At 47.6% G+C, this 136,941-nt stretch overlaps 2 protein-coding genes and 1 pseudogene across 2 annotated transcripts; 2 read left to right on the top strand and 1 right to left on the bottom strand.

Moving 5' to 3' along the window:
* Window positions 1-27,477: 27,477 nt before the first annotated feature.
* LOC141191526 (oocyte zinc finger protein XlCOF7.2-like) lies at window positions 27,478-29,293 on the bottom strand. The gene is made up of 3 exons (XM_073661417.1): window positions 29,004-29,293; window positions 28,797-28,920; window positions 27,478-28,713 (listed from the first exon to the last, which is right to left on the bottom strand). Exons 1-3 carry the CDS (start codon window positions 29,025-29,027, stop codon window positions 28,592-28,594), a joined length of 270 nt encoding a protein of 89 aa, XP_073517518.1. The 5' UTR covers window positions 29,028-29,293; the 3' UTR covers window positions 27,478-28,591.
* A 21-nt stretch (window positions 29,294-29,314) lies between these two features.
* Window positions 29,315-94,820, top strand: LOC141191533 (gastrula zinc finger protein XlCGF53.1-like). The gene is made up of 7 exons (XM_073661425.1): window positions 29,315-29,381; window positions 40,603-40,675; window positions 68,515-68,664; window positions 68,794-68,973; window positions 69,057-69,180; window positions 69,264-69,361; window positions 94,620-94,820. The coding sequence occupies exons 3-7, from the start codon at window positions 68,587-68,589 to the stop codon at window positions 94,818-94,820; spliced, it is 681 nt and encodes a 226-aa protein (XP_073517526.1). The 5' UTR covers window positions 29,315-29,381; window positions 40,603-40,675; window positions 68,515-68,586.
* Window positions 94,821-94,823: 3 nt separating this feature from the next.
* On the top strand, window positions 94,824-107,180 carry LOC141191528 (uncharacterized; annotated as a pseudogene).
* The last annotated feature ends 29,761 nt before the right edge of the window (window positions 107,181-136,941 follow it).

Consider the following 136,941-nt stretch of genomic DNA (forward strand, 5'->3'; position numbering starts at 1 on the left):
TCACTTCTGCTCGGTGCTCGCCCGAGCATCTCACTGCCCTAGATACTCGGTGCTCGTCGAGTATTTCCGGGGTTGCTCGGTGGGAGCTTGGGTCCCCTCCCTGCATGTTTAGCACTCTTTAGAGCACCAGTCAACATGCAGGGCTTGTCTGCCACACCACAGCCATATTGGTTGTGGCATTACATTGATTGGCTGGCCACACAGCGTCATCAGGTCTATATCTGACCTGGCGCCGCCATGCTCATCACAGTCACTCCGGAATCAGACAGTGTAGGGAGAGCTGATGCTGAGCTAGGGAGAGATTTGCTTGTTTCTAGTTAGTGTAGGTATACCAGACTATATTAGAGACACATATTCATCTCAACTAACAGTCCTTCTGAGGATTAATCCAGTTGCAGAGATATCAGTGCTAGGCAGGCAGGCAGGGTGCAGTGCACATAGCAAGAGGGTCCATTTCAGTTCTGTCTGCTGCTTTTACAGATATTTGTAGAAATAGCCTCAGGTATCAGGGGCCAGGAATAATTTTTTCTTAATTTTAATCCTGATTATTTGCTTAAAAAGCAATCCAGAGAAAACGTTTTTCTGCACCATTTGCTTGTTGGCACTGCAGAATACAGCCAGGTCCTTTCCATATTACAGAGCTAAGAATACAGCTATTTAAAACTGTGGCTCGTCCGTCACACAGATCACATATAAATGCGCTGAAAATATTGCCATTTCTGGCCTCCATTGAAATTTTGTTGCAGTGTGTCAGTGAAGCTATTGACACCAGTTTGCTGTGAAAAATAGTTACCTACAGGCCAGCTATTTAAAACTGGTTTGTCCACCACACAGATCACATATAAATGCGCTGAAAATATTGCCATTTCTGGCCTCCATTGAAATCTTGTTGCGGTGTGGCAGCGAACTTCTTGACATGAGGTCGACGCTGTTAAAAATAGTTACCTACAGGCCAGCTATTTAAAACTGTGATTTGTCCGTCACACGGATCACATATAAGTTCGCTTCGAATTCAGCAATTTGTAGTGAGCGTGGAAGATATTGTTCTCCATTTAAAATGGGCAAGGCGCGTGGCAAGGGACAGGGAACTGGACGTGATGGTGATGGTGCATTCAGAGGCCGAGGCTGTGGGCAAGCTGAAATTGTGTCACAACAAACACCCACATCTTCTCGCTCAACCTTCCTGTCCCAATTAATAGGGAACCGCAGAACACCACTATTTAACACAGAGTAGTGTGAAAAGGTTATTGGTTGGATAGCAGATAATGCTTCCATCTTCCACACGGTCAAGTCTCAGTAGCCGTGAGTCTGGACCCTGATCCTCCTTCCTCCCACCATGCCGAGTGCCCAGAGACAGCTGATCCTACACTTGGACACTCCGAAGAGCTGCTCACTTTTCCATTTATAGATTCGGGCCTCTCGCCTGGTCCACTTGAAGTGGGGCAAGAGGAGATCGCATGTAGCGATGCCCAAATATTTGAGCAGCCACAGTCACACGAAGTGTCACAAGAGGTGGACGATGATGAGACACAATTGCCAGAAAGTCAGGAGGAGTACCAGGGTGCAGAAGTGGAAGAGGAGGTGGTGGATGATATAGTAACTGACCCAACCTGGCAGGAGGACATGCAGAGCGAGGACAGCAGCACACGGGGTGGGGGGGGGGGGACAGAGCACCCCAACAGGCAGGAAGAAGCAGTGTGGTGGCCACAGACAGAAGGCAGGCAATCGTTGCCCGTAACACCAACACGAAGGTATATGCCAGTACAACTGTTAGGTCTTCCCGAGTCTGGTTCTTTTTTAAAGGTTCTGCCAATAACCCCAAAAAGGCCATTTGCACCACCTGCCAGGCCAGCATCAACAGGCGTGGCAAAACTACCAGCCTGACCACCACCAGCATGATCAGGCACATGGCAGCAAAGCACCCGACTTTGTGGGCCGAACCCCAGGGTCCAGAAACAGTGTCTGCGGGTAACACTACTGCTTCCTCTGCTGTGTGTGCAAGCCAATTTTGGGTGACAGTCATTACTGGTAGGTGACACTTCGAGACCCAAGCTACAAGGAGAACTTTATATCTCTTATTCCTGAGGCGGACAGGTCTACAAAAATGGGGCAGTACCAGAAGGCCCTTGTTGCGGAACTATTAAAAAAATTCCCATCTGAAAACGCTGGTGACAAAGGTCACAGTTCGTTGGACAACCAAGGAGTACACAACTCCAATCCAGCAGAGGCAGGGGAACACTGTCAAAGTTCTGGGAGAGTTTTCTCAGCCCCTCCCATCGCACAGGCCCTGAGGTGCGGGGCACTCTCACAAGGAGTGCAAAGTTTGGGAAGATGCTGAGGGAGTACCTTGCTGACCATACCAATGTCCTCCGTGATTCTTCTGTGCCTTATAATTATTGGGTATCCAAGCTGGACACATGGAATGAACTGGTTCTCTACGCCTTGGAGGTCCTGGCCTGCCACTATTGTTTTATCAGAGCGGGTTTTTAGTGCCGCTGGTGGAATTATAACTGATAAGCACATCTGCCTGTCAACTGAAAATGCTGACAGGCTGACTCTTATAAAAATGAACAAGGGCAGGATTGTGCCAGGCTTCTCAACACCACCAATGATAGGAGCGTAACAAACTCAAATCCAGTGTCTTTTTTTGGGAGATGTAATCCCATGCACCTTTTCACACCCACACATGGGTATACGCTTCCTGATTTTGGATATTTGCTCTTGTCCTCCTCCTTCTCCTCATCCTCCACCACCATATCACCAGGGTGACCATGGTCCGTGATGCAACACCCACATAATTTTTTTAAAGGTTGTTTGTCATGCCCTTAAATTTTTTTTTTATACAGTATGTTCATGTATACCCCCCCCAGGGGTAAATGTTTGTCAGCCCATACACTTAGTGCATGGGCATTACAAGTATAGGAGACCCGCTCCTTTCTAATGAGAACATTTTTTTTATGGATCCCTCCTCCACGTCTTTTCCAAGGTGCATTGGAGTGCCTCCAATTTTTGGCAGCCCTTGCATTCACTGCATGGGCCAACACTATGGGAGACCCACTTCCCAATAATGGGAACATTGTTTTCAGGAGGCCCTCTACGTCTCTTCCAAGGGGCATTAGAGTGCCTCCAAATTTTTGGCAACCCTTGCATTCACTGCATAGGCAAACACAATGGGAGACTCACTTCCTAATAATGGGAACAATTTTTCATGAGGCCTTCTATGTCTCTTGAAAGGGGCATTGGAGTGCCTCCAAATTTTTGGCAGCCCTTGCATTCACTGCATAGGCCAACACTATGGGAGACCCACTTCCTAATAATGGGAACATTTTTTTTCAGGAGGTCCTCCTCCACGTCTCTTCCAAGGGGCATTGGAGTGCCTCTACGTTTTTGGCAACTCTTGCATTCACTGCATAGGCAAATACAATGGGAGACCCACTTCCCAATAATGGGAACATTCTTTTCAGGAGGACCTCTGACCTCCACGTCTCTTCCAAGGGGCATTGGAGTGCCTCCAAATTTTTAGCAACCCTTGCATTCACTGCATAGACCAACACAATGGGAGACCCACTTCCTAATAATGGGAACATTTTTTCATGAGGCCCTCTACGTCACTTCCAAGGTGCATTGTAGTGCCTCCCAATTTTTTTTTCAGCTCTTGCATTCACTGCATAGGCAAACACAATGGGAGACCCATTTCCTAATAATGGGAACATTTTTTTTCAGGAGGCCCTCTACGTCTCTTCCAAGGGGCATTGGAGTGCCTCCAAATTTTTGGCAACCCTTGCATTCACTGCATAGGTGTAACGGGTCTGGGAGGCGGAACCTCTGAGCTACTATACAAGGGGGCGGTCCTTGTAAGGGAGCGGGTGGCGACCAGGGAAGACGGGCAGGCAGTCACCGCAGGTGACCGGGACAGTCTCTGAGTGAACGGGCAGGAGGTCACGGCAAGTGACCGGGGCAGTCTCTGGAAGAACGGGCAGGAGATCACGGCAAGTGACCGGGGCAGTCTCTGGAAGAACGGGCAGGAGATCACGGCAAGTGACCGGGGCAGTCTCTGGAAGAACGGGCAGGAGATCACGGCAAGTGACCGGGGCAGTCTCTGGAAGAACGGGCAGGAGATCACGGCAAGTGACCGGGGCAGTCTCTGGAAGAACGGGCAGGAGGTCACGGCAAGTGACCGGGGCAGTCTCTGGATGAACGGGCAGGAGGTCACGGCAAGTGACCGGGGCAGTCTCTGGATGAACGGGCAGGAGGTCACGGCAAGTGACCGGGGCAGTCTCTGGGTAAAGGGTAGGTACGACCTGTGATGGCAGAGCCTCCAGGTAGGCTAGCAGGCAGATGGTTGATGTATGCTCCCAGGTGAGCAAGCGAGAGTCTCTGGAATGGCAGGTGGTCACAGCACGTGACGGCGGAGCCTCCAGGTAGGCTAGCAGGTAGGTAACAGGTGTGTGCTCCCAGGTGAGCGGGAAGGAGTCTCTGGAATGGCAGGTGGTCACAGCACGTGACGGCAGAGCCTCCAGGTAGGCTAGCAGGCAGGTAACAGGTGTGCGCTCCCAGGTGAGCGGGCAAGCTGGTCCATAGACAGACTGACTGGAGTTGGAGGGCAGACCGTCGGACCTCAGGCTAGCAGGCAAGTAGAAGAATATCAGGCAGGAATAAGACAGCAAGCTGGCAGGAATCTGGCAGGTATCTGGCAGGTAACTGGCAACGGGACCTGAGGGCTGAAGCAGAGCAGTGAACAGTGCTACAACATTGCTCGGGCACCTCCATTTTGGAGGAGGTGCCTTTTATATGGGAGGTCCTCCGGCAATTGGCCGGGGACTCCTTAGGACGGCGCGCGCGGTCCCTTTAAGAGAGGGGAAGCGCGCGCGCGCCTTAAGCACACTGCCGGGGAAGGAGCGCGCGCCGGAAGCAGCGGGGAGAGCAGCGCTGGAGGACGTCGCGCCAGGAGTGGGGAGGTGAGAGGGACGGCGTCTCTGCCTAGAACGGGGCAGAGACGCCGATGCTACAGTACCCCCCCCTTTAGGCCCCCTCTTTTTTTGGCCAGAAAGAAATTTCTCAAGGAGAAGCGGGGCGTTGATGTTCTCCCTGGGTTCCCAAGTTCTCTCCTCAGGACCAAACCCCTTCCAATCTACCAGAAAAAAGGTTTTTCCTCTTACCTTCTTGGAGGCCAGAATACTCTCTACCTCAAAGATGTCATCAGCGGAAACCGGAGCAGGAGGGGCACCTGGATTTTTGGAAAAAAAGTTAAAGACAACGGGTTTGAGCAGAGATACGTGGAAGGAGTTGGGGATCCGTAGGGTGGCCGGGAGTTTTAATTTGTAGGCCACAGGGTTAATTTGCCTGAGGACTTCGAAGGGGCCGATGAATCGAGGACCCAACTTGTAGGAGGGTACTTTGAGCCGCACATGTTTGGATGAGAGCCAAACCTTGTCTCCCGGACGGAATTGGGGCGGATCCAGACGTCTCTTATCAGCATATCTCTTCATCCGCTCAGAGGAGAGAAGAAGAGCGGACCTGGTGCTCTCCCAAATAGTAGAAAATTCGCTGACAAGAGACTCCGCAGCAGGGTTGTCCACAGAAACGGAGACAGGAAGTGGAATCCGGGGATGTTGGCCACCGACTATAAAGAACGGGGATTTGGAAGAGGACTCGCTCTCATGGTTGTTAAAAGAGAACTCGGCCCATGGTAGGAGATCCACCCAGTCCGAGTGGTGAGCATCAACGAAGTGCCGGAGGTAGTTGGACAAGATCTGATTGATCCGCTCCACTTGACCATTGGACTGAGGGTGGTAAGCGGAGGAGAAATCCAGGGTAATGTCCAGCAGCTTACATGTGGCTCTCCAGAAGCGAGAGGTGAACTGAACCCCACGATCCGACACGATGTGGAGGGGCAGACCATGGAGACGGAAGATGTGGCGGATAAAGTCCTTAGCCAGCTCGGGTGCAGACGGAAGACCAGGCAGGGGAATGAAGTGGGCCATCTTAGAAAAACGGTCCGCGACAACCCAAATGACAGTACAACCGGCAGAAACTGGAAGGTCGGTGATAAAGTCCATAGCGATGTGTTGCCAAGGAGCAGCAGGTACGGGAAGGGGCAGGAGATGGCCGGCAGGTAGATGTCGGGGAACTTTGTTACGGGCACAGGATGAACAGGCCGCGACGAAGTCTACCACGTCCTTACGCAGGGTAGGCCACCAGTAATGCCGGGTAATAAGTTGGAAGGTCTTCTTTTGGCCAGCATGGCCAGCTAGTTTAGAAGAATGTCCCCAGCGAAGAACCCTCTCCCGATCTGGCACAGCTACGAACATCTTACCGGGTGGAAGACGAATCAGATCCAAGGGGGCCACATTCATCACCTTGGAGGAGTCGATGATGTGCGTAGGTTCCTCCTCTTGATCGGAGGACAGGAAGGACCGGGACAAGGCATCAGCTTTGACGTTCTTGTCAGCCGGACGGAAATGAAGAATGAAGTAGAAGCGGGCAAAGAACAACTACCACCGGGCCTGGCGAGGATTGAGTCTCTGGGCATTTTGGAGATATGCCAGGTTTTTGTGATCCGTGTAGATAATTACCGGGTAGAGAGCCCCCTCTAGCAGATAGCGCCACTCTCCCAGTGCCAATTTTATGGCTAGCAATTCCCGGTCTCCAATGGAATAGTTGCGCTCCGACGAGGAGAAGATTTTGGAGAAGAAGCCGCATGTTACCATTCTCCCGGTAGAAGACTTCTGGGTGAGCACCGCTCCAGCTCCGGAGGAGGAGGCATCAACCTCCAGGTAGAATTGTTTATTACAGTCCGGACGGTGCAGGACGGGGGCAGAAGCGAAGGCTTTCTTTAGGGAAAGGAAGGCCTCCTCGGCTTCAGGCGACCATGCCCTGGGGTTAGCCCCCTTACGGGTAAGTGCAGATATGGGAGCAGTCCGAGACGAGAAGTGTGGGATGAAAAGACGATAATAATTTGCGAAGCCCAGGAATCGCTGTATCGCCTTCAAACCTTCAGGACGAGGCCATTTTAGAATGGAAGAGAGCTTCTCGGGATCCATTTGCAGACCTGTTTGGGAGATGACATAGCCCAAGAACGGAAGGGAGGTCTGATCGAAGAGGCACTTCTCGTATTTGGCGTAAAGGTGGTTCTGCCGGAGCCTAAGCAAGACCTGACGAACATCCCTCCGGTGTGTGGGGAGATCCGGAGAGAAGACCAAGATATCGTCCAGGTATACCACTACGCAGGAGTACAGGAGGTCACGGAAGATGTCGTTGACTAGTTCCTGAAAGACCGCGGGAGCATTACAGAGACCGAAGGGCATCACAAGGTACTCGTAGTGACCGTCCCGGGTATTGAATGCCGTCTTCCACTCGTCTCCTTGACGGATACGGACCAGATTATACGCTCCTCGTAGATCCAGCTTGGAGAAGATCCTGGCGCCCTTGAGACGGTCAAACAATTCGGAGATGAGTGGCAGGGGATATTTGTTTTTTACCGTGATGAGATTGAGTCCTCTGTAGTCAATACAGGGACGTAGCGAGCCGTCTTTCTTTTTGACAAAGAAGAATCCGGCTCCAGCCGGGGAAGTAGATTTTCGGATAAATCCCCTGGCCAGATTCTCCTCAATGTACTCAGACATGGCTCGGGTCTCGGCTGCAGACAACGGGTAGATACGCCTACGGGGAGGAGTAGTGACAGGTACCAGGTCGATCGGGCAATCGTATGGCCTATGGGGTGGCAACGTCTCAGCTTCCTTCTTACCGAAGACGTCCGCATAGGGCCATTAGGGAGCCGGGAGACCAGGTAAGTTAGCTGGAGTAGGCTGAGGGCGAAGTGGACGGACCGGGACCAGGCAGGTCCTATGGCAGTCGGGCCCCCATCGGAGTACTTCACCGGACCGCCAGTTCAATACGGGTTCATGTGTCTGGAGCCAAGGTAGACCAAGCAACAGGGAGTGAGAAAGTCCGGACAGCACATGGAATGAGATCTCCTCAGAGTGCAGCATTCCCACCTGCAGGGTTATGGGTTCGGTGACGAGCAGGATGGTCTCCGAGAGAAGTCTTCCATCCACGGAGGCGACTGACAATGGTTCAGCCAGGGACTTGGTGGGAATATGGTATCTCTCTACCAGAGACTGGGAGATGAGGTTTCCAGCAGCTCCAGAATCCAGATGGGCGAGTTCAAAGAGACGGTTCTCTCCCCAAGCAATAGAGACCGGTAAGGTCAGAGACGGAGAGGGCTTACTTTTGTCTAGGACGACCTCTCCGAGTGGTCCTAGACACTGGCGTTTCCCGGTTTTTCCGGGCAGGAATGGATGAAGTGCTTCTTACTGCCACAATAGAAACAGCTTCCCTCGGCTCGGCGAGATTCTTGGCGAGAACCGACCATCTTGGTCTGGTCGACCTGCATAGGCTCAGGAGAGACGGAGGGAGTGACGGGTTTCTGAAAAGTAGGAGCTAGACGTGGAAACCTCCTCTCACGGGTGACCTCTTTGGCATGCTCCTGGAACCGCAGGTCAATCTGGGTGGCAAGAGTTATAAGGTCATCGAGAGAGGTAGGAATGTCCCGACCGGCAAGTTCATCTTTAATACGGCAGGACAGACCCTCCCAGAAGACGGAAACCAGAGCGTCGTTATCCCAGGCCAGCTCCGAGGCAAGGGTACGGAACCGTATGGCATATTGGCCCACGGTGAGACTTCCCTGACGAAGGCGTAGCAGAGACGATGCGGATGAGGTCTTCCGTCCGGGTTCGTCGAAGACTTTCCGGAAAGCCGTGAGAAAGGCAGGCAAGTCGGACACCAGGGGGTCTCCTCTCTCCCATAGAGGATTTAGCCAGGCCAGGGCCTCTCCGGTGAGATGGGACATGATGAAGGCAATTTTGGCCCGGTCGGAGTTAAACTGGTGAGACAGGAGTTCAAAGTGCAGGGTGCACTGATTTATGAAGCCCCGAGCCAGGGCGGAGTCGCCTCCGAAACGAGGAGGTGCAGAAAGCCGGGGTCCGGGGTAGGATACCACGTTATTAGTGGGCAGTGGAGCTGCCGGACTGCGAGTCATGGCACTGGCGGTGGTTGCAGGCAGAGCAGTCAGAGTGTCCAGGCGAGAATTGACATTCCGCAGGTGACCCAGGATGGACTCCTGTTGGGACCTCTGACGGGACAGTTCATGACACAGGTCCGAGAGCGAAGGAGCTTGGGTGCCACTGGGTTCCATGGCCCGAGCAAACTGTAACGGGTCTGGGAGGCGGAACCTCTGAGCTACTATACAAGGGGGCGGTCCTTGTAAGGGAGCGGGTGGCGACCAGGGAAGACGGGCAGGCAGTCACCGCAGGTGACCGGGACAGTCTCTGAGTGAACGGGCTGGAGGTCACGGCAAGTGACCGGGGCAGTCTCTGGAAGAACGGGCAGGAGATCACGGCAAGTGACCGGGGCAGTCTCTGGATGAATGGGCAGGACATCACGGCAAGTGACCGGGGCAGTCTCTGGATGAATGGGCAGGACATCACGGCAAGTGACCGGGGCAGTCTCTGGATGAACGGGCAGGAGGTCACGGCAAGTGACCGGGGCAGTCTCTGGGTAAAGGGTAGGTACGACCTGTGATGGCAGAGCCTCCAGGTAGGCTAGCAGGCAGATGGTTGATGTATGCTCCCAGGTGAGCAAGCGAGAGTCTCTGGAATGGCAGGTGGTCACAGCACGTGACGGCGGAGCCTCCAGGTAGGCTAGCAGGTAGGTAACAGGTGTGCGCTCCCAGGTGAGCGGGCAGGAGTCTCTGGAATGGCAGGTGGTCACAGCACGTGACGGCGGAGCCTCCAGGTAGGCTAGCAGGCAGGTAACAGGTGTGCGCTCCCAGGTGAGCGGGCAAGCTGGTCCATAGACAGACTGACTGGAGTTGGAGGGCAGACCGTCGGACCTCAGGCTAGCAGGCAAGTAGAAGAATATCAGGCAGGAATAAGACAGCAAGCTGGCAGGAATCTGGCAGGTATCTGGCAGGTAACTGGCAACGGGACCTGAGGGCTGAAGCAGAGCAGTGAACAGTGCTACAACATTGCTCGGGCACCTCCATTTTGGAGGAGGTGCCTTTTATATGGGAGGTCCTCCGGCAATTGGCCGGGGACTCCTTAGGACGGCGCGCGCGGTCCCTATAAGAGAGGGGAAGCGCGCGCGCGCCCTAAGCACACTGCCGGGCAAGGAGCGCGCGCCGGAAGCAGCGGGGAGAGCAGCGCTGGAGGACGCCGCGCCAGGAGCGGGGAGGTGAGAGGGACGGCGTCTCTGCCTAGAACGGGGCAGAGACGCCGATGCTACAATAGGTAAACACAATGGGAGACCCACTTCCTAATAATGGGAACTTTTTTCTGGAGGCCCTCTACGTCTCTTCCAAGGGGCATTGGAGTAGGTCCAAATTTTTGGCACCCCTTGCATTCAAGGCTTAGGCAAACAGTATAGGAGACCCACTTCCTAATTATGGAAAGATTGTTTTCAGAAGGCTCTCCTCTAAATCTCTTCAAAGGGGTATTGGGGTGCGTCCAAATTTTCAAAGGAGTACTGGAGTGCGTCCAAATTTTGGCCAGCACTGCCACTCACTGCATACGCAATAACAGTATAGGAGACCCACTCTTTAGTAATGGGAACATTAAAGCATAGCCGGCTGATGGCTCTCTAAGAATAGTGAGGGCCGACAGCTGGCCCTTTAAGAATAGTAAAGGCCGTCTGATGGTTCTATAAAAATAGGCTTTGTGACTTTCAGAGTCCCTCCTTCATAAATGAAACAGGATGTGTCTGATGATGTCTGACACACCACTAGTGTTGAGCCACCCCTGTAGTGTTCGAGTTCGGTTCGGTTCGTCAAACACCCGTATGTTCGCCAAACTGTTCGTCAAACTGTTCGTCGAACACCTTCGAACACCGTTAAACCAATGGCAGGCAAACTAAAACACATAGAAACACATAGAAAACACATTCAAAGGTGTCCAAAAGCAGACAAACTGCTCAGAAGACACAACTAACACATGGAAAAGTGACAAATACATATAGTCATGCGAAAAGAAAAGAGGTGGAGGAGTAAAAGGAGGGGGAGACACAGATATAGGCATGTCATGCCCTTCTAAAAGCAAAAAAGTGCGAAGCTGACACGGCTAGTCCGTTCCTGCCCGTGCGACCTCCTTGTCGCCGGGTTTGTGCCAGAGCCGCGGTGGACCCTGACGGCCAGCCCCGCTCTCCCAATACTGGTGCCTGTCCGCTGGTGGGTCGAGCGAGCCCCCCTGCGGTGGAGGCAGGTCTAATCTTTTTAATTTAAACTGTCTCTCTAATTTGAATGAGTACTCTTTAAATCCTTTTACAAGGATCTATTGAAGGGCAAGTCTCATGCCAGCAGCAGCGTCACTTCCTGGGCGGAGACTGGTGGAGAGAGTCAGGTGTTGGAGAGAGGAGCTGAAGCTCCAAGACTTTGTTTGCCTACAGGGACCCCCCCCTTCTCGGACCCAGGAGAGGGAGGGTGGGTTGAGGACTTTAGTGGGGCCTGTCCCCGTCTCCCACCCCTCGGTTGGTACCGGGGGTGGGAGCCCTGTCTGGACCTTTCTGAGAGCCCTGTCTGGACTTTTCTGGGAGCTTTGAGTCCCCCTTCCTCCATTATGAAGGGGAGCACATTAAGGGCTAAAAAAGCCAAGGAGGCTAAGGCTAAGAAGGAGGAGGCCAAGAAGGAGGTGGCCAAAACAGAGAAGAAGGCAAGGAGGGGTAGCAGGGCACCGGCCGAAGCCAGGCCAGACGCAGTTACCATCTCTACTCTCGGTGAGGGGCCTAGTACTCACGGGGGCTCAGCCGTCCACAAGGACTGGGGCGTCCAGGCCGAGGGGGAGCCTGTTGGCACCTATGGCTCCCGCCTGAGTGCCTACCTCCGCGAGTACGGGGAGGCCGGTAAGACCTTGGGACGACTCCGGGAGGAGCTGCGGTGTGCCCGGCTGACCGCAGATAGTGCATCGCGCGGCCAGAGGCTGGCCCTGCCTGTCAAGATTAAGGAGCTGAAAAGCTCAGTAAAAAGTCTGGAAAAAAGGAAACAAGAAATCCTGGAAAATGCAGGTCCCTTCTATGAGAAACTGGTGAACGACGAGAGGTTCTGGAGCATGGCTGCCGTCACAAAGAGGGTGCCAGGGGGGTCTGGTCGCCTGGCCCAGGCAGAGGAATCATCGTCATCATCAGAGGAGGAGGAAGAGGAGACAGAGGGCCTGCCTGGGGACTCGGTAAGTGATCACCGAGTCACGCATAGTGGGCTGCTGGAACCCTACCAGGTCGCGCTCCCATTGGACTCCAGTCTATCGGAGGACGAGGGGAGCGGTGACAGCAGCAGTAGCGAGGGGGGTTACCTCATGTGCCAGATCCGGTAGCTCGAGTCCCCGGGAGTGGATTACTCCCAGCTAAGATTTAGGGATGAGGACTGCCAGGATGAGGTAACCAGGAGGGGGGAAAGAAAGAAGAAAGGAAAGAAAGAAGAAAGGAAAAAAAAAGGTGGTGGAGGAGAAATACATCTATGTCCCCCTTCCTGGGACCCCTCGGTCCCACTGTGGGCCCGTTTCCCACCCCAGCCTGGGTTCTGATGTGGCCCCAGTGCAAGGGAGCGGGGAGAATAACGTAACCGTGGTACAGGCAGCCGCCCCTGCTGGTCATAGCAGGGGGGGTGGGCAAGGACCAAACATGAGGATGGTGCCGCAGGTCCGGCTGACCCGAACCCCCACCTTGGTGGGGGGGGTGGTGCCTCCGGGGTCCCCTGCGAGTATGTCATCTACTGGGTCTGCGGGGGCCCCGGGGCCCACTAGGAAGGGTATAGGGGCAACCGTGATTGCCGCGGCCATCCTCACCCCGCCCGCACCCTCGGCGGGGGGTGCCGGTCTGCCAGGGTCCCCTGCAAGCCTGCTTCCACCTGGAGCTGCAGGGGCCGCGGCGCCGGTATCTCCAAAGGGCGGGAGTAGGGCTGCGATTGTAAAACGGCCGGCTGTATCCCGGACCACACCACCGGTGGGGGGGGGGCGGTGTCGCCGGGGTCCCCTGGGGGCCCGCCACCATCTGGGGCCGCAGGGACCTCGGCGCCGGTAGAGAGTGAGGGCGGGAGGTGCGGCAGGGATACCGCGGCGGTGAAGCAACCGGCCGCGTCCATGACCGCACCTCCGGCAGGGAGCGCGGTGTTGCTGGGGTCCCCCGCTGGCCTAATTCCACCCAAGGCTGCAGGGGCCCCAGTGCCGGTATCAGGGGAAAATGCAGGTAATGTAAGTGCAGGAAACATACATTGTAAGAAACAAAAAAATGGCACAACATCTGAAGCCCCGCCCCCAATCACGGCAAGGAGGGCCGCGCCGACGGGGTCCCCCGCTGGCAATATGTTACCTGGCACTGTGTTGCCTGGGCTGGCGGGGTCCTCGGCGGTGGCTGGTCCCTCTGGGAGTGACGCTCTGCTGCAGCACTCACTGCTTCTGCTGGTTCTGTTGCATGCCCTGCTGTGAAGCAGGGTGTGTCTGTTTCTAGCTGCAGCTCTGAGAACCTTAAAGGGGTAGAACACCTTAAAACAGCAAAACAAGGAAAGAGTCTAGGGGAAAAGCATGAAGTGAGTAATAAAAATAATGCTGTAGTAAATGGTGTAGCAGGAAAAGTGGGAAAAACGCATGGTGGGAATGGGGAAAAAGAACAGCAAAAAAAGAGTGGGGAGGAAAAACCGCATGGTGTGAATGATGCACAAAAAAATTGTATAAATAGTGGTGTGAATGAAAGAGTAAATGGAAGTGAAAACGGTGAAAGTGGGGAATGTGTGGAGATGGAGGAATGGCCACCTCTAGGGGGGGGCAATGGGAGTGTTGCGGAAAATGAAGCAGTAGGTAAGGAAAATGGATCAGTGGGTAAGGGGAAAAATAATGGTGGTAATGGGGAGAGTGTTGGTAATGGGGTGAATGGTGAAGCAGGGGCCGGTCCATCGCCCACCACAAATGGTATGTGTTATTCAGAGGTAGTGTCAGGCTCTTCCTCACACCCGGGCATGGGAGGTGGAGATTTCCACCGCCTTTTTCTGCAGGGTCTCAGGCATGGGGAGCGGATGATCTCTGTAGAAGGGAGGGACGTGGACCTGTCCTTTTGGCTGGATAAGTTTGGACAGGCGGCCTTCCAAGAAAAAAGGGGGGGTGAGACCGTATGGTCACTCCCTACAGGCGGGCAGGGGGTGAACAGAAGGAATGTGGTCCGTCTCCGGTGGAGGGGCAGTGATGCGTGCCCTCCAAGATCTAGGGTAGTGAAGCTCCTTCTGGAGATGGGCTTCAGGGCAAGTGACATCTTTGCCCTGATACATCCTTTTGGCGCTCCCATCTTTGATGTCCGCTTCGTTCGACCGGAGGGCATGGAGCTCTTCTGGTCGAATTACGAGCTGGCAAAGGAGATGCCCGACTGGCGGGGTCTCGTCGCTGAGGTGATATCCCGCCAAAACGGACCAAAGAGAGTGACCGTTTTGACCTGTAACGAGTCACTCTCGGGGATTGACATAATGACCTGGCTTAGCCGGTACGGTGAAGTGGTGGAGACCCCCAAAAAAATCTTGGATGAAGGCATATGGTCAGGGGGCTGGACTTTCATGATGAGGTTGAAGCGGTCCGGCGGCACTGTCACCCACATCCCTTCCTCGGCCTTCCTTGAAAGGGATAGGATCCTGGTCTTCTACCAGGGGCAACCGAAGGTGTGCCACAGGTGCGGCGATCCTACGCACCTTAGTGCAGCCTGCAGGGTGCAGAAATGCACCCTGTGTGGCGAGGTTGGCCATCTCGCCGCCTCCTGTGGTACGGTTAGGTGCCACCTGTGTGATGCCGTCGGGCATCCATTCAGCCGCTGCCCTCGTTCCTTTGCCAATGCTGTCTTCGGTCAGGTGGGGGGGTAACCGTGTCGGGGTAAATCACGGCGGTGCACCCCCTGTGGGGCCTGAGGTCGGCGGAGGTGAGGGAACTGTAGGGCCAGTGAAGAAGAGCAGCAGGGCCCACAACCCCTCTTACCAGCGGAGGCAGGTGAGGCGTCATGAGGGGGAGGGGCAGTTGGATCCCCAGGCAACTGGGGTGATGACAGTCCCCCCTCCGGGGGTTTCGGCTGGCGCCACTGAGGCCCTGGGGGAGAAAGCGGTGAACGAGGAGATCAGGAGGCTGGAGAGGGAGGAGACGGCTGCGCTCTCAGATTCCTCCCAGTATGAAAGTGTTGGAGGGGACGAGGCGCAGCCTAGAGCAATGGATGGCAGTGCAACCCTAGTTAAGAGGAAGAAGAACAAGAACAAGAAGAACAAAGGGAAGGGGGTTGTTAGATCTGCCCCCCCCCTGACCAAAAAGGTGCCGGTGGAAGGCTCCGCGACCTCCCCTCTAGTCCCGGTCTCTAACCGCTTCCAAGCCCTTGAGGACCCTGATGTGCCGGGGGTCGGGGGTGAGGAGCCGGGTGTGCCATCCGTGTCATCTGGGGAATCTGTGGGGGATGGCGGGGTCCCTTCTTCGGGGGTTACACCATCTTCCTCTGGGGGAGGGACTGTCCCCATGCCCGGTGGTGAGGAAGGGAAGGGGGGCTCCATGGATACCTCGGTCTCCCTCAAGCGCCAGGAGTGTGATAGGGGGAGTAGTACGGGGCCCCTTTCGGATGGTGAAGAGGGTGGGAGGAAGAAAAAGGCCATCTAAATCGATCATCCAATGGCGGCACCCACCCCGTTGACACTGGCGTCCATTAATGTCGCCAGTATTAAGTCTGATGCGGCCAGATTCACGGCCTTTGATTTTTTCACCCGGGTTGAGGCTGAAATTTTATTCTTGCAGGAGACCAGGCTAACGGACATGGGGGCCATTCACAAGGCGAAAAGTGAGTGGAGATGTGGGCCCTCATACTGGTCTCTTGCGGCCGAGCCGTATAGCGGGGTGGCGGTCCTTTTTAAGGCCGCAACGGTTGAATGCCGGAGGGTTATCGAGGTAGAAATGGGGAGGTGCTTGGTCTTAGACGTCTTCATGAGGGGACAAGAGCTACGGCTCATAAACATCTACGGTCCTCAGTCTAAGTGGGACCGCAAATGTCTCTTTATGAAGATCAAGCCCTATCTTTTTACAAGCCGGCAGGTGGTCTTTGGAGGTGACTTCAACACCGTCACAAGATTGCGTGACAGGGGAGGTGCCAAGGGCCGGCTGGCTTATGATAGCATTGCCTTGAATAGCATAGCTAGTGATGCTCGCCTGGTGGATGTCCACATCCGGCACACCCCAGGTCACAGTGGGTTCACCTATTTCAGAGGTAGCTGTAGGTCAAGGATAGACAGGTTTTTTTTAAAGGAGGAGGCCGTCTCTTCAGCAGTGTCCGCTGTGGAGGTGGATTTCTCCGACCACTGTCTAATTTTCTTTTCCTTGAATGTTGCAGAAACCCCCCTGATGGGGAGAGGACTATGGAAGCTGAATTCATCCCTGCTGGAAGAAGCGGAGGTGAGACAATCCTTTGAGGACTTTCTTCAGAGCCAGGTACCGCTATTGGATCTGTGTAGCACTAAGTCAGAGTGGTGGGAGATGTTCAAGGATCGGGTTGCGAGCTTCTTCCGCCAGCTCTCTAGCCTCAGGAACCTGAGTAAGTACCGTTTGTACCAAGGTCTGAGGAGGAAACTCGAACAGCTCGTTTCGACTGGAGGTGACCGCGAGGAAATCTCCAGGGTGAAGTCTTTACTTAAGAGGTGTCAGTACGATAGACACACATCTTTAGTTTTTGAGAGGGATTTCGGGAGGTACCGCTCGCCCGACCCCTACAGAAATTGTAAGATGTCAGTAGGTTGTAAAGTGGTGACCGGCCTGATTGACGGTACAGGCTCCCTGAACCGATCCAAATCAGGGATCTTGGAAGTCGTCAGATCGTTCTACTCACGCCTCTTGGGAAAGAGGGATCTGAATCGGGACGTTATGTCGGCTTTCCTGGCTGAAGCCGTCCCTGAACCAGGGGATGACCCCTCGCTTGGTGTTTTGACTGAGGTAATCAGGGAAGAGGAAGTGAGACTGGCCATTGATGAGCTCCGGCCCAAAAAATCGCCTGGTCCAGACGGCTTAACGTCTGAATTCTACAAGACCTTTAGGGACTCCTTGGTCCCCCTCTTGACGGAGGTGTTAAATGAATGCCTCTCCTCGGGTGCTCTTCCCCGTTCAATGAGGAGGTCCGCCCTGATTATCCTGTCAAAGGGTAAGGACTCGTCCCGTATTGAGAATTGGCATCCCATAGCGCTTCTCAATACGGACCGGAAGGTACTGGCTAAGATACTGTTTAAACGGTTGGTGAAATTTGCGCCCCGGCTCCTTTCGGGGTCCCAGCACTGTTCTGTTCCAGGCTGCAGCACTTTTAGTGCTGTGCTCGGTGTCCGAGAGGCAGTGGAGGAGGGCAGGGCTGGTGTCTGGAAGGGGTTCCTGCTGTCCTTAGACCAGGCAAAAGCCTTTGATCGGGTGAATCACGACTACCTCTGGTCAGTCCTTCTGAGGTATGGCCTGCCCGGGGGGTTTGTAAATTGGTTAAAGGCATTGTATACAGGGGCAGAGACTTTCCCGTTGGTGAATGGTTGGTCTGGCCGCCCTTTTGAGGTGGAATCCGGGGTTCGTCAGGGCTGTTCGTTGAGCCCGCTGTTATACGTGTTTGCCATCGACCCCTTTTTAAGGAGGATCGAGGGTGGACCATTGGCGGGAGTCCGGATGCACGTGGTGGCCCCGGAGGCCACCTTGAGGGCAGTGGCGTATGCTGATGATGTCTCCCTTTTTGTGTCCTCGAAGGAGGAGGCCGACTGGGTGATGTCGGAGGTTGACCGCTACTCGGAGGCATCCGGGTCGAAGATTAACCAGGAAAAATGTGAGAGTCTCTGGCTGGGAGGGGGAGACCCCAGTTTTTGTCTCCCGGACACCCTCCCAGAGCCCCAGTCCACGGCTAAGATCTTAGGCATCATTTTCGGCCCGGGGGATTACCCCCAACAAAATTGGGAGGGCAGGCTAAAGATCGCCGCCCAGAAGGTGGACCAGTGGAAGGGTTGGACTTTAACCCTGAGGGAGCGGGTGAACCTGATCAAGGGGTACTTGCTTCCATTGTTAAATTACCTGGGCAGCGTGTGTATCTTGCCAGAACCTCTCTGGACACGGGTCTATGGCCTGTTTTTCCAGATGTTATGGGCAAACAGGCTTAACCTAATCAAGAGGGAGGTCACGTACCATACGAGGAGACTAGGTGGGTTGGGTATGGTCAACCCGGTGGTGTTCCTAGTGAATGCCTTTCTTAAGACCAATGTGGCAAACCTCTGGTCAGAGAGGGCTCCTCCGTGGGTATTCTCCTGTAGGGGGTGGCTTCAGCCTTTCTTCCAGGAATGGGAGAGAGGAGGACGTGTGAAGGATCTGCGCACAACGCACGGGCATCTCCCGGCTTATGCTACCCCGGTTTTGAAGGTAATCCGCCGGTGGGGTCTGGGAATGTGGGAGATCAGGACCATGCCGAGGAAATTCCTTGACAGGAGGGTCCTGTTGACCCATTTCCAGAAGCCTCTGGCCCTCAAGGAGTGCCCAAGTCGGGATCTGGAGGGGGGGCTGAGGTTATTAAATTCTGCCCGGATCCCCCTGAAGTTTTGGGACTTGGCTTGGCGCTGCTTCCACGGGAGGCTGTATGTGAGGGGCAATTTGAAGTACAGGAATTCCGATGATCGGGGTTGTCCTCGTGAGGAATGCTGCGACGTGCTGGAAAGCATGGAGCACTTCCTCCTTCATTGCCCCTTCAATACAGGGGTCTACACCAGGGTGAGTGCTTCCATAGGCTGGCCTCAGCTGGCTCGCCTCTCCTATCCGGAGTGGGCATATGGAGCATTCAGGTCCCTTGGTGGCCGAGTTCGGGGCACTTTATTCTTAGTCAATTTAGTGGTTAGGTATTACACATGGAATGCACGCTGTCTAGTGTCAACGCAGCAAAAGGTCCTCCCCGAGGAAGAGGTGGTTAGGAACATTCTGGGTGACCTTGGTAAAGTGCGCTCGCTGGATTTTGACAGGCTGGGCGCAAGGAGGGCTTCTCTCCTTTGGAGGGGTTTCTCCTTCAGTGTGCCCTAGGGACAGATAAACTGTGTTAATAATTTTTGTTCTCAGAGAGGGATAGTTAGTTAGGTATATAGGGGCAGTGTGTTTTAGGGACAGTCAGGGCCAGAATAGGGCGAGATAGATAGGCACGAGGTGAGGTAGATAGGGCTTTAGGGACAGAGAGGGACAGGTAGGGACAGGTTTCTTTTATGTAGGGATAGTTTTTTTTTTATGTGAGTGATAGGAAGGGAGAGTTAGTTTCTCTTTTTTCTTTTAAAATGTAGGGAGAGTGCCTGTCTGTCCGGCTCCCGGTGGTGGGCTGTTACTTTTCACTTATAGCTTTTTGTTTTTCAGAAATATTAAGGTGTATGGGGCTCGCAAGCACCGAGCCATGGCTTAAAAGGTGTAAGTTGATAATGTTGTATAAGGTTGATAATGTTGATAAGGTTTGTTTTGTACAATGTAATGTAATGTAATGATAGGTATAATAGTAACTTAAGGTAATGATAGGTATAATGATAGTCTAAGTGATGTTCCAGTGGCTTATTGGGATAATGCACATGTCTTGTAAACAGGTGTTCAAGAATCCACGGAAAGCTTCTTTTATATATAGAAATAACGTGTGGTGTAGGGACAGGGAAAAAAATAAATAAATAAAAAAATAAAAATAAATAAATAAATAAATAAAAAAATAACAATAAAAAAAAAAAAAAAAAAAAAAAAAATGTGTGTATGTGTATGTATGTGTATATATATATATATATATATATATATATATATATATATATATATATATATATATATACATGTATGTGTGTGTGTGTGTATATATATATATATATATATATATATATATATATATATATATATGTAATAGTGTATATAGAATTTTGTAAGTTCCCGTTGGTTTTCTTTTTTTTTTTATGTTTATGTTGAAGGGCGATGGACCGTGTTTTGAGTAGACTGTAGTATGTCTGGGTATATTGAATGTATGGTAATGCGGTCCCTGTCTCTTTTCTCTCCCCTTTCCACAAAAACACCGGAGCCTGAAAGGAGGCGGAGAGGAGGAGGGACAAAGAGAAATACAAAGAGAGCAAGGGAGAGCGAGGGAGAGAAGAGAGCAGAGAGCGGAGCCGAGCCAAATATGGACTCAAAGGACTCATGGACTCTCATGGACTCTCGTGGACTCTCGCGCAGTGAAATGGACTCTTATGGCCCTTGTGGACCCTGAACCAGCATATGGGTAAAGTCTTGGATTCAGTTTTTGGACATTCATCAAGACATCTTGGTATGGTCTACCCTTTCCTTTTGTTTTGGGCAGCTTAGCCTCTTTTTTTTGTTGACAAAAACTTTGTAATGTTATGGGGTGGGGATTAATGGATGTTGACAGCGTGTGTATAGGTTTTCTATTTTTATAATAAAAAAGAGTTCCAGCTCCAGTAGCGTCCACTAAAGCTGCTGCAGTTAAAAAGCTTTTATAAGGATCGAGCTTGGCGGTCCACCGCAAGGCGTCCTACTGCCAGTCCCAGCCCCTATGCCTTGGGGTACCTCCCCGATGCTCTTCACTGAGTGTCCCGGGGGCCCGAACCATTTCCTTTGAAAAAATTAAGTGTCCAAACTACAGTGGTGTAGCTTGCTTAACAGCTGGGATAATCCGCTAACTAGCAGACACTGCTACTAGGCACAAAGTATTTCCTGGGCTAGATGCAGTTAAAAATTTGTAATTAGATACTCTCGTTGGATGCTGAGAAAGCATTCCATAGAGTCTCCTGACACGCCATATATTATTCTCTTAAAAAGCTTGGGGTAGGGGTCTAGGGGACCCTTTTATAGCCAAAATCACGGCCCTGTATCGCAATACGTCACCTAGGCTGAAGATAAATAGAACATTTTCATCACATTTCATAATCACCAATGGTACAAGGCAGGGATGTCCTCTGTCCCCTCTCTTATACATCCTAGTGACGGAGCACCTGCTCTCATCAATTCGCCATAACCCCAATATTAGGTGGATTGAGGTGGGAGGCACCGAGTACAAGTGCTCTGCATTTGCTGATGATGTCCTAGTATATATCACTCAATCACATATATCCATCCCTGCTGTTAAGGCTGAAATAGATCACTTTGTTACATGGTCAAATTTTAAAATCAATGCAGCGAAGTCTGAGGCCCTCGATGTCTCCCTTCCCAAATCCATACAGGATTCCATCCAGTCCAACTTTCCTTTTGCCTGGCCCTCACAGGGAATCAAATACTTAGGAATTCGTATTCATAGAGACCTCTCCCGTCTATGTTATCTTAATTTTGGGCCCTTTATTGAACAACTCCATACAGACCACGGTTGGCAAGTTAGAACTGTAAGATTCACTACGCGAACCACTGGTGTTTTGTGGAAAAGCACATGTACACTGTGTTCCAAATTATTATGCAAAAAGTGTTTAGGAGTGATAAGGTAAGAATTTTTTTGTTTGTCAGTTAAACTCATTGATGGTGATGTGTGTCAGGGCTCTTTATATCACTGTAAGCAATTGCAGACACCTGTGCTAATTAGTTTGGCAGGTGTGTCCAATGAAAGGCAAGACTTCTTAAGAAGGCTGTCCCACATTATTAAGTAGCCTACATTTTCTGCCAAAATGGGAAAGAAAAAGGATGTGTCGGCTGCTGAGAAGCAACAAATTGTAGAGTGTTTAGGTCAAGGCATGACTACAATCAACATTGCCAGGACACTTCATCCTGATCATCGCACAATCAAGAAGAATGTAGCTGATTCACAGTACACACGTGTGCGTGCTGATAAGGGAAAATTGAGGACTCTTTCCTACAGGCAATTACGTCAGGTTAAAAGAGCAGCGGCAAAAAAGCCTTGTCATAGCAGCAGACAAGTTTTTGAAGCTGCTGGTGCCTCCAACATCCCCCGAACAACAAGATGCAGGGTCCTTCAGAGGTTTGCAGCTGTGCATACGCCATCCTGTCGACCTCCTCTATCCACTGCACACAAGCAGAAACTGCTCCAGTGGGCCAAACAATACATGAAGACTGACTTCAAAACTGTTTTGTTCACCGATGAGTGCCGTGCAACGCTCGATGGTCCAGATGGATGGAGTGGAGGATGGCTGGTTGATGGACACTCCATGCAAACATGGCTACGGCGCCAACAAGGAGGAGGTGGAGTAATGTTTTGGGCTGGAATCATGGGGAGAGAGATTGTCGGCCCCTTTAGGATCCCTGAAGGGGTAAAGATGAACTCCATAATGTATGTGGAGTTTCTCAAACAGCACTTCCTGGCATGGTTCAAGAAGAATAACCGTGTATTCCGCAGCAAGATCATTTTCATGCATGATAATGCACCGTCTCATGCTGCACATAACACATCTGCATCTCTGGCTGATATGGGCATAAAAGTGGGCAAACTTATGGTGTGACCCCCATGCTCCCCTGACCTCAACCCCATTGAGAACCTCTGGAGCATCATCAAAAGGAGTGTCTATGATGGCGGGAGGCAGTTCACATCTAAGCAACAGCTCTGGGAGGGTATTCTGTCCTCATGCAAAACAATTGAAGCAGAAACCATCCAAAACCTGACAAATTCAATGGACGAGACAGTTCAGAAGCTCCTTTCGAACAAGGGGTCCTATGTGCAAATGTAACATCACCTAGAATAAAGTTTTGAGTTGAAAACTGTTTAATTTCAGTTTCTAATAACCTGCTAATGCTTATAATTTCAAAAATGATATTTTTTGGTTCTTTATTAAAATGAAAAGGTTGATCGAAGAGTGTGGGGGATCTAAGAGTGTAGCAACCCAGTAGTCAGGATTATTTCGAATTCTGACAATCTGAGGGTCATGTTGCAGGTAGTGCAGCAAGAAGGCACTCATGTGTTTTGCGCATCTAGGAGCCCCAAAATTATTTTCCGGGCTAGATGCAGCTAAAAATTATTATTAATTTTTAATCTGGTGGAGTTTATTATAGATGGCCTAATAGAATCAGTACTGCACACTGCTACAAGGCCCAAACTATTTTCCAGCCAAGATACAGATAAACATGATTAGTAATTTGAAAGCTTAAAACGGTTGGTGAGGTGATTTTAACAAATGATCAAGCTTTTACTCTCCCCAGGATGACACAGGGGTAGAAAAGTCGTTTCGGATCCATGATTTGTTCATCTTTATGAACGTGAGTCTGTCTACATTATCAGTGGAGAGCCACGTGCGCTTATCTGTCAGCACACCACCAGCAGCGCTGAACACACGTTCAGACAGAACGCTGGCTGCGGGGCATGACAAGATCTCCAAGGCGTAAGTGGCGAGCTCCAGCCATTTATCCAGATTGGAAGCCCAAAAGAGCACGGGTCTAGTGACACAGTCATGGCTTCAATGTTTACTTGGAAATACTCCTGTACCATTGTCTCTAGGCGTTGACTATGTGTCAGACTTCTTGTCTCCTGTGTCCTTGCAAAGGATGGGCTAAAAAAGTGGTGAACTGATTCCGCAAAATTGATGTTACCAGCAGATACTGTGTTTCTGTTACGGTTTGAGTGCTGAACACTCGACGGTTCCACAGTTGGCAAGTTGGAACTGTGAGATTCACTACGTGCACCACTGGTGTTTTGTGGAAAAGCACATGTAAGATTCTGCAACAGTCTCTGCTGATACTCCAGCATGCGTGCATCCCTTTCTATGGCAGGAATAATTTCTGCAAATTCACTTTTGTACCGGGGATCTAACAGTGTGGCAACCCAGTAGTCAGGATTATTTCTAATTCTCACAATTCGAGGGTCATGTTGCAGGTAGTGCAGCAAGAAGGTACTCATGTGTCTTGCGCATCCAGGAGCAGCAAGTCCCTGTTGTGTTGGTGGCGAGGTAACAATCATGCTTCCTTCCTCTGTTCTCTCCCCCCAACCTTGCACAACAGAAATGTGATCAAGGTCTCCCTCATCTGATGAGTCTTCCATCAGTTTGTCCTCCACTTCTTCCTGGGCTCCTGCACCTTCCTCAACAGTTTGGCTGCTACCATGCGCCCTCGTTAATCCCTCTCCCCCACCCTCCCATGCCTGCCGCCTTGGTGCTGCCGACCGTCTGGACCTTGCAGATGTTAGCCCTTCCCCATACAACTCCTCCTCCTCTACTTCCTCCACCTCCTCTTGTGCCACCACCTGACTCCGAATTCTGTTTAACATGTGCTCCAGCATGTAAATCACCGGAATAGTCATGCTGATAATGGCATCGTCAGCACTAAACATCTTCGTCGCCATTTCAAAACTGTGCAGAAGGGTGCATAGGTCCCTGATCTGAGACCACTCCTCCAGCGTGATTTGCCCCACCTCTGGATCTCGTTGGCCCAGGCTATACGTCAGAACGTATCGCACCAGGGCTTGTCTTTGCTGCCACAGTCGCGGCAACATGTGCAGAGTTGAATTCCACCGGGTGGGCACATCGCATTTTAGCCGGTGAAGTGGCAGGCCCAACGACTTCTGTAGAGATGTAAGTCACTGAGCTGCGGGATGCGAACGGCGGAAGTGAGCACACAGCGACCGTGCCCTCTGCAGAAGGCCATCTAGTCCGGGATAGTGGGCTAAAAATTGCTGGACAACCAGGTTCAACACGTGAGCCATACAAGGCACGTGTGTGACATTGCCCCGGCGAAGGGCCGCACCCAGGTTTGCAGCATTGTCGCACATGGCCTTCTCTGGTTTCAGGTCTAGTGGAGACAACCATTCATGAAACTGGTTCTCCAGAGCTGACCACAACTCCTCAGCTGTATGACTCACATTTCCCAGACATTTCAAAGTAAAAACCGCCTAATGACGTTGAGCCCTGCTGCCAGCATAGTAAGGAGGTGTGCAGGATCCCTTCTGCACAGTTAGAAAGCTTGTGGCATGACCAGACAGGCTTTGGGTGCAGGTGGAGGACCGAGAGGCGGTTGAGGAGTCAGAAGCAGTGGAGGAACTTTGAGATAAAGAGGATTGACGCACAACTCGTGGGGACGGCAAGACTTGGACAGCAGCCCCTTGTCCTGCTGTCACCATAGTTACCCAGTGCCCAGTCAGCGACATGTAACGCCCCTGTCCATGCCTACTCGTCCAAGTGTCTGTGGTGAAATGCACCCTGTCACACACAGAGTTTCTCAAAGAAGCGGTGATGTTGTGTGCGACATGCTGGTGGAGCGCAGGCACACCTTTCTTTGAGAAGTAGTGCCAACTGGGCATCTGGTACTGGGGCATTGCGACGGACATAAGGTCTCGAAAATCCTCTGTGTCCACCAGGCGGAAAGGCAGCATTTCTGTAGCCAAGAGCTTGCAGATGGTGAAATTCAACCTCTTAGCTTTCTCATGGCTAGGAGGAAATGGTCTTTTACTTGTCCACATCTGAGGGACCGAGGGCTGGCTGTTGTGCTTAGACGAGGTTGAGAAGGGTGTCCCCAGCAAACTGCCGGTCTGTGAGGAAGATGCAGGCGGACATGTTAGGTTGCCTTGATCCAAAGGTGGTGCTATCGATGTCGGACAGCGCTGAACACCAGCTGGTGTTTCCACCTCCAAAGAAAATGATGACCTGCCAATCACGCTGGCTGTTGCGGGTAAAGAGGTGGCAGGTCTGCGTCCCAAAACAGGTGTGACTGCTGTCCCCCCAGTCACAGAGGATGAAGAGGCCGCGAATGCACAAGATGTGGCAGATGGTGGTTGGCAAGGACGGCTAGGCCGCATTGAAGCACAGTGAGCTTCCCACTGCAACTTATGCTTCATATCCATGTGCCGGTTCATGCATGAAGTACTCAAACTTTGGATTTTTTGGCCTCTACTGAGCTTTTGCTGACAAATGTTACAGATAACACGAGTTGGGTCATCTTTATTGATCTGAAAAAATGCCCAGGCTATGCAAGGCTTAGCACCCATGCACCTGAAGAGCCACCACGACTTGTGGTCAGAGGCAGAGTTTTGTTTTAGGATGCACTTGTTGACGTGCTTCCAGTACTACGTCTCTGTCCAGGAAGGCGCAACCTGACCTCGTCGTCACTAGCATCCTCCTCCACCTCCTCTGCTGACCTCATCGACTGTCTGACTGTGGGTTGACAGTAAGTGGGATCTCCAACCTCGTCATCATCACCCTGTGTGTTATCACACCCGTCGTCCTCAGAGCCAACCTGTTCCTGCCCTGACAAAAAACTAAAGTTGTCGCTCCAATCAGGTATTTGAGTCTCATCATCGTCTTCCTCATTGTCTCCACCAACAGGAGTTACAGTTTGGGAACTTGGGTCGACATTCTGGTCAGAACCTTCTGCATCTGGTCCTGGATCCGACTCATAAAGATTCTGGGCATCAGTGCAGGTCATTTCCTCGTCTGGATTCACAGAAGCTCTGGATCCGACCTCTGATTCTCAGGCTATAGTATGAGTAAACAGCTCTGCAGACTCAACCATCTGTTCTACCCCATACTCAGACGGGCAGCTGGAGACTTGGGAGCTGTGAGGAAACAAGTGCGATTGGGGTGACACCTCTGAGGACTGGAGTATTTGTGATGTTGAAGTTGAGGTGGAGGAGAGCCCACTTAAAGGAGCACTTGATATCCGTTGAAGCACCTGCTGTTTTTGTGCCTCATCTGGAATTTGTAGCGATTGGCATGGCTGTAAGAAAGGGATCTTATCACATTGTCCGCTAAAAGAAGTAGACATCTTAGTTTGGCTGGAAGTTGGTCTTTCTTCTGCAGATGTTACTGTTGCTTTAACACCTACCCCACGGACACAACTTTTTTTTCCATTCCCAACACGCCTATTCCCCTTTCCACCAGCAGCAGGCTTTTTTCCACTCATTTTGGTGGTTAACTAATTCACAACTCTGGAGTTGTTTGCACAAAAAACAATGGATGGGAACTGAGCAGAGCTTAGTGGCCAAACTGTGGTATTAGCCCAAAAGTATTGGCTGGGTTAGATGCAGATAAAAATTATTTTGAATTTGTAACCTGGTGGAGGTTAGTATAGATGGACTAATAGAACAAGTCCCACACACTGCTACAAGCCAAAATATTTTTTCAGAGCTAGATGCAGATAAAAATTATATTGAATTTGCAACCTGGTGGAGGTTAGTATAGATGGACTAATAGAACAAGTCCCACACACTGCTACAAGCCAAAATATTTTTTCAGAGCTAGATGCAGAAAAAAATTATATTGAATTTGCAACCTGGTGGAGGTTAGTATAGATGGACTAATAGAACAAGTCCCACACACTGCTACAAGCCAAAATATTTTTTCAGAGCTAGATGCAGAAAAAAATTATATTGAATTTGCAACCTGGTGGAGGTTAGTATAGATGGACTAATAGAACAAGTCCCACACACTGCTACAAGCCAAAATATTTTTTCAGAGCTAGATGCAGATAAAAATTATATTGAATTTGCAACCTGGTGGAGGTTAGTATAGATGGACTAATAGAATAAGTCCCACACACTGCTACAAGCCAAAATATTTTTTCAGAGGTAGATGCAGAAAAAAACTTATATTGAATTTGCAACCTGGTGGAGGTTAGTATAGATGGACTAATAGAACAAGTCCCACACACTGCTACAGGTCGAAATATTTTTTCAGAGCTAGATGCAGATAAAGATTATATTGAATTTGCAACCTGGTGGAGGTTAGTATAGATGGACTAATAGAATGATGCTATGCCCAAAAGGTTTTACTTCACTAGGTGCAGTAAAAAAGTGGTATTCTATACACAGGTGGTGTAGCTTGCAACACAGATAGGCTACTCCACTGACTAACACACACTGCAAGAGGCCAAAAAGGATTTGCTTTGCTAGATTTAGCCAAATGCTGTGAAAAAAACTTGCACAGCACTGGCACAGACCAGGCTGGCAAAAAGTGATAGGAACTGATGTAACCTAGCCCGCAAAAGGACTGCAATTACAATTAGTCTTTACTCCCAACCTACCTATTTAAGAGCACAGACCTGCCTGATAAAAGTCGTAGGAAATGATGTAACCTAGTCCTTAAAAGGACTGCAATCACAACTATTCCCTACTCCCAAGCTATCTGTAGATTTGTGCGAAAATTGGCTTGAAATTAACAAAGTATAGCGCACACAGCAACAGCGGTGCGGTCTAACACGCAGCTGCAGCAGTGAGAAAATGGTGGCGACGGGGAAAATGGCTTGGTCTTATAGGGCAAGGACATGTGACATACACTGCCAATGACACATGCCCTTGCTTGTGTGAAAAAAAGCACTTCGCTCCGTGTGTGCGCTGCTGATAGGCTGACAGATTGCACCTCCCCACTGTAAATGCGGGAAAGAGAAAAAAAAATGGAGATCTTCATTACTTCTGCAGAGATCCATCCCCTGCCCCCCCCTCCACCCCGCTGTACACTCAAACTGCGTATCAACATTAATTTTCAGCATTACTGAGAAAAAATCAAGTTATGATTTTGGTGCACGAACAGTTATCGAACATAACCTCGAACAGCCGAATTTTTTTCAAATCGTTCGTGTTCTCTGAACGGCTCGAACACCGCCCAAAACAGCTTGAATTTGAGATTGGCAAACAGTTCGATTCGAACACCGCTCATCTCTACTCATGACACCTTCTCTCCATCTACCAGATGATCCTGAGGAACATTGGGGTCTTCTTGTTTACAGTCCAGTTGAAGAAGAGGATGGGGACATCTCTCCGGTGTTTTCCTCTTACTGTATAGATCTGGAGGAAACACATACAGGGACTGAATTCATTCTTTACATACAGATAATTATAGGCCGTGTGTATTTAGTCCTGTCTATTACCTGGTGATGTGAGGGGCTGGGGAACCTCCATCATGACGTCCTTGTACAGATCTTTGTGTCCTTCTAAATACTCCCACTCCTCCATGGAGAAATAGACGGCGACATCCTGACACCTTATAGGAACCTGACACATACAATGATACCGTCATCCCCCCGATCCCTCCATAGCGTTACTGTATAATGTCCCAGCATTCCCAGCAGAGTCACCTCTCCAGTCAGCAGCTCAATCATCTTGTAGGTGAGTTCTAGGATCTTCTGGTCATTGATGACCTCATGTATCAGGGGGTGAGGTGGAGGTCCTGTGATTGGGCTCAGGGGTCTTCCCCATCCCTCAGACACAGGGTCCTGACAGGGCTCACTAGAGGTCTTCTTCACTACTGTGTAATCCTGGTTATGGAGAGACACATTATCTATCTATCGCCAGGAGACAACTTCATCCAGCAGCATGACAACCAGCACAGCAGAGTCCTGCATCCACTGAGGCCCCTGATCATGTGACCCCTGACTCCTCCCCTCCTGTGACCTCATCACAGGTCCTGTGCGCACAGAGCAGCCATATATGTGGTGGCGGCTCTGCAGGTGGAGGTATGTGGAGACCCCATTACTGGGCACATGGGGCATGAACCCCTTCAGCACGGAGACTCTTTTGGGGTCTTGTGTTGCCCCTTTATAAGAATCATAAGGTTTTTGTTCAGTTTACTGTAATAGATACATACGACCCAACTATGGAGACAGGAAGGGAGGAAATGTATTGTTCTCATAGTACAGGGCCCCTTTACTGACCCCACAGTGTAATGCCCCCATTATGCCCCTTATGCAGGATGTATGATGCCCCCCACGCAGTGTAATGCCCCCATTATGCCTCTTATGCAGTATGTATGATGCCCCCACAGTGTAATGCCCCCATTATGCCCCTTATGCAGGATGTATGATGCCCCCACAGTGTAATGCCCCCATTATCCCCTTATGCAGTATGTATGATGCCCCCCACAGTGTAATGCCTCCATTATGCCCCTTATGCAGTATGTATGTACCCCCACACAGTGTAATGCCCCATTATGCCCCTTATGCAGGATGTATGATGCCCCACACAGTGTAATGCCCCCATTATGCCCCTTATGCAGTATGTATGATGCCCCCACTCAGTGTAATGCCCCCATTATGCCCCTTATGCAGTATGTATGATGCCCCCACAGTGTAATGCCCCCATTATGCCCCTTATGCAGTATGTATGATGCTTCACACAGTGTAATGCCCCTATTATGCCCCTTATGCAGAATGTATGATGCCCCCACTCAGTGTAATGCCCCCATTATGCCCCTTATACAGTATGTATGATGCCCCCACAGTGTAATGCCCCCATTATGCCTCTTATGCAGTATGTATGATGCCCCCCACACAATGTAATGCCCCCATTATGCCCCTGTAATGAAGTGACCGGACACAACACACCAACAAACACAAACCCTCTTTTTTGATGTATATCAGAATTAACTAGGGTTTTTAGGGACAGCCACCGGTGAGTGGGGGCACCATTGTCGTTCCTTAGGGCGCCAACATCCGTGACTAGGCAGTATCAGCTTTGTTTAGGTACAGGATAGGGTACAGTAGTGACTGTATCAATTATTTAGCAGCATCATTGTTTAGATCTGTTTATATACATCCACAACAAGCCATTCCACCCCACGGCTAATGAATAAATACTCACTTAGGCCACGGACCCACTATCAGTATTTAGTCAGTACTTTTTCTCAGGAGTGGGAGCCAAAACAAGGTGAGAAACAATCAGAGAAAAGGTCTAATAGAAACAAGTCACCAATTCTGCATTTATCACCCACTCCTGGGTTTGGCTCCCACTCCTGAGAAAAATACTAACCAAATACTGATCAAATACTGATAGTGGGTCCGTGGGCTTAGCCCCATTCTTGGTGAAGATACTAATAAACCCAGGACCTATGAGATATTTACCACACAATAGTTAGCAGGGCCATTTGATCAATAGCGGCAGCCCATGCGGCACCGAGCACACTTTCCTTCCCCATCATCACAATTTCAGTGATATCCACATTTCCATGACGGTGATACCATTGCATAAATAGTGAATCAGGGAGTGGAAAGCCCACTGATCCACCATTCACCCTTTGCCTGTCTAAGACTCTGTGCACTGTAGGCACAATGGCGTCACTACATCACACCTATAATATGGAGCCTCAGTACTCACACTGCACAGACCGGAGCAGCGCATCTCAGGAACAGGGTTGGATGAATAGTATGTGTTTTAATATTAAGGAATTGTGGGGTCAATCATACTCTGTGGTGTATGTGGGGGCAATCATACTGTCTGGGAGCCCTCATTCTGGGCTAGATAGGCACACATGAGAACAATTTCCTGGTCATGAGTCAGATAGGGAAAAATAAATGAGAAATACAGACATTCAGTCCATCTGGTTGCAGACTTGAATTGATATGGTGTTGTGTGCCAGGAGGGAGACATCAAATAGTATGTTCTGAAGGAAAGCAAAGAAATAATGGCAGTGTGAATCTGGATTCAAGGCAGGGAGCATAGCGGAGACAAAGAGCAGGATAAGGTCCTTACCTCGGGCCAGGAGGCCTACTTAGATGGTACTGAACTTTGCCCTGAGTGGACAGTAGGCTTAATTAAAGGAGATTAAGTTAAGGAAGAATTCCTTATCTTAAGCAAACAATTGTATATACTAGAGAGGAAGCCACAGTGTTGCCAAACTGGGACACAAGTTCTCCTATGGAGAACTGAAGATGCAGTGACATAGAAAGGAGTGTGTGGCCCTCATCGAATGGACTTTGAGTCAGTACTAGTGAGGAGTCGTACCGATGCACCTCAGCCAGTGAGGTCCTCACAAATCAACTGGGAGCTGAGAGTAGGTCTGAGGGCCCATAGCGACACATCTCAACCCGTATGATCCCCACAGGTGATGATGGCCCTACTCATAATAGTTTACTGGACTGTTGTAGCTTGTAACAAAAGTTATGTTCCGTCACTTGTAACCGGAAAGTTCCTGACTCTGCGTAATGCAGAAGAAGCATTCATAAAGTACTGTAGTACTACACGAGTACTGCAGTGTATGAGATCAGTGATAAAAATAAAAATTATACATGTCCCACAGTGAAAAAAGTGAAATTAAATATGTAAAAAACAGGAAACAAATGCACACAAATCCCAAAATTCCTTTTCGCCATTCAAAACGCAGCGATTGTGATACAACAAAAATAAACAAAAAAAAAGTACACATAATTGGTATCGCCGCGTCCGGAATGTCCGGCTCTATAAAACTGGCACATTATTTATTCCATTTGGCGGACACCGTAAAAATAAATAAATAATGAACACGCCAATAACATCACTTTTTCATCATACTGACTCACAAAAAAAGTGAATAAAAAGAGATCAAAAAGCTATGCAAAAAAAAAAATGGTAAAAATGAACCCGCCAAACCACAAAAGACAAGCTCTAATATAGCTCATTCGGCAACAAAAAAAATAAAAAAAAGTTTTAACTCTTAAAATATGGCAATGCAAAAGCAAATAAATTTTTGTAAAATATTATTTTTAGTCTGTAAAAATAGCAAAGAACAAAAAATATAAATCTGGTATTGCTGTAATTGTACCGACCCGACAAACCAATCGGTCTGATCACTTTTACTGAGCGGCGAATGGTGCAAAAAATAAAGAAAAAAATACTGTATTGCTGGTTTTTGTTTATTTTAAGTCTGAAAAATCTGCATAAGAAGCGATCAAAAAATATGTGCAAAATGGTACCAAAAAAAATCTGCAACTTGTCCCGCAAACAATATCCGTCATACAGTTCTGTTTGCAAAAAAATAAAAAAGCTACAGCTCTCAGAATATGGCGACAAAAAAACCCTAATTTTTATAAAAAAGCATTTTTACTGTGTGATAGCAGCAAAACCTTAAAAGAAAAGCAATATACATCTGGTGTCGCTCTAATTGCACCAACCAGAACAATAAATCCGCCTTATCACTTATACCACGCACAAAAATAAAAATAAGAACTATTCTTGTACTGCTGTCTTTGTTCATTCTACCTTACAAAAATCGGAATAAGGCTCAACTCACATTTATCCTGCGATCTTCACTGAGACCTTACGTCGGGATTTCCATGTAAATTCCACAAAACCGAGAGTCAGACAAAACTCCGGACGGAACCACTCACTTATGAGGCTGATGGAGTCACTTTGGACTGGTTTCTGTACCAGCGGTCTCCCATTATTTTAGGCATCTTTAGCACACAAGTGTGGGCGACCACAGATCTGTGGATGCCTAAAAAGATGGATACCACCGGAGCAGATGCCAAACGGAGCGCAAAGTGTCTCCATCTGCCTCTTTATGGTGGGTGGTTCTATTGGATTTTTCGTCTGAATCACATTTTTGTTGAATTTACACAGAAACCCTGCAGGAAGTGCACAGCGTGGAACACAAGAATGCGATCCCTGCCTTATTCTGGAAGCGATCAAAAATTTTGTCCCAAAATATTACCAATAAAAACCCCTAATTTATCCCCACAAATCCAGACCCCACTCAGGTCCGTCATCTGTGACTGGAACTATAGGGGGTTCCCACGTTACTGGTAGAACAAACTCTGAAAAGCAACATGGCTCTCTTCCCCCTCAAAAAATCCATTGGATTCTGCTCTCCCAAATTCAAATGCCCTCCTCCTTCTGAGCCCCACTGTGCCTAAACCACAATAATCGGCCACATGTTTGGCATTGTCATAGTGGGGGGAAAGCACTTAACAGTTTACAGGGTACGAATCGCCAGAAGCACAAGCTGGGCACAATTTATGGGGGCGCTACAATATATGGGGGCACTAAACTGGCAGATTTGCAATTCTCCAGAAAAAGCCTGGCGTGGATGTTACAAAATAGTCACTGCAGCCGTAGATTAATTCATTGAGAGGTGCAATTTCTACAATGGGGTTACTTTTGTCTTTTTTCTGCTGTTCTGACACCTTCGGGGCTTTGCAAATGTCGCCCGCAAACTATTCTAGCAAAATCTGTTCTCAGCCCTGACGTGTGGCCTAACAGTAATTTCTGATGACATATGTGGCTCACTGTGTTCGGAAGAAATTGTGCAATAAATTATGGTGTCCAGTTTAACCTATTAACCCTTGTGTACCTGAAAATTTGCAGCAAATACAATAATTACATTTTATCACTAAAATGTCATATTTCCATGTTTCAGTGTTATAAAATTCTGTGAGGCACCTATGAGTTCAGGATACTCACTACACCCCTAGATGAATTCCTTAGGCAGTGAAGTTTCAAATATGGGGTCACCTCGGGGGATTTCTGCTATTTTCGCATGTCAGGGGCTCTCCAAATGCGACATGGCATTCACAATTTATTCCTGGCACTCTTTCCTTTCCTAGCCCTGCCATGTACCCAAACAAGAGTTTTTTACGACATATACAGTATCATTGCATTTGGAATAAATTACGTAACAAATTATGGGATCCATTTTCACCTATTATCCATCGTGAAAATTGCAGATTTGGGGCTAAAACAATATTTTCGTGAAAAAAATAAACATTTTCCTTATGACGACCTAATATTATCAAATTCTGTGCCGTACCTGTGGGTTCAAAATGCCCTCTATACCCCTGAATAAAATCCTTGAGGGGTGTAGTTTCCAAAATGGGGTCACTTGTTGGGCGTTTCCATCGTTTAGGCACATCAGGGGCTCTCCAAACCCGAAATGACACTTGCAGACCATTCCATCAAAGTCTGCATTCCAAAACGTCCCTCCTTCCTTTTTGAACTTTGCCGTGCGCCCAAACAATAGTTTTCCTCTATGTATGGGTGTCAGGGATTCACAGTGACGACACCGAGGTGATCACACAATATCTCACCGCTGCCGTCACTCTGTCAGAATTGAGCAGAGATTCGCGTGCGCACGATCCCATTACTCACTATGTAGCTATCGGCAAGTGAGCAGAAAGCATATGGCGTATACACCTCCGGATTCCAACGCATGGAATATGTGTATACGCCCCCATATGGTTACTGCCACAGTAGCCCAATTAATATTATTCCCTGCCACCACCGGCTAGATTTGAAATATAATACAGGCTTGGTCGGACGCCTGCGTTTTGCTAGCGTATATGGCTTTGGAGGAGGGAAAGATTACAGAGCAAAAGAAACAGCTCTATTAAATTTTAGATTTAATCCAAAAGGGAGGCAGTGTTATGAAAAATATACAAAGATTTTACAAAAGGGGACAATTACAGTACAGAATATACAGTTACTCAAAATAAACAGGATTAACCCCTTTCCGACATTTGTGGTAAAAGTATGTCCCTGTGCCTTGGGCCTATTGGACCAGGGACGTACTATTATGCAGAATGCGATCGCGCCCACACACAAGCGGTGCGGGGCAATCGCCGCTAGGTGTCAGCTGATAGTTACAGCTGACACCGGGTGCTATGTGCCAGGAGAGGTCCCGCACCGCTCCCAGCACATTAACCCCCGCAGTGCTGTGATCGAAGTATTGTCGGGGCAAGAGGAGGTAAACGCCGATACTTACCTCCTCTCCGGGGTCCCGTTGTGTCTGTGGCCGGGTGTCGGATGTTATCATGGCGACCGGATGTCGTCATAACAACATCCGGGTCACCAGGAGGCAGGAAGTTACTTTGGTCATGCGCATTGCATAACCAAATTATCTTCTGCCTGTGCAGCTCTGAGTGCCTGTATAGCACAGGGATGCTGCTGCATTCCTGTGCTCTACAAGCCATCTGAATGTAAAAAGTGAAAGTCCCATCGTGGGACAATGTGTGAAAGTGCAAAAAAAAAAAAAAAAAATTGTTTTAAAAATATTTTAAAAAAGTAATCCCCAAAAAATAAAAATATACCCATCAATAAATATTATTATGAAAAAATAAATAAATAAAAGTACACATATTTGGTATTGCCACGTCTGGAATGACCTGACCTATAAAGCTGTCCAACTATTTAACCCCTTTAGTGAACACGGTAAAAAAAATAAATTAAAAAGGGAACAAAAAACGGTGCTTTATCATCATACCGCCAAACAAAAAAAGGAATAAAACGCAATCAAAAAACGAATGTAAATAAAAATGGTACAGCTGAAAGCGTCATCTTGTCCCGCAAAAAAAAAGCCGCCATACAACTCCATCAGCTGAAAACTAAAAAAGTTATAGCTCCCAGAATAGATTAATGCAAAAAAAATATTTTTTCTATAAAATAGTTTTTAATTGTGTAAAAGCGCCAAAACATAAAAACTATATAAATGGGGTATTGCTATAAACATACTGACCCAAAGAACAACGCTGCCTTATCAATTTTACCACACGAAGAACGGCAAAAAAAAAACAACAATTCCTGAATTGTTGTTTTTTGTTTATTTTGCCTCCCAAAAATCGGAATAGAAAGTGATCAAAAAGTGTCATGTGTCTGAAAATGGCACCAATAAAAACGTCAACTAGTCGCGCAAAAAACAAGCCATCACGGCCAAAATATGGAAAAATGATAGCTCTCAAAATATGGCAATGCAAAAGCTAGTATTTGCCAAAAAAAAGGGTTTTTTAGTGTGTGACAGCTGTCAATCATAAAAACCCAATATGAATCTGGTATCGCTGTAATCGCACTGACCCGAAAAATAAAGTTGTCTAATCACTTATACCACACGAGGAATGGGGTAAAAAATAAACTCTAGGATTAGGGTTGTGTTGGAGTTAGGGTTGTGCTCGCTAATTGGGTTTGCATCGGGTGCTTGGTTATGCAAGTATCCTGGGTGCTCAAGTGACATGCTCAAGTCTCCGCCCCATATGCTTTGCGGCCAAAAAACCTGGTGGGGATTGCCTGCCATGCACGAGCGATCCCCTCATGTTTTTTTTTGGGTGTCTAACAACCGTGAAACATGCGGGCGGGGACTCGAGCATGTCACTCGTGCACCCGCGATACATGGTGCATACCCGAGTACCCGATGCAAACTTAAGTAGCGAGCACTTGCCCTCAAGACTAATGACAGCTTATTCAGTATGATGACCTAATGTTATCAATTTGTGTATCATACTTCTGGGTTCAAAATGTTCACTATACCCCTTGATAAAATTCTTGAAGGGTGTAGTTTCAAAAATGGGGTCACTTGTGGGGAGTTTCTACTATTTAGGCACATCAGGGGTTCTCCAAACGCGACATGGTGTCCACTTTCAATTCCAGCCAATTTTGCATTCAAAAAGTCACACAGTGCTCCTTCCCTTTTGAACCCTGCCGTGCGCGCAAACACTGTATTTTCCCCACATATGGGATATCAACGTACTCAGGAGAAATTGCACAAACGTTTTTGGGGTCCATTTTCTCCTCTTACCCTTGTGAAAATAAAAAATTTGGGGCTAAAACATCATTTTTGTGGAGAAAGTTTGATTTTTTTTTTTTTTTCACTGCTCCATGTTAGAAACTTTTGTGAAGCACCTGCGGGTTCAGGGTGCTCACCACACATCTAGATAATTTCCCTGAGGGGTTTAGTTTCCAAAATGGTGTCACTTGTGTGGGGTTTCCATTGTTTAGGCACATTAGGGGCTCTCCAAACGCAACATGGCGTCCGCTAATTATTCAAGCAAATTTTACATTCAAACAGTCAAATGACACTCCTTCCCTTCTAAACTCTGCTGTGCACCTAAACAGTGGTTTGCCCTCACATATGGGGTATTGGCGTACTCAGGAGAAATTGCACAACAAATTTTGGTGTCCATTTTTTCCTGTTACCCTTGCAAAAATAAAAAAATTGGGGTCTAAAGTAACATTTTTGTGAAAAAAGTTAAATGTTCATTTTTTCCTTCCACATTCCAAAAATTCCTGTTAAGTGCCTGAAGGGTTAATAAACTTCTTGAATGTGGTTTTGAGCACCTTGAGGGGTGCAGTTTTTAGAATGGTGTCACCTTTGGGTATTTTCTGTCATAAAGGGCCCTCAAAGTCACTTCAAATGTGATGTGGTGCCTAAAAAAATGGTTTTGTAAATTTTGTAAAAATGAGAAATAGCTGGTCAACTTTTAACCCTTATAACAACCTAACAATAACTATTAATAAATTTTGGTTCCAAAATTGTGCTGATGTAAAGTGTAAATGTATTTATTAACTATTTTGTGCAACATATCGCTCTGATTTAAGGGCATGAAAATTCAAAGTTTGAAAATTGCAAAATTTTCTAAATTTTCGCCAAATTTCCGTTTTTTTCACAAATAAACGCAAGTCATATTGAAGAAATTTTACCACTATCATCAATTACAATATATCAATGAAAAACAGTCTCAGAATCAGGGGGATCCATTTAAGCATTCCAGAGTTCTTACCTCAAAGTGACAGTGGTCAGAATCATAAAAATTGGCCCGGTCATTAACGTGCAAACCACCCTCGGGTGTAAAGGGGTTAACGAAGACTTACTATAAAGATTGGTGAGACAATTCAATATAGGTGGAGGGGAGGCACTCTAGATTTGACTGTTATCGAACGTGATCCTTTGCTATATAAAATATATACTGTACTCCCGGCAATGAATACAGATCCATCCTCAGTGTATTCTTTTATGCCGAAGGGGAAGACCTGCCCACACACCCCCTGTGCTGGAATCACGTGGGGTGGGCTCCAGCTTTCATATTTTTTTATTAAGTTATCCCAGAAGTTAGGAATTCTATCTCCAGTTGGTCGCAGAAGTCCAAAAGTCGTACCATATTTTCTATTATGATTTTACTTTTCTCTAGAGACCACACATTACATAGTTGTGGTCTGCTATTTTGTTACTTCTACGCCACAGCTCCCCGGGGGCGTACAGCGACGGAAAATTATGCATATTGTTCCTTAGCTAACCCTGCCACTAAAAATATCGGTCCCATGATTGTTCAAAGTATATAACTTCAGATATTCCATATTTCATATCGGTGCTGAATATCCTGGAGTTTGTGGCTGGGAATTGTGAGTAGGTTGACAGAGTTCCTTTGAAGTTCCTGACTCAACCTTCCTCATCTACGTGTAAATTTGTTCCAAGCTTGCAGCAGTGGAAAACACACTTGCGTGTTAATTGGATTTGCCACCTCTCTTTGTACTGCCATCTGCCTAGTAGCCATCTCTACTTTGTGGGCTAATTTGCAGAGAGATCGCTCTTTAGATTCTCAGCTCTTCTCTTGTGACAAGTGGTATAGGGGAGGAGGGAAGAGGGGTTTGGGAGAAATTGTTAACATTTTCTTAATATTGCCATGACAATGGGGTATCAGCGTACTCAGGAGAGATTAAACAACAGATTTTGGGCTCCAATCTCCTCTATTACCCTTGTGAAAACAAAAAAAATTGGGGCTACAATTACATTTTTGTTGAAAAAATAGAATTTTTTATTTACACTGCTCCACGCTATAAACTTCTGTGAAGCACCTGGGGGTTTAATGTGATCACCACATATCTAGATACATTCCTTGACGGGTATAGTTTCCAAAATGGGGGCACTTGTGTACGGGGTTTCCACTATTTAGGCACATCAAGGGCTCTCCAAATGCAACATGGTGTCCACTCTTATTTCCAGCCATTTTTGCTTTCAAAAAGTCAAATAATGCTCCTTCCCTTCTGAGCCCTGCCGTGCGCCTAAACAGTAGTTTTCCCCCACATATGGGATATCGGCATGCTCAGGAGAAATTGCACAAAACAATTTGTGGTCCATTTTCTATTGTTACCTTGTGAAAATAAAAAAATTTGGGTCTGAAGTAAAATTTTTGTGAAAAAAGTTAAATTTTATTTTTTCCTTCCATGTTGCTTCAGTTCCTGTGAAGCATGTGATATAACTCTGATTTAAGGGCATAAGAATTCAAAGTTTGAAAATTGCAAAATTTTCAAAATTTTCAGCTAATTTCCGTTTTTTTTCACAAATAAATGTAAGTCATATCGAATAAATTTGATTACTATCGTGAAGTACAATATGTCACTAAAAACAATCTCAGAATCAGGGGGATCCGTTTAAGCGTTCCAGAGATTTTGCCTCATAAAGTGACACTGGTCAGAATTGTAAAATTTAGCTTGGTCATTATGGTCAAAATTGGCTCCGTCATTAAGGGGTTAAACAAGTCTCCTTAGTATGATCATACAACATACAAGCCTCTGATTGGTCGGGTGATGCACTGTACTACTGTAGTGCTGTGTACTATCACTGCTTGTCAGTGTAATACTAACGACCCCATACACATGAGATGAGTGTTGGCTGAACGGTCATTTGGTAGACGGCTATCTCTCCAGACTCCCCCATACACACAAATATTCCAGCTTTCCTGTGATCTGTATGAGAGAGTCGCCTCCGGAGGCCCCCAAATACTGTATATAGTCAGCCAAACCCCGAAATCAGTGCTTTCATGCAACTTCAGTCTAATATGTATAAATAGACTATAATATGTATAAATATGTGCGTTAAAAGGTAACATATTGGATGTTGCCTCTGGCATGACCTAATAGACCTTTGTACATTGCAGGCCCAGACACCATTATTAGACATTTTAAGTATCGTAGTAACTATGCAGCCCCATACTATCGAGTACTTGGGGGAGAAGGGACATTCAGCTGAACTCTGTCACACCTTCTTAGATGCCATGTTTGCATTTCACAGCAGTAAATGGTTAAACTGCCAGGGTTGGTGTAGCAGCCGTACCTGTGCCATCCCTGCGGTGTACATCTGTTCTGGTGCTCAAAAGACTTAATTTCTTTTAAAACAAATGTTTAACATGTTAAAAAGTAACAAAATGTGTCTTGTGCTTTTTGCAGGTTTTTTTCTTATTACAAGGATTGTTGGTGCCAATTTAATTTTGAAACATTTTAATATCTGAGGAAAAAAAAGGTCAGTAAAGTCCGCTCAGTCTCAGCCTCGCTCGGATCCAGCCAGAGCAGCCTGGTTCATGAATCAGAAAATAGGAGAAATGACCGAGCGTATCAGGCTTTGAACTTGAATAAAACACAGCTTTTATTGCGCCATTAAAAAATGCTGCTACCACCATAATAAGTCTTAGTGCACACAAGGATCACAGCTGTCTCGACCTACGCATTTCGACATGCAATCTTAATCATGGTCTGTCTGAACTGTGGACTAGTGAGCATATAAAGGTAGGTTGTAATTAAAGATAATAGTTATCATGTCCTCACTAGTCTCTGAGGTCAGTATGATTAGCATAGACAAAAGGGAAATAAAAACGTTAGTGACACATTATTACTAGTGTTGAGCGAGCATGCTCGACACTGCTCGGTACTCGCCCGAGCATCTCACTACTCGGCATGTTCGGCGAGTATCGAGCATTTCCGGGTTACTTGGGCGGGAGCTCGGGTCTCGGCGCTGCACTTTTGGCACTCTTTACAGAGCCAATGAACATGCAGGTGACGCGCCCCTGGGCCTGTGTCGCGCTGCGTTGCGCACGCGGGAGCTTACCCGGAGCCGGATCTGTTGAGGGTTGTAGTCTCGTGGCGGTGACCCGGTCCGTGCCCAGGGAGTCAAACTGAGCGGCGATGTATCAGCGGTAGATGTTGGACGACTACGCCACCCGTTGAGTACAGCTAAGGAGCTGCTGCTGCAGGGCAGACCGCTGAGGCCGGTGGTAGGATTGTGCAGCGTGATAGTATAACCCCCAACGGGAGGGGTATGGCCTCAGGGCAGCCGACGTGGATGATGGGGGTAGCAGGAACCACTCGGAGACGGTACGGTGTAGTTCAGGGTCTTTACTGGTGACAAAGATAGACCCTCCCGGAGTACTGGCTAGCGATTGGGGCCTGGTCAGTCCTTGAGCAGATGGGATCTCCCCTGGCCAGGCGGAGCTGTAGGCCTCCCAAACTAACTGTACTCTTCTGGCTACCTTGCTAGAGGTGGGTATAAGTAGCCCACGTCCCTGAGTGTACCGTGTGGTGCTCACCCGTATGGCCGGTGACTCGGGGCCTTCTAGTAGCTTCCGCTCCACGACGGCGGTGCTGGTCCCATGCGTGTGACCGTGCCTTCGGGTTTCTTGGCCAGAGGACCTGGAATCCCCTGCCTGACGGATTCTGCTGCTGGGTAGGAGTTAGTCCCCACAGCCTCGGACTCCGGGTCCGGTAAGAAATCTTCTCAGTCAGGGCGAGCTCTGCAGCTGCCAGCCCCTGACTCCTTGTAACACTGCTCCCACAGAGCTCCTGATGTTCTGTTCCTATATTTGCTTCTTTTCTCTGTCTCTACTTCTTCTCTACTCACTAACCCTGCCTCAGCCCTAGGTTTATATAGGGGAAGTTCTTCCCCTCCCAGGACTGGGCAGGAGGTGTGGCATGCATAGGATTCCTGACCAAGAGACCTCCCACCTGCTCTCAGACATAACATTGCTGTTACTGTGGAAACCAGATCCCTGGGGTGCCACATTCCCCCCTAGTGAAATTTAGTACTCCGGGACTAAACATATTTTAGAAAAACATAACAAGATATAACAATAACAATACAATAAAGAAACACATAAAGGTGGTCACGGCATGTCCGTAACCGGGTGCAGTCTTTGAAGAAAGCAAGGTGTCCATTTCACCAAAACAGGGAGACGTAACCAGGTAGGGGTCTGTCCTGCCCCGAGTCCTTAACAGTCTTTAGTCCGTCCTGGGTTACGCTCCAACTATGTACACAGGATTCCCGGTAAATCCACCAAAGACTCCTATAAACAACTAGAAACACATAATTATACACAAGCAACAAGAAAAACAGGTAACCACAAATAAAACAATTTATACACTTCAAATCCTCCAACGTGCGGGTAACTGGCCTCTAGTGGCCCTAGTGGACCTACGGAGCTGACTGTCTGGCCCTGAACTACAGGGTGTAGGAGCTGTTAAGGGTAAACTGGGCGCGGTCTACGGGCCCTTTGGCTCACTAGGGATATGGCAGGCTCACTGCAAGCAGAGGGTTGATCCTCCTGGTCTGCTGGTGTGGGGTCTTCTGCCTCCTGGACCGGCTGTTCTTCCAGCTCTACCTGTTGCTCCGTAGGTGCTTGGGATGCTGGTTGGAGGAAGGTGAGTACGGGTACCACCACTGCACCATTGACTTGAGTCCAAGACCGAGGGAAGTCTCCGAGCACAGTACTAACCATATCTTCCCTTTCCTCTACGGGTCGATGGTCTTCTTGTTCCTCTTCAGGGTTCCGTAGCTGTTCAGGACACTTCTTCAGGTGGTCCCGGGATACAATGGCTGAGGTCTCCCCTCCGTCTTTACTGATGGTACAGACCTTCGGGTTCTCGTGGCTTGAGGGCAGTACGGTGTACGGGTCCTTCTCCCACTGGTCGTCCAACTTGTGGAGCCGTCTTTTCCTCTTCAAGACCTGCTCTCCGGGCACCAGGGGAACAGCGGGAGCATACTGGTTGTAAGTTTTCTCTTGTCTCTCCCTAGCCTGACAGAGACTTCGCTCCACGCTCTCCTGTACTTTCCGGTACTGCTGCTGCCTCTCTGTGTCCCAGTCTGCTTCTGGTGAAGTGTCCTCGGGTGTCAGGACTCCCATTTCCAGGTCAACAGGTAACTTACCAGGTCTCGCCCTCATTAGGTAAGCCGGGGTACAGTTGGTGGAACCTACCGGGATGTGGTTGTATAGGTCCACCAGATCGGGCAGCTTCTCAGGCCACAGACTGCGTTCTTCCAGGGGCAACGTTTTCAGAAGATCCATTACCACCTGGTTCATTTTCTCACAAAGTCCATTAGTTTGCGGATGATAGGGTGTCGTCCTTATCTTCCGGCAGCCATACAGATTGCAGAATTCCTGGAAGACCTCCGCTTCAAAGGCAGGTCCCTGGTCCGTCAGCACTTGGTCCGGGTACCCGTGTGGACGGCAGAAGTGCTGCTGGAAGGCTCTAGCTGCTGTTTGAGCTGTTAAGTCCTTGACGGGGACGACAACCAAGAACCGGGAGTAATGATCCACGATGGTTAACGCGTAGACGTAGCCACTTCTGCTTGGGGTCAGTTTTACATGATCCAAGGCTACCAGTTCCAACGGCTGCCGGGTGACGATGGACTGCAGGGGAGTCTTCTGGCTGGCACGGTCCTTCCTCCTCAGGTTGCACGGGCCACAGTCTCTGCACCACCTCTCGATGGTTCCCCTCATGCCTACCCAATGGAACCGCCCGCGCAGCAGGAACTCCAGCTTCTTCCATCCGAAATGCCCAGCTCCATCGTGGTATGCCTCCATCACCATGGCTGCGTCTCGTCGTGGCACCACTACTTGCCAGATTAGTTCATGCGTCCGGGAGTTAACCATCCTGCGGCACAACTTCCCCTTGTAAAGGAACAGTCTACTCTTTTCTGCCCACAGTTGCTTGGCTTCCTCCGGAGCGTCTGGGTCAAGGCGAGCCTCTGGCTGAGTCAGCATCTCCTTCACCAGCCGGACAGCAGGGTCACTGTCTTGCGTTTCCGCCCAGTTGTAGTGAGGTAAGGGGTTAAGCGTAGCGCCTTGCTTACTCCTTACCCGATGGGAATACTGGATAGTCCCATGACGGTGAAACGCGGGGAGTTCGACTTCTTCCAGTCCCTCTGGATCTTCTCCTACGTCCGGTAGGTTTGGCATCCTGGACAGGGCGTCCGCGTTGGTATTGGAGCGTCCTGCCCGGTATTTGATGGTGAACTCGTAGTTGGACAGGCGGGCCATCCACCTCTGCTCTAGGGCACTGAGTCTTGCCGTGTCCAGGTGTGTCAACGGGTTGTTATCCGTGTACACGACGAACCGGGAAGAAGCGAGGTAGTGCTTAAAGCGTTCGGTGACTGCCCACACCACTGCCAGGAACTCTAGCTTAAATGAGCTGTAATTCTCAGGGTTTCTTTCGGTGGGTCGCAGTTTTCGGCTGGCGTAAGCGATTACTCGCTCTTTCCCCTGCTGGATCTGGGACAGCACGGCTCCTAGCCCGATGTTACTTGCGTCGGTGTAGAGGATAAAGGGCTGGCTGTAATCCGGGTACGCCAGGATTTCATCCCCCGTGAGGGCCATCTTCAGCTGGCGGAAGGACTCTTCTTCCAACTTCTCCCATCTGAAGGGTGGCTTCTGGTTCTTGGCCTTCCGGGACTGGCCTATCAGGAGGTCCTGCATAGGAGCTGCCTTTTTGGTGAAACCGGGGATGAACCTGCGGTAGTAGCCTACCAACCCGAGGAACTGCCGCACTTCCTTTACACTGGAGGGACTTGGCCATTCCATAATTGCGGTGATCTTATCAGGGTCGGGAGCCACTCCGTCAGCGCTCACCACGTGTCCCAGGTACTGCACCTTTGGTTTCAGGAGGTGACACTTGGAGGGTTTCACCTTTAGGCCGTAGCTTGCCAGAGCTTCGAACACTTCCGCCAGGTGTTTCAGGTGGTCCTCATAAGTCTTAGAATATACGATGACATCGTCCAGGTACAACAGGACCGTCTCGAAGTTTCTGTGGCCCAGACAGCACTCCATTAATCGTTGGAAGGTTCTTGGTGCGTTGCAGAGTCCGAACGGCATGCAGGTAAACTCGCTAAGTCCCATCGGGGTGGTGAATGCGGTCCTCTCCTGGTCCGCCTCTGCTACAGGAACCTGCCAGTACCCACTAGTGAGATCCAAGGTAGAGAAGAAGTTAGCAGATCTTAAAGCAGCCAAAGACTCCTCTATCCTTGGTAAGGGGTACGCATCCTTGTGTGTGATACGGTTGATTTTCCGGTAATCTACACACATCCTCATGGTGTTGTCTTTCTTTTTGACTAAGACTAGTGGAGCTGCCCAGGGGCTACAGCTATCCCTGATCACCCCAGCCTCCTTCATGTCTCTAAGCATCCCCTTGGCGTGTTGGTAGTGTGCAGGGGGTACGGGTCGATACCTCTCTTTTATGGGAGGATGGTCTCCCGTGGGGATGTGGTGTTCTACCCCCTTGACTCGCCCGAAGTCTAACGGGTGTTTACTAAACACTCTCTCGTACTCTTGAACCACCCGATAGACTCCCTGTTTCTGGTGTGAGGGAGTGGAGTCAGTACCCAAATGTAGTTGCTGACACCAGTCCTCCATTGTTTTCTTAGAGCCGTTACCTTCCTCCGGGTGAGATGGAGGCAAGGGTTCCACAGATTGTATAGCATTTTGGTTAATGGTATATAATTTGGCTAGCGTGGCATACCGGGGCAGGTACACTTCCCTCTTCCCGATATTGATTATGCGAACGGGCACCCTCCCATGGCGTACATTAACCACCCCCCGTGCTGTCAAGATGGTGGGCCTACTGTCTGAGTAAACGGGTTCTACCATTGCCTGGTAATCTCTACCTCTCAGACCAATAGCTGCCCGGCACCAAATCATCATTTCACTTTTTGGGGGCATGGCAATAGGGAAAGGGTCACACATTCTCACGCTACCAATCTCACCGCCGGAGAGTTCCACCTGTTGCCGTCGCATCAGTGCCCGTATCTCTTTTTGGAGCACTCGCTGCTCGCCGGAGCTGGCGTTCTTGGCAACCTGCTGTAAAAGGAAAATCACCTCTGCAAGACAATTTTCAATTACATTAGTTCCTAGAGTTATCTTTGGGTGACTCTCGTGTTTGTCAATGTCTACAATGATCAGTCCCTGTGCTGCCAGTTCAACTCTACCAATTTTAATGGTCACCTCTTTAAATCCGATCTGTGGCACGGGCTGACCATTGCTGGCGATGATACTCAAGTCGTCGTCAGGGTAGCGGGTAATATCCGAGTCATTCCAGTACTGCTTGAAGAGCACGTACGGGATGGTTGTGACCTGTGACCCGGTGTCCAGTAGGGCACTCATAGGAATGCCATCCAGTACCACAGGCAAGACTGGACGTCCTCCCACATATTTGTCGCGCCAGTTCGATGGGCCTGATGATCTTTTTCCTAGGGGTTGGCCCTCTACCCTAGGTTGTGCCAGTTTAAAGGACAGTACCTTGCCATATGTCCGGGTTGATTACAGCGGCGGCAGATGGGTCGTCCGTCCTCGTTGTATCGGTCGCTGGGTCTTCCTCTGGCCGGTGGGGTCCTCCTTGGTCGACGCCACGGGATGTCCTCCGGTCCGGATGCCAGCTGGATCTTCCCTGGAGTAGAAACCTGTAAAGACTGCACAGTTCGGGTTAGCGCAGCAACGCTTTTAGCTAGCTCTTGGACCTGATGGTGCAGGTCTGGAGCCGGGTCATTGCTCAAAGCCTGCGCATCAGCTCCCACAGGCCCTGCCGACAAGGGCGCCGCCTCCTGGTGGTAAGTAGTAGTGGGGCGTCTGTGGGTCACAACGCCACCTGGTGCCGGTTCTCGGAGCACCCGGATGGCTCTGTCCTTGAACTGTGCAAATCCCAGATGAGGGTCCTGTAAGGCCATTGCCCGCAACTGGGTTCGGTGGGCATTGCAATATAAACCCTCTATAAATTGTTCAGTCAACAGCCTGTCCTCGTCTCCCACGCCGTCAGGGTCCGTCTGCTTAATGGCTCTCAGGGCCTCTTGTAGGTTCAGGGCATAGTCCCTTATACTCTCATGTGCCCGCTGTTTGCACCCGTAGAATCTAAGCTTGATCTCGGCTGAGGTGCGGGTATCAAAGGTGTCCCTCAGCCGGGTTAGTATCCCTGCGACAGTCCTCCCCCCAGGTGGCCAGGACTTTACCTCCCTTCGGGCTGCCCCAGTTAATTGGGCCACCAGGATGCTCACTTTTTGCTCTTCTGTGAGGGGGTACACCTGGAAGAGGCTATCCAGCTTTTCTCTAAAGTCATGCAGGGTATGTGACTCCCCTGAGTACTGGGGTAGCCAGGCCGCTCCCGGGATATAGGGCATGGTGAAAGGCATGACTGCAGCAGCGATGGCGCTGGCGGGGGTTGAGGCAGTGAAGCTCTCCTCCGTATCCGACATCCTCCTCCCCCCTAGTGGACCATGGCCTACCTTGCGATGATCCTCTTCCGTAGGCCGCGGCTCCGCAGTAGATCGTCAGGGTTGAGGACCTTCCATCGCGCTCCTGTGACGTCGGCGTCTGCTGGGCTCCTTCCAGGACCTTACGCGACGTCCGGACGTGAGGCGGGGCTTCAGTTCTCGCGCGCTTTCGGAGTCCACGCCCCTCTTCTTCCCGCGCGACATCTTCAAGACGGCGGGAAAACTCCACGGAAGGCCGGAAGTAGGCTGAAAATGGCGCCGGATGGCGGGAATCTTCACCGATGGCGGGAAGAAGGCTGAAGATGGCGCCGGATGGCGGGAATCTTCACCACAGGTAAGTTTGAACAGTCTCTTTCAGGCACGCAGTACCCGGTGGTTGCGGGCACGAAATCCTGCCGACTACGCCAAAAGTTGACGCGCCCCTGGGCCTGTGTCGCGCTGCGTTGCGCACGCGGGAGCTTACCCGGAGCCGGATCTGTTGAGGGTTGTAGTCTCGTGGCGGTGACCCGGTCCGTGCCCAGGGAGTCAAACTGAGCGGCGATGTATCAGCGGTAGATGTTGGACGACTACGCCACCCGTTGAGTACAGCTAAGGAGCTGCTGCTGCAGGGCAGACCGCTGAGGCCGGTGGTAGGATTGTGCAGCGTGATAGTATAACCCCCAACGGGAGGGGTATGGCCTCAGGGCAGCCGACGTGGATGATGGGGGTAGCAGGAACCACTCGGAGACGGTACGGTGTAGTTCAGGGTCTTTACTGGTGACAAAGATAGACCCTCCCGGAGTACTGGCTAGCGATTGGGGCCTGGTCAGTCCTTGAGCAGATGGGATCTCCCCTGGCCAGGCGGAGCTGTAGGCCTCCCAAACTAACTGTACTCTTCTGGCTACCTTGCTAGAGGCGGGTATAAGTAGCCCACGTCCCTGAGTGTACTGTGTGGTGCTCACCCGTATGGCCGGTGACTCGGGGCCTTCTAGTAGCTTCCGCTCCACGACGGCGGTGCTGGTCCCATGCGTGTGACCGTGCCTTCGGGTTTCTTGGCCAGAGGACCTGGAATCCCCTGCCTGACGGATTCTGCTGCTGGGTAGGAGTTAGTCCCCACAGCCTCGGACTCCGGGTCCGGTAAGAAATCTTCTCAGTCAGGGCGAGCTCTGCAGCTGCCAGCCCCTGACTCCTTGTAACACTGCTCCCACAGAGCTCCTGATGTTCTGTTCCTATATTTGCTTCTTTTCTCTTTCTCTACTTCTTCTCTACTCACTAACCCTGCCTCAGCCCTAGGTTTATATAGGGGAAGTTCTTCCCCTCCCAGGACTGGGCAGGAGGTGTGGCATGCATAGGATTCCTGACCAAGAGACCTCCCACCTGCTCTCAGACATAACATTGCTGTTACTGTGGAAACCAGATCCCTGGGGTGCCACACAGGGATTGCCAGCCAGTCACTGTAATGCTGCAGCCATGTTGTTTGTGGGCATTACAGTGATTGGCTGGCCGCACAGCGTCATCAGGTCTATATCTGACCTGGCGCCGCCATCTTGGACACAATCGCCCGGGATCAGACAGTGTAGGGCCAGTGCTGCTGAGTTAGGGAGAGATATATAGTGCGAAATAGTTAGTGTAGGGTCTCTAAAGCCTGCAAATCAAACAAACAGTCCTTCTCAGGACTAATATCCATCCCAGATATCAGGCAGGCAGGCTGTATAGGAGACGCAGTGGCTATACCAGCAAACGCTGCATTACAGTCCTGTGTGCTCCTGTTGCTGAAATTGCTGGACTTAGCTCCAGGTGTCGGGGACCAGGAAAAATCCTTTTTTTTTTCATCTAAATCCTCTTTTTTTTTTTCCTCAGTCAGACTGTCCAAATACCCGTCTTATTAACCTTTTGGTGTCCCCCCCCCCCCCGTCCCCCAAAAAAAAAAAAATTGAGTGCGTCTGTGAGTGTTCAGACACAAAAGATCCTGGTGTAGGCCAGATAACTAGAACTGTGGTTTTGCAATTCCTCGGTTAAAAACTCTGTATTATCCAGCTTTTTGCCTTTTTTCTGTAAAAAAAAAAACAGTAATAGTGTGCTGCTGACTGTTCAGACACAAATATATCTGTTTAAAAGATTCTGGTGTAGGCCAGATAACTATAACTGTGGTTTTCCAGTTCCATGGTTCAAATCTCTGTATTATCCTGCTTTTTGCCTTTTTTTCCGTAAAAAAAAACAGTAATAGTGTCTCACTGACTGTTCAGACACAAATATATCTGTTTAAAAGATTCTGGTGTAGGCCAGATAACTAGAACTGTGGTTTTCCTCTTCCACGGTTCTAATATGCTTTTAATTACCCTTTTGCCATTGATAGTGCGAGTGTAAGCTATTTTACTTCATTTACAATGGGCAAGGCGCGTGGCAAGGGACGTGGAACTGGACGTTCTGGTGATGGTGCGTGTAGAGGACGGGGCCGTGGCCAAGGTGAAAATGTACCACAACCCACAGCCTTATCTTCTCGCTCCCATTTCTTGACCGAATTACTAGGGAAGCACACAACGACACCAGTATTGCGAACTGATCAGTGTGAACAGGTTATTAATTGGATAGCAGATAATACTTCCAGTTACCTGGGCACCACCACCTCCGGTCTGTCTTTCACACGGTCAAGTTTTAGTAGCCGTGAGTCTCGACCACATACTCCTCCTCACCCTGATGCTCCTTCCTCCCACCATGCCGAGTGTCATCAGACAGCAACTGATCCCACAGTTGGACACTCTGAAGAGCTGTTCACTGGTCCATTTCCATATTTGTGCCCCTCGCCTGCTCCTCTTGAAGTGGTGGAAGAGGAGATCCCATGTAGCGATGCCCAAATATTTGAACAGCCACGGCCACAGGAAGGCGACGCTGGCAATTTGTCACAAGAGGTGGACGATGACGAGACACCATTGCCATGAAGTGAGGAGGAGGATCGTGGTGCGCAAGTGAAAGAGGAGGAGATGGTGGATGATCTAGTAACTGACCCAATGTGGCAGGAGGACACGCAGAGAGAGGCCAGCAGCACACCTGGGGAGGGAGGCAGAGTACCCCAACAGGCAGGAAGTAGCAGTGTGGAGGCCGCAGACATAAGGCGGGCAACCGTTCCCCGTAACAGCAACACAAGAAACGTTGCCAGTACAACCGGTAGGTCTTCCAGAGTCTGGAAGTTTTTTAAAGACTCTGCTGATAACCCCAAAAAGGCCATTTGTACCATCTGCCATGCCAGCATCAGCAGGGGTGACAAAAGTACCAGCCTGACCACCACCAGCATGATCAGCCACATGTCAGCAAAGCACCCGACTTTGTGGGGCGAACCCCAGGGTCCACGACCAGTGTCAGCGGGTGTCACCACTGCTTTTTCCGCTGTTGTTCATGTAAGAGAACCCCCTGTTGTACGTGCAAGGCAATCCCCTGTTCATACAGCATGCAAAGATGCCCCCTCCTATCAGTCTTCACTTGTTATGGCAGTTTCTCAAGAAACAGCATCAACGTCCACGTCCCACTGCAGCGTTCAATTGTCCATATCCCAGACCTTTGAACGAAAGTGCAAATTTGCAGCCAATGCCCCACAGGCCACAGTCCTAAATTCGCACATTTCATGACTGCTTGCGTTGGAAATGCTGCCTTTTAGGCTGGTGGAGATGGAATCCTTCCGCAACCTTATGGCGGTGGCCGTCCCTCGGTACTAGGTCCCCAGCCGCAGGGCCGGCGTCAGCACCCGGCGCACCCGGGCAAGTGCCGGGGCCCTGAGCAGGCAGAGGGGCCCACTGGCGGTCGTGCACCCCACCGGGCTATGGGCGGAGGAGAGCTTTGTCAGCGCCCGCCCTTCTCTCCCGCTTGCTCAGGACCCCGGCAGCCGGATATTTAACTCTCCCCGTGCCTCCGCAGATCCGCTGTCTTCCTGCGCTGCGCTCCCTGTGACGTCTCAGGTCAGAGTGTGCGGTGACGTCTTTCCACCGCGCGCTGCCCTGAGCCGTCATAGGGAGCGCAGAGCGGGAAAGTACCGGCTGCGCTGGAGTCCGGACCCGAGCAGCTGCAGCAGGTGAGGAGGAGTGAGGTGAGTATTTGATTTTTTTTTTAATGTATGGAGGCATGGGGCATAATATGGGAAGGTGACATCCTGCATGGGGCATAATATGGGGTGGGGGGGGTGACATCCTGCATGGGGCATTATAAAGGGGGGGGTGACATCCTGCATGGGGCCTTATAAAGAGAGGGGGTGAAGGGGTGACATCCTGCATGGGGCATTATAAAGAGAGGGGGAGGGGGTGACATCCTGCATGGGGCATTATAGAGAGAGGGGGTGACATCCTGCATGGGGCATTATAGAGAGAGGGGGTGACAGCCTGCATGGGGCATTATAGAGAGAGGGGGTGACAGCCTGCATGGGGCCTTATAAAGAGGGGGGGGTACATCCTGCATGTGGCATTATAAAGAGAGGGGGTGACATCCTGCATGGGGCATTATAAAGAGAGGGGGGGGTGACATCCTGCATGGGGCATTATAAAGAGAGGGGGGGTGACATCTTGCATGGGGCATTATAGAGAGAGGGGTGACATCCTGCTTGGGGCATTATAGAGAGAGGGGGTGACAGCCTGCATGAGGCATTATAGAGAGAGGGGGTGACAGCCTGTATGGGGCATTATAGAGAGAGGGGGTGACCGCCTGCATGGGGCCTTATAAAGAGGGGGGGCACATCCTGCATGGGGCATTATAAAGAGAGGGGGGTGACCTCCTGCATGGGGCATTATAAAGAGAGGGGGGTGACATCCTGCATGGGGCATTATAAAGAGAGGGGGGTGACATCTTGCATGGGGCATTATAAAGAGAGGGGGGTGACATCCTGCATGGGGCATTATAAAGAAGGGGGGTACATCCTGCATGGGGCATTATAAAGAGGAGGGGTGACAGCCTGCATGGGGCACTATAATGGGGGGAACAGCCTGCATGGGGCATTATAAGGGGGGGGACAGCCTGCATAGTGCTTTATGTGGGGGGAACAGCCTGCATGGAGCATTATAAGGGGGGAGGACAGCCTGTATGGGGCATTATGTGAGGGGTAACAGCCTGCATGGAGCATTATAAGGGGGGGACAGCCTGTATGGGGCATTATGTGGGGGGTAACAGCCAGCATGGAGCATTATATGGGGGCCAGTATCCTGTATGGAGCGTTATAAGGGGACCAGTATCCTGTATGGAGCTATATATGGGGGCCAGTATCCTGTATGGAGCTTTATAAGGGGACCAGTATCCTGTATGGAGCGTTATATGGGGGCCAGTATTCTGTATGGAGCCTTATATGGGGGCCAGTATTCTGTATGGAGCCTTATATGGGGGCCAGTATTCCGTATGGAGCCTTATATGGGGGCCAATATTCCGTATGGAGCCTTATATGGGGGCCAGTATTCCGTATGGAGCCTTATATGGGGGCCAGTATTCCGTATGGAGCCTTATATGGGGGTCAGTATTCCGTATGGAGCCTTATATGGGGGCCAGTATTCCGTATGGAGCCTTATATGGGGGCCAGTATTCCGTATGGAGCCTTATATGGGGGCCAGTATTCCGTATGGAGCCTTATATGGGGGCCAGTATTCCGTATGGAGCCTTATATGGGGCCAGTATTCCGTATGGAGCCTTATATTGGGGCCAGTACTCCATATGGAGCCTTATATGGGGGCCAGTACTCCGCATGGAGCCTTATATGGGGGCCAGTATTCCATATGGAGCCTTATATGGGGGCCAGTATTCCGTATGGAGCCTTATATGGGGGCCAGTATTCCGTATGGAGCCTTATATGGGGGCCAGTATTCCGTATGGAGCCTTATATGGGGGCCAGTATTCCGTATGGAGCCTTATATGGCGGCCAGTATTCCGTATGGGGCCTTATATGGGGGCCAGTATTCCGTATGGGGCCTTATGTGGGGGCCAGTATTCCGTATGGGGCCTTATATGGGGGCAAGTATTCTGTGTGGAGCGATTCGCCGGTTTCTGAGCTATTGTGGAATTTACAATAGATATCGCTCATGTAATGTAAGAAGTGAAATCTTTGCATTGTACTATATATATATATTTCTCTGCGGTATCTGTGCATCATGAATCGTGGTATGTATTAAAGGGGCGCACTGAAACTCACCCGGGGCACAGAAAAACCTGGAGCCGGCCCTGCCCAGCCGACACTATTTTGCCCAGTGTGCCATCCCCGCACTACACAAGCACGTGTCCCAAAACATCTGCCATGCCCTCAACAACGCAGTTACTGGGAGAGTCCCCCTGACAATGGACACGTTGACAAGTGCTTGTGGCCAGGGACGGTACATCTCCCTGAGGGCACACTGGGTAAACATAGTGGAAGCCGGGACCCAGTCGTACCTTGGGACGGAACACATCCTCCCCACACCGAGGATTGCGGGCCCTATGTCAGTCAGAGTTGCCCCCACAGTGTACAGCTCCTGCGCATCATCCTCCTCCTCCTCCTCCTCCTCATGTTCAGCCTCCATCTCAGATATCGCCACATCAGTTACAAGCTGGAAGCACTGCAGTACCGCCTCCGCCAAGCGGCAACAGGCTGTGCTGAAATTCATAAGCTTAGGTGATAAACCTCACACTGCTTGTGAGTTGTGGACAGCTGTGAAAGAGCAGGCAGATCTGTGGCTGAGACCACTGAACCTACATCCCAGCATGGTCGTGTGTGACAATGGCCGTAACCTGGTGGCGGCTCTGATGCGAGATCACACACGTACCATGCCTGGCTCATGTGCTTAACCTCGTGGTTCAGAGGTTTCTTAAATCGTACGACGAGTTGCCAGATCTGCTCGTCAGGCTATATGTGCCCACGCTGCGGAAATTAAGCAGAAATTTCCTGCTTCATTTCTGCATGTTCTCTCCTGGATAAACGCATGCGGAATTCTGCACGCGTTTGTCGTGCATTTATCGCGCGATTTCCACATGCGGAATTGCCTTGCGTTTTTTATTGCATTGCAAGGGCAATTCCGCTTGCGGAAACGCAAAATTAAATGACATGCTGCGGATTTTCCCACACATCATAAACATTGGGCATTGAACTTGTGGAATCCCCTTGGGGACCATGGGGGGTGGATTACATAGCGTTTCACAAGCGTTTACGCTGCGGAAATTCCACAGCATATACGCTTGAAAAACGCTACGTGGGCACATACCCTCAAAGTACGCCGCCTGTCAGCTCATTTTCGGAAGTTGGCTACAGCTTCCGCCGCCCTTGTTGTGTTGCAGCATCGTTTGCAGCTTCCGGCACACCGACTAGTGTGTGATGTCCCCACACTTTGGAACTCTACCCTACACATGTTGCAAAGGATTTGTGAGCAGAAGAGAGCAGTTGTGGAGTACCAGCTGCAACAAGGCCGTTGATATTCAGGTCAGACTGCACAAATAAGACCTCAGGAGTGGACCTGGATGTCTGACATACAGTGGTGGCCAAAAGTATTGGCACCCCTGCAATTCTGTCAGATAATACTCAGTTTCTTCCTGAAAATGATTGCAATCACAAATTCTTTGGTATTATTATCTTCATTTAATTTGCTTGCAAGGAAAAACACAAAAGAGAATGAAGCAAAAATCAAATCATTGATCATTTCACACAAAATTCCAAAAATGGGCCAGACAAAAGTATTGGCACCCTCAGCCTAATACTTGGTTGCACAACCTTTAGCCAAAATAACTGCGAACAACCGCTTCCGGTAACCATCAATGAGTTTCTTACAATGCTCTGCTGGAATTGTAGACCATTCTTCTTTGGCAAACTGCTCCAGGTCCCTGATATTTGAATGGTGCCTTCTCCAAACTGCCATTTTGAGATCTTTCCACAGGTGTTCTATGGGATTCAGGTCTGGACTCATTGCTGACCACCTTAGAAGTCTCCAGTGCTTTCTCTCAAACCATTTTATAGTGCTTTTGGAAGTGTGTTTTGGGTCATTGTCCTGCTGGAAGACCCATGACCTCTGAGGGAGAACCAGCTTTCTCACACTGGGCCCTACATTATGCTGCAAAATTTGTTGGTAGTCTTCAGACTTCATAACGCCATGCACACGGTCAAGCAGTCCAGTGCCAGAGGCAGCAAAGCAACCCCAAAACTTCAGGGAACCTCCGCCATGTTTGACTGTAGGGACCGTGTTCTTTTCTTTGAATGCCTCTTTTTTTTTCCTGTACACTCTATGTTGATGCTTTTTCCCAAAAAGCTCTACTTTTGTCTCATCTGACCAGAGAACATTCTTCCAAAACATTTTAGGCTTTCTCAGGTAAGTTTGGCAAACTCCAGCCTGGCTTTTTTATGTCTCGGGCTAAGAAGTGGGGTCTTCCTGGGTATCCTACCATACAGTCCCTTTTCATTCAGACGTCGACGGATAGTACGGGTTGACACTGTTGTACCCTCGGACTGCAGGGCAGCTTGAACTTGTTTGGATGTTAGTCGAGGTTCTTTATCCACCATCCGCACAATCTTGCGTTGAAATCTCTCGTCAATTTTTCTTTTCCGTTCACATCTAGGGAGGTTAGCCACAGTGCCATGGGCTTTAAACTTCTTGATGACACTGCGCACGGAGGACACAGGAACATTCAGGTCTTTGGAGATGGACTTGTAGCCTTGAGATTGCTCATGCTTCCTCACAATTTGGTTTCTCAAGTCCTCAGACAGTTCTTTGGTCTTCTTTCTTTTCTCCATGCTCAATGTGGTACACACAAGGACACAGGACAGAGGTTAAGTCAACTTTAATCCATGTTAACTGGATGCAAGTGTGATTTAGTTATTGCCAACACCTGTTAGGTGCCACAGGTAAGTTACAGGTGCTGTTAATTACACGAATTAGAGAAGCATCACATGATTTTTCAAACAGTGCCAATACTTTTGTCCATCCCCTTTTTTAAGTTTGGTGTGGAATTGTATCTAATTTGGCTTTAGGACAATTCTTTTTGTGTTTTTTTCATTGAGGACAAATTAAATGAAGATAATAATACCAAAGAATTTGTGATTACAATCATTTTCAGGAAGAAACTGAGTATTATCTGACAGAATTGCAGGGGTGCCAATACTTTTGGCCACCACTGTATGTACCATACTGACAAACTTTGAGGAGTCCACCAAGATGGTGAGTGGCGATGACTCCATCATTAGTGTCAGCATCCCACTTGTCTGTATTTTGCAATGCTCTCTGCAGAGAATTAAAGAGGATGCATTGCAGCCAGAGTATGATGAGATGGATCAAGAAGCCCTAGCGGGCGATTACACACAGCCCAGCCTCATCTCATCCCAGCGTGCATTGGGGGACAATGAGGGAGAGGAGGAGGAGGAGGAAGAACAGGAGCTGTTATCATGCGCTGTAGACGGTAGTACCTGTACAACTGTCATAGCGTCGGTTCAGTGTGGGTGGCCTGAGGACAGGGAGGAGGAGGAGGAGGAGGAGAGCATGGTCAGTCGTCATCTTGGTGAGGACACAGAAGTCTTGCCCGTTACCAGTCTGGCACACATGGCTGACTTTATGTTACGCTGCCTTAACCGTGACCCTCGCGTTGTCAAAATGTTGGGTGACAGTCATTACTGGTTGGTGACACTTTTAGACCCCCGCTACAAGGAGAACTTTCACTCTCTTATTTCACACTCTTGTTTCTCTCGAGACATGATGTCCCAGATGTGCTCAATCGGATTCAGGTCTGGGGAACGGGCGGGCCAGTCCATAGCTTCAATGCTTTCATCTTGCAGGAACTGCTGTCACACTCCAGCCACATGAGGTCTGGCATTGTCCTGCATTAGGAGGAACCCAGGGCCAACTGCACCAGCATATGGTCTCACAAGGGGTCTGAGGATCTCATCTCGGTACCTAATGGCAGTCAGGCTACCTCTGGCGAGCACATAAAGGGCTGCCACCCCACACCATTACTGACCCACTGCCAAACTGGTCATGCTGAAGGATGTTGCAGGCAGCAGATCGCTTTCCACGGCGTCTCCAGACTCTGTCACGTTTGTCACATGTGCTCAGTGTGAACCTGCTATCTTCTGTGAAGAGAACGGGGTAGCAGTGGCGACTTTGCCAATCCTGGTGTTCTATGGCAAATGCCAAGCGTCCTGCACGGTGTTGGGCTGTGAGCACAACCCCCATCTGTGGATGTCGGGCCTCATACCACCCTCATGGAGTCGGTTTCTAACGATTTGTGCAGACACATGCACATTTGTGGCCTGCTGGAGGTCATTTTGCAGGGATCTGGCAGTGCTCCTCCTGTTCCTTCTTGCACAAAGGAGGTAACGGACCTGCTGCTGGGTTGTTGCCTTCCTATGGCTCCCTCCACCGCTCCTGGTATCTGCTCCATGCTCTGGACACTACGCTGACAGACACAGCTACCCTTCTTGCCACAGCTTGCACTGATGTGCCATCCTGGATGAACTGCACTACCTGAGCAACTTATGTGGGTTGTACTGTAGACACCGCCTCATACTACTGTACCTCTAGGGGTGAGAACAATGGCAAAATGAAAAAATGGCCAAAACAACAGCCAAAAAGGATGAGAACAGAGAAATAGTCTGTGGTCACCACCTGCAGAACCACTCATTTTATATGGGTTATCTTGCTAATTGCAACCAGTTGTCTGTTCCATTTGCACAACAGCACTAGAATTTGATTCACAATCAGTGTTGCTTCATAACTGGACAGGTAGATTTCACAGAAGTGTTATTGACTTCAAGTTACATTGTGTGGTTTAAGTGTTCCCTTTATTTTTTTGAGCAGTTTGAGTACAGGGGCCTTGGATAAAAAAACTGGCGGAACAGCTCTTTGTGGAACAACCTTTCATACCTATATATCATTAATTTCCTAAGATCCACAAAAACACATTTCCACCACCACTCAAACCAATAGTAGCGGGCTTAGGTTCTATGGGAGAGAGACTGGGTGTGTGGATAGATTTCTATCTTCAACCACTAGTGCAAGAAATTCCCAGCTACATTAGGGACTCTAAATTTGTGGCTACTGTATTTGAAATTTTGTCTAATGCAAGAAAATTATCACTGGCTATCATGCGATGTTATACACACGTGGTCAAAATTGTTGGTACCCCTCGTTTAATGAAAGAAAAACCCACAATGGTCACAGAAATAACTTGAATTTGACAAAAGTAATAATAAATTAAAAACCTATGAAAATGAACAAATGAAAGTCAGACATTCCTTTTCAACCCTGCCTTAACAGAATTTTGAATTCTCATGAACTAAGCCTGGACAGAAAATATGGTACCCCTGAAAATAATGTGACAAAAGGGACATGTTAAATCAAGTTGTGTCCACTAATTAGCATCACAGGTGTCTACAATCTTGTAATCAGTCAGTGGGCCTGTATATAGGGCTCCAGATACTCACTGTGCTGTTTGGTGACATGGAGTGTGCCACACTCAACATGGACTAGTGGAAGCAAAGGAAAGAGTTGTCTCAGGAGATTAGAAAGAAAATTATAGAGAAGCATGTTAAACGTAAAGGTTATAAGACCATCTCCAAGCAGCTTGATGTTCCTGTGACTACAGTTGCACATATTTTTCTGAAATTTAAGATCCATGGGACTGTAGCCAACCTCCCTAGACGTGGCCGCAGGAGGAAAATTGATGACAAATCAAAGAGACGGATAATACGAATGGTAACAAAAGAGCCCAAGATAATTCTAAAGAGATTAAAGGTGAACTTCAAGCTCAAGGAACATCAGTGTCCGATCACACCATCCATCATTGTTTTACTCCAAAATGGACTTCACGGGAGATGCCAAAGGAGAACAACCATTGTTGAAAAAAAATCATAAAAATTCCAAACTGGAATTTGCCAAACTACATGTTGACAAGCCACAAAGCTTCTGGGAGAATATCCTATGGACAGATGAGACAAAAATGGAAGTTTTTGGCAAGGCACATCAGCTCTATGTTCACAGATGGAAAAATGAAGCATATCAAGAAAAGAACACTGTCCCTACTGTGAAACATGGTTGAGGCTCTGTTATGTTCTGGGGCTGCTTTGCTGCATCTGGCACAGGGTGTCTTGAATCTGTGCATGGTACAATGAAATCTCAAGACTATCAAGGGATTCTAGAGAGAAATGTGCTGCCCAGTGTCAGAAAGCTTAGTCTCAGTCGCAGGTCATGGGTCTTGCAACAGGATAATGACCCAAAACACACAGCTAAAAACACCCAAGAAAGGCTAAGAGGAAAACATTGGACTATTCTGAAGTGGCCTTCTATGAGCCCTGATCTAAATCCTATTGAGCATATTTGGAAAGAGCTGAAACATGCCATCTGGAAAAGGCAACCTTCAAACACAAGACAACTGATTTGCTCATGAGGAGTGGCCAAAATACCTGTCGAGAGGTGCAGGAGTCTCCTTGACAGTTACAGGAATCGTTTGATTGCAGTGATTGCCTCAAAAGGTTGTTCAACAAAATATTAAGTTAAGGGTACTATCATTTCTGTCCAGGCCGATTTCATGAGTTTAATTTTTTTTTTTAATTCTGTGGAAGCAGGGTTGAGATGCAATGTCTGACTTTCATTTGTTCATTTTTAAAGATTTTTAATTTATTATTACTTTTGTCAGATTCAAGTTATTTCAGTGACCATTGTGGGCTTTTCTTTTATTAAACGAGGGGTACCAACAATTTTGACCACGTGTGTAGCTCAATATCCATCCATACCACAGGGTGTAGCATTAACTAGCCTGAGCTATCACTTGGATACCTATAGCACGTATACATTAGAAATAAAAGATTTCATTATCATGTCAAATTTCTTCTGGATCATAATTATTTCTGCTTTGACAATCAATTTTTTTTTTACAAAGAAGAGGAATAAGTATGGTTAGGAAATTTTCACTGTCATTGGATTAATGTCCAAATGGGAGGAGCAACACATTTACAATGGGAGCAATATTTACAGCCCAAAAATCATATGGTACGGTCGATTTATTGACGACCTCCTCCTGATGTGGGGAGGCACACAGGAGGAGGCGTTGAAATTTTTAGAAAATCTCAACAACAATGATTTCAATTTGAGATTCACACATTACATAGTTACATAGTTACATAGTTTGTAAAGCCGAATAAAGACTTGCGTCCATCAAGTTCGACCTGTTAGTTCTGTAATTGCTAAAGTTGATCCAGAGGAGGGCAAAAACCCCAAATGATTTAGCCAATCTTCACCTGAGGAAAAATTCCCTCCCGACTCTGAAACCAGCAGTCAGAATAAATCCCTGTATCAACCTACTATTTTATTCTATTTTTAAGTATATGCAGAAATCTGCCTGATATCTAGAAATGCATCCAGTCCCCGCTTGAACTGGTGTAGTGAATCCGACATTACCGTCTCCTCACTCAGTGAATTCCATATTCTCACTGCTCTTACCGTAAAGAACCCCTTCCTATGCTGGTGCTGAAACCTTTTCTCTTCCAGTCTTAGTGAATGCCCTCTTGTTACCGTAATATCCCTCCTTTTGAACAAATCCCGGGCAAGGTCTCTATACTGTCCCCTAACATATTTGTACACATTTATTATGTCCCCCCTCAACCTTCTCTTTTCCAGGCTGAATAGTCCTAGTTTTGCCAACCTCTCTGGGTATTGCAGTCCTTCCATTCCCTTTATTAATTTTGTTGCCCTCCTTTGTACCTTTTCAAGCTCATTTATATCCTTTCTATATATTGGGGCCCATAACTGAGCACAGTATTCCAAGTGTGGTCTGACCAGTGCTTTGTACAGTGGAAGAACAATGTTCTCATCCTTTGCAGCTATACCTCTTCTGATACATCCCATTACCCTGTTTGCCCTTACAGCAGCGGCCTGACTTTGGGCACTCCAATTTAGTTTGCTATCAATCAAGATGCCCAAGTCCTTCTCCATCTCTGAATTCCCCAATGATTTCCCATTCAGTGAGTACTGGTGACTTCCATTTTTCCTTCCCATATGTATGACCTTACATTTCTCCTCGTTAAACCTCATTTGCCATTTAATGCTCCACCTACCCAGCTTATCCAAATCCCTCTGTAGGTCTGCACTGTCCTCTTTTGTATTAATTGTTTTACATAACTTTGTGTCATCTGCAAATATTGATATTTTACTATTTATCCCGTTGACTATGTCGTTAATAAAGATATTAAATAACATTGGGCCTAGTACAGACCCCTGTGGTACCCCACTAGTGACGCTTACCCAATCTGAGTATATTCCATTTATAACCACCCTCTGCCTTCTATCCTTTAGCCAGTTAGCTACCCACTTGCAGACATTGTTTTGATCCCAGAGAAATACATATTTTGGATCTTAAATTGAACGGTGACAAATATCTCAATACTGTAAAAATAACACCCTATAGAAAAGAGACTGCCAGTAACAGTATTCTGCAGGCCAATTCTTACCACCCGCTGCATATCAAGCACAATATTCCATATGGGGAATTAATTTGGGCGAAACTGGATTGTACGGATAATACTGCTTTTGATATGGAAGCCAGTGAAGTTTGTGACAGATTGGCAAAAAAGGTTATCCTGATTGGAATCTTATAAAATCATACAAAATGGTATCGAGCCTAGAACGTAAGGATCTTCTCAAAAATAAGGAGCGAAAAAAAGATTTGGGATGTGAAACTTCCAGTGTAACATTCTGTACAACTTATAGTCCTCAGTATAACAAAGTGGTGTCCATTATAAAGAAATACATACAATGTTACACCAGGATCCGGGGCTTAATAAAATTATTACCAAGGATATTCGGTTTGTGGCTGTGGTACCACCCTGTCCCCCAGTCTTTTCCTGAGTGAAGAGCATAGGCATTCTGAATCTACTACCTGGTTAAACCTTAGTGGTTTTTTCAAATGCGGAGCGAGCCGCTGTAAAGCGTGTTCACACACAGTGACAAAGGATACTTTTACCTCACTGCATATTAATCGTATATACAAAATACATGACTTTATTAATTGCAGCACACCCTGGGTTATATACCTTGTTGAATATATTACATGTAAGATCCAATACATTGGTTGTACTACCGGCCCTTTAATACTACGGGTTAGAGGACACATATCTGATGTGGTTAATCCTTTGGCCACAAATATTTCAGCAGCGTCAACACATTTCCGAACGTTCCATAAATGGGAAGTTTCAGCACTGAAATTTCAAGGCATAGAAAGAGTGTATAGACCTACCCGGGGGGGAGACCATAGACGCAAACTGCTAAATAGGGAACCATATTGGATTTTTATGTTAGAAACCCGAGGACCCTTTGGATTAAATCTCAGGCAGGATCTAATGCTACAATATTAATGACAGTTTTGTTTACACCTTGGACATGGTATAGCGCTAGTTTCTATATTTATTCTAGATTTGAATCACAAATATTTTTATTTTTTCTACATGTCAATGATATTAATTTTAGAGGATAATAATATATGTGTCACTAACGTTTTTATTTCCCTTTTGTCTATGCTAATCATACTGACCTCAGAGACTAGTGAGCACATGATAACTATTATCTTTAATTACAACCTACCTTTATATGCTCACTAGTCCACAGTTCAGACAGACCATGATTAAGACTGCACGTTGAAACGCATAGGTCGAGACAGCTGTGATCCTTGTGTGCACTAAGACTTATTATGGTGGTAGCAGCATTTTTTAATGGCTCAATAAAAGCTGTTTTATTCAAGTTTATATCCTGATAAGCTGGGTCATTCCTCCTTTTTTCTGATTTTAACCCCTTAACAACATCTGACGTACTAATACGCATCTGTGCCCTGGGACTTAAGACCCAGACCCGTATTAGTACGTCATGGCGATCGCGCGCGCACACAGGCTGTGCGGGCGCGATCGCCGCCGGGTGTCAGCTGATTGTCACAGCTGACACCCGGTACTATGTGCAGGGAGCGGTCCTGCACCGCTCCCAGCACATTAACCCCCGCTATGCTGCGATCGAAGTCGATCGAAATCGATCGCGGCATTGCGAGGGCAAGGGGAGGTGATCGGCGATACTCACCTCCTCTTCCGGCTTCCAGCGCAGTCTGCAAAGGCTTCCCGGGTGTTGCCATGACGACCCGATGTCGTCATGACAACATCCGGGTCACCAGAGAGCAGGAAGATTGCTTGGACATGCGCAGTGCATCTCCAAGCAATCTTCACATTGTGCACCGCTGACAGCCTACATGGCATAGGGATGGTGCTGCATTCCTGTGCCATGCAGGCGATCAGAAAAAAAAAAGTGAAAGTCCCAGAGTGGGACAAAGTAATAAAGTGTATAAACTGTGTGAAAGTGGAAAAAAAAAAAAAAAAACATTTGCAAAAATATTAAAAAAAAATAAAAAAAATAATCCACCAAAAATAAAAATATAATGTACCCATCAATAATATTATTATAAAAAAAAAAAAAAAAAAACAATAAAAGTACACATATTTGGTATCGCCGCGTCCGGAACAACCTGACCTATAAAACTGTCCCACTAGTTAACCCCTTCAGTGAACACTGTTAAAAAAAAAAAAAAAACGGAGCAAAAAACAATGCTTTATCACCATAACGCCAAACAAAAAGTGGAATAACACGCGATCAAAAAGACGCATATAAATAAAAATGGTACCGCTGAAAACGTCATCTCGTCCCGCAAAAAACAAGCCGCCATACAGCTCCATCAGCCGAAAAATAAAAAAGTTATAGCTCTCAGAATAAAGCGATGCTAAAAAATATTTTTTTCTATAAAATAGCTTTTATTGTGTATAAGCGCCAAAACATAGAAAAATTATACAAATGTGGTACCGCTGTAAACGTACTGACCCGAAGAATTAAGCTGCCTTATCAATTTTACCACACGCGGAACAGAATTAAAAAAAAAAAAAAAAAAAAAAAACAATTCCTGAATTGTTGGTTTTTGTTTATTCTGCCTCCCAAAAATCGGAATAGAAAGTGATCAAAAAATGTCACGTGCCTGAAAATGGTACCAATAACAACGTCAAGTCATCCCGCGAAAAACGAGCCGTCACATGACTGTCTGCCAAAATCTGGAAAAATTATAGCTCTCAAAATATGGCGATGCAAAAACTAGATTTTACAAAAAATGTGTCTTTTAGTGTGTGACAGCTGTCAGTCATAAAAACCCCATATGATTCTGGCATTGCTGTAATCACACCGACCCGAAGAATAAAGTCGTCTAATCACTTATACCGCACAAGGAACGGCAGCAAAAATAAACTCTTGGGTTAGGATTGGGCTAGGGCTGGGTTTGGGGCTAGGGTTGTGCTGGGGCTAGGGTTGTGCTAGGGCTAGGGTTGTGCTAGGGCTAGGGTTGCGCTATGGTTAGGGTTGTGCTTGGGATAGGGCTGGGGTTGGGATTTTTTTCAAAAGTAAGAAAAAAAGATGACGATATGGCGACTAGTGTTGAGAGCAAGTGCTCGCTACTTGAGTTTGCATCGGGTGCTCTGGTATGCATTGAGTATCGTGGGTATTTGAGTGACATGCTCGAGTCTCTGCCCCATATGCTTCGCGGCCAAAAAACTTTACAGGGATTGCCTGCCATGCACGAGCGATCCCCGCATGTTTTTTTTGGGTGTCTAATAACCGTGAAACATGCGGAGCAGGGACTCGAGCATGTCATTCGAGCACACGCTGTACATGGTGCATACCTGAGTACCCGATGCAAACTCAAGTAGCGAGCACTTGCGCTCAAGAATAATGACAACTTATTCAATATGATGACCTAATGTAAACAAATTCTGTGCCGTACCTCTGGGTTCAAAATATTCACTATACACCTTAATAAAATCCATGAGGGGTATAGTTTCCAAAATGGGGTCACTTGTGGGGGAGCTCCACTGTTTAGGCACATCACGGGGTCTCCAAACGTGACATGGTGTCCGCTAACAAATTGAATGGAAAATCGGCTCAAATTGTTAGCGGATGCCATGTTGCGTTTGGAGAGCCCCTGTGTGCCCAAACATTGGAGCTCCCCCACAAGTGACCCCATTTTGGAAACTAGACCCCCCAAGGCACCTATCTAGATGCATAGTGAGCACTTGGAACCCCCAGGTGCTTCACAAATTGATTCGTAAAAATGAAAAAGTGAAAAAAAAACACTTTTTCATTTTTATGAATCAATTTGTGAAGCACCTGGGGTTCCAAGTGCTCACTATGAATCTAGATAGGTGCCTTGGGGGGTCTAGTTTCCAAAATGGGGTCACTTGTGGAGGAGCTCCAATGTTTGGGCACACAGGGACTCTCCAAATGCAACATGATATCCACTAACAAATTGTCGGCTCAAATTGTTAGCGGACACCATGTTGCGTTTGGTGAGCCCCTGTGTGCCCAAACTTTGGAGTTCCCCCACAAGTGACCCCATTTTGGAAACTAGACCCCCAAGGCACCTATCTACATGCATAGTGAGCACTTGGAACCCCCAGGTGCTTCACAAATTGATTCGTAAAAATGAAAAAGTGAAAAAAAAAACACTTTTTCATTTTTATGAATCAATTTGTGAAGCACCTGGGGTTCCAAGTGCTCACTATGAATCTAGATAGGTGCCTTGGGGGGTCTAGTTTCCAAAATGGGGTCACTTGTGGGGGAGCTCCAATGTTTGGGCACACAGGGACTCTCCAAATGCAACATGATATCCGCTAACAAATTGTCGGCTCAAATTGTTAGCGGACACCATGTTGCGTTTGGCGAGCCCCTGTGTGCCCAAACTTTGGAGCTCCCCCACAAGTGACCCCATTTTGGAAACTAGACCCCCCAAGGCACCTATCTAGATGCATAGTGAGCACTTGGAACCCCCAGGTGCTTCACAAATTGATTCGTAAAAATGAAAAAGTGAAAAAAAAAACACTTTTTCATTTTTATGAATCAATTTGTGAAGCACCTGGGGTTCCAAGTGCTCACTATGAATCTAGATAGGTGCCTTGGGGGGTCTAGTTTCCAAAATGGGGTCACTTGTGGGGGAGCTCCAAAGTTTGGGCACACAGGGGCTCTCCAAACGCAACGTGGTGTCCGCTAACAATTTGAGCCGATTTTCCATTCAATTTGTTAGCGGATATCATGTTGCATTTGGAGAGTCCCTGTGTGCCCAAACATTGGAGCTCCCCCACAAGTGACCCCATTTTGGAAACTAGACCCCCCAAGGCACCTATCTAGATTCATAGTGAGCACTTGGAACCCCAGGTGCTTCACAAATTGATTCATAAAAATGAAAAAGTGTTTTTTTTTTCACTTTTTCATTTTTACGAATCAATTTGTGAAGCACCTGGGGGTTCCAAGTGCTCACTATGCATCTAGATAGGTGCCTTGGGGGGTCTAGTTTCCAAAATGGGGTCACTTGTGGAGGAGCTCCGATGTTTGGGCACACAGGGACTCTCCAAATGCAACATGGCGTCCGCTAATTATTCAAGCAAATTTTACAATCAAAAAGTCAAATGGCGCTCCTTCCCTTCCGAGCCCTGCCGTGCGCCCAAACAGTGTTTTTTCCCCAAATATTGGGTATCTGCGTGCCCAGGGGAAATTGACAACAAATTTTGGGGTCCATTTTTTCTTGTTACCCCTGTGAAAATAAAAAAATTGGGTCGAAAGTAACATTTTTGTGAAAAAAGTTAAATGTTCATTTTTTTCTTACACATTCAAAAAATTCCTGTGAAGCACCTGAAGGGTTAATAAAGTTCTTGAATGTGGTTTTGAGCACGTTGAGGAGTGCAGTTTTTAAAATGGTGTCACTTTTGGGTATTTTCTGTCATAAAGACCTCTCAAAGTGACTTCAAATGTGATGTGGTCCCTAAAAAAATGGTTTTGTAAATTTTGTTGGAAAAATGAGAAATCGCTGGTCAACTTTTAACCCTTATAGCTCCCTAACAAAAAAAATTTTGGTTCCAAAATTGTGCTGATGTAAAGTAGACATGTGGGAAATGTTATTTATTAACTCTTTTGTGTGACATATCGCTCTGATTTCAGGGCTTAAAAATTCAAATTTTGAAAATTGCAAAATTTTCTAAATTTTCGCCAAATTACCTTTTTTTTCACAAATAAACGCAAGTGATATCGAAGAAATTTTTCCACAATCATGAAGTACAATATGTCATGAAAAAATAATCTCAGAATCAGGGGGATCCGTTGAAGCTTTCCAGAGTAATTACCTCATAAAGTGACAGTGGTCAGAATTGTAAAAATTGGCCTGGTCATTAACGTGCAAACCACCCGCGGGGCTTAAGGGGTTAATATCTGCTTTTTTATGGAGTTTTTCTTGTATTATAGGAAAGCCTAAGGCCAGAAATAAACCCCATAAAACACTGTACATGGAAACTTTGGTATCAAATAACTCCTGTCTTTGTGTTCTTACAAACAAGCTTTTATTAATGCCTCAAACTTCTGAGTGTGAATCAGACCTGAGCTCTAACGTGATAGAAGATGACAGTCCGGTGAAGACAAGAAACCTATAGACGGCCGGTGGTGATGTTGTCAGTGACGGACTCTGGCCAAATACGTTTATAGAGCCGTAGTGGAAGATGAAGATTTCGTCTTCATCATGAAGTAGTTATTTCTCATGTCACGTGTAATGAATATCTCCTGCAGTATTGCTAATGCCGATTCCAGTGTCGGTAAATGAGACGAGAATTAGCAATAAGGTAGAGGAGTCTATGAGAAACGTATTCACTTGCAGATTCTGAGGAAGAAACTGCTTGTTGTCTGTGGCCTAAAATATATAGGTTTTATTAGTAAATGTAAAGAAGAAAACTAGATACTGTAAAACAAATCTCCTCATATGTTTCCCTTATTATCTCCAGTAATTGTATTATTACACAGGGTTTTTATGATGTTTCATCTGCTCAACTTCTCATTCAGGTCTCTACAATATCGAATCCTCTCAGTGAATTTCTTCTATATAAGAGAATTTTCCTGATTTACCCATCAAAGATGGATATGGACAGAGGCAAGATGGCGGAGAGGATATTACACCTCACCCTAGAGATCCTCTTCCGGCTTACTGGAGAGGTGAGAGATTCTGATGACGTCACATTACATCATTCTTATCTATGGGAATAACAGATGGACAGAACTGGAGAGGTGAGGACTCTGGAAATGTCTGTAGTGAGATTTATTAATGTGACTCTCCATAACCAGGATTACACAGTAGTGAAGAAGACCTCTAGTGAGCGCCGTCAGGACCCTGTGTCTGAGGGATGGGAAAGACCCCTGAGCCCAATCACGGGGCCTCCACCTCAGCCCCTGATACATGAGGACATCAATGACCAGAAGATACTAAATCTCAACTACAAGATGATTGAACTGCTGACTGGAGAGGTGACACTGCTGGGAATGCTGGAACATTATACAGTAACGCTATGAAGGGATCAGGGGGATGACTGTATCATTGTATGTGTCAGGTTCCTATAAGATGTCAGGATGTCGCTGTCTATTTCTCCATGGAGGAGTGGGAGTATTTAGAAGGACACAAAGATCTGTACAAGGACGTCATGATGGAGGTTCCCCAGCCCCTCACATCACCAGGTAATAGACAGGACTGAATACACATGGCCTATAATTGTCTATATGTAAAGAATGAATTCAGTCCCTGTATGTGCTTCCTCTAGATCTATCCAGTAAGAGGACAACACCAGAGAGATGTCCCCGTCCTCTTCTTCCACTGGACTGTAAACAAGAAGACCCCAATGTTCCTCAGGATCATCAGGTAGATGAGAGAAGGTGTCATGAGACCTCCCCTATGATGTGTAGACGGCTGTGAAGGTCTTGTGTTCGGTCTTGATTTATCCACCAGAATTATATAGTTTATACTTGTATAATGAGAACGGTGGAGATGGCAGGATTAGAGCTGATCGTTAGTGATGAGCGAGTGTATTCGTTACTATTCGCTATACTCACGGATAGTACGGTATTCGGGTTGCTAGTTATATTGCGAGTATTTGTGTACTCGCCTCGCTATATTCGGTTGTCCCGCCCTGTAGTTTTGGCGCCTCCTTTGCAGCCACTAAACATGCTGGGCTTCATAACCAATCACAGTAATGCCGCAGACATCTTGGTTGTGGCATTACTGTGATTGGCTGGCCACCCAGCATCATAGGGTCTATTTAAGCCCTGCCGCCGCCCTTTTGTGCACATTGGATCTGGAGCCTGCATTCTATAAGCATAGGGAGAGATTGCTGAGCTGCTAGGGAGAGTGTTTAGGCCTCTTGATAAAACAAAAGCCCTTTTAAGGGCTACCTGCAATGTATACTAGTTCTGTGTTTAAAGGAGCCACTCACTAGCTCCATAATACCATAAAAAAATAGCTCTTTTCAGAGCTGAAGACACACAACAAAGTCAGAGTACAAGGAGGGAGAGATTGTGCATTAGGTAGGGAGTATATTAGGTAGTGTTCTTCCAGTGTCCATATTAAAACAGCTCTTGTCAGGGGCAAAGCAATATTTTTCCAGCACACACAGAAGGAGCATTTTGTGCTGCCCTTTTTTTAGCACTGATCTATTTTCCCTGCTGTTTTCGGGGGTCAGAGCCTGCCTTTTGTCCATATTAGTCCACTTAAAAAAGCTTTTTGTGCCCTACACAAAGCAGTAGTCCAAACATTTCCTACTGCCTGCTACAAAGCATGCACCAGGCCATTTTAACCACTATTTTGGGGTGTCAGCCTGCCTTCTGTCCATGTTAGTCCACTTAAAAAATCATTGAATCATTGAGTGCCCTACACAAAGCAGTAGTCAAAACATTTCCTAATGCCTGCTACAAAGCATGCACCAGGCCATTTTAACCACTATTTTGGCTGTGACGGCTAGCTTGGATTGTGCCATCAACATCTGAAAATCTGTCAACAAAACCCAAAATGGCAAAATAGCCTGTTGTTAAGGGACGTGGACTTGGTGTTTTCAGTGGTGCGCGAGAAGGCACTCTGTCTGTGTCAGGTTAGAAGTTTGATGCATCCACTATGTTCCTGGAAAAATTTCCCTGTCTGGATTTTAAACGTGTGTGGAAGCCAGAAGAGCGAGAGCAGATTCTGTCTTGGATAGCAGACAAGGCCTCTACGCATTTGTCAAGCAGCAACAAATCTTCCACGACCACACAGTCTACTGTGGATACACAGAAGACTGGCCCATCCAATCCTGAAGCTGGTTCTCCTTCCTCCAACCATTATCAGTCACAGGAGACATATGACCCCAAGCTTGGCCACTCCGAGGATCTGTTTGGTACGTATCCTTTGGTTGGCTTTGGACTATCACCGTGCAGCATTGAAGAGGGACAAGAGAAGGTGGCGTGCGTTGATGCTCAAATATTTGAGGATCTACGGCCAGAAGAAAGCCACTTGGCGGAACGTCATTTTTTGTCTCCAGAGGTGGAGGCTAATGATGAGACACAGTTGCTATCAAGTCAGCCTACAATGTCAACTGGGAAGGACGATTAGATGGAAGACGAGGTAGTCGATGATAAGTCCACTGATCCGACCTGGACCGTTGGCATGCATAGCCATGACAGCAGCACAGAGGAAGATGGATATGTAGCACCAACACAGGCACCAAGGGGTCGTGATTTGCCCAGAGTGAGAACTGGGTCAACTGTTCCCTAGAGCACTGTGCGCCAAGTCAGGGCAAGGGGGCGTTCAGCTGCTGTGTGGAATTTTTTTTCTGAAAGTCCTTCAGAGAAAAACATTGTAGTCTGTAGCATCTGCCATACCAAGTTGAGCAGAGGCCAGGGCAAAGGCAACCTACATGTTCACCATCCAAGGCTCAAGTTCGATGCTTGAAAACCTCCTATTCAGGAGACATAACTACGAAACAAAAATCTAGGGTGGGAAGACATCAGCCCACCACCAGGATATAGCAGTACTACCGGACTAAGGCACCCTGAAGGAAAAGCGCCACCAGAGATGGGCTGCCTTCCGGGCACCCAGTCTTTCATACTCCAGAAAACGTACCTTCACCAGGTCACCTACGATGTTCCTCCAAACTTCATCTACACTGAGGATTTTACTCTGCATTGAAACTAAAACTTGTGCGTTCCACGTGAAATACCTCACCACTACACTTACTATGAATGAAATGGTTCTTTCCCTTCTCCCAAGGTCTCCGAACGCTCCATAGGCCCACCTGGCATAGGACAGAGTAGCCAGCCGCGGCCAACCAATGGAAACTCCCACCCTGTCGTACACCTCTGTATTAAAGGGGCAATGAAGTATGAAGTGATTCATGCTTTCCATTATGTTAGCACAAGCCTCACGGGGGCAGCGCTAAGTCAAGTCCCAGTACTTCTTGGGGATCCTGCTAGAATTTAACAAACTCATTCCAACCTCCAGATCCCGACTTGGGCAGTCCTTGAGTACCAATGGACTATGAAAATGAGAAAGCAAGACCCTCCTACCAAGGAGTTTCCTCGGGAGGGCCCTCACCTCCTACTTTCCCAGACCCCACCGGTGGATCAATTTCAGAGCCGGGGTAACATAAGCAGGGAGATGCCCATGCAGTGTGCGAAGATCCATCAATCTTCCCCCTGTCTCTCATTCCTGGAAGAAAGGCTGAAACCATCCTTTGCAGGATAATACCCACGGAGGAGCCCTCTTCTTACAGAGGTTTGCCACGTTAACTTTCAAGAAGGTGTTCACTAGGAACACCACGGAGCTCACCATATCCAACCACCCTAGTCTCCTTGTGCGGTAAGTGACCTCCCGCTTGACTAGGTTCAGTCTATTCCCCCATAACATCTGGAAGAACAGACTGTAGACCCGTGTCCAAAGAGGCTCTGGCAAGACACAGATGCTGCCTAGGTAGATTAGCAAGGGGAGCAGGAAAGCTTTGCACAGGCCAACCCTTTCCCTCAGGGTCAAAGACCAACCCTTCCATTGGTCCACTCTTTGGGCGACATCTTTTGATTCTGCCATCCCAGTTTTTCATGGGGTAATCACCCTGGCTGAATTCGGTGCCCAGAACTTTGGCGTGTTTTTGGTGTTTGGGGAGGGTGTCCGGAAGATCAAACCCCGGATCTCCGCCTCCCAGTCAGAGACTTTCACACTTATCCTGGTTGACCTTGGACCTGGATGCCTCCGAGTAGCGCTCCACTTCTGACATCACCACTATTGCCTCCTCTTGCGAAGAAACACGGTGACATCGTCCGCGTAGGCCACCCCTCAGGATAGACTCCGGCGCCGCCCTGCCCATCCACACCCCTGCCAACGATCCACAATCGATCCTTCTGAGAATGGGATCAACTGCAAAGGCGTAAAGCAAAGGGTTAAGAGGACAGCCCTGACGGACACCAGATCCTACCCTGAAAGTTTGTCCAATCCACACATTTACCAGAGGGAAAGTCTCAGCCCCTGCATACAATGTCTTAAGCCAGTCCACAAACCCTCCAGGCTGACCATACCTCAAGAGTGAACCAGAGGTACTCATGGTTAGCCCTATCAAAGGCTTTTGCCTCATCCAGGGTCAGCAAGAACCCCTTCCAAAGGCCTGCCCTACCTTGCTCCATGGCCTCTTGGACAACAACAACAGCAGTAAAAGTTCTACGGCCAGGAACGCAACAGTGCTGAGCCTTCGAAAGGAGCCAGGGTGCAAACTTCACCAGCCTGTTGAAAAGTATCTTAGCCCAAATCTTCCTGTTCACATTGAGAAGTGCTATGGGATGCCAATTATCAATGCGTGATGGATCCTTAGCCTTCGACAAAATGATCAAAGCTGACCTCCTTAATGATCTCGGCAGAGTGCCGAGGAGAGACACTCATTAAACACCGGAGTCAAGAGAGGGACTAAATAGTCCCTAAGGGTCCTAAAGAACTCAGATGCTAAGCCATCTTGACCTGGTGACTTTTTGGGTCTAAGCCCATCGATCGCCAGTCTCGTTTCCTCTTCAACTTTGAGTACTGCACACACCTCGTGAACAGTGATCAAGCTATTATCAGCATAACCATCCCGCATCTGTGTCTCTTGAAACAATCACTGCATAATCTCAAAGAGGAAGCTTTGAGTGCCCAGCATGTTGGTATGGAGCCAGATTTCCCAATGGGTGTTACTACCCAGCCCACTCAATATTCTGAGGCAACAATGGGTGATGAGGAGGAAGATGAGGAGGGAGAGGACTTTGTTTTTCTGTGCTACCGAGGGGACTTGTAATGCTACAGAGTGGACACCCAACACAAGCTTCATGTCTGCCCAGGCTGGATGGGCTGGAGAGGAGAACGAGGAGGTGGAGTAGAAGGCAAGTCAGCGTGAGGAGAGGATGGGTACTTTTGGGGACACAGAACATTTGCCTTTTTGCAGCTTGGCCCACATGGCACAGTTCATGCGTAAGTGTCTGTGGCAAGACCCTCACATGATTCACATTTTATCCAACAACCTATACTGCTTGGCCACCTTTCTCGATCTACGGTACAAGGAGAAATTTCCTTCTCTCCTTTTGGAGTCACCAAAGAGTTTTACAATGGAATCGTTCAAGAGGGCCGTTGTAGATCAGTTGCTGAAAACGTCACCCTCATACAATGCTGGTGGCAGAGGTACCAGCTCTTTTCTACGCCAAGGGATAATGGGGAGAGACACGAACATCAGCTCCAATGGAGGTGGAGGAAAATGTGCACAAATTGGGCTATTTTCAGTAAACCAGCACAACAGCAAGGGCTATCTGTGCCTGTAACAATGCCAAGGAGGGATAAGTTGCAGAAGATGCTCTAGGGTTACTTAAGTGACCATTCGTGCATCCTTTCTGACCCTTCAGTTTCCTTTAATTATTGGGTGTCTAAACTGAACACTTGGCCCGACCTCTCCTTATATGCCTTGGAGGTGTTGGCCTGCCCGGCTGCTAGTGTGGTGTCTGAGCGTGTTTTCAGTTCCGCTGGGGCAATCATCACTGATAGGCGCACACGCCTCTCCACGGAAAATGCAGAGTGGATTTACTCTTGCCTAGGACGACCTCTCCGAGCGGTCCTAGACGCTGGAGTTTCCTGCCTTCACCGGACAGGAACGAATCAGATGCTCCTTACTACCACAGTAAAAACAACTCCCCTCGGCTCGGCGTGCTTCTTGGCGAGACTTGACCATCTTGGTCTGGTCGATCTGCATGGGTTCGGGCGAGCGTGCCCGGGGAGTTGCTGGTTGGGAGGCAGGTTTCTGGAAAACAGAAGCAAGATGGGGAAATCTTCTCTCCCGGGTAGTCTCCTTAGCTCGTTCCAGGAAACGGATGTCAATCCAGGTAGCTTGTGACACCAGGTCATGCAGGGTGGTAGGAATGTCCCGGCCAGCTAGCTCGTACCTTGCTCCGTCCGGAAAGACCCTCCCAGAAGGTGGACACCAGGGCCTTGTTGTTCCAGGCAAGCTCAGATCATAGAATCATAGAATCATAGAATGGTAGAGTTGAAAGGGACCTCCTGGGTCATCTGGTCCAACCCCCTGCTCAAAGCAGGATTCACTAAATCATCTCAGACAGATGTCTGTCCAGCCTCTGTTTGAAGACGTCCATTGAAGGGGAACTCACCACCTCTCGTGGCAGCCTGTTCCACTCATTAATCACCCTAACTGTCAAAAAGTTTTTTCTAATATCTAATCTGTGTCTCCTCCCATTTAGTTTCATCCCATTGCTTCTAGTCTTTCCTTGTGCAAATGAGAATAAAGATGATCCTTCTACAATGTGACAGCCCTTGACATATTTGTATACAGCTATTAAGTCTCCTCTCGGTCTTCTTTTTTGCAAGCTAAACATTCCCAAATCCTGCAACCGTTCCTCATGGTTTGCAGACCAGTCACCATTCTGGTCGTTCTTCTCTGAACTTGCTCCAGTTTGTCTATGTGTTTTTTAAAATGTGGTGCCCAAAACTGTACACAGTATTCCAGATGAGGTCTGACCAAAGAGTAAAGACCGATAATGACTTCACGTGATCTAGACTGTATGCTTCTGTTAATACATCCCTGAATTGTATTTGCCTTTTTTGCTGCTGCATCACACTGTTGACTCATGTTCAGTCTATGATCTATTAGTATACCTAAGTCTTTTTCACATGTACTGTTGCTTAGCTCTATTCCTCCCATTCTGTATATGCTTTTTTCATTTTTATTGCCCAGATGTAGTACTTTGCATTTTTCCCTGTTAAAAACCATTTTGTTGGTTGCTGCCCACTTCTCCAGTTTATTTAGGTCTTTTTGAATCCTCTCTCTCTCTTCTCTAGTATTAGCTATCCCTCCTAGCTTTGTGTCATCAGCAAATTTAATCAGTTTACCCTCAATTCCTTCATCTAAATCATTGATAAAGATGTTGAACAATACAGGTCCCAGGACGGAGCCCTGTGGTACCCCACTTGAGACATTCATCCAGCTGGATGTGAAGCCATTTACAACCACCCTTTGAGTCCGATCACTAAGCCAGTTATGAATTCACCTAACAGTTGCCTGGTCCATTGCATACTTGGTCATTTTTTCAATAAGGAAGGTGTGAGATACTTTGTCAAATGCTTTGCTGAAGTCAAGATATACTATATCTACAGCATTTCCCTGATCCACCCAGTCAGTGATTCTGTCATAGAAGGAAATTAAGTTAGTCTGACATGACTTGTTAGTTTCAAACCCATGCTGACTCTGCTCTGGTTAATCACTTCCGTACAGATGTGAGGGTACGGAACTGTATGGCATACTGGCCCACGGTGAGACTCCCTTGGCGGAGACAGAGCAATGAGGAGGCAGTAGAAGTCCTTCGTCCAGGCTCATCGAAGACCTTCCTGAAGGCATTGAGGAAAGCCGGAAGATCTGACACCAGGGGATCCCCTCTCTCCCATAAAGGGTTTAGCCATTCCAATGCTTCCCCAGTGAGGTGAGACATGATGAACGCCACCTTGGCCCAGTCGGAGGGAAACTGATGTGCCAGGAGTTTAAAGTGCAGCGTGCACTGGTTCAGAAAACCCTGACATAAGACGGGGTCACCCCCAAAACAAGGCGCAGAGAGCCGTGGTCCAGAGCTGGATGCCATGGCACCAGTAGGCTGAGGCGCCACCAGAGCTGGTGCCGCTCGGCTCGAGGCGGACACAGGTGGGACGGACAGCATGTCCAGGCGGGAGTTGACAGACCGCAGGTAGGTCAGGATGGTTTCCTGTTGGCATCTCTGACGAGAAACCTCCTGGTACAGGTCAGCAAGCGAAGGAGCCTGGGGGCCACCGGGTTCCATGGCCCGTGCAAACCGGGAGGGAGCGTGCGCGCGCGCGCCCTAAGCACAGAGCCAGGGAAGCTGCGTGCACCAGCAGCAGCTGCAGGGAGGCCGGAAGACGTTGGAGCAGGACCGCGGCGATAAGGGGGACGGCGTCTCTGCCTGGCAGGGGGCAGAGACTCCGATGCTACATGAGGACGCTACAATATATGGGGGCACTACACTGTATGGGGACATAATGTGTGGGCATTAAACTGGCAGATTTGTAATTCTCCAGAAAAAGCCTGAAGTGGATGTTACAAAATAGTCACTGTAGCTGTAGATGAATTCATTGAGAGGTGCAATTTCTACAATGGGGTTACTTTTGGGGTTTTTCTGCTGTTCTGACACATTCAGGGTTCCGCAAATGTCGCCCGCAAACTATTCTAGCAAAATCTGTGCTCCAAAAGCCAAATAGCTCTCCTTTCTTCTCAGCCCTGACGTGTGGCCTAAAAACAATTTCTGATGACATATGGGGCTCACCGTGTTCGGAAGAAATAGTGCGATAAATTATGGGGTCCATTTTCACCTATTAACCCTTGTGTACCTGAAAATTTGCAGCAAATACAATAATTATATTTTTACCACTAATGTCATTTCCATGTTTCAGTGTTATAAAATTCTGTGAGGCACCTATGAGTTCAAAACACTCACTACACCCCTAGATTAATTCCTTAGGCAGTAAATTTTCAAATATGTGGTCACCTCAGGGGGTTTCTGCTGCTTTCGCATGTCAGGGGCTCTCCAAATGCGACGTGGCATTCACAATTTATTCCGGATAAATAGCACTTTTTCCTTTCCTAGCCCTGCCGTGTGCCCAAAGAGAAGTTTTTGACCACATATACGGTATCATCACGTTCAGAATAAATTATGTAACAAATTATGGGATCCATTTTCAACAATTATCCATCGTGAAAATTACAGATTTGGGGCTAAAACAATATTTTCGTGAAAAAAATTAAAATTTTCCATATGACGGCCTAATGTTATCAAATTATGTGTAGTACCTGTGTGTTCAAAATGCTCACTGTACCCATGGATAAAATCCTTGAGGGGTGTAGTTTCCAAAATGGGGTCACTTGTTGGGCTTTTCCACTGTTTAGGCACATCAGGGGCTCTCCAAACGTGAAATGACACCCGCAGACTATTTCATCAAAGTCTGCATTCCAAAACGTCACTCCTTCCTTTCTGAGCCCTGCCATGCGCCCAAACAATAGTTTTCCTCTATATATGGGGTATCAGCGTACTCGAGAGATTGAACAACAAATTTTGGGCTTCAATTTCTTCTGTTACCTTTGTGAAAACAAAGAAATTTGGGGCTAAAATTACATTTTTGTTGAAAAAGTTGAATTTTTTATCTTCACTGCACTACGCTCTAAACTTCTGTGAAGCACCTGGGGGTTCAATGTGATCACCACATATCTAGATGCATTCCATGAGGGGTGTAGTTTCAAAAATGGGGGGACTTATGGGGGGTTTCAACTATTTTTAGACACATCAAGGGCTCTCCAAACGCAACATGGATTCCGGTCTTATTTCCAGCCATTTTTGCTTTCAAAAAGTCAAACAATGCTCCTTCCCATCCGAACCCTGCTGTGCGCTTAAACAGTGGTTTTCCCCCACATATAAGATATCTGCATGCTCAGCAGAAATTGCACAACACATTTTGTGGTCCATTTTCTATTATTAGCCTTGTGAAAATAAAAAAAAATTGGGTCTGAAGTAAAATTTTTGTGAAAAAAGTTAAATGTTTATTTTTTCCTTCCACGTTGCTTCAGTTCCTGTGAAGCATGTGACATAACTCTGATTTAAAGGCATAAGAATTCAAAGTTTGAAAATTGCAAAATTTTCACCAAATTTCCATTTTTTTACAAATAAATGTAAGTCATATCAAATAAATTTTACCACTGTCGTGAAGTACAATATGTCACTAAAAACAATCTTTGAATTAGTAAGATCCATTGAAGCGTTCCAGAGATATTGCCTCATAAAGTGACACTGGTCAGAATTGTAAACTTTGGCTTGGTCAATAAGGTCAAAATTGGCTCTAAGGGGTTAAACAACTCTCTTTAGTGCGATCATACAACATACAAGCCTCTGATTGCTCAGATAATGCACTGTACTACTGTAGTGCTGTATACTATCACTGCCTGTCATGTAATACTAACGGCCCCATACACATAAGTGTTGGCTGAATGGTCATTTGGCAGATGGCTATCTCTCCAGACTCCTCCATACACACAAATATTCCAGCTTTTTTGTGATCTGTATGAGGGTCGCCTCAAGACTCCTCTAGTGGAGGATTTTCTACAGGAAGAACAAACAGATTAACATGTGAAATTCAGGATGCCAGATCCTTCTCTGCCCTGACATTATCTGTCAGGAGGCCCCCAAATACATTATATAGTCAACCAAACCCCCGAAATCAGTGCTTTCATTCAACTTCAGTCTATGTGCTTATATTTGACCACATACCGGTACATTAAATGAGTACTGCCAAATTACATAGACATCCAAAAAGACAGAGCTTATATAAACCCAATAGAGTAAAACGTAAATTTTTATTAATAGAACTTTACAAAGACAAAAATATATTAAAATTCAAGAGGAGGGGATACAAGACAGTGTGACACCTCACCCAGTATAAATTAGAAATGGTACCCCTGAGTATGTCACAATAACAAAAATTTATGTGATATAAAAATAATAAATAATTTATATTGTAGCCACCAAGTGGATAGTATATAACATGTGGTTCTATTACAACATATTCCTAGTGCAATGAAATATATAAAAATTAATCAGACCCACAATGGTACCAGTTCAATAGATCATGCACTACTAGAGTAGTTTAAGTAACAAAAAACAGAATTAAATCTATAAAGGAATATGTATATATTAATAAGTAAATGCTTATAATACAGCATATGAATAAATGCATAAAGTGCCTTGCGTGCAATAGACATACCAGCTAAAAAGCTGAAGGAGTTAAAAGAACTACCATATAAAAATATAAGAGCATAGATACATGTATAGGATTAGTACCTAGGATAGTCTCAGCCACTGAGTAGGCGGAAGCCCCGACGCACGTTTTGCACCTGCTTCTTCCTGGGGGCGTGTGTTTTAGTCTAATGTGTTTGGAGGCGTGTTAATGTGTTAATAGACTTTTGTACATTGCAGGCCCAGACACCATTATTAGGCATTTAAGTATCCTAGTAACTAGGCAGCCCTATACTATTGAGTACTTGGGGAGGAGGGGCATTGAGCTGAACTCTGTCAAACATTCTTAGATGCCATGTTTGCATTTGACAGCAGCAAGTGGTTAGACTGCCAGGGTTTATGTAGCAGCCGTACCTGTGCCATCCCTACTGTGGACATCTGTTCTGGTGCTCAAAAGAGTTAATTTCTTTTAAAACAAATGTTTAACATGTGTCTTGTGCTTTTTTTCATGTTTTTTTCTTATTAGAAGAATTAGAAATGTATGTGAAAAAGGAGATGATACCAATGGGATTAAGGCTAAAAAAAATGGCCACAGCCCTGTATAATGAGACATTTCAAACAGTGGAACTGGATCCTTAACGATTGTTCATTGAAGTTGATGGGTTAATCCTGAAATATGAGGAGCTGGAACTTACTTTTTATTTCTGTTTTAGTTTTTGTATCCAATCCTCATTGGAAACATTTGTGCACAACAAGGATTTCATTAGCCATAATGACAAACTGAAAGCTAATTTAGCGAAGATGGGAAATTTTATTATGAACATCAACAAAATACATCTACTAGCATGCCAAAAAACGGAGGAAGGGGGGCCACAAACACAAGCGGAAACAGATATACCAACCGGAACAGAAACCACCGCTATTAGAGCTAGCGATTTGGAATTTGACCAGTTTTGTGTTATCAGAGGAACAATTATCACTTTTAGCGAAAGGCTTAAGTTTTGCCCCTACCAATGAGTTTGATGTATTTAGAATAATTTTGGCTGGTAATAGACTGGAGCAGACCCTTACTGTGAAATGTCATTTTGATAGCTCTGATAATGATGTTGAAAATATTACTGATGTTGCAACAGTTAATTCTGATATTACTCCTAACAAATCTTTTCAGAACAAAAGGTGTTATTACAATTGAAATCATTGGAGAGGGAATCTATGAAGTCTGATACCTCTCTGAATAGTCTGTTTCATAGGGGAAATCCATCCTTTAATCCACTTCAATCACGTTCCATGGTTTTAGACGACTTTCAGGATCTTACTGAAAAGGATTTGGTTTCTCTAAAAAAAATGAAATCGCTCATAAGGGAAATAAAAATAACAATCTAACTAGAAAAGAAAAAATTGCCCTGAGGGAACTCAAAACTAATATGGATTTGACAGTGCGTCAAGCAGACAAGTGGGCACAATAGTGGTATTACATTCTATTTAGCTCAAGCTCAATTTGATGGATTTAAGAAACAAGAAACACTGATGTGTATTTGGAACTAACCAGAGACCCCACCAATGATTTCAATATGGAATTATATATATTGCTACAAGAAGGTTTGAGTACAGGAGCCTTGGATAAAAAAACTGGCGGAACAGCTCTATATGGAACAACCTTTCATACCTACAGTACAGACCAAAAGTTTGGACACACCTTCTCATTTAAAGATTTTTCTGTATTTTCATGACTATGAAAATTGTACATTCACACTGAAGGCATCAAACTATGAATTAACACATGTGGAATTATATACTTAACAAAAAAGTGTGAAACAACTGAAAATATGTCTTATATTCTAGGTTCTTCAAAGTAGCCACCTTTTGCTTTGATGACTGCTTTGCACACTCTTGGCATTCTCTTGATGAGCTTCAAGAGGTAGTCACCGGAAATGGTTTTCACTTCACAGGTGTGCCCTGTCAGCTTTAATAAGTGGGATTTCTTGCCTTATAAATGGGGTTGGGACCATCAGTTGTGTTGTGCAGAAGTCTGGTGGATACACAGCTGATAGTCCTACTGAATAGACAGTTAGAATTTGTATTATGACAAGAAAAAAGCAGCTAAGTAAAGAAAAACGAGTGGCCATCATTACTTTAAGAAATGAAGGTCAGTCAGTCCGAAAAATTGGGCAAACTTTGAAAGTGTCCCCAAGTGCAGTTGCAAAAACCATCAAGCTCTACAAAGAAACTGGCTCACATAAGGACCACCCCAGGAAAGGAAGACCAAGAGTCACCTCTGCTTCTGAGGATAAGTTTATCCGAGTCACCAGCCTCAGAAATCGCAGTTTAACAGCAGCTCAGATTAGAGACCAGGTCAATGCCACACAGAGTTCTAGCAGCAGACACATCTCTACAACAACTGTTAAGAGGAGACTTTGTGCAGCAGGCCTTCATGGTAAAATAGCGGCTAGGAAACCACTGCTAAGGACAGGCAACAAGCAGAAGAGACTTGTTTGGGCTAAAGAACACAAGGAATGGACATTAGACCAGTGGAAATCTGTGCTTTGGTCTGATGAGTCCAAATTTGAGATCTTTGGTTCCAACCACCGTGTCTTTGTGCGACGCAGAAAAGGTGAACGGATGGAGTCTACATGCCTGGTTCCCACCGTGAAGCATGGAGGAGGAGGTGTGATGGTGTGGGGTGGCTTTGCTGGTGACACTGTTGGGGATTTATTCAAAATTGAAGGCATACTGAACCAGCATGGCTACCACAGCATCTTGCAGCGGCATGCTATTCCGTCTGTGGCACCCCAGGGGTCTGGTTTTCCACAGTAATGTAATGTTATGTCTGAGAGCAGGTGGGAGGTCCTTTGGTCAGGGATCCTGTGCATGCCACACCTCCTGCCCAGTCTTGGGAGGGGAAGAACTTCCCCTGTATAAACCCTGGGCTGAGGCAGGGTTAGTCAGTCAAGGAGAGTAGAGACAAGAAACAGTCACAGGAAGAAACAGCAGAAGCTCAGTGGGAGCAATACTACTACAAGTCAGGGGCTGGCAGCTGCAGAGCTCGCCCTGACTGAGAAGCTTTCTTACCGGACCCGGCGTCCGAGGCTGTGGGGACTAACTCTTACCCAGCAGCAGAAGCCGACCGGCAGGGGATTTCAGGTCCTCAGGCCCAGAAACCCGAAGGCACGGTCACACGCGTGGGACCAGCACCGCCATCGTGGAGCGGAAGCCATTAGAAGGCCCCGAGTCACCGGCCATACGGGTGAGCACCACACGGTACACTCAGGGACGTGGGCTACTTATATCCGCTTCTAGCAAGGTAGCCAGAAGAGTACAGTCAGTTTGGGAGGCCTACAACTCCGCCTGGCCAGGGGAGATCCCATCTGCTCAAGGACTGACCAGGCCCCGTTCACTAGCAAGTACTCCGGGAGGGTCTATCGTTGTTACCAGTAAAGACCCTGAATTACACCGCACCGTCTCTGAGTGGTTCCTGCTACCCCCATCATCCACATCTGCTGCCCTGAGGCCATACCCCTCCCGTTGGGGGTTATACCATCTACGCTGCACCATCCATCCACCGGCCTCAGCGGACTGTCTTGCAGCGGCAGCTCCATAGCTGCATTCAACGGGTGGCGTAGTCGTCCTACATCTACCGCTGTTACATCGCCGCTCAGTTTGACTCCCTGGGCACGGACCGGGTCACCGCCACGAGACTACAACCCTCAAGAGATCCGGCTCCGGGTAAGCTCCCGCGTGCGCAACGCAGCGCGACACAGGCCCAGGGGCGCGTCAACTTTGGCGTAGTCGGCAGGATCTCGTGCCCGCAACCACCGGGTACTGCGTGCCTGAAAAAGAGACTTTTCAAACTTACCTGTGGTGAAGATTCCCGCCATCCGGCGCCATCTTCAGCCTTCTTCCCGCCATCCGTGGAGTTTTCCCGCCGTTGGACGCCATCTTGAGGACGCCGCGCGGGAAGAAGAGGGGCGTGGACTCCGAAAGCGCGCGAGAACTGAAGCCCCGCCTCACGTCCGGACGTTGCGTAAGGTCCTGGAAGGAGCCCAGCAGACTCCGACGTCACAGGAGCGCGACGGAAGGTCCTCAACCCTGACGATCCACTGCGGAGCCGCGGCCTACGGAACAGGATCATCGCAAGGTAGGCCACGGTCCACTAGGGGGGAGGAAGATGTCGGATACGGAGGAGAGCTTCACTGCCTCAACCCCCGCCAGCGCTACCGCTGCTGCAGTTATGCCCTTCACCATGCCCTATATCCCGGGAGCAGCTTGGCTACCCCAGTACTCAGGGGAGTCACATACCCTGCATGACTTTAGAGAAAAGCTGGATAGCCTCTTCCAGGTGTACCCCCTCACAGAAGAGCAAAAAGTGAGCATCCTGGTGGCCCAACTAACCGGGGCAGCCAAAAGGGAAGTAAAATCCTGGCCACCTGGGAGGAAGACTGTCGCAGGGATACTAACCCGGCTGAAGGACACCTTTGATACCCGCACCTCAGCCGAGATTAAGCTTAGATTCTACGGGTGCAAGCAGCGAGCGCATGAGAGTATAAGGGACTATGCACTAAACCTACAAGAGGCCCTGAGGGCCATTAAGCAGACCGACCCTGATGGAGTGGGAAACGAGGACAGGCTGTTGACCGAACAGTTTATAGAGGGACTGTATTGTAATACCCACCGAACCCAGTTGCGGGCAATGGCCTTACAGGATCCCCATCTGGGCTTTGCACAGTTCAAGGACAGAGCCATCCGGGTGCTCCGAGAACCGGCACCGGGTGGCGTTGTGACCCACAGGCGCCCAGCTATCACTTACCACCAGGAGGCGGCGCCCTTGTCGGCAGGGCCTGTGGGAGCTGATGCGCAGGCTTTGGACAATGACCCGGCTCCAGACCTACACCATCAGGTCCAAGAGCTAGCTAAGAGCGTTGCTGCGCTAACCCGAACTGTGCAGTCTTTACAGGTTTCCACCCCAGGGAAGATCCAGCTGGCATCCGGACCGGAGGACATCCCGTGGCATCGACCAAGGAGGACCCCACCGGCCAGAGGAAGACCCAGTGACCGATACAGCGAAGACGGACGACCCATCTGCCGCCGCTGCAATCAACCTGGACATATGGCAAGGTACTGTTCTTTAAACGGGCACAACCTGGGGTAGAGGGCCAACCCCCAGGAAAAAGATCACCAGGCCCATCGAACTGGCGCGACAGATATGTGGGAGGACGTCCAGTCTTGCCTGTGGTACTGGATGGCATTCCCATGAGTGCCCTACTGGACACCGGGTCACAGGTCACCACCATCCCGTACGTGCTCTTTAAGCAGTACTGGAATGACTCGGATATTACCCGCTACCCTGACGACGACTTGAGTATCATCGCCAGCAATGGCCAGCCCGTGCCACAGATCGGATTTAAAGAGGTGACCATCAAAATCGGTAGAGTCGAACTGGCAGCACAGGGACTGATCATTGTAGATATTGACAAGCATGAGAGTCACCCAAAAATAACTCTAGGGACTAATGTAATTGAAAATTGTCTTGCAGAGGTGATTTTCCTTTTACAGCAGGTTGCCAAGAACGCCAGCTCCGGCAAGCAGCGGGTGCTCCAGAAAGAGATCCGGGCACTGATGCGACGGCAACAGGTGGAACTCTCCGGCGGTGAGATTGGTAGCGTAAGAATGTGTGACCCTTTTCCTATTGCCATGCCCCCAAAAAGTGAAATGATGATTTGGTGCCGGGCAGCTATTGGTCTGAGAGGTAGAGATTACCAGGCAATGGTAGAACCAGTTTACTCGGACAGTAGGCCCACCATTTTGACAGCACGGGGGGTGGTTGACGTACGCCATGGGAGGGTGCCCGTTCGCATAATAAATATCGGGGAGAGGGAAGTGTACCTGCCCCGGTATGCCACGCTAGCCAAATTATATACCATTAACCAAAATTCTATACAATCTGTGGAACCCTTGCCTCCATCTCACCCGGAGGAAGGTAACGGCTCTAAGAAAAACATGGAGGACTGGTGTCAGCAACTACATCTGGGTACTGACTCCACTCCCGCACACCAGAAACAAGGAGTCTATCGGGTGGTTCAGGAGTACGAGAGAGTGTTCAGTAAACACCCGTTAGACTTCGGGCGAGTCAAGGGGGTAGAACACCACATCCCCACGGGAGACCATCCTCCTATAAAAGAGAGGTATCGACCCGTACCCCCTGCCCACTACCAACACGCCAAGGGGATGATTAGAGACATGAAGGAGGCTGGGGTGATCAGGGATAGCTGTAGCCCCTGGGCAGCTCCACTAGTCTTAGTCCGAAAGAAAGACAACACCATGAGGATGTGTGTAGATTACCGGAAAATCAATCGTATCACACACAAGGATGCGTACCCCTTACCAAGGATAGTGGAGTCATTGGCTGCTTTAAGATCTGCTAACTTCTTCTCTACCTTGGATCTCACTAGCGGGTACTGGCAGGTTCCTGTAGCAGAGGCGGACCGGGAGAAGACCGCATTCACCACCCCGATGGGACTTAGCGAGTTCACCTGCATGCCGTTCGGACTCTGCAACGCACCGGGAACCTTCCAACGACTAATGGAGTGTTGTCTGGGCCACAGAAACTTCGAGACGGTCCTGTTGTACCTGGACGATGTCATCGTATATTCCAAGACGTATGAGGACCACCTGAAACACCTGGCGGAAGTGTTCGAAGCTCTGGCAAGTTACGGCCTAAAGGTGAAACCCTCCAAGTGTCACCTCCTGAAACCAAAGGTGCAGTACCTGGGACACGTGGTGAGCGCTGACGGAGTGGCTCCCGACCCTGATAAGATCACCGCATTTAAGGAATGGCCAAGCCCCTCCAGCGTAAAAGAAGTGCGGCAGTTCCTCGGGTTGGTAGGCTACTACCAAAGGTTTATTCCCGGTTTCACCAAAAAGGCAGCACCTATGCAGGACCTCCTGATAGGCCAGTCCCGGAAGGCCAAGAACCAGAAGCCGCCCTTCAAATGGGAGGAGCTGGAAGAAGAGTCCTTCCGCCAGCTGAAGATGGCCCTCACGGGGGACGAAATCCTGGCGTACCCGGATTATAGCCAGCCCTTTATCCTCTACACCGACGCCAGTAACATCGGGCTAGGAGCCGTACTGTCCCATATCCAGCAGGGGAAGGAACGAGTAATCGCCTACGCCAGCCGAAAACTGCGACCCACCGAAAGGAACCCCGAGAATTACAGCTCATTTAAGTTAGAGTTCCTGGCCGTAGTATGGGCAGTCACCGAGCGCTTTAAGCATTACCTCGCTTCTTCCCGGTTCACCGTGTACACGGATAACAACCCGTTGACACACCTGGACACGGCAAGACTCGGTGCCCTGGAGCAGAGGTGGATGGCCCGTCTGTCCAACTACGAGTTCACAATCAAATACCGGGCAGGACGCTCCAATACCAACGCGGACGCCCTGTCCAGGATGCCCAACCTGCCGGACGGAGGAGAAGATCCGGAGGGACTGGAAGAAGTTGAACTCCCTGCGTTCCACCGTCATGGGACTATCCAGTATTCCCACCGGGTAAGGAGTAAGCAGGCTGCTACGTTGAACCCCTTACCCCACTACAACTGGGCGGAAACGCAAGACAGCGACCCTGCCGTCCGACTGGTGAAGGAGATGCTGACTCGGCCGGAGGCTCGCCTTGAACCAGACGCTCCGGAGGAAGCCAAACAACTATGGGCAGAGAAGAGTCGACTGTTCCTTTACAAAGGGAAGTTGTGCCGCAGAATGGTTAACTCCCGGACGCATGAATTACTCTGGCAAGTAGTGGTGCCACGAAGAGACGCAGCCATGGTGATGGAGGCATACCACGACGGAGCTGGACACTTCGGGTGGAAGAAGCTGGAGTTCCTGCTGCGCGAGCGGTTCCACTGGGTAGGCATGAGGGGAACCATCGAGAAGCGGTGCAGAGACTGTGGCCCGTGCAACCTGAGAAGGAAGGACCGTGCCAGCCAGAAGACTCCCCTGCAGTCCATCGTCACCCGGCAACCGTTGGAACTGGTAGCCTTGGATCATGTAAAACTGACCCCAAGCAGAAGTGGCTACGTCTACGCGTTAACCATCGTGGATCATTACTCCCGGTTTCTGGTTGTCGTCCCCGTCAAGGACTTAACGGCTCAAACAGCAGCTAGAGCCTTCCAGCAGCACTTTTGCCGTCCACACGGGTACCCGGACCAAGTGCTGACGGACCAGGGACCTGCCTTTGAAGCGGAGGTCTTCCAGGAATTCTGCAATCTGTATGGCTGCCGGAAGATAAGGACGACACCCTACCATCCGCAAACTAATGGACTTTGTGAGAAAATGAACCAGGTGGTAATGGATCTTCTAAAAACGTTGCCCCTGGAAGAACGCAGTCTGTGGCCTGAGAAGTTGCCCGATCTGGTGGACCTATACAACCACATCCCGGTAGGTTCCACCAACTGTACCCCGGCTTACCTAATGAGGGCAAGACCTGGTAAGTTACCTGTTGACCTGGAAATGGGAGTCCTGACACCCGAGGACACTTCACCAGAAACAGACTGGGACACAGAGAGGCAGCAGCAGTACCGGAGAGTACAGGAGAGCGTGGAGCGAAGTCTCTGTCAGGCTAGGGAAAGACAAGAGAAAATTTACAACCAGTATGCTCCCGCTGTTCCCCTGGTACCCGGAGAGCAGGTCTTGAAGAGGAAGAGACGGCTCCACAAGTTGGATGACCAGTGGGAGAAGGACCCGTACACCGTACTGCCCTCAAGCCACGAGAACCCGAAGGTTTGTACCATCAGTAAAGACGGAGGGGAAACCACAGCCATTGTATCCCGGGACCACCTGAAGAAGTGTCCCGAACAACTGAGGAACCCTGAAGAGGAACAAGAAGACCATCGACCCGTAGAGGAAAGGGAAGATATGGTTAGTACTGTGCTCGGGGACTTCCCTCGGTCTTGGACTCAAGTCAATGGTGCAGTTGTGGTACCCGTACTCACCTTCCTCCAACCAGTATCCCAAGCACCTACGGAGCAACAGGTAGAGCTGGAAGAACAGCCGGTCCAGGAGGCAGAAGACTCCACACAAGCAGAACAGGAGGATCAACCCTCTGCTTATAGTGAGCCTGCCGTACCCCTAGTGAGACAAAGAGCCGGTAGACAGCTGCCCAGTTTACCCTTGACAGCTCCTACACCCTGTAGTTCAGGGCCAGACAGTCAGCTCCGTAGGTCCACTAGGGCCACTAGAGGCCAGTTACCCGCACGCTGGAGGATTTGAAGTGTATAAATTGTTTTATTTATGTTTATCTGTGTATTGTTGCTTGTGTATAATTTTGTGTTTCCAGTTATTTTTAGGAATCCTTGGTGGATTTACCAGGAATCCTTGTACATAGTTGGAGCGTAACCCAGGATGGACTAGAGACTGTTAAGGACTCGGGGTAGGACAGACCCCTACCTGGTTACGTCTCCCTGTTTTGGTGAAATGGACACCCTGCTTTTCTTCAAAGACTACACCCGGTTACGGACATGCCGTGACCACCTTTATGTGTTTCTTCTTATTGTACTGTTATTGTTGTTATATCTTGTTAAGTTTTTCTAAAATATGTTTAGTCCCGGAGTACTAAATTTCACTAGGGGGGAATGTGGCACCCCAGGGGTCTGGTTTTCCACAGTAATGTAATGTTATGTCTGAGAGCAGGTGGGAGGTCCTTTGGTCAGGGATCCTGTGCATGCCACACCTCCTGCCCAGTCTTGGGAGGGGAAGAACTTCCCCTGTATAAACCCTGGGCTGAGGCAGGGTTAGTCAGTCAAGGAGAGTAGAGACAAGAAACAGTCACAGGAAGAAACAGCAGAAGCTCAGTGGGAGCAATACTACTACAAGTCAGGGGCTGGCAGCTGCAGAGCTCGCCCTGACTGAGAAGCTTTGTTACCGGACCCGGCGTCCGAGGCTGTGGGGACTAACTCTTACCCAGCAGCAGAAGCCGACCGGCAGGGGATTTCAGGTCCTCAGGCCCAGAAACCCGAAGGCACGGTCACACGCGTGGGACCAGCACCGCCATCGTGGAGCGGAAGCCATTAGAAGGCCCCGAGTCACCGGCCATACGGGTGAGCACCACACGGTACACTCAGGGACGTGGGCTACTTATATCCGCTTCTAGCAAGGTAGCCAGAAGAGTACAGTCAGTTTGGGAGGCCTACAACTCCGCTTGGCCAGGGGAGATCCCATCTGCTCAAGGACTGACCAGGCCCCGTTCACTAGCAAGTACTCCGGGAGGGTCTATCGTTGTTACCAGTAAAGACCCTGAATTACACCGCACCGTCTCTGAGTGGTTCCTGCTACCCCCATCATCCACATCTGCTGCCCTGAGGCCATACCCCTCCCGTTGGGGGTTATACCATCTACGCTGCACCATCCATCCACCGGCCTCAGCGGACTGTCTTGCAGCGGCAGCTCCATAGCTGCATTCAACGGGTGGCGTAGTCGTCCTACATCTACCGCTGTTACATCGCCGCTCAGTTTGACTCCCTGGGCACGGACCGGGTCACCGCCACGAGACTACAACCCTCAAGAGATCCGGCTCCGGGTAAGCTCCCGCGTGCGCAACGCAGCGCGACACAGGCCCAGGGGCGCGTCACGTCCGGTTTGCGTTTAGTTGGACTATCATTTATTTTTTAACAGGACAATGACCCCAAACACACCTCCAGGCTGTGTAAGGGCTATTTGACCAAGGAGAGTGATGGGGTGCTACGCCAGATGACCTGGACTCCACAGTCACCAGACCTGAACCCAATCGAGATGGTTTGGGGTGAGCTGGACCGCAGAGTGAAGGCAAAAGGGCCAACAAGTGCTAAGCATCTCTGGGAACTCCTTCAAGATTGTTGGAAGACCATTTCTGGTGACTACCTCTTGAAGCTCATCAAGAGAATGCCAAGAGTGTGCAAAGCAGTCATCAAAGCAAAAGGTGGCTACTTTGAAGAACCTAGAATATAAGACATATTTTCAGTTGTTTCACACTTTTTTGTTAAGTATATAATTCCACATGTGTTAATTCATAGTTTTGATGCCTTTAGTGTGAATGTACAATTTTCATAGTCATGAAAATACAGAAAAATCTTTAAATGAGAAGGTGTGTCCAAACTTTTGGTCTGTACTGTATATATCATTAATTTCCTAAGATCCACAAAAACATATATTTCCACCACCACTCAGATCAATAGTAGCGGGCTTAGGTTCTATGGGAGAGAGACTGGGTGTGTGGATAGATTTCTATCTTCAACCACTAGTACATGAAATTCCCAGCTACATTAGGGACTCTAAATTTGTGGCTACTGTATTTGAAGATTTTTCTATAGCAAGAAAATTATCACTGGCTATCATGCGATGTTATACACACGTGGTCAAAATTGTTGGTACCCCCTCGTTTAATGAAAGAAAAACCCACAATGGTCACAGAAATAACTTGAATTTGACAAAAGTAATAATACATTAAAAATCTATGAAAATGAAGCCTGGAGGCCTGGACAGAAATGATGGTACCCCTGAAAATAATGTGACAAAAGAGACGTGTCAAATTAAGTTGTGTCCACTAATTAGCATCACAGGTGTCTACAATCTTGTAATCAGTCAGTGGGCCTGTATATAGGGCTACAGATACTCACTGTGCTGTTTGGTGACATGGTGTGCACCACACTCAACATGGACTAGAGAAAGCAAAGGAAAGAGTTGACAAGCAAAGGAAAATTGATGACAAATCAAAGAGACAGATAATACAAATGGTAACAAAAGAGCCCAGGATAACTTTTAAAAAGAGATTAAAGGTGAACTTCAAGCTTAAGGAACATCATTGTCAGATCGGACCATCCGTCGTTGTTTGATCCAAAGTGGACTTCATGGGAGACCATCAAGGAGGACACCATTGTTGAAAAAAAAATCATAAAAAAGCCTGACTGGAATTTGCCAAACTACATGTTGACAAGCCACAAAGCCTCTGGGAGAATGTCCTATGGACAGATGAGACAAAAATGGAAGTTTTTGGCAAGGCACATCAGCTCTATGTTCACAGACAGAAAAATGAAGCATATCAAGAAAAGAACACTGTCCCTACTGTGAAACATGAAGGAGGCTCTGTTATGTTCTGGGGCTGCTTTGCTGCATCTGGCACAGGGTGTCTTGAATCTGTGCAGGGTACAATGAAATCTCAAGACTATCAAGGGATTTTAGAGAGAAATTTGCTGCCCAGTGTCAGAAAGCTTGGTCTCAGCTAAAAACACCCAAGAATGGCTAAGAGGAAATCATTGGACTGTTCTGAAGTGGCTTCTATGAGCCCTGACCTAAATCCTATTGAGCATCTTTGGAAAGAGCTGAAACATGCCGTCTGGAAAAGGCAATCTTCATACACGGGACAACTGGAGCAGTTTGCTCATGAGGAGTGGGCCAAAATACCTGTCGAAAGGTGCAGGAGTCTCATTGACAGTTACAGAAATCGTTTGATTGCAGTGATTGCCTCAAAAGGTTGTTCAACAAAATATTAAGTTAAGAGTACCATCATATCTGTCAAGGCCTATTTCATGAGTTTAACTTTTTTTTTAATTCTGTGGAAGCAGAAAAGCAATGTCTGACTTTTATTTGTTAATTTTCATAGATTTTTAATTTATTATTACTTTTGTCAGATTCAAGTTATTTCTGTGACCATTGTGGGTTTTTCTTTCATTAACCCCATCATGACTGGTCAATATGGCCATGTGAGGGCTTATTTTTTTGGAGACGAGTTGTACTTTTAAACTTCATTACTAGTTTGACCCTATCGTGTACTGGAAAACGGGTAAAAAAATTCCAAGTGCGGTGAAATTGCAAAAAAAATGCAATTCCACAATTGTGTTTTTTTTTTGTTTGTTTGTTTTTCCACGTTCACTAAATGCTAAAACTGGTAATTATGAGTTTGTAGACACTAAACATGTATAGGTTCTTTTTATTTAAGTGGTAAAAAAAATTCCCAAAAAAATGGCGTAATTTTCTTAGATCCGTAGCATCTCCATTTTTCGGGATCTGGGGCCGGGCGAGGGCTTATTTTTTGCCTGACGTTTTTATTGATACCATTTTGGGGTCGATCCGATGTTTTGATCGCCCATAATTGCATTTTATTGCAATGTTGCAGCGACCAAAAAACATAATTCTGGTGTTTGGAATTTTTTTCTTGTTACGTCGTTTACCGATCGGATTAATTAATTATTTTTTTGTATTGATAGATCAGGCGATTCTGAACGCGGCGATACCAAGTGTGTGTGTGGGGTTTATTTTTTATTATTTTATTTTGAATGGGGCAAAAGGGGGGTGATTTAAACTTTTATACTTTTAATTTTTTTTTATATTTTTAAAAACTTTTTTTTTTACACTTTTTGCTTGCTTCTATAGTCTCCATAGGAGACTAGAAGCAGCAACTGTCTGATTACCTCTGCTACATAGAGGCGATGAGCAGATCCCCTCTATGTAGCAGAAATGCTCCTTTGCTATTAGCGCTGACCACTAGGTGGCGCTCATAGCAATATTTTCATGACAACCACTGGGGTCTGCTGCAGACCCCGGGTTGCCATGCCCACCCATCAGTGACCCGCGATCACATGACGGGGTCACTGATGGGCGGGGTGACACACTTCCGGCGCGGCCGTGTGAAATGCCGCTGTCAGAGATTGACAGAGGCGTTTAACTGGTTAACAGCCGCGGGTGGATCGCGATTCCACCCGAGGCTGTTGCAGGCACATGTCAGCCGTATAAATCAGCTGACATGTGCCCGGTTCAGTGTGAGCTCAGCGCTGAAGCCTGTGCTGAACTGGGGGTGATGGCCTGGGGCATACTAATATGCCCCAGGCCAGTAAGGGGTTAATCGAGGGGTACTAACAATTTTGACCACATGTGTAGCTCTATATTCATCCATACCACACAGTGTAGCATTAACTAGCCTGAGCTATCACTTGGATACCTATAACACGTATACAGTAGAAATAAAAGATTTCATTATCATGTCAGTTAAATTTCTTCTGGATCATAATTATTTCTGCTTTGACAATCAATTTTTTTTTTTACAAAGTAAGGGAGTAAGTATGGGCAGCAAATTTTCACGTCCAATGGGAGGAGCAACACATTTACCATGAGAAAAATATTTATAGCCCAAAAAATCATATGGTACGGTCGATTTATTGACGACCTCCTCCTGATGTGGGGAGGCACACAGGAGGAGGCGTTGAAATTTGCACAAAATCCCAACAACAATGATTTCAATTTGAGATTCACACTTTGTTTTGAAACCCCATAAAACACTGTACATGGAAATTTTGGTATCAAATAACTCCTGTATTTGTGTTCTTACAAACAAGCTTTTATAAATGCCTCAAACTTCTGAGTGTGAATCAGACCTGAGCTCTAACGTGATAGAAGATGACAGTCCGGTGAAGACGGGAAACATATAGACGGCCGGTGGTGATGTAGTCAGTGACGGACTCTGGCCAAATACGTTTATAGAGCCGTAGTGGAAGATGAAGATTTTATCCTCATCATGAAGTTGTTATTTCTCATGTCACATGTAATCAATATCTCCTGCAGTATTGATAATAGCGATTCCAGTGTTGGTAAATGAGACGAGAATTAGCAATAAGGAAGATGAGTCTATGAGAAAGGTATTCACTTGCAGATTCTGAGGAAGAAACTGCTTGTTGTCTGAGGCCTAAAATATATAGGTTTTATTACTAGATGTAAAGAAGAAAACTAGATACTGTAAAACCTAAATCTCCTCAAATGTTTCCCTTATTTTCTCCAGTAATTGTATTATTACACAGGATTTTTATGACGTTACATCTGCTCAACTTCACATTCAGGTCTCTACAATATCGAATCCTCTCAGTGAATATCTTCTATATAAGAGAATTTTCCTGAATTACGCATCAAATATGGATATGGACAGAGACAAGATGGTGGAGAGGATATTACACCTCACCCTAGAGATCCTCTTCCGGCTTACTGGAGAGGTGAGAGATTCTGATGACGTCACATTACATCATTCTTATCTATGGGAATAACAGATGGACAGAACTGGAGAGATGAGGACTCTGGAAATGTCTGTAGTGAGATTTATTAATGTCTCTCTCCATAACCAGGATTACACAGTAGTGAAGAAGACCTCTAGTGAGCGCTGTCAGGACCCTGTGTCTGAGGGATGGGGAAGACCCCTAAGCCCAATCACAGGGCCTCCACCTCACCCCCTGATACAGGAGGACAACAATGACCAGAAGATCCTAGATCTCACTTACAAGATGATTGAGCTGCTGACTGGAGAGGTGACACTGCTAGGAATGAGGAATGCTGCAACATTTTATAGTAAAGCTATGAAGGGATCAGGGGGATGACTGTATCATTGTATGTGTCAGGTTCCTATAAGATGTCAGGATGTCGCTGTCTATTTCTCCATGGAGGAGTGGGAGTATTTAGAAGGACACAAAGATCTGTTTAAGAAGGTCATGATGGAGGTTCCCCAGCCCCTCACATCACCAGGTAATAGACAGGACTAAATACACACGGCCTATAATTGTCTATATGTAAAAAATGAATTCAGTCCCTGTATGTGTTTCCTCTAGATCTATCCAGTAAGAGGACAACACCAGAGAGATGTCCCCGTCCTCTTCTTCCACAGGACTGTAAACAAGAAGATCCCAATATTCCTCAGGATCATCAGGTAGATGGAGAGAAGGTGTCATGAGATCTCTCCTGTGATGTGTAGACGGCTGTGAAGGTCTTGTGCTCAGTCTTGTTTTATCCACCAGAATTATATGGTTTATACTTATATAATGAGAATGGTGGAGATGGCTGGATTAGAGCTGATCATTAGTGATGAGCGAGTGTATTCGTTACTATTCGCACGGATAGTACGGTATTCGGGTTACTTTTTATATTGCTAGTGTTTGTGTACTCGCCTCGCTATATTCGAATGTCCCGCCCTGCAGTTTTGGCGCCTCCTTTGCAGCCACTAAACATGCTGGGCTTCTTAACCAAACGCAGTAATGCTTCAGACATCTTGGTTGTGGCATTACTGTGATTGACTGGCCACCCAGCTTCATAGGGTCTATTTAAGCCCTGTCGTCGCCATTTTGTGCACATTGCTTCTGGAGCCTGCATTCTATAAGCATAGGGAGAGATTGCTGAGCTGCTAGGGAGAGTGTTTAGGCCTCTTGATAAAACAAAAGCCCTTTTAAGGGCTACCTGCCGTGTATACTAGTTCTGTGTTTAAAGGAGCCGCTCACTAGCTCCATAATACCTTAAAAAAATAGCTCTTTTCAGAGCTGAAGACACACAACAAAGTCAGAGTACAAGGAGGGAGAGATTGTGCATTAGGTAGGGAGTGTATTAGGTAGTGTTCTTCCAGTGTCCATATTAAAACTGCTCTTGTCAGAGGCAAAGCAATATTTTTCCAGCACACACAGAAGTAGCATTTTGTGCTGCCTTTTTTTTTTTAGCACCGTTCTATTTTCCCTGCTGTTTTAGGGGTCAGAGCCTGCCTTCTGTCCATATTAGTCCACTTAAAGTGTTTCGTGCCCTACACAAAGCAGTAGTCCAAACATTTCCTACTGCCTGCAACAAAGCACGCACCAGCCCATTTTAACACTATTTTTAGGGTGTGAGCCTGCCTTCTGTCCATATTAGTCCGCTTAAAAAATCATTGAGTGCCCTACACAAAGCAGTAGTCCAATCATTTCCTACTGCCTGGTACAAAGCACGCACCAGGCCATTTTAACCACTATTTTGGCTGTGACAGCTAGCTTGACTTGTGCCATCAATATCTGAAATTCTGTCAACAAAACCCAAAATGTCAAAAAAGACTGTTGTTAAGGGACGTGTCAGTGGTGCGCGAGAAGGCACTCAGTCTGTGTCAGGTCAGAAGAAGCTTGATGCATCCACTATATTCCTGGAAAAATTTCCCGGTCTGGAACGTAAACGTGTGTGGAAGCCACAAGAGCGAGAGCAGATTCTGTCTTGGATAGCAGACGAGGCCTCTACGCATTTGTCAAGCAGCAACAAATCTTCCACCACCACACAGTCTACTGTGGATACACAGAAGGCTGGCCCATCCAATCCTGAAGCTGGTTCTCCTTCCTGCAACCATTATCAGTCATAGGAGACATATGACCTGAAGCTTGGCCACTCCAAGGGTCTGTTTGGTACGTATCCTTTGGTTGGCTCTGGACTATCACTGTGCAGCATTGAAGAGGGACAAGAGGAGGTGGCGTGCATTGATGCTTATGTATTTGAGGACCTATGGCCAGAAGAAAGACACTTGCCAGAACATAATTTTTTGTCTCCAGAGGTGGAGGCTGATGATGATGAGACACGTTTGCAATCAGGTCAGCCTACAATGTCACCTGGGAAGGAGGATGAGATGGAAGACGAGGTAGTCAATGATGAGTCCACTGATCCGACCTGGACTGTTGGCATGCATAGCCATGACATCAACACAGAGGAAGATGGATGTGTAACACCAAAACAGGCACCAAGGAGTCGTGGTTTGCCCAGAGTGAGAACTGGGTCAACTGTTCCCAAGAGCACCCCCGCTGTGCGCCAAGTAAGGGGAAGGGAGCTTTCAGCTGCTGTGTGGAATTTTATTTTTTTTCAGAAAGTCCTTCAGAGAAAAACATTGTAGTCTGTAGCATCTGCCATACCAAGTTGAGCAGAAGCCAGGGCAAAGGCAACCTACATGCTCACTATCCAAGGCTCAAGTTCGATGCTTGCAAACCTATTCAGGAGACATAAATACAAAACAAAAGACATCAGCCCACCACCTGGATATAGGAGTACTACCGGACTAAGGCACCCAGAAGGAAAACCCCTCCAGAGACAGGCTTTCATACTCCAGAGAACGTGCCTTCACCAGGTCACCTAGGATGTTCCTACAAACTTCATCTGCACTTAGGATTTTGCTCTGCATCGAAACTAAAACTCGTGCATTCCACGTGAAATACCTGACCACTACACTTAGTATGAATAAAGTGGTTCGGTCCCTTCTCCCAAGGTCTCCGAACGCTCCATAGGCCCACCCGGCATAGGATAGAGTAGCCAGCCATGGCCAACCAATGGAAGCTCCCACCCTGTTGTACACCTCTGTATTAAAGGGACAATGAAGAAGGAAGTGTTCCATGCTTTCCAGCATGTTAGCGCAAGCCTCACGGGGAGCAAATCCTGTCCTCGGAGCTCCTGTACTTCAAATTGCCCCTTACACACAGCTTACCTTGGAAGCAGCGCCAAGTCAAGTCCCAGTACTTCTTGGGGATCCTGCTAGAATTTAACAAACTCACCCCAACCTCCAGATCCCGCCGTGGGCAGTCCTTGAGGACCAATGGACTCTGAAAATGAGAAAGCAAGACCCTCCTATCGAGGAGTTTCCTCGGGAGGGACCTCACCTCCCACATTCCCAGATCCCACCGGTGGATCATTTTCAGAACCGGGGTAACATAAGCAGGGAGATGCCCATACAGTGTGCGAAGATCTTTCAATCTTCCCCCTGAAGATTGATGGCTGAAACCATCCCTTGCAGGATAATACCCATTGAGGAGCCCTCTCCTTGCAGAGGTTTGCCACGTTAACTTTCAAGAAGGTGTTCACTAGGAACACGACGGGGTTCACCATATCCAACCACCCTAGGCTCCTCATGTGGTAATTGACCTCCGGCTTGACTAGGTTCAGTCTATTCCCCCATAACATCTGGAAGAACAGACTGTAGACCCGTGTCCAGAGAGGCTTTGGAAAGACACAGACGCTGCCCAGGTAGATTAGCAAGGGGAGCAGGAAAGCTTTGCACAGGCCAACCCTTTCCCTCAGACTCAAAGACCAACCCTTCCATTGGTCCACTCTTTGGGCGACACCTTTGATTCTGCCTTCCCAGTTTTTCATGGGGTAATCACCCTGGCCGAATTCAGTGCCCAGGACTTTGGCGTGTTCTTGGGGTTCGGGGAGGGTGTCTGGAAGATCAAACCCGGGATCTCCGCCTCCCAGCCAGAGACTTTCACACTTATCCTGGTTGACCTTGGACCCCGATGCCTCCGAGTAGAGCTCCTCTTCTGACATCACCACCATTGCCTCCTCTTGCGAATAAATAAAGACGGTGACATCATCCACGTAGGCAGGCCACTACCCTCAGGATAGCCTCCGGCGCCACCCTGCCCATCCGCACCCCTGCCAACGATCCACAATCGATCCTTCTGAGGAAGGGATCAATTGCAAAGGCATAAAGCAAAGGGCTAAGAGGACAGCCATGACGGACACCAGATCCTACTCTGAAAGGTTGTCCAATCCACCTATTTGTTTCCATTGACTTGCCTTGACTTGGTGCAACAGCTCTCCAAGGTGTGATCACACCTTTTTAGATCCAGACTAACGAGCAGATCTAATTTGATGCAGGTGTTAGTTTTGGAAATGAAAATTTACAGGGTGATTCCATTTTTTCTTCCTCAGAATTGAGTGATTCCCTCTGCTTGGTCTGAAAAAAATTACTCTTACTGGGTACCACATTTTTCATCTTGATTTCCTTTAGTATTTCTTAAAGCCCTAAATTTGCCATTTGAAATGACTTTAGTTTTGTGCCATGTCTGTGATCTGCTTTTTTTCAACAACATTAAACAACTGAATGAACATCCTCTGAGCCCAGTGGTTCCATAATTTTTGCCAGGGGTTGTACAATGGAATCGTTTAAGAGGGCCGTTGTAGATCAGTTGCTGAAAACATCACCCTCAGATAATGCTGGTGGCAGAGGTACCAGCTCTTTTCAACACCAAGGGATAATGGGGAGAGACACGAACACCAGCTCCAACGGAGGTGGGGGGAAAATGTGCCCAAATTGGGCAATTTTCAATAAACCAGCAAAACAGCAAGGGCTATCTGTGCCTTTAAAAATGCCCAGGAGGGATAAGTTGCAGAACATGGTCAAGGGTTACTTTAAGTGACCATACGTGTGTCCTTTCTGACACTTCAGTTCCCTTTAATTATTGGGTGTCTAAGCTGAACACTTGGCCCAACCTCTCTTTATATGCCTTGGAGGTGCTGGCCTGCCTGACTGCTAGTGTGGTGTCAGAGCGTGTTTTCATTTGCGCTGGGGCAATCATCACTGATAGGCGCACACGCCTCTCCACGGAAAATACAGAGAGACTTACTCTGATTAAATTCAACAAGGACTGGATATATCCACAGTTCGCAATCCCTCTAGATGAAAGCAAGCCAACCTAAATTCACCAAAAATGCAGATTCATGCTACTGCTGTTAAAGTCACCCCCTTCCATTAAAATAAGATTCCTTCCTGTGTCAACCATGACTCAGCCCATATGGCTAATCTTTTCAAACCCTATGCACATTGTACAGTGGACAAACCAGGACAGTATTCCTACTCCAGCCTAACTACTATTTGTGATTGGAGACCCTTGGGATGGTGGCTTCCTGTGTCAACCATGACTCAGCCCATTGGGCTAATTTTTACAAACCCTATGCACATTGTGCAGTGGACAAATCTGTAATGTACAGTGGTCCTACCAAACTAATATTTATCGTTGGAGGCCCTTGTCACAGGTTGTGCCACATTTTGACTGAGATAGGGGATACATATTCAATAGAAATTTACACTGACTGTTGATGACCGACTGATGGCCCTCTGAAAATTTGAATTGAGGGCCACAACTACTACAGTACTCCATCGTAGATAATGTTTGACACGGGAGGCCCTTGTCAAGGAATCTCCCTGCACTTATGACACAGCCCCCAGGAGTAATTTTTGGAAGTACGATGCACATTCTGCACTGGACCAAGTAGTACAATATCAAGAAGTCTTCTCTTCCTATATAATCTGGGGAATATTGACAATCAAAACCTCGGAGCCATTTGGAGAAGCTTCACCAACCCATCCTGGAGGGGAGCACCATAAATCCTTTGACCATTGACTTGCACAAGTGATATATTTGAGCTCATCATCCAGTTGACTAGTGCAGCTTTATTTTTCCGGTTCACTGAGTTCAGCCATACCTGTGCAGCTTTGTTTTTCCGGTTCACGGAGTTCAGCCATACCTGAGGATTGGAGGCCGTACTCACTGCTACCTTCTAGTACTCCATGTCTCTTGGCTTTTTTCTCTGTAGTCTCTGCCCCTAAATGAGTTAAATAATACAGTGAGGGCCCTACAATATGAGTAAGTGAGGGCACTCTCAGATGTACACGAGGGACCTCCAAAATCTCTAGAGTAGGGCACTTCAAAATGTATGTTACAGGGCCACACGAGGGCTCTCACAAAACTCAGCTTTCCTTGCCTACTGCAAGACCTCTGAACATTTGAATTTAGGGTCGCAGTATCACATGGTGGTGGAGGAGGAGGGTCAAGCCCAACGCTGCAATGGCCACATTGTAAACTGCTATTGAATATGTATTCCACTATCTGAGTGTCAATGATGGAGGGACCGCCCAAATGTCTAAGGAACAGCTGTCCCTCCAAAACGCATGTTACAGAGCCACCTGAGGCCTCTCAAAGGATCAACATACCTACTAGTACATTCTAGATGCAAAATCAAACCCAAAAACATTATTGCTGGAGGCACGCCAGTGCCCATGGAAATCCACAAGCACACACGTGTCAAACCAGCAACATAGCTCCAGAACACATGGACAACAAAAGACAGGAATGGAGCTTTACAAAATGCAAATAGAAAATAAATTTTATTATTGGTATAAATACATTAAAAGATACATATAGGATCCATAAGAGGGAATATGAATCATGATGTGTGCAAAAGGAGCAGAAAACCCCCCCAAAACAACAGGCCTCAGGTAGGCATCATAAAATGCAAGATATGATGTACAGCAAGTAGTAGACACTAAGCACACCCAACCACTCAAGACATGAACAGGGGAGCAAAGAATATTGCTACAGTACCCCATAATCTATACAAAATCTAGAAGCAATAGTGGGCAAAAGGCAATACAAGTGGATACACATAAGGCTGAATAATGAAACATCAAAAAAGTAGTCAAGGCACTAACCCAAGGGCTGAAAGTTCCCCGAATGGGGAAAGGGAGAGTACAAAAAGTGCAAAAAACACCTACCCAACGCGCGTTTCGCGTGGACAATGCGTTGCTTTCAAGAGAAAGCAACGCATTGTCCACGCGAAACGCGCGTTGGGTAGGTGTTTTTTGCACTTTTTGTACTCTCCCTTTCCCCATTCGGGGAACTTTCAGCCCTTGGGTTAGTGCCTTGACTACTTTTTTGATGTTTCATTATTCAGCCTTATGTGTATCCACTTGTATTGCCTTTTGCCCACTATTGCTTCTAGATTTTGTATAGATTATGGGGTACTGTAGCAATATTCTTTGCTCCCCTGTTCATGTCTTGAGTGGTTGGGTGTGCTTAGTGTCTACTACTTGCTGTACATCATATCTTGCATTTTATGATGCCTACCTGAGGCCTGTTGTTTTGGGGGGGTTTTCTGCTCCTTTTGCACACATCATGATTCATATTCCCTCTTATGGATCCTATATGTATCTTTTAATGTATTTATACCAATAATAAAATTTATTTTCTATTTGCATTTTGTAAAGCTCCATTCCTGTCTTTTGTTAGTACGTTCTAGATGTGCTTGTAAAGTGCTGGGGAATAGCGAACTGAAAAATGATGTATGACAGAGGGACCTTCAAAATGAATAAGTCAAGGCCTTCCCAATTGTAAAAAGTGACAAAAAAAAGCCACAGCAGTATGTGTGAACAAAGGCTAAAATGGATATTGTTTGGTTTCTCTGGTTTATTTAGCCTTATATACAAGTGATTGTGCAGGAAAAACTGTTTCTTAACCTTTTTGGCCTGATAAATGCAATTTAGGTTAGGTTTGGTAGTTGTTCTTGTGTGTCTGTAAAAGTGGCGTAATACTGCGACAAACTTATTCCCAGAAACCATATGTGAGTCAGAAATGCATGCAGGCTCATTCTCCAGGCTCTTCCCATTCTGTTTCATCACTTTCCCATCCATTTGAGCCTTTTCCTCAGGCCCCCAGACCTCTTTTTAGGGTCCAGCAGAAAGTAACTCGCATTTCCCATTGACTTACATTGTACTCGCTATTCGGAACGAATACGCGAATATTACAAAGTACTCTTTACGAGTATAGCGATTACGAATATTACGGTACTCGCTCATCACTACTGATCATAGATGTGACTTCTCCATTTGTCTGTGACTTGTACAATATTTCTTTCAGGGTGAAGATCTGACCCATATTAATACTACAGAGACATATGTGAGGGGTGATGAGCGGTGTAAAGAGGAGATTCCTAAAGATAACCGTCCAGGTGAGTAGTAACCACTAAATGCAGAGAAGTCACAGATTCTTCTCAGTCACAGGCTGTGGCTGGTTTACCGGTCAAGTAGTCCAGCTGTATCACGATCGTGTGATCACCATTTTGCATCTAGACCAAAACATTGTCCTCCACCAAAAACTGTTCAAATGACTTTGGACATTGAAACTCCTCAAATGACTTTGGACATTGAAACTCCTTTTCTATAGAACTTACAACCTGGAAGATCCAACTACCAACTGAAATTAGAAGATCCTGACTCTTACCTGTCCAGATCTGTAAACTACCAATCCAAATGACAGCACATGTAGAAAGTGCTGACAAGTTAGAAAATCACTTGAAGAAAAATATTATGATGGATCTGTAAGAGAAAGCGGAGGGTAATGATGGTGCTGGCTTCCTAGATCCCTGATATCTTATTAGATGAATCTACCTTCTCTCCCTTCTGTGCTGCTGAATGTGCTCATATGATTCCTACAAGACCAGGTCCAGTCTTTATGACCAAAACTCGCTTTTATGATCGGCAACATTAAACGTGCAGTGAGGGCCTAGTGTGAATATCTGTATAATAACAACGGAGTTTCCCTTTACCCTGACTTTTCAATTTCTTTTTAAACCAAATAACTTCAAATAGATAAAGTATACAAAAAACATTACACCTGTGCCATGATATATCTCTAAGCTGTGAGTGGCTGATGGCTGTAATATACATTTATTCACGGCTGCAGGAGATATGTTGGCATGACTCAAGCCCTGGTTTCATGGATTCACTCCATGTCATAAATTATATTATCGATCGTAAAGAATTTAGATACAATTTATCCTGAAATGGGGGCACTAATACTTTCTCTACTCTTCTGGTCAGGACTCATAGTAGCTCCAACGGTCTACCATAAATAAGTGCAACTCTGGTTTAGTGTTGGAGTTCTCCCCTCCCCCCCCCTCCCCAAACATACATTCTTGTTGAGGATATAACGTGTTTTTCTATTGTCTTTTTTTTTTTTTACAGGTTAATTCTGTATGATAGTTTGATTGTGGTGGGATCGGCTTGCCTCACTTAACTCTGTAATTCCCTGGTACTCTTTCAAAAAAGGTCTCCATTGTCTCTTCCAAATGCCCGAGTTCTAAATTTAAGACATCTCAGCTCTGCACTATTATAAAATGTTCTTATTAAATGTATATTTCTTCTTGAGACTTATTTGACAGAAAATATTGGCCCTTACTATAGTTTAAATTGCCAGGAGCTACCAAGAAGCATACTCTATTTAGCCCAGAGAGGTTTCACCACTAGTTACTCTCTCTCTCTTTTGTTTTTTGATCTTTTCATTAGATGTGTTATTGTTTATAGTCAAAGTTTTGCCCATCACCCTTTAACCCCTCTACATGGATCTATACGTACACAAAGACCCCTAGGATTGGACTTAGTGTTGCCTGCTGTTCTGTGGTGTGAGATGATAAGAAGAATAGTCAGGTAGCCGGATCAGAGCCAGGAGGGCAGAGAAAATACAAAATCAGAAGACACAATAGTAGTCAGTAAACTGGCAGGGATCACAAGAAGAAACTAAGAAGAAAATACACAACACGATAGCTGAACACAGAGGACTTAACCAGCGGAGAACAAGGCTATATCGGCAGCTTCCGGCATTATGCATGAGCTTTAGTAGGGTGTGGTGCTTTCCATTTGAGTTAAGTAGGGAGTATATTTCATTTTAGAAGAGCGGATATTTCTGGATTGGTTTATGGAAGCCATGTTGCTTTTCAAGAGTTTTTGAGCCACTAATGATGTGGAAACCTCTGTTTTTCCATTGACAGACGATGGACCTGAGAGGAGGCTTGTTTTTTTGTGATATGAGTAGAAATTTTTATTGGTATAATTTTCACATATTTCATATTTGGGAGGCAGAATGAACAAACAGTTGAACACCAAACTCTAATGGTTCATGCTATGAGGTTTTCTATTAGACTGTCAACTGTCATTGTCTTGGTGAATAATTTAATATTTTTACATAACTTGCCATTTGTACCAACAGTTTAAGTAGAAATGTTCAAAAATATAAATTTCAAGAATATTTTATTCAAATATATTTTTTTTTACTTAGCAGATGACTGTACTAGGAGATCAGAGGGACAGCTGACATCTTCAATTTTCAAAACAGATGAGCTGGAGATCTCACAGGATACAATTGAAGGGAATGCTATTACTCCAAATATACCATCATCCCTTTACAGCAAAGATGTGTCATCTGATCCTTTGAAACAGGTCCTATCTTCTGATTCATTACCAACTACTAAGGAAAATCAAAGTCACAAAATAAGCATTAAAAAACTAACTGCTCCCAAAGCTAAGAAGCGATTTGCACGGTCTGAATATGGAAATAGTTTTCCCCTCAAAAAGTTTTTTCTTAAATATCAAAAAATTCACACAGCAAAGAATAGATTTTCTTGTTTCAAGTGTATGAAATGTTTTAACAAGAAAGCAAGTCGTCTTAGTCACCAAAGAACTCACACAGGAGAGAAGCCTTTTTCATGTTCAGAATGTGGGAAATGTTTTACACTGAAACCAAATTTTGTTACTCACCAGAGAACTCACACAGGAGAGAAGCCTTTTTCATGTTCAGAATGTGGGAAATATTTTACAGAGAAATCAAGCCTTATCAAACATCAGAGAATTCACACAGGGGAGAAGCCTTTTTCATGTTCAGAATGTGGGAAATATTTTACAGAGAAATCAAGTCTTATCAAACATCAGAGAATTCACACAGGGGAGAAGCCATTTTCATGTTCAGAATGTGGGAAATGTTTTAACCAGAAATCAGATCTTGTTACACATCAGAGAAATCACACAGGGGAGAAGCCTTTTTCATGTTCAGAATGTGGGAAATGTTTTTTCCGGAAAGCACATCTTGATAGACATCAGAGAATTCACACAGGGGAGAAGGCTTTTTCCTGTTCAGAATGTGGGAAATGTTTTTTCCAGAAAGCGAATCTTGATAGACATCAGAGAACTCACACAGGGGAGAAGGCTTTTTCATGTTCAGAATGTGGGAAATGTTTTAACCAGAAATCAGATCTTGTTACACATCGGAGAACTCACACAGGGGAGAAGCCTTTTTCCTGTTCAGAATGTGGGAAATGTTTTAACCAGAAATCAGAACTTGTTACACATCAGAGAACTCACACAGGGGAGAAGCCTTTTTCATGTTCAGAATGTGGGAAATGTTTTTTCCAGAAAGCGCATCTTGATAGACATCAGAGAATTCACACTGGGGAGAAGGCTTTTTCCTGTTCAGAATGTGGGAAATGTTTTTTCCAGAAAGCGCATCTTGATAGACATCAGAAAACTCACACAGGGTAGAAGGCTTTTTCATGTTCTGAATGTGGGAAATGTTTTAACCAGAAATCAGATCTTGTTACACATCAGAGAACTCACACAGGGGAGAAGCCTTTTTCCTGTTCAGAATGTGGGAAATATTTTACAGTGAAATCAAATCTTGTTAAGCACCAGAGAACTCACACAGGAGAGAAGCCTTTTTCATGTTCAGAATGTGGGAAATGTTTTAACCCGAAATCAGATCTTGTTACACATCAGAGAATTTACACAGGGGAGAAGGCTTTTTCATGTTCAGAATGTGGGAAATGATTTTTCTGGAAAGCGCATTTTGTTACACATCACAGAACTTACACCGGGAAGATGCCTTTTTCATGTTCAGAATATGGGAAATGTTTTAACAACAAATCGGCTCTTGCTAGACATCAGATAATTCACACAGGAGAAAAGGCTTTTTCATGTACAGAATGTGAGAAATGTTTTAACCAGAAATCAAATCTTCTTAGTCACCAGAGAACTCACACAGGGGAAAAGCCTTTTTCCTGTTCAGAATGTGGGAAATGTTTTAACCGGAAAGCGCATCTTGATGGACATCAGAGAAGTCACAGAGGGGAGAAGCCTTTTTTTATATCCTTAATGTGGAAAATGTTTTACTTGAAAAGACACACTTTTAGCCAGAAAAAATCTTGCTAATAAATGAGTGCGTCCTATAGACTGGAGGTAGCTTCCTGTGACCGAGAACAATGAGACGGTGTCCTTCCTGATCAGTGAGAGAACTGCTCTCTCCACCAGCCCCACACTTATCTGACTGGTGCATAGGAGAGGAAGGTACCAGGACCTGTACAGAGGCTGCACATCCTGACTGAGCAGCTGAAGAACCTAGCTCAATGACCTTTCAGATTATGTAACACTGTTTTACATATTTTTAAAAGTTGTCAGGTTCCGCTATGAACTGAGCCATTTCTTAATGAGTTTGACCTCCTGAATTCAAATTGAACAATTGAGTTTTCCTTTTACTGCTACATATAATTAATGATAAAAGTTTCAGTACTTTGAAACATTATTATTCTTGTAAATATAGAGATGCAGAATATTTTGTTATGCCACTTTTCTGATATTTATTTAGAGAAAACTTAGAAAAATTCAAATAACTAAAACCTGTCTAAACCTTATTGCGAATTTTGAACAGTTACAGAAATTGCACTACAAAATTAGTCCTCATTCAGTGACAACTGTTTTTTGCTTGTTTCTTGTACTCCTGTATTGGATCATCTATTAAAATTATGTAATCTGCAAGAATTGATGGATTTCCTTTTTCCTTGATATCTCTTCTCCATAGCTGCAATATCTTGGTTACATCTCTCACCATCCTTGTCTCTCACTACTCCACAGTTTGGTGTAAGAAAGGTCTAGAATGTAAGAAATTAATCATTAAGGACATGTTACAGCCAAGATCCTTATATGTTTTGAGGAGAAATAACACCAACTCTTCATAGTTTCTGTATCTGCCCTTGAGTTTCCCAAAACGTTAGTTACCACAAATGCAAATCTAGACCATACAGCCTTTTCCTTGCCCTGCAACAACTGAAGAAACTCCTCATCTTGAAAAAACTTACAAATCTGAAGTCCAATAAAAACTCCTTTTATATTTGCTTCACTTAACCTTGGAAAGTTATCAATCAGATGCATGAATGCTTTTACATTTTTATCCATAGCCTTTTCAAAGTTCTTCATTAGGCCCACCTTAATAAGATTTTGTTACCACCATTGCCTAGGTGGGTCCTCAATTTCTGGATGCAGGACAGTTTACTCCCTTTCTGAAGTGAATGTCAGAGAGGCCAGTCCCTTTTTTTTGTAGCAATATTCTCTTGCATGACTATCCCACTTACACGGAAAGCAGCAGTACTTTCATGCAACAACCCTGATGACATATGTGGACAAGCAGATGTAGGAGCTTGTAAAGATCTGAGTTTGTTGGTTGTAAGTAATCACCTTGACATGTTAACGATGCAACAATATTTTATGGATCACAGCCACGGTAACAAAGCAATTCCAAGTAAATTGCCAAAGTACCGTTCTCTCAGTCCTCAAATTCCCAATCTGGGTTCAGTAGTTCCACTGCCTTTGTATAAGGCCATACTCACTGTCTCCCAACTTTTGGTTGGCCCACAGATTTCGTATCTCCAGCCACTATAGTCTGTAGCCACAGTTCATGATCCTCTAGACGGCAGATAAAACGATGAAAGCACGCGTATCTCGTAGCAGCAGTCCTTGTAAGAAAGTGTAAATCCAAACGACATAATCCATAATGGTAACATGTTTATCCATTCATCCTTCCAAGTCCACGGTCTCCATCCTCTTCCTTTCAATTCTTCCACACAACTCTCCCTAAAAAATGTCCTTTCTTCCACTGGGCTCAGTCCCCTCCCAGGTCAGAAGTGATCACACCCTCCCCCTTAAACATTCACTGTTAGCTAAAAACATTGAAGAATAGTCTAGAAGCCTTCATCTGAGACTGCATGTAAGACCCCCTGTGATGACTACTCCACTTTGTCTCAATCTACACTCACCTAATCAGATTATTGGCTGTTGAGACAATGGACTCCTGAGATAAAGATGAGATTAGTGGAATGCTGGACATTTTACAAGTGAATCTAGTGCACATACTGACAAGTCAGCAGAACTATATAAAATATAACAAGAAAATCACTAATACACAATAATAATATTAACAAAAATGGTGGTTCATTGCTGGAAAAGTATTAGTCTTTAGAAAGTGGGCAGCTCCTCACAGACAGAGCTCCTGATGAGCATCTAGCTATTTATCCTATATAAGACCTGACGACCATCCTGAAAATCGTCATACATCTACCAGTTAACTTTCTGAGTGTGGAGGTACTTTGCTACAGGGGAAAAAAATGACCAGGAAAAGCCACATAAAGACTGTGGGACAAGCAGGCTCTCCGCTCAAAGATGACACCACGGTTGTCACGCTGGAGACAGATTGAGCAGGGGAGACGAGGCAGAGGGAAGTGGTGGCCAGGCTGTAGCAATTTTCCTGAACAGAAACACAGGTCTCATCAGGTGACAGTGGCCTTCTTATAGCAGCTACCCCACACCTGTGCACGGGCTCCAAGTAGAGGAGTTGGGTGTGCAGGAGATGGGAGAGGCAGCCACATTGAAGGGGATGAAAAGACCACAAAATTGCATGTGGTCTTTTCATCCCCGATGTCCTAATCTGCACCAATGGGACATACATGTACCTGAGGAACCTACTTTAAAAGACGTTTTCATTGCAGTGGTACATTGTAAATTCTCTCCATCTGCTTTCAATGTACATTTTGGTGGTCTTAAAGATGAGATAGCAGGTATACGACACAAACTGCAGAAAATAGAGCAGGGGCAGTGGAAGGCAGATTCAGCGCCATTGAGGACCAGATAGCCAATGCAAGCAAGGAGAACAGGCTTGCAGAATAGCAAATATCAGCACAGCTGGCAGAAACAGATGATCTTGAAAATAGGTCAAGGCTCAATGATATACCACTTATTGGTGTACCTGAAAATATAGAAGGCTCCTTTCCTACTGAATTCTTTGAAAACTGGCTGAAATTAATAATCAGGCTTGAAACCTTAATCCTCCTATAAGCTGTAGAACGAGCTCATAGGGTGCTCATCTTCCTCCTGGGCTTCCACAAAGACCTGTGCTGGCTAAAGTTTTACACTACCTGGACAGAGATATTATCCTGCAACAGGCAAGGGATCACCCAGATGTAACAATCAATGGGTCCAAAATCTAGATCTTTCCAGATTATTCTATAGAAGTGCAGAAACAAAGAGACAGATTAATTGATATAAAAAAACATCTGAGAGATCTGCACGTTCCATATTCAATTATTATATTTAATAAACTTTTCTGAATTGACGTCTTCAATAAACCATCCGCACAGGAATTATCCACAAATTTCTCCACATCCTGATATTCATCGGTTTTTGACAAACCCATGGATCTGCAGCAGCTGAACATCAAACTTAAAACGCCAAAGAAAAGAATACGGATCAGGTTAGCATAATCTGATACAAATACTCTTAAATGTTTGTTGGGTAAGACCCTATTTGCGCTACTTTCTCCCTAGTGTTTTATCTTGGATACAGCAGCAGTACATTGGAATCGGCTCCCGGTCTGGCAATTGTCAAAGGAGATCCCGGCTGCAGAGGGAATTGTCTATATATCTACATCATGGAATACTTTTACAATCGACTATCATCAAGGGAACGGCTCATGTTACAAACTATTAGACAAACAGAAGGATCCATTATGGACATGAACAGTTCTACAAACATTTCCTAATGAAAATACGTTTACGCTTGAATGGGACTCTAATTTAAATAATTGTATGCACATTATGTTAATGTTGCGGGTCCGGGTGGTGGAACCTCTGTGCAAGGAGGGACCAGAGGGGCGTGACTAAGTACCTACTCTGCCTGACCAAGGTTGCACGGCGGCTCAATCGACTCCTGTGAACCGGGGAGGGACCAAGCTGGGGGGCCAGGTGCCACTCTGGGACCGACCTTGTATGAGAGCAGGTGACTCCCACGGGTCAGATGGCAGGAACTGACTGGTACAGCAGATGAGCACGGCAGGAAGGCTGACGGGTGGTACGGGTGGACAACCTAGCGGGCACGACAGGTAACAGGCAAGTGCTTCCAGGTAAGCAGGCTGGTGGGCACGACAGGGAACTGCCAGGTGCTTCCAGGTAGGCAGGCAGGCGGGCACAACAGGTAACTAGCGGGCAGACTGGCGAGCAGGACAGACAGGCTAGCAGGACAGGTGGGCAGGACTGACAGGTGGGCAGGACTGACAGGCAGCGGGACCTGAGGGCTGAAGCAAGTGTTAGCATACGGACCAACCATTGCACAGGCACCTCCATTTTGGAGGAGGTGCCTTATATATGGGAAGTCCTCCGGCCATTGGCCGGGGACTCTTTAGGACGGCCGCATGCGCCATCCTAAAGAGTCCCCGGCCAATGCACCGTGCCCAGGAAGCTGCGTGCACCAGCAGCAGCAGGGAGACCAGAAGACGCCGGACCAGGACCGCGGCGGTAAGGAGGATGGCATCTCTGCCTGGCAGGGGGTAGAGACGCCGATGCTACAGTACCCCCTTTTACGCCCCCTCTTCTTTAGGCCCGCAAGAAATTCTTTAAGAAGATGAGGGTGAGGGGCATGGATGTTCTCCCTGGGTTCCCAAGACCTCTCCTCTGGGCCAAACCCCTTCCAATCCACCGGAAAAAAGGTTTTTCTTCTTACCCTTTTGGTGGCCAAAATGTTCTCTACCTCACAGACATAGTCAGCGGAGACCAGGGCTGGGGTGGTACCTGGATCGTCAGAGAAAGAATTAAGGACAACTGGTTTGAGGAGAGATACGTGGAAGGAGTTGGGAATCCGTAGGGTGGCCGGGAGTTTTAGCTTGTAAGCCACGGGATTGATTTGGTTCAAAACCTCGACCGGGCCGATGAACCGCGGACCCAACTTGTACGATGGTATTTTGAGACGAACATATTTAGAGGAGAGCCAGACCTTGTCTCCCGGACGGAATTGGGGCGGATCCAGACGTCTGTTATCAGCATGTCTCTTCATCCACTCAGAGGACTGAAGAAGTGCAGATCTAGTGTCCTCCCAAATAGCAGAAAATTCACTGACCAGAGACTCCGCAGCATGATTGTCCACTGAAGAAGAGATGGGAAACGGAATCTCGGGGTGTTGACCGTAGACCACAAAGAACGGGGATTTGGAAGAAGACTCGCTCTCATGATTGTTATAGGAGAACTCGGCCCAGGGTAGGGGCTCAACGGAATCGTTATGGTGAGCGCTGACGAAGTGCCGAGAAAAGCTGGTAAGGACCTGGTTGATACGTTCCACTTGACCACTGGATTGAGGGTGATAAGCAGAGGAAAAATCCAAGGAGACATCCAGAAGCTTGCACGTAGCTCTCCAGAAGTGCGAAGTGAACTGGACCCCGCGATCAGACACAATGTGGAGGGGTAGGCCGTGGAGACGAAAGATATGATGGATGAAGTCCTTAGCGAGCACAGATGCAGACGGGAGACCAGGCAGAGGGATGAAGTGGGCCATTTTAGAAAAGCGGTCAGCGACCACCCAAATGACAGTACAACCGGCAGAAACAGGGAGACGAAGGCCTCCTCCGCTTCGGAAGTCCACTCCCTGGGGTTTGCTCCCTTATGGGTGAGCGTGGACATGGGAGCGGTCTGGGAGGAGAAATGTGGGATGAAGAGGCGGTAATAATTTGCGAAGCCCAGGAATCGCTGAATCGCCTTCAACCCCTCCGGTCAGAGCCACTTTAACAAAGAAGAATCCTGCTCCAGCCGGGGAGGTAGATTTCTGGGTGAATCCCCTAGCAAGATTCTCCTCTATGTATACAGACATGGCCCGGGTCTCATCCAGCGACAAGGGGTAGATTCGCCCATGGAGAGGAGAAGCACCAGGTACCAGGTCGATGGGGCAATCATATGGCCTATGAGGTGGTAGAGTCTCTGCTTCCTTCTTGTTGAAGACGTCCGCATAGGACCAGTAAGGTGCCGGCAGACCAGGTAGATTAGCCGGGGTAGATGGGGGTCGAACTGGACGAACCGGAACCAGGCAGGACTCATGGCATTCCTGCCCCCAACGGAGCACTTCACCTGAACTCCAATTCAGGACGGGTTCATGTCTCCGTAACCAAGGAAGACCAAGCAAGAGGGAGTGAGAAAGACTGGACAGCACATGAAAGGAGATCTTCTCCGAGTGCAGCATTCCCACCTGAAGGGTTACAGGCTGTGTGACGAGTAAGATGGTCTCCGGAAGAAGTCTCTCATCAACAGAAGCGACCGCCAACGGTTCAGCCAGACGTATGGTAGGAATTTGATACCGCTCCACAAGGGCCTGAGAAATGAGATTCCCAGCGGTTCCGGAATCCAGGTGGGCGGTCTGAAAAAAGTGGGTCTCACCACAGGAAATAGAAACGGATAGAGTCAAGGACGGAGAGGATTTACTCTTGCCTAGGACGACCTCTCCAAGCGGTCCTAGACACTAGAGTTTCCCGGCTTCACCAGACAGGAACGGATCAGATGCTCCTTACTGCCACAGTAGAAGCAACTCCCCTCGGCTCGGTGCTTCTCCTGGCGCGCCTTGACCATCTTGGTTTGGTCAATTTGCATGGGTTCAGGTGAGCATGCCCGGAGAATTGCTGGTTGGGACGCAGGCTTTTGGAATACAGGAGCGAGACGCGGAAATCTTCTCTCCCGGGTAGTCTCCTTAGCGCGTTCCAAAAAATGGATGTCAATCCAGGTAGCTAATGACACCAGATTGTCCGGGGTGGAAGGGATGTCACGACCGGCTAGCTAATCCTTGATCCATCCGGAAAGACCCTCCCAGAAGGTGGACACCAGGGCCTTATTGTTCCAGGCAAGCTCTGATGCGAGGGTACGGAAATGTATGGCATACTGGCCCACGGTGAGACTCCCTTGGCGGAGACGGAGAAGTGAGGAGGCAGAAGAAGTTTTTCGTCCGGGCTCATCGAAGACTTTCCAGAAGGCAGTGAGGAAAGCCGGAAGATTGGATACCAGGGGATCCCCTCTGTCCCACAAAGGGTTTAGCCATGCCAATGCCTCCCCGGTGAGGTGAGACATGATGAACGCCACATTGGCCCTGTCGGAGGGGAACTGATGTGCCAGGAGTTCAAAGTGCAGCGTGCACTGATTTAGAATACCCCGACATAAGACGGGGTCACCACCAAAACGTGGAGGCGTAGAGAGCCGGGGGCCAGAGCCGGATGCTATAGCGCTAGTAGGTTGAGGCGCCGCCGGAGCGGGTGCCGCTCTGCTAGAGACAGACACAGATGGGGTGGACATCGTGTCCAGGCGGGAGTTGACAGACCGCAGGTAGGTCAGGATAGTTTCCTGTTGGGATCTCTGACGTGAAACCTCCTGGTACAGGTCAGAGAGCGAAGGAGCCTGGGGGCTACCGGGTTCAATGGCCTGTGCAAACTGTTGCAGGTCTGGGTGGTGGAAACTCTGTGCTGCGATACAAGGAGGGACCAGAGGGGCATGACTAAGTACCTACTCGGCCTGACCAAGGTCGCTCAGTGGCTCAATCGACTCCGTGATTCAGGGAGGGACTGAGCAGGGGGACCAGGTGCCACTTTGGGACCGACCTTGTATGAGAGCAGGGGACTCCCACGGGTCAGATGGCAGGAACTGACCGGTACAGTGGATGAGCACGGCAGGAAGGCTGACGGGTGGTCCGGGTAGACAACCTAGCGGGCACGACAGGTAACAGACAGCTGCTCTAGGTAGGCAGGCAGGCGGACACAACAGGTAACAGGCAGGTGCTTCCAGGTAAGCAGGCTGGTGGGCACAACAGGTAACTGGCAGGTGCTTCCAGGTAGGCAGGCAGGCACAACAGGTAACTGGCGAGCAGACTGGCGAGCAGGACTGACGGGCAGACAGGCAGGCTGGCAGCAGGACTGACAGGCAGCGGGACCTGAGGGCTGAAGCAAGTGTTAGCACACGGAACAACAACCATTGCACAGGCACCTCCATTTTGGAGGAGGTGCGTTATATATGGGAAGTCCTCCGGCCACTGGCCGTGGACTCTTTAGGACGGCGTGCGTGGCCCCTATAAGAGGGAGGGAGCATGCGCGCCCTAAGCACGTGCCCGGGAAGCTGCGTGCACCATCAGGGAGGCCAGAAGACGCTGGACCAGGACTGCGGCGGTAAGGGGGAGGGCGTCTCTGCCTGGCAGGGGGCAGAGACACCGATGCTACAGTTAACATGTTTACTTAAAAAAATAACACAATTATGCGAAACTACAACTGAAAAAGTTCTATCTTTAGCTAAGGACTGTGAAGACCTGGGGTCTTCCGTTGGAATAATACTACTCAGACAACACAGTGTGAGGGTAAAGCAGTGTGGCAATATTTTATTGAACAAAAAACGGACATTAAACAGAACAGTCCCAGCAAATACCCAAGATGGAACAACATTACACAGTCTCGTCCTTCCGCTGACCCGCCAGCGATAGAACTGCAATTTTGGGACTTCCAGGGCCAACTACCTCAACCAGTGGCCCCCGCTTTTGGCGGGTGCCTGCAGAGAGGAGGTAGCAGTAAGCTTTGGAAGCTGACAGTACATCGAGGTACAAGGCCAAAAGACCCAAGGCGACCTGGCAACCCCAAACATATCCATGGGGCCAGGTGACTTCAGCCTCCCAACCTGGTCTCCCTAAATGTATCTATGGGTTCTCTAATGGTCAATGGAGCAGATCCATATCCTTCCAGTCAGGGCCATACATCCTTAGGCGGAATCATGTAGAATACAAATCTGTGTCTCTCTGGATTGCGCTGTGCTACCAAGCTGATGCCCTGAAGACTCTGACTGATTTTTGATTCTCTCTTTCAATTCTCACTGCTACAGAGGCATATGTCCCTTAAATAGTTACAGTTGTCCTTTCACGTACGCATCCACAGGTCAAGGATTAGGGAGGGTATTATTCGACAGGGCTCATGTCTCATTGTTTGAGCATTTAATCAATATATATAGTTGATATAGCAGGGGGTTCTTATAAATCAACATCTAGATGGCTTTAGTACAATATGCAATTAGCATAGTAACAAACATCATTGTTTAAAAACCAAGAGACATCAACATTCCGCTTTATACAAATAATACAAATAATCGTATGTCCTTCTTGATCTGCCACAGAAATACACATACATTCACAAACACAATAGTGGATTTCTCTTGGCTTAACAAATGTAGACTTCTGGTTGATTAAGATAAAAAGCTGTTTTGTCACAAAGACCTATTAAGGTTTGAATCTTATCCAGAATATAAAAAAATTAATTCTAACACTATCACATCCATATTACAATTGGAACATGAGCCAATAATGAATAAATTGAAAAAACTGCAATGAGACAGGGATGATTATCATATTATACAAAAGAAACACAAAGTGTACCCTGAGTGATCGAACAAAAATCTAAAAATTCTCTACCTATACAACTAAAGGACAAGGCTAATGAATGTACTGATACAAATAAAAAAATATTGAAAATAATAAGATCGAACCGAAGATAACAAATAACAAAATAATTGTCCTACCAAATAGAATTGAACCTTTATCAATTGCAACAGTTGAATCTACAAAAAGTACTGTGAGCAGGAGAACAAATTTGACAAACTCTCCTCCTATGCAAAATTCTAATACAATACTTCCATCTTCTGAATGGAAAACCTCTACCTTCATTTCGGTTCTTAATGCAAAAAAAATCTAGACAACATTAGACTACAAAGAAATAGAATCAATGAAGAAATCAATGAAGAAAGGGAAAGAGCTTGTCTAAGTAAAAATAAAATGGAGACAACTAGAGGCAATAAATTAAAGTCTAATTCCACCTAATGAAATTGAATCTCTTGCTCTAATCGAATTCTCAGATCCCATTTGTACTCCACTACTGGACCTCTCAATATATGACACTACATCAGACATTGTTTCCTCTACTAAAAAAACAAGCAATATTATCATAGTGGACAATACCACAACTGGTACTAAAGGTCTGGTACCTTTTTTACACGGGCTGTATCTCCTAAGAAAGGGCAATTAACCAATACTTCTCTCCCAAACCAGGGAAAAGAAAAAACCTACTAGAGGAATGCAAAAAAAAGAAAAGAGGGAAAATAAACCTACCCCAAGCCCCAAACCATAATACCCACAAATATTTTTAATCTGTCAGACTACCTTTTATAAAATGATGATAAATTAATATTATCAAAAGGATTTTCTTTTTGTGCCACAAACAAACCCAAAGACTTTGATCTGTTTCTAAATCTTCAGGTATTTACGAGGAACATGACACTGAAAAGACATTCATAGGCAATTTCTCGCTTATGCATTAAGTGGACCCTATCTTTTACCATATTTCAGAAATACATAGTATAGCTGGATGGAACTGTTTTAAATATGGTATAATACTGGTATAATGTGGCCCCATCCTGGTCCCCTTCCTGGTATAATGTGCTACATCCTGGTCCTGTTCCTTGGATAATGCGTCCCATCCTGGTCCCCTTCCTGGTATAATTTGCACCATGCTGGTCCCTTGGTATAATGCGCCCCATCCTGGTCCCCTTCCTGGTATAATGCGCTCCATCCTGGTCCTGTTCCTTGGATAATGCGCTCCATCCTGGTCCCCTCCTGGTATAATGTGCTCCATCCTGTTCCTGTTCCTTGGATAATGTACCCCATCCTGGTCCTGTTCCTTGGATAATGTACCCCATCCTGGTTCTGTCCCTTGGATAACGTGCCCCATCATGGTCCCCTTCCTGGTATAATGTGCACCATCCTGGTCCCCTTCCTGGTATAATGTGCCCCATCCTGGTATAATGTGCCCCATCCTGGTCCCCTTCCTGGTATACTGTACCCCATCCTTGTGCCGTTCTTTGGATAATGCGCCCCATCCTGGTTCCGTCCCTTGGATAATGTACTCCATCCTGGTTCCGTCCCTTGGATAATGTGCACCATCCTGGTCCCCTTCCTGGTATAATGTGCCCCATCCTGGTATAATGTGCCCCATCCTGGTCCCCTTCATGATATAATGTGCTCCATCCTGGTCCTGTTCCTTGGATAATGTACTCCATCCTGGTTCCGTCCCTTGGATAATGTGCCCCTTCCTGATATAATGTGCCCCATCCTGTTTCTGTTTCTTGGATAATGTGCTCCATCCTATGCCCCTTGATTTGATATTTTGTCTTGTTCTTCTGCAACACATGAAAAAAAAACGATTCTACTCACTTCCACTGCTCCCACGCCACATAGCGTCCTCCTCTGCAGCCGGCGCAGGAGCCGCCAGCTGACTTCGGTGTCTCCACCATCACGCATGACGTCACTGCCCCAAGTCATGGGCATGCAGAGGTCAGCTGTTGGCTGCAAATTGGCCAGCGACGTGTATTGCAGTGCAGGGAGCTGGCAGATCCCCTGCATTGCAATATATTTCAGCTGAATGTGTGTCCGAGGATGCTTATCTAGCTGATATATTCCCTGGTGTCAGCGTGCCACCTCCACCTCTGGACCAAATGCAGCGGTGATTTGTCTGCCCCCAGGAAACCGTCATTAAGGAATATTTACCTTTACACATATTGTCTACAGTGTCTCAGGTACTAATATATAGTGTACTGCTATCAGCGGGTGTATACACACATAGATACACAGATAACCACAGTGCACAGAGATACATACAGTGAAGGAAATAAGTATTTGATCCCTTGCTGTTTTTGTAAGTTTGCCCACTGACAAAGACATAAACGGTCTATAATTTTAAGGGTAGGTTAATTTTAACCTTGAGAGATAGAATATCCAAAAATAATTAAGAAAATCACATTGTATAAATTAGATAAATTTATTTGCATTTTGCAGTGAGAAATAAGTATTTGATTCCTCTGGCAAACAACACTTAACACTTGGTGGCAAAACGCTTGTTGGCAAGCACAGCAGTCAGATGCTTTTTGTAGTTGATGATGAGGTTTGCGCACATGTCAGGAAGAATTTTGGTCCACTCCTCTTTGCAGATCATCTCTAAATCATTCAGATTTTGAGGCTGTCGCTTGGCAACTCGAAGCTTCAACTCCCTCCATAAGTTTTCTATGGGATTAAGGTCTGGAGAATGGCTAGGCCACTCCATGACCTTAATGTGCTTCTTTTTGAGCAACTCCTTTGTTGCCTTGGCTGTATGTTTTTGTTAGAACCCTCCTGTTTGTTTTTTGCCTCCTTCTTGTGTTTTGCGGTCTTGTGACCATTTGCCTTTATATTCAAGCTCCGCCCTTTTGGCTCTGCTGGCCTTCAGTGTTTTACTGCTTCTCTAGCCAGGTGCTTCTGTGCCTATCTCTGTCAGTTCACTTGGTCCTTCTGGGACCTTTAGTACCTTTTTGTCAAGTTTGTATTTTTGTGTTCTGCAACAACTTCTCTGTTTAGGAGGTGTCCCATTTTTTGTCCCAGTCCTTAGTTCTTTTAGGGACCCCTTCCCTTATGCTATAGGTCTCCGTTCAGACTAGCCGAGGACTAAGGCGGGTCTGTTCGCTAGGAACAGGCAGCCCGCTACATCGTAGGGATTCAGCTTAGTCTTACTGTAGGGACAGCTTTCCCCTATCTTTCCTTAGTTCATGTTGCAGATCATAACAGTTTTTGGGTCATTGTCTTGCTGGAAGACCCAGCAACGACCCATTTTTAATGTCCTGGCAGAGGGAAGGAGGTTGTCACTCAGAATTTTACGGTACTTGGCTCCATCCATTCTTCCATTGATGCAGTGAAGTAGTCCTGTGCCCTTAGCAGAGAAACACCCCCAAAACATAATGTTTCCACCTCCATGCTTGACAGTGGGGACCGTGTTCTTTGGGTCATAGGCAGCATTTCTCTTCCTCCAAACACGGCGAGTTGAGTGAATACCAAAGAGCTAAATTTTTGTCTCATCTGACCACAGGACCTTCTCCCAATAACGCACAGAATCATCCAGGTGTTCATTGGAAAACTTCAGATGGGCCTGCACATGTGCCTTCTTGAGCAGGGGGACCCGGCAGGCACTGCAGGATTTTAAACATTTAAGGTGTAATGTGTTACCAATGGTTTTCTTGGTGACTGTGGTCCCAGCTGCCTTGAGCTCATTAACAAGTTCCCCGTGTAGTTTTAGGCTGTTCTCTCACCTTCCGCACGATCAAGGATACCCCCCGCGATGTGAGACTTTGCATGGTGCCCCAGATCGATGTCGATTGACAGTCATTTTGTATTTCTTTTATTTTCTTACTATTGCACCAATAGTTGTCTCCTTCTCACCCAGCGTCTTACTTATGGTTTTGTAGCCCATTCCAGCTTTGTGCAGGTCTATGATCTTGTCGCTGACATCCTTAGAAAACTCTTTGGTCTTGCCCATGTTGTAGAGGTTAGAGTCTGACTGAATAATTGAGTCTGTGGACAGGAGTCTTTTATACAGGTGACTATGTAAGACAGCTGTCTTTACTGCAGGTAACGAGTGGATTAGGAGTGTCTAACTGGTCTGTAGGAGCTAGAACTCATAATGGTTAGTAGGGGATCAAATACTTATATCTCACTGCAAAATGCAAATAAATTTATCTAATTTATACAATGTGATTTTCTTATTTTTTGGGGGATATTCTATCTCTCAATGTTAAAATTAACCTACCCTTAAAATTATAGACTGTTCATGTCTGTCAGTGGGCAAACTTACAAAAACAGCAAGGGATCAAATAATTATTTCCTTCACTGTATATACACTTTGCACAGGTACATATATATACACTTTTACAGACAGGTGCACATAAGTATGCTATAGATAACCACAGTACGCATCACTACGTATAAGCACTTTGCACAAGTACTTACATATATATATATATATATATATATATGTTTATATACAGTACAGACCAAAAGTTTGGATACGCCTCATTTAAAGATTTTTCTGTATTTTCATGACTATGAAAATTGTACATTCACACTGAAGGCATCAAAACTATGAATTAACACATGTGGAATTATATACTTAACAAAAAAAGTGTGAAACAACTGAAAATATGTCTTATATTCTTGGTTCTTCAAAGTAGCCACCTTTTGCTTTGATGACTGCTTTGCACACTCTTGGCATTCTCTTGATGAGCTTCAAGAGGTAGTCACGGGAAATGGTTTTCACTTCACAGGTGTGCCCTCTCAGGTTTAATAAGTGGGATTTCTTGCCTTATAAATGGAATTGGGACCATCAGTTGTGTTGTGCAGTAGTCAGGTGGATACACAGCTGATAGTCCTACTGAATAAACTGTTAGAATTTGTATTATGGCATGAAAAAAGCAGCTAAGTAAAGAAAAACGAGTGGCCATCATTACTTTAAGAAATGAAGGTCAGTCAGTCCGAAAAATTGGGAAAACTTTGAAAGTGTCCCCAAGTGCAGTTGCAAAAACCATCAAGCGCTACAAAGAAAATGGCTCACATGAGGACCGCCCCAGGAAAGGAAGACCAAGAGTCACCTCTGCTTCTGATGATAAGTTTATCCGAGTCACCAGCCTCAGAAATCGCAGGTTAACAGCAGCTCAGATTAGAGACCAGGTCAATGCCACGCAGAGTTCTAGCAGCAGACACATCTCTACAACAACTGTTAAGAGGAGACTTTGTGCAGCAGTCCTTCATGGTAAAATAGCTGCTAGGAAACCACTGCTAAGGACAGGCAACAAGCAGAAGAGACTTGTTTGAGCTAAAGAACACAAGGAATGGACATTAGACCAGTGGAAATCTGTGCTTTGGTCTGATGAGTCCAAATTTGAGATCTTTGGTTCCAACCACCGTGTCTTTGTGCGACACAGAAAAGGTGAACGGATGGACTCTACATGCCTGGTTCCCACCGTGAAGCATGGAGGATGAGGTGTAATGGTGTGGGGGTGCTTTGCTGGTGACACTCTTGGGGATTTATTAAAAATTGTCCATTCACACTGAAGGCATCAAAACTATGAATTAACACATGTGAAATTATATACTTAACAAAAAAGTGTGAAACAAGTGAAAATATGTCTTATATTCTAGGTTCTTCAAAGTAGCCACCTTTTGCTTTGATGACTGCTTTGCACACTCTTGGCATTCTCTTGATGAGCTTCAAGAGGTAGTCACCGGAAATGGTTTTCCAACAATCTTGAAGGAGTTCCCAGAGCTGTTTAGCACTTGTTGGCCCTTTTGCCTTCACTGTGTGGTCCAGCTCACCCCAAACCATCTCGATTGGGTTCAAGTCTGGTGACTGTGGAGGCCAGGTCATCTGGCGTAGCACCCCATCACTCTCCATCTTGGTCAAATAGCTCTTACACAGCCTGGAGGTGTGTTTGGGGTCATTGTCCTGTTGAAAAATAAATGTTGGTCCAACTAAACTAATGCCACTGCAGGATGCTGTGGTAGCTATGCTGGTTCAGTATGCCTTCAATTTTGAATAAATCCCCAACAGTGTCACCAGCAAAGCACCCCCACACCATCACACCTCCTCCTCCATGTTTCACGGTGGGAACCAGGCATGTAGAGTCCATCCGTTCACCTTTTCTGCGTCGCACAAAGACACGGTGGTTGGAACCAAAGATCTCAAATTTGGACTCATCAGACCAAAGCACAGATTTCCACTGGTCTAATGTCCATTCCTTGTGTTCTTTAGCTCAAACAAGTCTCTTCTGCTTGTTGCCTGTCCTTAGCAGTGGTTTCCTAGCAGCTATTTTACCATGAAGGCGTGCTGCACAAAGTCTCCTCTTAACAGTTGTTGAAGAGATGTGTCTGCTGCTAGAACTCTGCGTGGCATTGACCTGGTCTCTAATCTGAGCTGCTGTTAACCTGCGATTTCTGAGGCTGGTGACTCGGATAAACTTATCCTCAGAAGCAGAGGTGACTCTTGGTCTTCCTTTCCTGGGGCGGTGTTATGATCTGCTACAAGCACTAAGGAAAGACAGGAGATCTGTCCCTACAATAGAACTAAACTGGATCCCTACGATGTAACGGGGAACCTGATCCTGCGATCAGACCCGCTAAAGTCCTCGGCTAGTCTGTACGAAGACCTATATATGCAAGGGAGGGATCCCTACAAGAACTAGGGACTGGAATAAAGTTGGACACCTCCTAGCAGAAATTGTAGCAGTAAAGACAAACACACAACATAGAACATAGAGGTCAGAAGACCTAGCAAAACTAACAGAGAAAGGTAACAGAGTACTAAGCTAGCTCAAGAGTAGAAAATACAATGAAGTCCAGCAAGGCCAGGAGGCCGGAGCCGGATTAAATAGGCAAAAATGGTCATGTGACCAGCAAACTAGAAAAAAATTAACAGGAGAGTTCTAACAGTACCCCCTCTTCTAAGAGGATCCTCCGGATCCCCTAGGACCGGGCTTATCAGGAAACCTCCTGTGAAACGCTCTGACAAGTCTGGAAGCAGAAACATCACCCGCCCCCACCCATGAGTTATCCTCGCGTCCGAAACCCTTCCAAGCGACGAGATACTGCAAACTCCCTCTATATCGTCTAGAATTTAGGATGCGGGAAATTTCATATTCCCCGTCCTCCACCACCGGAGGAACAGTGGCAGTGGCGTCACCAACCGACACATCATCTTTTTTCAACAGAGAAACATGAAACACCGGATTAATCTTCCAGGAGGTAGGAACCTCCAACCTAACAGCAGATTTGTTAACTATCTGAAGCACCTTAAAGGGCCCTACAAACTTGGGACCCAATTTTTTCGAAGGAATCCTCAATCGCAGATTCTTAGAGGACAACCAAACCATGTCACCAATAGCAAAAGAAACCTCTTGCCGTTTCCTATCAAAGTACCTCTTAGATTTTTTGTTAGCCTCCTGAAGATTATCACGCACATCCGTCCAAACTCTCTCCAAATCACCGGAAAAACTCTCCTCCTCAGGCACAGCCGATACCAATTTGGAGAATGACCCAAAAGACGGATGTCTCCCAGAACAACAAAAAAAAAGGCGAACACCCAGCAGAAGAGGATGTATGGTTGTTAAGAGCAAATTCAGCAAGTGGCAGAAACTCAGACCACCCCTCTTGATTGTCTGCCACAAAGCAACGCAAGAACTGCTCAACATCCTGGTTCTTTCTTTCTGTCTGGCCATTAGACTCAGGATGATATCCGGATAAAAACGACAAATGAACTCCCAACCTGTCACTAAAGTAACGCCAAAAACGAGCCACGAACTGAGGTCCCCTATCAGAAACAATGTCAGTAGGAACGCCATGTAGTCTGACAATTTCCTTGACAAAGGCCTTAGCGAGTGTCTTAGCGCAAGGCTGTTTGATGAAGGGAACCAAGTGACACATTTTGCTAAAACGGTCCACGACCACCCAGATGACCGTGAAACCTTCAGAGGGGGGAAGGTCAGTAATAAAGTCCATATCCAGATGTGTCCAAGGTGCACTAGGAACCTCCAGAGGGCAAAGCAACCCCGCAGCAGGAGCATGCGAAGACTTAGATCTAGCACACACAGTACATTGACGCACCCACTTAATGACTTCCTTCTGCCATCCAGGCCACCAAAAACTGCGACCCACAAGTCTCTTGGTCTCAGAAATTCCTGGATGACCTGCCAACCGAGACTCATGACACTCAATAAACAAATCTCTCCTAAAGGTCCTAGGCACAAACAACCTCCCATGGGGAGTGTTAGATGGGGCATTCTCCTGAGCTTTAAGAATCTCATCCTCCAAAACGGAGTCCAAAGCAGCAATCACAACACCTTCTTGTAAAATGCTCTCCTCCTCCTCCTCAGCACTGACCATGGGAGAAAAGCTGCGAGACAAAGCATCCGCTTTAACATTCTTGGTACCCGGGATGTAAGTAACGGAAAAATTAAACCGCGAGAAAAAAAGTGCCCACCTAGCCTGACGGGCATTCAAGCGCTTGGCAGCATCAAGATAGATCAGATTTTTATGATCAGTGAAAACCTGAATGGGAAATTCAGCACCTTCCAAGAGATGACGCCAGTGTTCAAATGCGAGTTTAATAGCCAGCAATTCCCGATTACCAATATCGTAATTAAGTTCAGTCTCAGAAAAATTTTTTGAAAAAAAGGCACAGGGATGTACTTCATCCTTGATTTCCTGAGACAACACCGCACCAACCCCCACAGAAGAAGCATTAACCTCAACCAAAAACGGCTTAGTCACATCAGGCTGCATAAGGATGGGGGCAGAGGTGAACCTCTCCTTTAGAAACACAAAATCTTCAATGGCCTCAGAAGTCCACTGAACCGCATTAGCACCTTTCCTAGTGAGATCGGTCAGCGGTTTGACAATAATAGAAATTTTTTTTATGAATTTTCTGTAATAATTGGCGAAACCCAAAAACCTCTGTATCGATTTCAAACTAATAGGCCTAGGCCATTCCTGCACAGCTTGAACTTTAACCGGGTCCATCTCAAAACCTTCACTGGAGATAATGTAACCCAAAAAACGAATTCTCTGTACAGCGAACTCACATTTCTCTAGCTTAGCAAAAAGCAAATTGTCCATTAATAACTGTAAAACCTCACGTACGCTCCGCCAAAGAGACTCCAGATCAGGCGAATAAATCAGAATGTCATCCAAATACACAACCACATTTTTGAGATAGGAATACCCCCTTAGAATTTAAACAGGCAATACGGGCATAACTGACCATTTTTTTTTCTTTGTTCATACGAAGCACACAGTTCTTAATAAAATGACCAGAATTTCCGCAATAGAAGCACAAACCTTCAGAAAACCTGCGGTCTTTTTCCTGAGAGCGGGGTGTCATCGCCCCAATCTCCATCGGCTCTCCTTTGTCAGCACAGACCCTCTCAAGACTTGGAGCTGACATGGCAGACGATTTACTCTCATTAACCCTTGCACGCAGTCTCCTGTCCACCCGTATAGCTAATTGCATAGCCTCCTGCAAGTTTCCAGGTGTGGGATAAGCAATCAGCAAATCTTTAACCCTTTCACCTAGCCCCACAAGAAGCAAACTTTTCAAAGCTGAATCGTTCCACCCCACCTGGGCAGACCACCGAAGTGAGAACAATATTTTTCCACATTACCTGATCCCTGCCTCAAACGTCTCAATTCAGACTCAGCAGATGAGACACGATCAGGATCATCGTACAACAAATCCAAAGCAGAAAAAAAACTATCCACTGATCTAAAGCACGGATCACTAGGTTGGAGAGAAAAAGCCCATCCCTGAGGATCCTTGCGCAAAAGTGACATTATGAACCCTATGCGCTGTGATTCATCACCAGAGGATCCGGGTCTTAAACGAAAATACAATAAACAAGCATTTTTAAAAGAAAAAAAATCTTGTTGTTCACCAAAAAATAGATCAGGCAGACGTACCTTTGGCTCTACACAATGTGCTCCAGGGCAGCTACTCACGTGTTGTTGGAGCTCGGCCACCTCCAGAGAGAGTCCCTGCAAGCGTTGAGCCAAATCTTGAACCGAGACCATGATGGAAACTGGAGGTCTTTCCTTAGAGAAATTTTTTGGGCTGGACTTACTGTTATGATCTGCTACAAGCACTAAGGAAAGACAGGAGATCTGTCCCTACAATAGAACTAAACTGGATCCCTACGATGTAACGGGGAACCTGATCCTGCGATCAGACCCGCTAAAGTCCTCGGCTAGTCTGTACGAAGACCTATAGATGCAAGGGAGGGATCCCTACAAGAACTAGGGACTGGGATAAAGTTGGACACCTCCTAGCAGAAATTGTAGCAGTAAAGACAAACACACAACATAGAACATAGAGGTCAGAAGACCTAGCAAAACTAACAGAGAAAGGTAACAGAGTACCAAGCTAGCTCAAGAGTAGAAAATACAATGAAGTCCAGCAAGGCCAGGAGGGCGGAGCCGGATTAAATAGGCAAAAATGGTCATGTGACCAGCAAACTAGAAAAAACCTAACAGGAGAGTTCTAACAGGCGGTTGTAACGGGTCTGGGAGGCGGAACCTCTGAGCTACTATACAAGGGGGCGGTCCTTGTAAGGAAGCGGGTGGTGACCAGGGAAGACGGGCAGGTAGTCACAGCAGGTGACCGGGACAGTCTCTGGGTAAACGGGCAGGTGGTCACGGCAAGTGACCGGGACAGTCTCTGGGTAAACGGGCAGGAGGTCACAGCAAGTGACCGGGGCAGTCTCTGGGTAAACGGGCAGGAGGTCACAGCAAGTGACCGGGGCAGTCTCTGGGTGAACGGGCAGGAGGTCACAGCAAGTGACCGGGACAGTCTCTGGGTATAGGGTTGGTACGACCTGTGACGGCTGAGCCTCCAGGTAGGCTAGCAGGCGGATGACAGATGAGTGCTCCCAGGTGAGCAGGCGAGAGTCTCTGGAAAAGCAGGTGGTCACAGCATGTGACGGCGGAGCCTCCAGGTAGGCTAACAGGCGGATGACAGATGAGTGCTCCCAGGTGAGCAGGCGAGAGTCTCTGGATAAGCAGGTGGTCACAGCATGTGACGGCGGAGCCTCCAGGTAGGCTAACAGACAGGTAGCAGATGAGCGCTCCCAGGTGAGCGGGCAAGCTGGTCCATAGACAGACTGACAGGGGTAGGAAGGCAGACCGTCGGACCTCAGGCTAGCAAGCAGGTAGGAGGAATGTCAGGCAGGAAACAGACAGCAAACTGGCAGGTTTCTGGCAGGTAACTGGCAGGTAACTGGCAACGGGACCTGAGGGCTGAAGCAGAGTAGTGAAAAGTGCAACAACATTGCTCGGGCACCTCCATTTTGGAGGAGGTGCCTTATATAAATGAGCCATCTTGGAAAAGCGGTCAGCGACCACCCAAATGACCGTACAACCGGCAGAGATGGGGAGATCAGTTATAAAGTCCATTGCTATATGCTGCCAGGGGGCAGCAGGTACTGGGAGCGGAAGGAGGCGACCGACTGGCAGATGTCTCGGAACCTTGTTGCGGGCGCAGGACACACAGGCAGAAACAAAGTCTATTACGTCCTTGTGCAGGGTAGGCCACCAGTAGTGCCGGGTAATAAGCTGGAGGGTCTTTTTCTGACCGGCGTGGCCAGCTAGTTTAGAGGAGTGACCCCAGTGTAGGATCTTCTCCCGATCAGGTACTGATACGAACGTCTTACCGGGAGGGAGACGATTTAGACTCACGGGAGCCACCTGCATTACTCTGGCGGGATCGATGATGTGTTTTGGTTCTTCCTCGAGATCAGACACCATAAAGGATCGGGATAAGGCGTCCGCCTTGATGTTTTTGTCAGCCGGGCGAAAATGAAGAACAAAATCAAAGCGAGCAAAAAACAAGGACCACCGGGCTTGGTGCGGGTTAAGTCTCTGGGCATGCTGAAGGTAAGCCAAGTTCTTGTGGTCAGTGTAAATTATTACCGGGTGAAGAGCCCCTTCGAGCAGGTAACGCCACTCCTCCAATGCCAGCTTGATGGCCAATAACTCTCGATCTCCTATGGAATAGTTGCGCTCAGAAGAGGAGAAGAGTTTGGAGAAGAAGCCACAAGTTACCATTCTCCCGGAAGACGATTTTTGGGTAAGTACCGCTCCGGCTCCAGAGGAGGAGGCGTCAACCTCCAGTTAGAACTGCTTGTTGCCATCTGGGCGATGCAGCACCGGGGCGGAAGAGAAGGCCTGTTTTAAGGAAAGAAAGGCCTCCTCTGCTTCGGGCGGCCACTCTCTGGGATTAGTGCCCTTACGGGTGAGCGCGGAAATTGGGGCAGTCCGGGAAGAGAAGTGCGGTATGAAGAGGCGGTAGTAGTTGGCGAAGCCCAGGAACCGCTGAATGGCCTTCAACCCCTCCGGTCGAGGCCACTTCTCGATGGCAGACAGTTTCTCAGGATCCATTCGTAGGCCGGTCTGAGAAATTATGTAGCCCAAAAACGGAAGCGAGGTCTGCTCAAAGAGGCACTTCTCATATTTAGCGAAGAGGTAGTTCTGCCTGAGCCTGAGCAGGACCTGATGAACATCCCTCCGGTGAGTCTGGAGATCCGGAGAGAAGACCAAGATGTCGTCCAGGTACACCACCACGCAGGAGTAGAGAAGGTCCCAGAAGATGTCATTGACCAACTCTTGAAAGACGGCGGGAGCGTTACAGAGACCGAAGGGCATTACCAGATATTCGTAGTGGCCGTCCCGGGTGTTGAATGCCGTCTTCCATTCATCCCCCTGACGGATACGGACCAGGTTGTACGCCCCACGAAGGTCCAGTTTGGTGAAGATTCTAGCCCCCCTCAGACGATCAAATAATTCCGGAATGAGCGGAAGGGGGTACTTATTCTTCACCGTGATCTGGTTTAGGCCTCTATAGTCTATGCAGGGACGGAGAGAGCCGTCCTTCTTTTTAACAAAGAAGAAGCCTGCTCCCGCCGGGGAGGTAGATTTCCGGATAAATCCCCGGGCCGGATTCTCCTCAATATACTCGGACATAGACCGGGTCTCAGCAGCGGACAATGGGTAAATACGCCCACGGGGAGGAGTAGTACCGGGTAACAGGTCGATAGGGCAGTCGTATGGTCTATGAGGGGGTAGTGTCTCTGCCTCCTTTTTATTAAAGACATAAGCATAAGACCAATAAGGAATCGGAAGTCCAGGTAGATTAGCTGGGGTAGGAGAAGGACGGACGGGATGGACGGGAACCAGACAAAACTTATGACAGTCCTGTCCCCAGCGAAGGACTTCTCCGGTCTGCCAGTCAAGCACGGGTGCATGTCTCTGGAGCCAAGGTAGGCCTAGCAAAAGGGCGTGAGAGAGTCCAGGCAGAACATGAAAGGAGATACTCTCAGAATGCAGCATTCCCACCTGTAGAGTAATGGATTCGGTGATGAGTTGGATGGGACGTGGTAAGAGGCCCACATCCACGGCAGCAACAGACAAGGGTACAGCCAGAGGTTTGGTGGGGATGCGGTATTTCTCTACCAGGGACTGTGAAATAAGATTCCCGGCTGCTCCAGAGTCAAGTTGGGCTAGTTCGAAGTAACGGTTCTCCCCGCAGACGATTGAGACTGACAGCAGCAGAGATGGAGAGGATTTATTCTTGTCTAGGTCGACCTCTCTGAGCGAACCTAGACACAGGCGTTTCCCGACCTCTCCGGGCAGGTACGGATCCGGTGCTCCTTACTGCCACAGTAGAAGCAGCTCCCCTCGGCACGGCGTAAGTCCTGACGGGTTTTGACCATCTTGGTCTGGTCGACCTGCATAGGCTCAGGAGGGTGTTCCTGGGGAGAAACGGAGGGAGTGACGGGTTTCTGGAAGGAAGGAGCTAGACGTGGAAACCTCCTCTCACGGGTGACCTCTTTGGCACGCTCCTGGAACCGTAGGTCAATCCGGGTGGCAAGAGTTATTAAATCATCGAGAGTGGTAGGAATGTCCCGACCGGCGAGTTCATCTTTAATACGGCCGGACAGACCCTCCCAGAAGACAGATACCAGAGCGTCGTTATCCCAGGCCAGCTCCGAGGCAAGGGTACGGAACCGTATGGCATATTGGCCCACGGTGAGACTTCCCTGACGGAGGCGTAGCAGAGACGATGCGGATGAGGTCTTCCGTCCAGGTTCGTCGAAGACTTTCCGGAAAGCCGTGAGAAAGGCAGGCAAGTCGGACACCAGGGGGTCTCCTCTCTCCCATAGAGGATTCAGCCAAGCCAGTGCCTCCCCCGTGAGATTGGACATGATGAAGGCTACTTTGGCCCGGTCGGAATTAAACTGGTGGGACAGGAGTTCAAAGTGCAGGGTGCACTGGTTTATGAAGCCCCGAGCCTGAGCGGAGTCGCCTCCGAAGCGAGGAGGTGCAGAAAGCCGGGGTCCGGAGCAGGATACCATGGTATTGGTGGGCAGCGGCGCTGCCGGGTTGCGAGTCATGACTCTAGCGGTGGTTGCTGGTGGAGCAGTCAGAGTGTCCAGGCGTGAGTTGACATTCCGCAGGTGACCCAGGATGGACTCCTGTTGGGACCTCTGACGGGACAGTTCATGACATAGGTCCGAGAGCGAGGGAGCTTGGGTACCACCGGGTTCCATGGCCCGAGCAAACTGTAACGGGTCTGGGAGACGGAACCTCTGAGCTACTATACAAGGGGGCGGTCCTTGTAAGGAAGCGGGTGGTGACCAGGGAAGACGGGCAGGTAGTCACAGCAGGTGACCGGGACAGTCTCTGGGTAAACGGGCAGGTGGTCACGGCAAGTGACCGGGACAGTCTCTGGGTAAACGGGCAGGAGGTCACAGCAAGTGACCGGGGCAGTCTCTGGGTGAACGGGCAGGAGGTCACAGCAAGTGACCGGGGCAGTCTCTGGGTGAACGGGCAGGAGGTCACAGCAAGTGACCGGGACAGTCTCTGGGTATAGGGTTGGTACGACCTGTGACGGCTGAGCCTCCAGGTAGGCTAGCAGGCGGATGACAGATGAGTGCTCCCAGGTGAGCAGGCGAGAGTCTCTGGAAAAGCAGGTGGTCACAGCATGTGACGGCGGAGCCTCCAGATAGGCTAACAGGCGGATGACAGATGAGTGCTCCCAGGTGAGCAGGCGAGAGTCTCTGGATAAGCAGGTGGTCACAGCATGTGACGGCGGAGCCTCCAGGTAGGCTAACAGACAGGTAGCAGATGAGCGCTCCCAGGTGAGCAGGCAAGCTGGTCCATAGACAGACTGACAGGGGTAGGAAGGCAGACCGTCGGACCTCAGGCTAGCAAGCAGGTAGGAGGAATGTCAGGCAGGAAACAGACAGCAAACTGGCAGGTTTCTGGCAGGTAACTGGCAACGGGACCTGAGGGCTGAAGCAGAGTAGTGAACAGTGCAACAACATTGCTCGGGCACCTCCATTTTGGAGGAGGTGCCTTACATATGGTGAAGTCCTCCGGCCATTGGCCGGGGACTCCTTAGGACGGCGCGCGCGGCGCCTTTAAGAGGGAGGGAGCGCGCGCGCTCCCTAAGCACAGTGGCCGGGAAGGAGCACGCGCTGCCAGCAGAGCGGGAGGAGGACGCCGGGCTCGGAGCAGAGGGGTGAGGGGAACAGCGTCCCTGCCTAGCAGAGGGCAGGGACGCCGGCGCTACAGTGGTCCTCATGTGAGCCAGTTTCTTTGTAGTGCTTGATGGTTTTTGCAACTGCACTTAGGGACACTTTCAAAATTTTCCCAATTTTTCGCACTGACTGACCTTCATTTCTTAAAGTAATGATGGCCACTCATTTTTTTTTACTTAGCTGCTTTTTTCTTGCCATTATACAAATTCTAACAGTCTATTCAGTAGGACTATCAGATGTGTATCCACCTGACTTCTGCACAACACAACTGATGGTCCCAACCCCATTTATAAGGCAAGAAATCCCACTTATTAAACCTGAGAGGGCACACCTGTGAAGTGAAAACCATTTTCGGTGACTACCTCTTGAAGCTCATCAAGAGAATGCCAAGAGTGTGCAAAGCAGTCATCAAAGCAAAAGGTGGCTACTTTGAAGAACCTAGAATATAAGACATATTTTCAGTTGTTTCACACTTTTTTGTTAAGTATATAATTCCACATGTCTTAATTCATAGTTTTGATGCCTTCAGTGTGAATTCATAATTTTCATAGTCATGAAAATACAGAAAAATCTTTAAATGAGAAGGTGTGTCCAAACTTTTGGTCTGTACTGTATATATATATACTAGATATTAAACCCGTTCTACGCCATGGTGGTGAGCATTTTTATTGGTATATGGTCTCCCATGCTGGTATGTGCTGCCCCCCTCCTGGTATTTGTGCTGCCCCCATCCTGTCTCCACCATCCTATCCTGGTATGCGTGGCTCCCCCCATCCCCATTCCCGGTATGCGTGGCTCCCCTTATCTCCAATCCTGGTATGCGTGACTCCCCTCATCCCCAATCCCGGTATGCGTGGCTCCCCTCATCCCCAATCCCGGTATGCGTGGCTCCCCTCATACCCAATCCTGGTATGCGTGGCCTCCCTCATCCCCAATCCCGGTATGCGTGGCCCCCCTCATCTCCAATCCCGGTATGCGTGGCCCCCCTCATCCCCAATCCTGGTATGCGTGTCACCCCTCATCCCCAATCCTGGTATGCGTGTCACCCCTCATCCCCAATCCCGGTATGTGTGGCCCCCCTCATTACCAATCCCGGTATGCGTGTCACCCCTCATCCCCAATCCCGGTATGCGTGTCACCCCTCATCCCCAATCCCGGTATGCATGTCACCCCTCATCCCCAATCCTGGTATGCGTGGTACCCCTCACCCCCAAATCCTGGTATGCGTGGTACCCCTCACCCCCCAATCCTGGTAAGCGTGGTCCCCTCACCCCCCAATCCTGGTATATGTGGTACCCCTCATCCCCCTAATCCTGGTATATGCATGGTCCCCTCACCCCACAATCATGGTACATGCATGGTGCGCTTATTCCTTTCACACTGTACACACATAAAAAAAAAATAAACAGTTATACTCACCTTTCTTCTCTGTACTCCAGCGCTGCAGCGTCCTGTTCTGCCGGAGGTCGGGGGAGGAGTGCGACACGGGAGCACCGCGCTGTCCGGCGCCATTTTGCTGAAGACACACTGTAAATATGTCTTCAGTAAAATGGCGCCGGATGGCGCTATGCGCATGCGCCGATCCGACACCTCACTCCACCCCCGGTCTCCGCTGAAGAGAGGCGCCGCGGCAACGCTCCTCCCAGTCAGGTATGTAAGTATGGCGCCGGAGATCGCGGTATGCGTTCAGTGTCTACACACACCGCGATCTCCGGCGCCATACACCTCCTTTTACCTGTAACGGCTGGATGCAGTCTTCTGTCTGGAGCCAGACTGTGCGTCAAGTATGCGCAGTCTATCGAGGCTTCAGACAGAGGGTTGCATCCCCCGTTATATTATAGATATATATATACATACCCAAATATGCTAATACACATAGATAATAGTAAATCTGTACACATTTCATTACTTACATATGATGTCCCTCTGGCAGGTGCCTTCTCCCATCTTCAGCAGCTCCATCCTGGTGGTCTTCTGTCCTCCATCATCACTACTGGCCAGATCTGCAGCTGTCAGCCAATCCTGTCTCCTCACTACCTCCGATAGCTGCAGGGAGCAGCCTCCGAGCAGTCAGTGAGTCTGACACTCCCCTCCTGCCTCCTGAGAAGTTCTGAGCTGCCTGACCCATGTGAACATCGGCCATCACATCGCCCTCCCCCCTGTAGCCACTTACCACCCCCTGCACTGAGAGGGCTTTATCTGGGAAAGGCAGCATTGGCCATTCAGGCAGCATTCACACTGTAGCTACGGCTTCTGAATGGGCCAGTGCAGCGGTTTTCCAATAAAGCCCCCTCAGTACAGGGGATGTAGGTAGCTATAGTGGGGTCAGGGGTGATTTATGTGACAGCTCATGTGAACATTGGTCAGGCAGTTAAATTGTCAGAATTGCTCAGAAGGAAGGAGAAGAGGGAGAGACAGGATTGGCTGAGAGCATCAGCCATAGTTACCAGGCCTGTTATCCTGCCTATGCCTGAACGACGCTGAGAAGCCAGGGTGTGTCCAGGAATCCTGTGCTCCTGCATCGTAGAGCAGCGGCAGCATAATCTAAGAGGAAAGCAGGGGTCCCTACTAAAATATTCTGCAGAGTGCAGGCCCCTGTGTGACGGCAAATGACTCAGGTACGGGCCCCTTCTGCTCCTCTTACTGCAAATACTGCCGCTGGCTCCATGTGCGAACCAGACATTGCAGCAGCTGATCGGACCCCTCTCCGTCAGGGCCCCTGTGCAGCTGCACCAGCGGTATGTCCGCCCCATTGAGCTGCATTTCACAGGCTGAAGACAAAACATAAGGGAGAAAGACCCACAAACAAGCAACAACTGAAGTCACTGCAGTAAAAGCGGCAAAGCCTCATAAAGGAGGAGACCTGGTGTTTAGTGACGTCCATGACTTCCAGACTTCAGGCCGTCAATGCTGCAAAGGATTCTCTACAAAGTATTAATGAGCATTTTATTTATGGTAAAGGTAATTTCTTCAATTACTTTTGAGCCCATGAAATGAGGAGGCTTTGTAGAAAAATGGTTGCAATTCCTAAACGTTTCACAGGAGATTTTTGTTCAACCCCTTTAATTAAACCTGAAAGTCTCCACTTCATTTGCATCTAAGTTGTTTCATTTTACATAAAAAGCGGCCTGCAGAGCTGAAATCACAAAAATTCACTGACCAAATGTTTCTGGATTAAACTGTTTTCATATATTTACACTATATGGAGAAATATTGTATTACTTTCCCCCAACCCCCAAAACAAAACCCAAAATGTTCTCCTGCCCGGACTCCTAACTCCTAATCCCAAAATAGACAAGGACATTCGGAGTTGCCAATCCAATTTTTTTAATCAGTTATTTTTATTGCAGTTTTATTTAAAGATAAATTACAGTAAAATGTCCCCAATCCCTTTTCCCTTCTCCCAATCCATAATGCTGGGGTAAGATTATCTCTACAGAGACCCTTGTACAGGAATATTAGGGCTCCAGCGACATCACATCTATTATACAGAGAATAGCGCTATCTCCATAGCTCTGTACACAAGGACATAGAGATCAGACAAGGTCCTCATATTCAGGCAGCTTCTATTTTACTCCAACCCTCTTTATAAGAACAAGATCAGAGTCTCATTATACCGAGCAGAGAAGCTTCAGGGACAAAGACCCCGTCTGGTCCTAACACGGCGGGGGCCCGGAGTATCCAGCCACGGGGCCCGGATTCTCTCATTTGTGGCCCCAGCGTTTCTTGTAGAATAAATCCCTTTCTCATCCAGTCCTGTAGTAATGACTTTGTTATCAGGTTTTGTAGGAGGGTTCGTCTGACTCCATCTTATGTTATCAATATCTGTGCGAGAAACAAGAGACGTCCGAGCGCAGTTTTACCGAGTGTCCAGAGTCAGTTCTTCTACAGTCTGATAAAGAGCCGCCGTGTTTGCAACCGAACCTGGGAGTATACAGCTGTATACAACATACACACAGGGCTCCATACACACACGGCTCCGTACACACACAGCTCCGCTCCATACACACATGGCTCCACACTGTACACACACTGCTCGGCTCCGTATGCACATACGGCTCCTCTCCGTACACCTCGTACACGCGCGGCTCCGCACCGTACACCTCGCACACGCGCAGCTCCGCCCCGTACACCTCGCACACGCTCGGCTCCACCCCGTACACCTCGCACATGCGCGGCTCCGCCCCGTACACCTCGTACACGTGCGGCTCCGCCCCATACACGCGCGGCTCCGCCCCGCACGCCTCGTACACGCGCGGCTCTGCCCCGTACACGCGCGGCTCTGCCATGTACGCCTCGTACACGCGCGGCTCTGACCCGTACGCCTCGTACATGCGCGGCTCCGCTCCGTACGCCTCGTACACGCGCGGCTCCGCTCCGTAAACCTCGTACACGCGCGGCTCCGCCCCGTACACGTGCGGCTCCGCCCCGTACGCCTCGTACACGCGCGGCTCCGCCCCGTACGCCTCGTACACACGCGGCTCCGCTCCGTACGCCTCGTACACACGCGGCTCCGCTCCGTACGCCTCGTACACACGCGGCTCCGCTCCGTACGCCTCGTACACACGCGGCTCCGCTCCGTACGCCTCGTACACACGCGGCTCCGCTCCGTACGCCTCGTACACACGCGGCTCCGCTCCGTACGCCTCGTACACACGCGGCTCCGCTCCGTACGCCTCGTACACACGCGGCTCCGCTCCGTACGCCTCGTACACACGCGGCTCCGCTCCGTACACCTCGTACACACGCGGCTCCGCTCCGTACACATCGTACACACGCGGCTCCGCTCCGTACACCTCGTACACACGCGGCTCTGCTCCGTACACCTCGTACACACGCGGCTCTGCTCCGTACACCTCGTACACACGCGGCTTCGCTCCGTACACCTCGTACACACGCGGCTCCGCTCCGTACACCTCGTACACACGCGGCTCCGCTCCG

Source organism: Phyllobates terribilis, unplaced genomic scaffold (genome assembly GCF_046119375.1).
Source record: "Phyllobates terribilis strain yellow unplaced genomic scaffold, ASM4611937v1 Scaffold_47__1_contigs__length_9908305, whole genome shotgun sequence".
NCBI classification, from domain to species: domain Eukaryota; kingdom Metazoa; phylum Chordata; class Amphibia; order Anura; family Dendrobatidae; genus Phyllobates; species Phyllobates terribilis.

Excerpts from the sequence above, each read along its gene's own strand:
- LOC141191533 (XM_073661425.1), top strand. The coding sequence starts at position 68,587 with ATGGATATGGACAGAGGCAAGATGGCGGAGAGGATATTACACCTCACC. Across the intron at positions 68,665-68,793 it reads TCTTCCGGCTTACTGGAGAG|GATTACACAGTAGTGAAGAA; the intron begins GTGAGAGATTCT and ends CTCCATAACCAG. Across the intron at positions 68,974-69,056 it reads TTGAACTGCTGACTGGAGAG|GTTCCTATAAGATGTCAGGA; the intron begins GTGACACTGCTG and ends TGTATGTGTCAG.
- LOC141191526 (XM_073661417.1), bottom strand. The coding sequence starts at position 29,027 with ATGATTGAGCTGCTGACTGGAGAG. Across the intron at positions 28,921-29,003 it reads TTGAGCTGCTGACTGGAGAG|GTTCCTATAAGGTGTCAGGA; the intron begins GTGACTCTGCTG and ends TGTATGTGTCAG. Across the intron at positions 28,714-28,796 it reads CCAGCCCCTCACATCACCAG|ATCTATACAGTAAGAGGAAA; the intron begins GTAATAGACAGG and ends TGTTTCCTCCAG.